The sequence below is a fragment of the Misgurnus anguillicaudatus genome, chromosome 6 (assembly GCF_027580225.2).
Source record: "Misgurnus anguillicaudatus chromosome 6, ASM2758022v2, whole genome shotgun sequence".
In the NCBI taxonomy this organism is placed as follows: Eukaryota; Metazoa; Chordata; class Actinopteri; order Cypriniformes; family Cobitidae; genus Misgurnus; species Misgurnus anguillicaudatus.
In genome coordinates this window covers 23021023-23165201 of record NC_073342.2, presented here as the reverse complement: position 1 = coordinate 23165201, position 144179 = coordinate 23021023, and the positions used below count along the sequence as shown (strand labels likewise).

Below are 144179 nucleotides of genomic sequence, written 5' to 3'. Positions count from 1 at the left end.
TTATAAAACATTGATAAAATTATCATTTTTTTATTCCTTCACTGCAAAAAATGATTTTCAAGAAAAGTTTCTTAGTATTTTTGTCTTGTTTTCAGTAAAAATATCTAAAAATTCTCAAATTAAAATGCTTTTTTCTTGATGAGCAAAACGATCCAAGAAAATAAGTCTAGTTTTTAGACCACAAATATAACATTTAAGTGATTTTGTGCATAAAACAAGCAAAAAAAACTGCCACTGGGGTAAGCAAATTTTTCTTGAATTTTTCTTGAATTTAGTGTTTAAGAAAAATATTAGTGCTGGGCAAAGATTAATCGCGATTAATCGCATACAAAATAAAAGTGTATTTTAGCATAATATATATGTCTGTGCTGTGTGTAATTATTATGTATATTTAAACACAGACACATACATATATACATTTCAGAACATTTTTATTTATACATCCCTTATTTTTGTTTATATATAATATAAAACTAGAAATAAATATTTATACACATGTAAATGTCTCTTAAATACATACATGAATGAGTGTGTTTGTATATACATAATAATTACACACAGCACAGACATATATATTATGCAAAAATACACTTTTATTTTGTATGCGATTAATCGCGATTAATCTTTGCCCAGCACTAAAAAATATTCAAACATTTTTTGCTTACCCCATTAGCAGATTTTTTTGCTTTTTTTATGCACAAAATCACTTAAATTTGACTTATTATCTTTTGCTCATTTTGCTCATAAAGAAAAAGCATCTTAATTTAAGAATTTTTTTATATTTTTACTGAAACAAGACAAAAATACTAAGATTTTTTTTCTTGAAAATCATTTTTTGCAATGTTTAAATTGTGGTAACCATGGTTTAGTAACCCAGCTTTTTGGTTTAATTCATAGTTAAACCATGGTTAATTTTCATAAAGGATGGCAAACTCTAGGAACCCCCCGCAACTCCATAGCATAATTGAACTGGGTTTTGTATAGGCAAACCAACCTGATCTCACGAATTTCCGTGTTATATTCACAGAATATTTTGCTCATTTATACGTGTCTTTGTCACGGATCTCCGCATTTTTCCGTGCCCGTACCACAGACTTTCTGTTCCGTGTCAGTTTCACTTATTGGTTACTCAATTGTTTTTCCTATTTTCTTACCATTTTCGTGTGGGTTTGGGGTTAGAACGACTTTCTGTAACATAAAATGACATCCTAACCCCAACTCTAACCTTAAGGTCAGACACAACTGTTTAAAAATGGTATAAACCAATAGTTAAAGTGACATCCTAACACAAACTCCAAATCTAACCCTAAACCCATGCGAAAAAGGTTTAAAAATAGGAAAAACAATTGAGTAACCAAAACATGAAACTGACACGGAAAAAAAGTCTGTGGTACGGGCACGGAAAAATGCAAAGATCCGTGACAATGACACGGATAAATGAGCAAAATATTCCGTGACTATAACACGGACCTTTGTGAGATCATGTGGAGGCAAACACTCAAAACTTTCTTATAGTGAATTGGATAATGTTGGGAGAGCTGAAATCTCACGCTTGACCCCAGATCGCTGTGTTCATGCTACAGTGGTGTTTCTAGAGCTGTTGAGTCAGCTTTTGTAGAGCATTAAAAATTCCTTTAGGTCAGTAGGCAGTAAGAAATATATGAGCGTGAGTTTGGGGAGTCAGCCTTTTTACATTTTATACAACGAATCTGCTGAACACATGCTTATGTACAACCATCGGCACACATTTATTCACTGTCACCTACAAATAGAGGCATATTTTGAAGATTGCTGAATATATGGTGTTGTTGTATAGCTCAACTGGAAGAGCATTGGCTAGAAACGAAATTCTAGTAGGTTTGATTCCCAAGGAACAAGCACACTGAAAATATGTATAGTTTGAATGCACTGTAAGTTGCTTTGGATAAAAGCTTTTGCCAAATGAACATCAAATAGTTCCATACTATACTGTATGCTACACGCTGGTACCTATCTTTTTCTAAATGGTACATATAAGGACCCTTTAAAGGTACCGTCCCAGTGACCAAAAGGTACTACTTTTGTACCTTTTTACTGTGAGTGTATTTGTTTTGGTGATCAGAGGCGTCATGCCCATTCAAACTAAGGGGGCACGTGCCTGTCACGGTTAATCCGTGTCATGTCTTGTCTCTGTTCCGATTGTTATCACCTGGACATTCATTGATTAATTACCTGCCTCATCACACCTGTTTGTCATTTAGTCTGTGTCTATATATACCTCTGTCTTCTGTTTGCTCACGGCTGGATCATTGTCTTCGATACCCTGTCTGTTTCCTGTGTTCATGTTCCTGAGTTTCTGTATTCACCTTGTCAGCCCTCGTGTTTTTATTATTAAATGTTATTTATTTGGAACCTTGCGTATGCGTCCTGTCTCTCCTACCCGGTCGTGACAGAATGATCCAGCCAAACTGGACGCAGCGGGTTCACGGAGGGCGGCTCCCCCAGGAGTTTCGTTGAGGGGGAGTAGTGACATCGGGGTTCATTCCCCATCAGCCCCGATGTCTCTTGGGGACCACCGTGAGCGATCGCTCGCTCCTGCGGGAGGAGGATCGGCCCAGGCGGTCCCCCAACGGTTGAGTCGTCGTCGACGGTCCCTCGGAGGACCACCATCCTGCTCGCAGGGGGATCCGGAACGGACCACGCCCGATCATTTCCCCGGGGTGGCTACCGAGGGTCTCCGTTTCCGCGAGGGGATGGGAGATGATTTCCGGGGGCATCTGATCGTCGACGATTCCCAGGAGGGGGGTAATTCGCCTGCCTCGGTTCTCGGAGCGATCGCTCCGGTTCTCCTGGCGCAGTCCGGCCAACCGTCCTGTTGGTCTCATCCCGGCGGCTGCCGGCTTCGCCAGGGTCCCCAAGCCCTCCACCCCTCTCTTGGACTCTTGCTACCAGACTTTGTTTTTGTTGTGTTTTATGTGAGTGTCTGGTAGCCACTCGTAGAGGGGAGGGTAATGTCACGGTTAATCCGTGTCATGTCTTGTCTCTGTTCCGATTGTTATCACCTGGACATTCATTGATTAATTACCTGCCTCATCACACCTGTTTGTCATTTAGTCTGTGTGTATATATACCTCTGTCTTCTGTTTGCTCACGGCTGGATCATTGTCTTCGATACCCTGTCTGTTTCCTGTGTTCATGTTCCTGAGTTTCTGTATTCACCTTGTCAGCCCTCGAGTTTTTATTATTAAATGTTATTTATTTGGAACCTTGCGTATGCGTCCTGTCTCTCCTACCCGGTCGTGACAGTGCCCCCTTGGTTTTTTTGAGCCAATGGATTTTGCATCCAACCTCAAAATCAAATAAGCGTCCATGCATTAATCTGTTATTTGACTTTTAATCTATTTAATATGCACACCATTATACATTCTGTGCTGCATCCTTGTCACTTTTCGGAGATTTTCGCCGTTTTGATAGTGTTTTGATCATGTTACATGACTTTTATTCTGGCGGCAGCTGGTGCTATGGTGCCATGGAAAAGACTGAAAGCTCTATAATATTTCGTTTGATGTCTGTGTATGCACAAACTTCTGTTAGCTGTTGACACTGTGCCCCCTTAAAAAAAAATTGGTGCATCATCACCTGTTGGTGATGATGCTATAATAGGTTTTTAATCTATGTAATCTTATCAAATGATTAGTTCCCTTTTAATATATATGTCTAGGCAGTGGGGTGACCAGGGAGCCAGGGGTGGCCATGGTTATGTCCCTGTCCCTGTATATAGTCTATAGTCCTTTGCAGTGCCTTGGCTAAAAAGTCAGACCCCTGTGACTGTATACTGTTTTGTGCCATTTACCTTTTTAAAATGAAAATGTACACTCTCATAGGTACGAAAGCTGTAACTGGGCCGATACCCTCTCGAAAAGTATACATTTGTACCTGAAAAGTACATATTAGTACCTCAAATGGTACCAAATGTGTTCATGTCTGTTCCTAAAAGGTAGGCTACACTCTCAGAAATAAAGGTACAAAAGTTGTCACTGGGACAGTACCCTTTCAAAAAGCTACACCTTTGTACCCAAAGAGTGCATATTAGTACTTTGAACTGCCAAATGCTAAATGGTACATATTATGACCTTTTTTAAAGGGTACTGCCCCAGTGACGGCTTCGTACCTTTGTTTTTGAGAGTGTACATATTTTAGGACATTTTCAAAGGGTATCATCCCAGTGACAGTTTTGTGCTATTATTTTAACTCTTTCCCCACCAGCGTTTTAAAAAAAGTTGCCAGCCAACGCCATCATTTTTTATGATTTTCACAAAAGTTTAATGTTTTCCAGAAAATGTTCTTCCTTAAATATGTAAACATACACACTGCAAAAAAATGATTTTCAAGAAAAAAAATTCTTGTATTTTTGTCTTCAGTAAAACTATCTAAACATTCTTAAATTAAGATGCTTTTTCTTGATGAGCAAAACGACCCAAGAAAATAAGTCTAGTTTTTAGACCCAAAATATCAAATTTAAGTGATTTTGTGCATGAAACAAGCAAAAAAGTCTGCCAATGGGGTAAGGAAATTTTTCTTGTTTTAAGCACAAAATCGTTTAAATTTGATATTTTTGGTCTAAAAACTAGACTTATTTTCTTGAGTCGTTTTGCTCATCAAGAAAAAGCATCTTCATTTAAGAATTTTTAGATATTTTTACTGAAAACAAAACAAAAATACTAAGAATTTTTTTCTTGAAAATCATTTTTGAACCAACAGACCCTCTGCTTTCAAAAAAAAGTTTCATCCTACCTTTAATTGTTCTCTTTTTATCACCTCTTAAATATGGGTAGTTTTCTTCAAAAAAACAAAAATTTGAAGCAAAAAGCTAAGATAATTGCATTTTTGTGAAAATGCAGAAATTTGCCAGAAAAACACGTCATTGGCAGAGAAGCGTTTTCTCTTAATTGATGATTTAACTCGTCAATGGCGGGAAAAGAGTTAAGATTGTAGGCAATATGTTAACAAGTATGACTCTAATCATGTTTGTTTTTTTGTCAAACTCTTTCGTTTTCCAGGAGAACCCATTCAGGAATCGGATTGTGGAATCATTCTCAGAAGACGGCCAGGGGAACCTCAGCTTCAATGATTTTGTGGACATGTTTTCGGTTCTCAGCGAAATGGCCCCCAGAGAACTAAAGGCCATTTATGCTTTTAAAATATATGGTAACAGTCATTTTATTGCCTTATATACTGTCCACGATATAACATAAACAAACTTTTTACAATGCGATTATCACAAACTACGGTTTTAGGATTTATAATAAACATTTATATAGCAGCTTTTATAAAACCTTTTTGTTATTAACTCTTAAATTCTTGTTTCGTTTTTAGACTTTAATGTGGACAATTACATCTGCAAGGAGGACCTAGAAAAAACTTTAAACAAGCTTACGAAGGAAGAGTTGACACCTGAAGAGGTTGTTCTGGTGTGTGAGAAGGCCATCGAGGAGGCTGACCTGGATGGAGACAATAAACTCTCCTTTGCTGATTTTGAAAACATGATCTCTAGGGCTCCTGACTTTTTAAGGTAAGAATATTGGGTCACTATAGTCAAATGATGGGCAAATTTGCAGCTGTTTATCAGTTCACTGGTAAAAAGTAAAGTTTGCAGACTTAAAGAACACTTTACTGGATAAAGTTTGAGAAGATAATGGCCCTGAAGCTTTAAATATGCTGTATAAACTAATAGCTTTGGTTATGTAGGATTCAATTTTTATTCAAATATGAACTAGCAGTACAAAAATCAGATGTATGTCAAAATATTGTAAGAAACTGGATGTTTAGTAGACATAACATTACACAAAATTAAATTAAAATGTGCTTTGATGACTTTCCCATCTCTGTATACTAAGAGAGCACTGTTTATCACGTTTTGGACAAAACCTATGACTCAGCACTTAACCACATTAACAGAATGTCGTACCCCTAAATCAGACCTCAAAGGCACATTCATTATGGGCTTTAAGGATAAAGGTATAATTTATACATTGTGAGTGCTACAAGAAAGAGTTTTTATCTTGTTTTTAATCTTTATTCCACTTTTTAATCTAATGTTCGCTATAAGAATTAACTGCTGCACCGCTGCATATTGATTGAATGTCCTACACATTCATTAAAATGATAGTAAAAGGTAAAATGATGTTAAATTCTTGTTTTTAGAGAACAATACGGCACTTTCCCCCAACTGAAACATGCACAGGTGGTAAATGTCTGATGTTAGAAAATGTGTGAAAAAATGAACTCGATGAACTCGATTTTCATGTGTAATTTTACCTTCACTTCTGAATCCAATATTAAAATCCCATCAAAAGCCATCTGCTCCTCATACGGGTTCTTTCTAATACTTTTTAATATGTTATTATGCTCAGTTTTCAGTCTCATACTAGGAATTTCTCCAAAACCACTCAGAGGCTATAAAACTTATCCTAAAAAACAGATCACGCCAGCTTTTGCATCTGTGTATATATCTATACTTGTTGCAATTCGTACATCGTTTATTAGGTGGGTAATTCGTACGACCACATTCATACGTTTTTGTACGATTTGCTTACACCCATGATGTTGGGGTTAGGGGTGGGGTTTCGTTACATATTTGTACATAGTTTCCTAAGAGACTAATTCGTATTAATCCGTACAACCACATTCGTACATTTTTATATACGATTAGCTTTCGCCCGTGACATTGGGGTTAGGGGTGGTGTTTCGTTACATATTTGTACGTAGTTTACTAGGTGACTAATTCCTATTAATCCGTACAACCACATTTGTACATTTTTGTAAGATTAGCTTTCGCCATAACGTTGGGGTTAGGGGTGGGGTTTCGTTATGTATATGTACCTACAGTAGTTTAATAGGTGACTAATTCGTATTAATTTTTACGACCACATTTGTACGTTTTTGTACGATTTGCTTTCAACCGTGACGTTGGCGTTAGGGGTGAGGTTTTGTTATGTATTTGTACGTAGTTTCCTAGGTGAACAATTCATATTAATTTGCACGACCATGTTTGTAAATTTTTGTAAAACTTGCTTTCACCTGTGAAGTTGGGGTTAGGGATGAGGTTTTGTTATGTATTTGTATATAGTTTACTAGTTGACTAATTCATGTTAATTCGTACGACCACATTCATACTTTTTTGTACGATTTGCTTTCGTCTGTGACGTTTGGGTTAGGGGTGGGGTTTTGTTATGTATTTGTACGTAGTTTACTAGGGGACTAATTCATATTAATTTGTACGACCACATTCGTACATTTTTGTACAACTTGCTTTCACTCGTGAAGTTGGGGTGGGGTTTTGTTACGTATTTGTACATAGTTTACTAGTTAACTAATTCCTATTAATTCGTATGATCACATTCATACATTTTTGTGCGATTTGCTTTCGTCTGTGATGTTGGGGTTAGGGGTGGGGTTTCGTTACATATTTGTACGTAGTTTACTAAGTGACTAATTCCTATTAATCCGTACAACCACATTCGTACATTTTTGTAAGATTAGCTTTCGCCATAACGTTGGGGTTAGGGGTGGGGTTTCGCTATGTATATTTTCCCATCAGTAGTTTAATAGGTGACTAATTTGTATTAATTTTTACGACCACATTTGTACGTTTTTGTACGATTTGCTTTCAACCGTGACGTTGGCTTTAGGGGTGAGGTTTTGTTATGTATTTGTACGTAGTTTCCTAGGTGACCAATTCATATTAATTTGTACGACCATGTTTGTACATTTTTGTAAAACTTGCTTTCATCTGTGAAGTTGGGGTGGGGTTTTGTTACGTATTTGTGCATAGTTTACTAGTTAATGATCACATTCATACATTTTTGTGCGATTTGCTTTCGTCTGTGACGTTGGGGTTAGGGATGGGGTTTCGTTACATATTTGTACGTAGTTTACTAGGTGACTAATTCGTATTTATCCATACAACCACATTCGTACATTTTGTACGATTAGCTTTCGCCACAACGTTGGGGTGAGTGGTTGGTTTTTGTTATGTTTTTTGTACGTGGTTTACTAGGTGACTAATTCATATTAATTTATACGACCACATTCGTAAAATTTTTTACGACTTGCTTTCCCCCGTGAAGTTGGGGTTAGGGGTGGGGTTTCGTTATGTATTTGTACGTAGTTTACTAGGGGAATAATTCATATTAATTTGTACGACCACATTCGTACATTTTTGTACGTTTTGCTTTCGACCATGACAGTGAGGTTAGGGGTGGGGTTTCATTACGTATATGTACCTACAGTAGTTTACTAGGTGGCTAATTCGTATTAATTCATATGACCACATTTGTACATTTTTGTAAGAATTGCTTTTACCCGTGACGTTGGGGTTCATTCCGTATTTGTGCATAGTTTACTAGGTGACTAATTCGTACAACCACATTCATACATTTTTGTACGATTTGCTTTTGCTCGTGATGTTGAGTTAAGGGTGGGGTTTCAATACGTATATGTATGATTCACTTCGTACAAATTCATACGAATAAGCCAACTTATAAAATACGTACAAAATACAGATCAGGCTTTTATAAAAAGATGCTTTATGCACATGAAAGTGCTAAATGTGATTTTGTCTGCTGCACATGCTTTTCTTATTAACCTAATACGCATATCCTCTTTCTGTACCGCAGTACCTTTCATATACGAATCTAAAATGCCTATAATGAAAGACAACGCAGATGATCTCGGAGCCTGAATAGACGTGTCCAATTCAGAGGATGAATGTCTTCAGTTGTTTTCCTTTCGTTTCAAACCCGGAAGCACACTTCGGATTGGATTACTGACAAATGCCTGACTGTTTTTCCCCGATGGAAAACTTCAAACGTTGGTCCAGAAATCCTGTTGCATTCTTGGAGAGAGGAAACAGCGGAACGGCGAGGCCTTCCCCGGGTCATGGAGTAAAACTATATGGCATAAAATGGGCTTTTACAAATGTTCTTCTCAGTCTTAAAATGTCTGTGGCACATCGGACACACTTTAAACTCACTCTCCCCCTTCTAAAGACTCGTTTTTGGATTGGAGTACAACACAGGACATTGTTTATCCAAAAATGGATGGAGGACAAACCAGAGATGGAACCAGAGAGTGAGAGAGGGCTACAAGCACAGCACTGGCATTATCGTCAACAAGACAGCGTTTTTACAGCTATGCAATCTTTCTCCATTAAATGCATGAATAAGATTATGTTCCCCACCTTTTCCTGTTCCCTGACACACCTGGTACCAACAGCTTTGCCATTTCAAACTCTATAATCGCTTATTGAACTGGAGCATGACGACAATCATATCTAAATGTTCTCCAGTTAAACGAAGGGCTCTGTTATCTTATATTTCTCCTATTGTCTTATACTCTTTATGTATTCGTTTAGTCCGCGAATCCCTGTGTTCCCTCTGTCCTAACTTGAAGTATTATCGTCTCTTAACCTCTGACTTTTTTCAGTATTTGATGTGATAGAGGGCATTTGACTTAACTTTTAATAAAAGTTTTCTGTTGATTGTTGACTGAGTGCATCTGTATCATGTATTTGGAGTAAAGGATTACATTAAAACAGCATTCACGTCCCATTTTCTGTGGACGTCTGCTCAGTGAGAAAATAACTGCAGGATGGCAATTGACTAGATTGTGAAAAGTGGGCGTGTCATACTAGTATTAGTGCCAGAGCTGATTGTAAGCTTGCAGTTAGTTGTAAAATGTCGATTCGCTTCAGGAAATTCAGCCAACATCCACTTCTGAGGAGGCTTTTAATCAGGACGTAAAGTTTATCTTTAAGAGCATCTTGACGTGTCCATTGCTAACCCTTCTTTTTTAAATACAGTATGTTGTCTCTTGTGACATTACCATTATAATGTTTGGCAGACGCTTTTATCTAAGTGGCTTACAGAAAAGTGATTCCCTGGGAATCAAACCCTTAACCGATTGTACTGCTAATGCAATGCTTTACCATTTGAGATATATAAATACATTAATCTAAATTAAATTAATGTGTTTACAATTTTGACTTTTTAAAAAAGCCTCCGTTGCCTTCAACAAGATCACAGAAGCACAGCTAGCTCTAATAGGAAGGAATGCATTGTGGATTACATTCATAAATTTTTTAATGCGTCTATTATGAATATGAGCCATAGCCACAAAATTAATCTATAATTACCAGACAGACTAATCGCATCTGAATCTTGTCAAGACTAAAACGGCCATTAGATTAGTTCACATTCGCACCCTAGTCCCAAATGTGATTTTGCCCGTGTCCTTCCTTCTAGTTCAAGCTCCATTCAGCCGCAAACCAACCAGCCTTAACAATAAAGAGCAGCCAACAATTATTCTTCAGGCCGTCCTGTCGTATTCCGCTTTAATGACTTTTTAAGCTGAATGAGATCGTTAGGAGCAGCGCTGCATCAGCACCCGTGTGATTATACCCCGAGCGTCAGGGGTCCGGTAAATCTCCACCCGGGATGCACAGAACTGTCCTTGGCCATATTAGTTCCCATGAAGATTTACTGGGTCAACGTTGTCCTGTCCTTTTGTGAGGCTTCGACACTGATTATAATGTTTTTGGAGGAAGATTGTGGTGTTGAGGTGGTGAATGTTCATGTTGTGCTTTGTTTTTTGGATGGTAATTGTGTGTGCGTGTCTGCACAGGTTGGCTGTACCTGTGAAGGTCAGATATTTGGGAGTGCCGTCACCAGTGTTGGGGGTAACGCATTACAAGTAACATGCATTATGTAATAATATTACTTTTTTGAAGTAACGAGTAAAGTAGCGCATTTTATAAAAAAGTAATGTGAGCTACTTTTTAGTTTATTTAATTTGATTAAAAAAAATTATGTACTGAATTAAACTTAAAGTAGTCACGTCAAATCACGCACTCTATGGGTGCGCGCCTGAGCGGGAACAGTTTGATTTAGAAACCGAGATGGCAGGCCAGAGCTCGACATTTTTGCGATGGAAATATGCAATTTTTGAATGCAGAACTTTTGAGTCATAAAAACATCTGCAAGGCCTGAAAGAGATCAAGCCTCAGCCAAGAAAAAGTAACGCAAAGTAACTTAAAAGTAACGTAAGGATCACTTTCCATGAAAAGTAACTAAGTAACGCAATAAGTTAATTTTTGGGGGAGTAACTTAATATTGTGATGCATTACTTTTAAAAGTAACTTTCTCCAACATTGGTCTTCACAAATATTGTGTTTTTCAAAATATTTAGTGCATTTGAGATCCTCACTGGTTAAATGACTTATAAATTAGGAATTTGCCTGTTATAATGTAAGTCAGGAACAATGTATGGAGTGTTTCTGTAGTTCAGTTGGTAAAGCAAAGGTCATGGGTTCGATCCCAGTTTACGCACATACAGTAATGATAAAATGTATATAATTGATAAAAATATCAAAACTTGTGTGCGCAAAACTTGCTATATAATGATGCTAGGGTGCTGTTGGTGGTTACTAGAGTGTTGAAATGTCATTTTCTTCATGATTGGTGGATGCTAGAGTGTTCTGGTTAGAGGATCTAATGTGTTTCTGTGGCTCAATGTGTGGAGCTTGCATTAGCAACACAATTGTCATTGGTTTGAACCCATATTGATAAAAGATTCATATAAATTGAATGCACCTTAAAGGGATAGTTCGGCCAAAAATGATATTAAACCCATGATTTACTCACCCCCAAGCTGTCTGAGATGCATATCTCCATAATTTTTCAGAGAATAAATTTTCAGTTATTTTAGAAAATGTCCTAGATATTTTAGTTTATAAAATATAAAGATATGGGGTCCACCTCCTTCAATTACAAAAAACGTGCATGCATCCTTCACAAAATTAATCCAACCGGTTCCAGGGGGTTAAACAAAGGCCTTCTGATGCAGTTTTGTCTTAGAAATATCCATATTTAAAACTTTATAAACAAAAATAACTAGCTTCTGTTAACGCTGCCATCTTAGTTGCATCCGCATTCAGGAGAGAGTATCAGGGTATGTACAAACTTTTCTTAGGGACATATGACGAACCCTCCGCAATCTGCGTAGACTCTTATCTGAATTCGAACGTTACTAAGATTGCGGCTAGTTATTTTCGTTTATAAAGTTTTAAGTAAGAATATTTCTACAAACAAAACTCGCACGGATTACCCTCAGAAGGCCTTTGTTTATCTCCCTGGAGCCGGTTGGATTACTTTTGTGAAGGATGGATGCAAATCCTTTAGACTATATCTTTATATTCTACAAACCGAAAGATCCAGGACATCCTCCAAAATACCTGAAGGTGTGTTTGCCTGGAAATTGGTGGACATATGCATCTCGGATAGGAAATCATGGGTTTGGTATTATTTTTGGCCACACTATCCCTTTAAAGCGTTCAATCTTCATTTCATAAAGTGAGTAGAAAACTTTTGGTGCTTAAAAAGTCATTCTTCGATGCGTATTAACGAAAGCACCACATAGATATAAATATACATAGATTCCCCAATGCATCTGTGGAGTGGTCGAATGAGGCATCATGGATACATTTATCTATGGCTAATGCACAACGGCTGTGTGGCTTTCGTGAATATGCATCGGAGACTGAATTTATGAACACAAAAAGTAAGTTATATGGTTGGTTGCCTTAGGGTACATTCACACAGGGTGAAAGCGTTAACGCTTGACGGAAGGCTTGTCCAAAGCGTGGCCAACAGCCAATCACAGTGGCTGCAAGACATGCTCAGGTCTTCCATAAACGTAATTGGCTGGCTCTGCCTAGGTTATTTGCATAAGGCGATCTGACTGGCTGGTGCACGCATTGCCGCTTGAAAAGTTGAGAAATGTTCAACTTCTGCCGTGAGCAATGGCACTGACGCGGCGCCGCCGGGTCCACAATTCAGTTCGGCAATGCATGCAACACCCATTAAAAGTGAATGGGAAGCGTTAAAGCTTACGCCGTGTGAATGCACCGTTGAAGGGGACATCTGACTTTTTCCATGTTTAAGTGCTATAATTGGGTCCCCAGTGCTTCTATCAACCTAGAAAAGGTGAAAAATGTCAACCCAGTAACTTAGTTTTGGTAAACCATTCTCTGCAAGCATGTGAAAATATAGGTCATTGAAATTTGTCTCCCCTTGTGATGTCAGTAAGGGATAATACCTCCCCTTAATCTGCACTATCCGACCACGGCACTGCCATTTTGTGCAGAACACACACCCAAAACAGCACATTTTCGCTCATACCTACAAAGTGGCAATTTTAACATGTTATAATAAATTATCTATATAGTATTTTGAGCTAGAACTTCACATGTGTACTCTGGGGACACCGAAGATTTATTTGACATCTTAAAAAAGTCTTGTGAATGTCCCCTTTACAAATTTGAGTTCATTCAACCTAAAAATATTGGTTAACTCAAAAAACGTGTGGAAAATTTAAGGCAACCAGGTAACTTACTTTTTTAAGTTAAATTAACTTTTGTGTTGTCACTTCATGAAATGAAGATTAACCCACTGTAGTGGCCCACATTGACAATTGTCACAATGTCTTTACTTCTTAAGTCTTTGTTAAGTTGTGTTGTTGTCTATAGGGAAAATCTCTCAGATTTCATAGTTTGATGAAAGGTCTTATGGGTGTGCAATGATGAGGGTGAGTAATGATAACATTTTCATTTTAAAGTCACTTGGATAAAAGCATCTGCCAAATACATAAAGATAAATGGTTGCCTTTCATTTGTGTCTGTATCACATATGAAGCAGGAGGGGTAGGGCAAATTTGCTCAAATCACCAAATGCATACATACTGTATATGGGTATAGAAAACACATTTGTTTAGCTTACACATCCAACATTAGAGTAAACATAGCAAAATTATCATCATTCAGACCTGAAATGAAAAATACAATAGAAACCATCACAGAAACTCTATTGGATGTAATGGTTTTAATGGGAATTTTATTGGTTGTAATAGAAACCATTATGGTCTCTGTGGGTCTCTATGTGTTGGGTTCTGTTGGTGGGGGCATTAAATATTTATTAATTTAAAAGCTAATGGTAATGGTATCTTAATGGAAACCATTAGAATTTCTGTGATGGTTTCTATCGTTGTTTATATTGTAAGCTATTTACTTTAAAACACACTCACGTACCAGAAGAGCCTAAAATGGGCTTTAGAGGAAGCACAAACGCTCCCAGTTGCTCGGCTTACATAACCATGAAAACGGTTCTCAGACATTAAAAGAGACACGCCTGGGTGGACCGGTGAGCGACCGCTTTGGTGATATCACAGCGGTGCGCTGCCATTAGGGAGGAAGTGGCCTGCGCTAATATGCAGTTAATTCCTTATCCAGTTACCTCTAACTCCCTTTATGAGGACTGTATTAAAAACTCCAGCAGGATGTAAGTGCTGATGATGCTTCTTTGTTAATTACACCTCTCGCCCTGAGCATCTGGTGATTTAGATGTGCTTCTGTTCCGGTGTGATACAGCCACTCTGCCTGCCGACTGTAATGTAGGCATTAGAGCATCGATTCTTCAGGACGCCGGGCATAAAACGGGCCGTCAGCGACTACTGGTTCCCTCACACATGAGCCGTGGTTCCCGCACACACTTGGTGAGATGGCCTTGGGTGCCCTTTAATCTTGTTTGAAGGGTGAGGTGGGCCAATACGGCATCCCAGGAGTTTGCAAACGATCCGTTTTGGTGTTTTTTTAGGAATCGGTTCAATAGCTTTTACAGGAGGTGAAATGCATCGGTATTGGTGGAGGTGATCATATAATAGCTTTTTGTCACGGAGGTAAACACAGTGATCAATAATGCTATAGAAGGAAATAATAAATGCAATGTGAGTCCCTGAACACACGTTTCTTAGTTCAACACAATGCATTTAAACGATTTTTCACTTTCAGTAATATAGCATTCGTCGCGTCTCTATTTCTTTATCGCGCCAATGTGATCATATGCTAACATGATTTGGTAGCAAATGTTTGTCCAGAAATAAAATTTCTATCAATTATACAAGATAATTGGTTTCGGTTAAGGGTTAAAAAGTTAGGGGGTGTGCACACCAAAGCTTTTAAACGTGCCTGAAAACGCCAAGCGGACGCCGACTGCCAGCTTTTTTTCAGCTGAGCGCTTTGGGTGCTGTGATTTGTTTATCAGTCGTACGATGCGGCAGTTGGTTGTTGTAATGTTTATCCCGCCCCTCCTTCACGCTACAGAGCACTATTCGTTTGAATGCAAAATACAATTTTACCACTAGATGGGGGAAAATTCCACTTATTGTCCCTTTAAAATTGTTGTTGCGGGGTGTGGATAGTTTTTTTCTGTGGGACAAATGCAAGGATTTTGTTCATCAGCTGTCAATATTAAGGTAATTCTAATTTTAATAATGAAAGGCAAGTTTTGGTATTTGGGAAAGGATCACTGGGATAGATTTGATTGTTGCGCAAATCTGGCAATCCCACCAAGCAGGTGCGCAAGTACTCGAAGCAGTGGTGGCTGGTGTCTACTCTTTCGAGGGTCGCGAATTTAAAATAAGTGTTCAGTGCGTCATGTGAACCTGTGTGCATCATGTCGAAATCGGGTGTGCCTCATAAGCCTTGAAAAGTGAAGCCTCTGGCTCTTTGATGGCCCCCTGGTGGCTGGCTGCAGTACAAGTCATAAACCCCGCCCTCTCCATTCAGACGAATGGGACTCTGCTCTTAATAAATAAATTATTTAAACCTCCTATAAAAGTTTCCGAAAGATGGTGTTGGTCCTTTCAAGTAGTTGTTATCACGCTGATATATGTTCAAGTGTTCATTATTGTGATAAGTTTCATTTTAGCTTGTAATTTAATGCTATAGAAACGGGGCGTGTCGTTTTGATTGACGTGGTTGAATTGGTCGCGCAAGCGTTTGGGGCGGCAGTTTGATACCGCGGCTCCGCCTCTGGCTCTACGGACGATTCCTTCTACGCATGCCTTGGCTCCAAACTGACGTTTTTACGTAAAATGGCGGCGACCGTGGTCGGACTTTTTTGGCTTCAATTCATTACAATGGTGGGAGGCGACGTCGTGTCGTCCATCTTTTTTTACAGTCTATGGTCGAAATACGTGCCTGCTGCGTCTCTTTTATCATAAACCCATTCAAAGCGTATGCAGCAGGCACGTGTTTTGAAATGACACGTGATGCACATAGGCAGGGGCGCCGTTAGGGGGGGTTCAGAGTATGCCAGGCATATGGGCCCATGAGTACGCTAGGGGGCCCCACCGTCATCACTTTTCCCTTTTTATTTTTTTATTGTACACGTTTAATTATTAACACTGTAGTAAAATGTAAAGTAAATTAATATAAAACTACGGTGAATGACTTTGTGTTAAGTAAAATTGAGACACTTTTAAAAAACAGCGTGCAAGCATGACCTAGTAGATGTAATTACATATTTGGCGGTTCTGATGGTTTTTAATTTGAGTGTGCGGGTATGGATATGGGTGGGTAGGCAACATTTTGGTTTGGGATCAGTTTGGTGGGTTTGCTAAGTTATGACAAATAGTCGACAGCCCTACTGTTTGGCATTTCGAGGTAAGATCTCACATGCCACTAAAAAGCGTTCATGCTGATCCGTAAACTGTATGTTTCATGAAAAATAAAAAATATTTGTGTTAATACAAAAGGACAGCAAGAGCTTTATTTGGGGAAATATTAGCATAGCGACTGCTGACAACTATTGCATTTCTAAGACGGACAATAACTTAATAGGCGTAGTTAAAAATATTATTTTCTAAATAAACATGAAATAGGAGAATTGTATAAGCCATAATTGAGTTAAATTTTAAATGACTAAGAGCTGATTTTAATGTGACAGCGCATCATTTTCAAAGTGAAAGTGATTCATTTTTATTCAGGTTTGCAACGGAGGTTTTGCCCAAAATAGTAAACTTCGTGCGCTACTATAAACGCTATATTAGATTGATTTTAACATATCATAATAGAGAATGTCTATTTTATATTTATGTTTGAGTATTGTTGTGTTTAAATATTGTTTTAATGTTGTTAATGTTTTGTTTTAATTTAATCCGATTATTAAGACTCTCATTTTAAACGCCATATATTGGTTGTTGTAATGGATTGAAGGCTAATATGACGGTGCAAATGGAGTGACATAATTTTCGAGTTTAAATTAAGTTTTGTTTGCATAAAACGTTTGCTTCAAATTAATTTCGTTTAATATAATTTGTCTCTTAGTTTTAATCAATGTTTTGTTGATAAGTGTGGTGAATATTAAAGAAAAAGAACATTAAAAAGAACACCGTGCATCTCATTACGTAACAAATATAAACTACTGCAATATAGCCTACTACCAAATGCCAAAACATGCAGTATTATCTTTGTAATGATATAGTTGTTGTTGGATGTGCAAAATCATATTATGGAGTATATCAATTTAATGGCTTTTCAAAAAACAGCCTTCAGTGCACAGAAATTACATTTGCATGCCCATCAGCAGCACATTTGATTGCGGCATGCTTTTGACTTTTAAAAATCAACTTCATATTTAAACTTTAGCCGATTGTGCTTTTTGCAACTTCAGTGTCACTGGCGAAGGGCGTGCGCGGGCGAAGCGCACACTCTTAAAGATCAACGTAATATTAATTTTAATTTTGCCGGCCACCCTTGTCATTAGCGGAGGACGGAACACATACCACACGCACAGAGAACAGCGACATAAAGAGAATATAAGTTATTTAGTGTTTTTCTGACGAATACAGTCAGTTCGTAAGAACATTTTTAAATGGACTATAAGATCATCAATATGAACTCTGAAGAATGAACTATTATAGGCTAAACATAATTGTACAAATTTCGCTTTTAAAACCATGCAGAACACTCGACTGCCGCGACTTTCAAAGCTCCTCTCAGAGATTTCCATAGATTCACAAATGCATCTTCATGCATTATTCTTCTTTTACTGATCTAGTTAAAATCACGTGAATGTTTTCTGCCTTTCCAGATTAAAATGATAGGCTATTCGTTTTTCGAATAAATCTTTTTTTTTGCCTCATGCATTTATTTTTAGTTGCAAATGCGACCTGTAAAATTAAATAAACGCTGAGTAATTTTATATAGCTACACATAATGGTATGAAAATCAAACAATCATCTAAAGAAAGGGGCCCAAAATTCTGTCTTGCATACCCCCCTTGAAACAGTTCATTGCGCCCCTGCACATAGGTTAACATGAAACGTTAAACACATATTTTGACATGACGAGCCACACACATGAGGGGCAAATACAATGATGAGGTTCGCATCGTGCATCCTCAAAAAAGAAGTCACTGGCCGCCACTGCTCGGGAGCAAGCTGACTGTGCGCCCACAACTGTAGTAATACACATCTATAATTAGGAAATGTTGGATGCTGTTGTGTAGACATAAACAATATAACAATTAAGTTAATACATTTACAAAAATAACAAAGTTTGACATCATTTTTCTGGAATATAAATCTCAGCAGGCTGCCAAAGCTATGAGTAACGGACCATTACAAAATGGCGGACGCGTCTACAGCGGTAACATGATGCATCTATGTGTACATTTCTATGGTACAAATCCCTTACTGTAAACTGTAGCTTTTTTTCCAGAATATAAACACTGTGTTTTGTTTTGAAGAATAAAGGGGGATTGACATGATGGTGAGTAAATAAAAAAACATTTTGGATGAACATTTTTTTTATTAAAACCTTTAAAACCCGTTTTCTTTTAGTCATGGAAGTAAAAAAGCAGGCTTGTAATTGCTTTAAATGTATGGCTATCCAATACCATCAAAAAATAATTTTCAAGTATGTAAGAAAAGGTTTGTACTGTAAAAATACTTTATTTGTAACAAACAGGAGATAAAGAATTTACAAACGTCTCTCTGTGCGTTTCAACACTTTGGACAGCGTTTTTTAAGCGAAGAGTTTTTTTAAGCATTACTTAAAAATGTTTCTCATCTCACCATATCCACAGGTACATCATATACAATAAATCCGTGAGGTAGCATTTAAAAAAACATTTAAAAACAGATGCATTTGTTTAAAGCAAAGCATTTATTTACTTACCAGGCTGCAGGTGAAGCAGCTCTTTACGCCTTCTAACGTCTCATAATTAGTCCTCATTTATGTCCAAGAGACTCAATGATAATCTTTTACATTCAATCCTTTAATCTTTCATATTTAAAAGCATTTTTGTGCTGCTGCGCATTCATGTATTTTGTGATAAGCAAACCCGCGTTGTCGTCCCGTTTATAGGCGCATATTACTAATTAATGCGCTCTTTAATAACATAAAACACATTGCGCCATTGACTTTAGACTTTAGACCAGGTTTTTGTTGCTCAATGGCGTAGTCTATTTTAGTTGCCTCAAAATAGCAACGCGCCAACAATGCGCCTGAACACACCTCGTTTTCAGACCAGAACACCCATGGGCGCAAAGGGGGGCGCAAATGCATTTGCTATTTAAACAACGCGGCGCTAAACGTGAGAATTAGGGTGGAAACTAGCGAAAGACACTTGCGTCGCGCATTGTAAGATAAGATAGAGCCCTCTGATTTTACTTCAATTTCTTGCCCAGTCAATATTAAAGACATCAAGGCTATATTTTCATAGAATGAATGGAAAAAAGGTCCATTCAGGAACAAATGCAACTTGGCTAACTCGTGTTGTGCATGGTGCACCTCTCATCTGTGCTTAAATCTGCCTGATGTTCTGATGTCTATGCGAGGATTGTTATTTACGATTGCTGCTCTCCAGAAAAACAGGATTAGTTATTGCTGGCAGCTTTATTATACTCTTTAACATTAAAAATCTCGTCCAGTACCATTTCCTCTCTTGACTATGTGCATAAGTGTGCAAATCATAGCCTATCTCCTCCAAAAAGTCAGAAGGCCTGCTGTAAATTTCTTCTTGACATTAATCACACTTGTGAATTTTTACGCCTACTTTTCATAGTGAGGAACTTTATTTGCAATGTGCTTAAGTTTCCAAGAAATATTAAAGAGCACTTATTATGCGATTTACGTATTAACATTTCCTTTGTTGTGTAAGTGTGTATTAGTACATGTAAACAATATGCAAAAGGTACAAACCCCAAAGTAAACGATGATGCAATTATGACATCATATTTCCTCCCGCTTCGGACTCACAGCCTGTTAACTGTTAAGTTAACTCCTGTTAGCATTGCATTGTGACCGAATCTTTTAAACATGGTAAGGAGCGTCACATTTCCGGCTAACGTCAGAGGTATTCAGGCCAATCACAACGTACAGATTAAATCCGTGCGTTTCAGGAAGAGAGAGAAATCTGGAGCTACACAAAATGTACGGTGAGTGGAAACTTTTTTTTTACATAAACCACACGAACACATTGTATTATATCAATAAACTATGTATTTGTTTTTAGCTATGAAATAGTTGCACGTTAATCATTGCTTTGTATTTGTGCAGTAGCATGTGGTTATATGCTTGGTGACTTTAAGCCAGAGGCAATAGCAGGCCAGGGTTTACATTAATCTAGGACTACTAGGTCTAGTTATATTAGGACATTTAAGTAGTTTCTCCCATACAAGCAGAGGGACTCCAAACGAAAATGAAACCTTTGTTGATTTTAGAGAAACAGGTAGAAATAAAAAATTAAAAGTGTTTGGATGGTTTTGCTCTCTAATCAGTTTCTATTGATTCTGTCCTAACCTTGACTGTTACTGCAGTTGCCGGGTCATAGATTCGTTCTTTGGTGCATCAGAAGAGAGAGAGCAAGACCGAAAACTTTCGACCTTGGAAGAAGAGAGGAGTTGGAGTCAGAACTGCTGGTGACGCTCCGAGGGAAGACTGGTCTGGCTGCCAATGTAGCTTCTCTTGAGAAGCAACTTGCAGATTTAAAGAAAGCTAATGAGTTCCTGGAGTTGTAGGCAAGTTGTCTTTTGATATTGTGATTTACACTTCACGTTTAATCAGCGTTGCGTTTTATTGTAGACTCTTAATAAGTGATACAGAAGATCTTAGAATGCTTGATGTGATTATTATTTTTTGATAGGTCTCTGCTGATCAACGCTCTTACCATGGAGCTCATTGAGGCCCAAAACGAATTGGATGCCAAAAACAAGGTAAGTCATCTGTTAACAAAAGCTGTAGCGTCCCTACACAATATTTGCTGACAAACTTTTGAGGAGTTTTAAAGTTAAGTCTCATTTTTCTTGATTTAGAATAAGTGGTTTAGTAATGGACTCTGATCGTTTCCAGTTTTGGCAGTCTTTGTCATATAGTGAGGGTGCAGACATAAATAATGGATATAATAAAGATCCGGCACTGCTTTTACTATGAAGGGGGAAATGCAGTACTTGGGCCTGAGGTATAGTCTGTTGTTTTTCTGTGCGTTTGCGAGAAAATTGTCACCTGCTTGAGACCGCAAATGTGAAGTAGTAGGGTCAAACTGTTGTGTTGGTTCTCATTTTTATATCAAAACATTTGTTTCTGTTTGCCTTACCGTGCGTTTATACCAGCCGCGGTAGAGGCGGCAAAAACGCGCTATTCGTGCGTAGACGGACGCTTGAACATTTGATTTTACTCGCTTCATTCGCTCGTGAAAGCCACGCGTGAAATTCTAGTCATTCGAGACATTCGCGCGGAAATCCGCGTCATGGGAGGGGCTTCTGCGACTCTGCTGAGACTCTGCTCGCTTCCTGTAATCACGTCACTAATACAGCAAGATCCTGATTGGTAAACGCGGCGCTGAAATCTGCCGAAGTTCAGATTTTTCAACTCACACGTCTCCCGTGGCGCTGCAGGATGCCTAATTGCGTCTTTGCATTGACTTAACATGTAAATCACCCGCGCTTGCCGCCTCTACCGTGGCTGGTGTAAACGCAGCATTAAGGGGGCGTGCACACCAAAGCTTTTACGCCCGCGGCTGGTGCATGTTTTTATTTGTTTCCAATGGAAGCTCTGCGTTTTTCAAAAAAAGCCAGCAGCTAGCGGTTTTCTTACACTCGGGCGCTCGGGTTTATTTTCATAATTGTACAAACCTGTATAAATTTTACCAAACTGACCAGTTGCCCCCTTGAAGAAATGTGTTCAGGTTTGTAACGATATCAGTTCATTTTTGGGTGAACAATCCCTTTAATTCCTAAATATTCGTATCAATAAATTAAACTCTTCCCTTTATCTTTCCCAGGCAACAAAAATGCATTAAACGTCTCTTATGGACTAATTTTCTTGAGAAATGCATTGCTTTGTATATATTTTAAATAAATAACATTTTAATACTTGTCTTTGTGGATTTTGTTTGTGAGGATGTAATGCCTATATCGGTGTTAACACCCAAAAATGATGGTCTTCATTAAATATGCATGTTTTTGTGTTTGAATCGCTTATTTTGCAAATATATGACACTACTGTGACTTTATCATTTATGATCCATTTGGGAGTATTGCAATAATGCGGCAGCAGAGGGCGCCAAAGCGTCAATCATGTCAAATAGTATGCTCAGTTTAAGAAGTAATTTTGGTATTGCGCGTGTTTATTTTACATGTTTTTTTGTTTTGTTTTGCCAGCGAGGCATTATCAGACTTGTTATGGATTCTGCCTAAAAAATGTATTTCTGAATGACCTGAGGGCGGTATTAAGCAGATTTGACATGAAAGTATTTGAACGGCAGTGGCATTTAGTGGCTTTTGTGTCTGAACTCTTCACATATGAATATGTTGGCAAGCGCCTCATGTGACTGTGTAGAGCCCTTCCCCACAGAATCATAAATCTTTATGCTTGGTTCTTTTAAAAGACATACTACATAGTATATCAACCACTAATTTCTGAAATCTAATCATTTGTGTTCCTGTTGTATTAAACCATTATGTTATGGCTGTATCTTCAGTAATCACAGCATTCTGATATACAGCCATAATACCACAATTTAAAGCGTACACTTATGCACACTTTGAAAGTAACCAAGGGGACTATTTTCGGGCAGTGCGTGATATCATGTTACAAAGTCTTTGATTATTACGCCAGAATAAGAGTATAGTTCCTAGCCAAATCTGCTTAGAAAATCACAACTTTTAATTTTCTGTCGGTCTTAGTACACGATGTAACTACAGAAGAGTCAAGTTTTAAATAGGGAAAATATCAAAACTTGGTTATTTTTTAGCGCAATGCTAATGGTCTAATCAGATTCAATGGATTGTGCTAAGCTATGCTAAAAGTGCTAGCGCCAATCAGCTGAATGGATTCCAAAAACAAATATTTAACTCTAGGGGAGCTGGAAAATGAGCATATTTTCAAGTGAGTGATTTTTGAGTGTCTCTTTAAGAAACCATGTTAAAAAATAAACTAGTTACCTGAGATTGACTAATACTCATTTTGAAAAGTAAAACGTGTGTTTAGTGTTTAAAAAAATATATAAACTTCAATTTTGACGAGTTACAACATGCAAATGGCACAGATTCGGTGGAAGACCCGCATACTGTACGTATCCCCACTTTCTTTCAGAAAATAGCTACTTTTTGTTTTGAACCAAAAAATTTAAAACACGTCTAGATGGAATGAATCAGGAAGATATAGAATGAATCAGGACAGTTTATATTTTACACGTAGGTACACATTTCTGAAATACCCTACAGTTGTCTGGTTATTATTATCCAGTTACGATGTTGACTTCTTGTCAGTTAATGTCAATGAACTATAAGAGGAGAACTTAAAGTTTATTAAGTTAATAAATATTCATTAAACACATACATATTAAAATATTAAACAAACAAAAAACACAAAAGATCCACAGCACAGTATGTTAAATATAAAGCTTAAGTATTTGTGGTATTACATAATCTGAAATATGTTAAATTCTTTATAATGGTTAATAGGTTGTAATGATTTCTTTTTTTATTAATGTTCTTATTTAGTGTGATTTTGTGATGACTGCGTGATGATGGGATTCAGGCCTGTAGCGATCTGTATCATTTTTTCCAGTATTCCGGAGAAAGCCATTTCCATTTCTCAGCCTGTAGAAAAAGGAAGTTTGTTATTAAATTACAACAGAATTCATTTGAGAGATTTGCAATATTAGCAGCTTTTCCTTTTTTATATGTTTATGCCAAAGAAGAATCGTTTTTGGTCAAATCTAAAAAAAATTTTTTTTTTACCAAACAGAGCCTTTTTTTTTTTTTTTAAAAAAAAAGGTCCTTCAGATTTTAAGGTTCTTTATGGAACCATTAAGCCAAAAGTGGTTCTTCTATGGCATTGTGAAACACCTTTATTTTTACGAGAACTGACACCCAAGTAGGCCATTCAAAAAGCATTTCCATTTGTTAACACTAGGGGCACAGAAATGACACACTTCCCCTTTATTTTTAATACATGACACAAACACTAACCTTAACAGCCCGAGCTGAATTGTTGTGCTTTGGTCTGAGGTCTGTTAGCGTCTCGTAGGTGTTAGTGTGTGTCCTATTATCCGCCGCTGTGGCTGCATGCCTTGACTCGGGAATCTGCTCGTATGTGTTGTCAATGTGATTAGGAACATGTTCGGCAGGCACCTCAGCATACGTAACATCATCCGTGTTGACCTTTGACGCTCTCTTCCCAACCATTTGGTTGCCAGATGTTCCGGCTAATTGGTAGAGAGAAGAATTGCATAGCTTATCCAGACTGGTGCTGAGACCTGGCAACCGATTAGTGGAGGAGTTATTGAGCTGAGATTGGTTTCGACCGTAGAAATGTTTGTCTGCCACAGTGTCGTCGTCGAGGAGAGGCAGAGATTGACTTCTGCAGTTTGGCACTACGAGTTCAGAGTATACAGTTCCTTGACTTTTCTGTGGTCTCGGGCCTTTGGGTTCTCCATCCTGGTTGACCCTAAAAGCTGTCTGTGAAATGTCCCCGCCCTCAGTGGGCGATCTTGCTCTTTCTTTGGGCTTCAGCAGGTCCACCTGGGTATAGAGCACATTTTCCGAGGTGTGGTTTGTTTCCTCCGAGGGCGTTTTCGGAGGAGGGCCTTTTCTCGGCACCGCAGGGACTGCCTGTAAAAAGCAATCACAGATGTTTAAGTGTCGCAATGTGTCGGCAATAATAATGAATATGAATGATAAATGTATACAGTCTAAAAATGCTGGCTTGTTTCAACCCATGGTTGGGTCAAATATGGAAATGTTATAGGTTAAAGGGGACCTATCATGAAAATCTGACTTTTTCCATGTTTAAGTGCTATAATTGGGTCCCCAGTGCTTCTATCAACCTAGAAAATGTGAAGTAAATCAACCCACTAACTTAGTTTTGGTAAACCATTCTTTGCGAGCATGAAAAAAAATAGGTGATTGAAATTTGGCTCCCCCTGTGATGTCAGAAGGGGATATTACCGCCCCTTAGTCTGCACTATCCAACCACGGCAGTGTTATTTAACATCTTAAAAAAAGTTTTGTGAAATATCCCCTTTTAATGACCCCAAAAATTTGGGCCTGTCCATATTTTACCCAACCATGTGTTGAAACAACAAAGATTATTTAAAAGAATAGTTCATCCAAAAATGAAAATGCTGATTTTGATTAATTACTATCTTGTTGATGAATCACCCGAAGGACAGTAAAAATGCAAATGGAAAAATTATGACATCATTTTCTATTTTAGTCCAACCATGTCATGTAAGAGGTAAATTATGACAATTACATTGAAATTAATACAGATTTATTTGATCATACCTGCATACTTCTGTTGCTTTTGGGTGGCAGGGCGGGGGGCTGTAAAACCTCACCCTGCTGGTTCCAAATATGCTTCACAGCTTTAACGCTCACACCTGGCTTTTCCCTTAGATCCACTTGAATGACATCATACAACTCACTTGTGGAAGACTGTAATACAAAATATCATCATATTAACATTATGCACTGTAGTATACTCTAAAACATGCTGGGTTGTTTTTAACCCAGGGCTGGGTCACTATTGGACAGAACACACTGCTGGGTTACAATGACCCAACTGCTGGGTTGTTTCAACATGGTTGATTGACAATAACCTAGCAATGGGTTAAAACAACCCAGCAGTTGGGTCATTTTTAACTCGACAGTGTGTTGTGTCCAATAGTGACCCAGCCCTGGTTTAAAACCAACCCAGCATTTTTTTTATTTATATAATATTTGGCAAATATATTATATATGAGTATAGTTTATATATATTTACTTAATATTATACAGTTTAAAATGTTTAATTGGGCTCAAATATCAGACAACCCTAAATAATTAATTACTGTATTTTTTAAAAATAATTATTTATAATAACATAATTTTTTAAAAGTAAAATAAACATAGCATTCACCTCACAACATGAGTTTGTCAGATATTCTCCAAATGGCTCAATGGGTCTGATCTTATAATATTCAATGAGGCTGGTTAGTGAATCGTGCTTCTCTGTGTCACCCGTCACGATAAAACGTCCATCTTTATTCTGATTGATGACAAAGTGTCGACATCGATCACGACCTCTGAAAATCAATTATTGACAGTTAAAACGAATAAAATGTACAGTTGAAGCAAATATATGAATCAGTCCAAACTAATATTATTAACAGGGCTGGTTTAGATTAATCCAGGACATTACTGTTGTGCATCTTGAAACAATGGTACTGATATGTGTTAAAGGATTAGTCCATTAAAAAAAAAATCCAGATAATTTACTCACCACCATGTAAACTGTTGATGTATTTTTTTGTTCAGTCGAGAAGAAACTATGTTTTTGAGGAAAACATTCCAGGACTTCTCCCATTTTCATGGACTTTAATGGACCCCAACACTCAACAGGTTCAATGCAGTCTACAACTGCAGCTTCAAAGGACTCTAAACGATCTTAAACGAGGCATAAGGGTCTTATCTAGCGAATTGAAAAATATGCACTTTTAAACCACAACTACTCGTCTTCCTCCGGCTGTGTGACGCGCCAGCGCGACCTCACGCAATTGCATAATGACGCCAAAAGGTCACGTGTTACATATATGAAATGCACATTTGCGGACCATTTTAAACAATAAACTGACACAAAGACATTAATTAGTATCCACATACAACAACGTCGGAACGGTCCTCTTTCTCTACACTTGTAAACACTGGGGCGGAGTTTCGCATACGTCATCCATGACCTCTTGATGTGATGACATATTACTTGAGGTTGCGCTGGCGCGTCACACAGCGGGAGGAAGACGAGAAGTTGTGTTTAAAAGGTGCATATTTTTTATTTTTCTTGACAAAAATGACAATCGTTTTGCTAGATAAGACCCTTATGCCTCGTTTGAGATCGTTTAGAGTCATTTGAAACTGCAATTTTAAACTGCATTAAAACTGTTAAGTGTTGGGGTCCATTAAAATTAGAAAATTCCTGGAATGTTTTCCTCAAAAAACTTAATTTCTTCTCGACTGAACAAAGAAAGACATCAACATTTCGGACGACGTGGTGAGCAAATTATCTGGATTCCTCCAAGAAAACGGACTAATCCTTTAAGATATGTCAGTACAAGATGTTTTTAAAATTAAGGCAGGTCAAACACACATAGGATAAGTCCTGTCTGGCAAAGGTTAAATAATAATTGCCCTCAGAAAATGATGCAGTTTTAACAGCTTCCTTCTTTGCTAAAGGAAATGCAAATTTCTGATATATATACATGTAGTCGTTTAGTCCTTTAAAACAAGCTGCAAAATGTAAAGCAAAAGGACCAAGAGATACAACATTTATATGTTTTTTTATATTGTTTCTAAGTGTGGAGACAGACTCACTTATATGACAAAATGTATCCAGTAGCTTTATCGCTGAGTCGAATGAGGAAACAGCCCAAGGTCTTATCTTTTAGATGTTCCTCTGCTTCCCTGTGAAACACAACACAATGGAGAGTTATAAAACATAGCTGGACCTATCCAACTTATCACATAAAATTTTTGTACTGAAAGCTAAACGTCCAATTTTAAGGTTCTGAAAACAATTATTTTGAAAAGTAAACACATAACCCTATATTCATTTTCCAGAGTAAACAAGCACATAAATTATTCCACAAAGCCATTTTGTTTCATCCTTAAAAAAAGCTTTTCGAAGAAAAATTATTGTCTGTTCCAATATATAAAGCATATACATTTGTCAATTTTTGGTCAGAAGCTTTCCTTACTTTCTGCTGATAAATCCCTGGAACCATTCTGGAAAGTTGCCGTTATGGAGAATTAGAGGAGCTTGGGTTTCTGTGAACCACTTCAGGGCCAGTTCCCTCAATCTGCTCTCCGTATTTTCTCCCTGGACGTCTCCTCCACACGATCTCTGGTCCATCCTCACCCGATCCTGTGTCAGTCCAGAAGGGACAACTTAGTACACCTGGTAAAAGTGTCCGTCCACACCAACAGTCTCATTTGCCTATATTCCAGGCGACGTCATAAAATGCCTGCGGCTTTCTCAACACAGCCATTGTTCTTGTTTATCATGCAAATGGCGAAACGGTTTGACATTGGACACATTACCACCTCTGTATCATGCGCCTTTCTGATGTGAGCGGGTTTTGAGGTCATGTAAATTTTCCGTGAATTTGATGTATCAGTGCATCACATTTCCGTAGCCCTTTACTATTACGGTCATATTTCAATAGGTGGACCCTTACAGCTAGATCAGTATAAATTATATATGCAATATAGCTAAGGGAAAGGTGATGAATTACTATACAGACGAACTAGAAATGTATGAATGTCGGGGCCATTGCATATGTCTCACCAAAATTAAAAATTTAGGCCATACCTTAAAGCGAAACATCAGACAGGAGTGAAACCTGTGAGGTTTGGGTCTCCTTTGGTCCATTGGATGTGTTCTGGTGAGGTAGATGTGTTGTGGTTTAGTATTATGCTGTCTTGTACACTGTGTGCTATTCCATAGAGAACCTGACAGAAGACAAAATTTATAGGTTTATGAAACAATATTGTACAGTTATTTCTTTATTATACTTTATTTAAAAAATCTAACATGGTAAAAACTTAACATTAGTAAATGCATTAGGACTAAGAATGAACAATATAGTTTTCAGCATTTATTAGTCTTATGTTAGTAAATACAATTGTTCTAGTTCATTATGCATTATAACATTAACAAAATTTGATTTTAAAATTGTATTAATAAATAACATGAACTAAGATTAATTAGTGGTGTAGAAATATTGTTCATTCATGTTAGCTAATGCATTAACTATAACGTTAAAAATACAACCGTATTGTAAATTGTTATGCAAATTTTATTTATTGATCTAATAAATGAACGTTTTCCTGGGTAAGGACCTACTGGGAATCAAAATCAGAAATGAGATCTATCGCAGATGAGCAAATTGAAAATTTTGCTAAAGTCTCCCGCTGCATTTTTTCACAAAATATTAAAAATATATATATTATTTACAGAAAGAATATAGCTCCATACACTCTATACCAGTGGTCTCCAACATGGTGCCCGCGGGCGCCAGGATGCCCGCACGGAGTCTGTGAGTTGCCCGCCAAAGCACACACTATTAAAAGCCTCCATTTTTATATTTATTTATTACATATTTTGGCTTATTTTATGCATGTTACCATTTAAACAATTATCAGCAAGTAATAAAATAAAATCAACAAGTAAAATTAAAAGGTTTTAAGTAGACTATATCAAAAAAAGTAGACATCTAGATTAAGTTCATACCTAAATTAAACTAAACATTTGTGACATTTGTCATCGAATCATAAGACAAATAGCAACAAAGTTTGATTTCACATTGATTTCAATATTTGAGATGATTTTAGGAAAACATTAAATCACAAAAATTACTTTATCTGGGTCACATTTCATAAGCTACTGTAAAGTATTTTTGTTTCCTTGACACCACTATACAATGTCTTGGCATGCAAATGTAAACAAAAAATACTCATATTCGACCGCCATCCTAAAATAAATAATTTTGAAATAATTGTTAATATTACCATAAATAATAAATGCTAAATCCTTCAAATGGTCTCAAGTACAATAACAAAGAACAGCGTCCACCGTACGTACCTGTAGGCATGCCTTGATGCGTGCAGTGTGATTTGAGTGTCATGTTGCTCAAGATTAAAACCGTCCTTTGCCTCTCACACGGCCGATAAACTTCTAAAGATGAGAGGACATTGTGAAGGTGTGCTGACGGTTACAAAACTGATATACCTCACTCACACAATGTTCCATGTAGGGTTTGGAAAAAAGTGTGTTGAGCGCAGGGCAAGTTGCTTAGCTCATGAATAAGGGGAGGGAAAAAAATAAACAGTCTCAAACAGATTGCAGGTAAGAGTTTCCTGAAGAGAGTGGAACGGTACAGAGGAAAGAAATGTGGTCTGACTGCACACACATACACACGCATGTTACTGTTTATAGCAGTGGATAAGATACTTGCAGGAAGTCATGTAAGCTTGAAGAAATGACTACCACACTGGCAAATATGAAAACACAGTGAGACTTTATGATATCACTGTACAAAAATTTGCTGTAGTTATGCAGCAGTTTGCCAGTAACTTACTGTAGATTTATATTTATCTAATTTATTAGCAACAGTTTGTTCAAAGAACAATGAACATTAAATATTAACAAGTCTTTGTCTTTACAAAATAAAATTATTGAAAAGCAGCCTCATGCGAAGCATTCTGGAAACCAGAAATCCTCATCAATCTTTTTTTTTATTTTTTTTCCCCAAAATGCTTCATATGAGGCTGTTTTTTATAATTTTACTCTCTAAAGGCAACCACTTGTGAATGTTTAATGTTCATTTATCTTTAAGCAAACTATTGCCAGTAAATAACATACATTTGAATATACAGTAAATTACTGGAAAGCCGCTGCCAGTAATACTGTAATTTCTTACAGTGTACTAAAAAGTATTTGTACTCTTGTGCCATAGTTGTAATGAGATTTAAAACAAAAACATTGCTAATGTACACTGTAAAAATTGCTGTAATTATGCAGCTGGTTGCCAGTAACTTACTGTAGAAGATGAAGACATGTTTAATGTTTATTTAACTTTGAACAAACTGTTGCCAGTAAATAACATAAATATAAAATCTACAGTAAGTTACTGGCGGCTAGTTGCCAGTTATACGCAGTAATACTGTAATTTCTACAGAAATGTTTTACAGGGTAATGTAAGATGGCACAAACAAATGGTATCATCCAAATATCTTTAATTATAAAAGAATAGGTATACTGTTTTAAATTGCTAAACATAATTTTTCCGACCTGCATTATAAAAAATATGTGAACAATGTCAATAAGTCATGACAACATATGTTTACAATTACTTATCAAAGTAAGTTAAACCCTTAATAAGGCAGCATTTTCAGTGGTAAATCATACGGTAAATTACTGTAAAAAATATATAAACGTATGTTTCTATGTTACTTTAATTTAGCAAATCAGATTTCAACTTGTTTTTCTACACTATAAAAATGGGTTATTTTCAACCCGGTGTAGGGTCAAAAAGGGAAGAGTCCAGCCCCTTGTGTTGTAATGAGTACTTTTAACCCATTGTTGGGTCAAATATAAATATTTTCTGCGTTAATTTAACCCAACAGCTGGGCTTGTCCTTTTGTGACCCAATGCTGGGTTGAAAATATCCCAGCATTTTTTAGAGTTCAAGTTATGCCAACTTATCACAAGTCAAAACTTAAAAAAGTATGTTGAACTGACTTGCATAATGAAGTTGTTTAAACGTCATGCAGCATTTTTTACAGTATATATTTCAATATTGTAGATTTGATTTGATTCTGAAAAATTTGCTGTAATTTTGCAGCTGGTTGCCAGTAACTTGCTGTAGAAGATAAAGTCTAAAAATGTTTCATATTTATTTAAGATTGAACAAACTGTTGTCAGTAAATAACATAAATGTAAAATCTACATTAAGTTACTGGCAGCTAGTTGCCAGTAATACCCAGTAATACTGTAATTTCTACAGAAATGTTTTACAGTGTACCTTAAATATACAATGCATTAAAAATCAGCGCCCCAAATTGCATCATGTTGGCATAGAGTTGTTGTTAACCTGTCCACTCTGCATAAAGGATCATTCATAGCAAAACATGGCTGAGTCATCATGGTTAAAGTGTATCTACTGTAGATCTGTGGTTTGTACAGGTTGTTCTCATCTATTCCCCCACCCTCCACGTGTAGGACAACGGCCTCCATAGATTCAGTGTGTCACACGTGAACAGGGTTCTTCTTCAGATCTTCCATCTGGAGTCTGAAATGTGGTCTCTTCGTCACAGTGGAGTGGGATTATTGTACTGTACATCACCGGGGTTTAGGTGCTCAAGGGAAGAGTTTACTGTATTTTATCTTTTATGATAGACTGGCACAATATGGTAATCCCCCCTAACATAAACAACTACATGCAATTTATATGGTTTCATTCAAAAAAGAGCCAGTTTACAAGCAAAAAAAAAAATTGGGTGTTGTACTTGTACCCTTCAAAATAAAGGTGCTGTAAACAAACCGTAATGTAATAGAAAAAATATGTTTGTTCCCCAAAGAACCATTTAGTCAAAGGTTCTTAAAAAATAATTTCAGGGGTTTTCAAACTAGGGGTCCGGGGACTCCCTAGAACCACATGGAGACTTCCTGGGCGTCCCCAGACCCCAGTTTGAAAACCCCTGCTTTAGACTATAAAATGGTAAAGATAAAAAGACAAAACATTGCACATTTAATTCATTAGGAATTTTTATTTATTAAGTTTATTTATAATTTTATGCAACTTACATTTCAAATTTGTTTATATTATATTTGCTGTACTCAGCATCAGTGTAGCCAATTAAAGTATTGTTACATAAAAATAGGGGGTCCATCCCAAAAGGTTCATAATATTTGGGTGTTTTTCTCATCATAAAGTTTGAAAAACCCTGGTATAAAAGTATTTTTTAAAGTATACATTTTGAGGTATACTTGATCAGAAAAAAACCTTTGCTTCACTACACTCAAGCTTAGTTTCATACTTGTTTATACAATTGTCATAAATTTCATTTAATACCTTATATTACATTTATATTATATTATATATATTTATATTATTACAAGGACAATCACAATGGATAAAACAATCTGGATGGCTACTTTAGTCTACATAAAACTTCTTTGTGGTACTTGTTGATTTTTTATTTTATTTTACTTGTTGATATGTTTTATCCAGAGGTGTATAGTACTTAAGTATTTTTACTTTCTAATTTTCAAGTATTCGTATTTTATTAGTGTTTTTCTTTGGAAAACATACATTCCAAAGCATATTAACATAATTTATACTCCACTGCATTTCATATTTTCAGGTTTTTGGTTTATATTTAATATTTAAGTACATTAAACATCTAGTACATTTTTTACTTAAGTAAAAAGTACTTTCATACTTTTACTCAAGAAAGTAAAATTACACAATATTTATGTAATAAATCAATTTTAACATGCAATATTAAAGGAATACACAGTATGATTCTATGCTTTAGAATGTAGTGAACATTTTTTAGTAAAGTAATTTTTTCCCAAGACAAACACTGATAAAGCACAGATGCTTAGAAAAAGTAACTAAAATACTTAAGTAGTATACTCTGGTTTTATCATTTTTAATATGTTAACATACATGAAAGAAGCCAAGCTAATTTAAAAATATATATAAATATTAACATTAAGGCTATTAATATTTTTGCAGGCAACTCGCAGTCTACAGTGGGCACCATGTTAAGGTATTAAATGTAAAACAATAACTTGTATTTATGGAGTAAAAAGTATGTTATTATTCTTTGGATTGGGGAATGTAGTGAAGTAAACATTTTTCAAATAAAAACCCTAAGAATGTACTTATTAAGTAGAAAGTAACCTCTTTGTGACATATGCATTAAAATAAAGGTTCTTTAAATGTTCACAAAACCCATCTGATGCACAAAAAGTAGTTAGAAATGCTTCTTTTAAGAACCTTCGACTTAAAGGGTTTGGGGAACCCAACATAGCCCATGGCATCATACGATGGATCCTTTCTACAATCTAAAAAATGCTGGGTTATTTTCAATCCAATGTTGGGTCAAAAAGAGACAAACACAGCCTGTTAGCCGTGATGGGCAGTATTTTATAAAATACGTATTTTAAATACAAAATTGTATTTTTTGTAATTTGTATTTGATAGGGTTGATGAAAATGCCTTTGTATTTTGTATCAAAATACTTTACAGTTTAAAATACTGTAAAATACTTAGTAAGAAGTCTTGACATCATAGAAATGTGGCCTCTGATTGGTGCCTAGAAGTTTGCACAGACCAGAAAATTGATCCATGTGAAAGGTGGTGGTCAAGATAAGAAACGTGCAGGCTGCAGCTTTTCATCATTTTTTTGCATAATTTGCTATCATTTTTAACATGTTAAGTTTTGGTGTTTGTTTTAGTAAATAGTTTAGCATGCTACTTTCAGCCTATGTTGGTTGTGCACAAAAAAACATAAAGTGTTTTAGTGTTGTATAACAACAATAGCAACTGGGATTTTGATGCCACGATATTGGTGTGTGTTGCTAATGCAAAGTAGGCCCTTCGTTACCGGTTGCATATGTCAGATTTTTGCATGACTCAAACAGAGTCAATGTAATGGTGAAGCAATAGATTAAATATTCCAAATGATGAAAGGTTTGCAAAGAAATGTTATGCTCCCATGTAAAAGTATTTTTTAGTATTTTCATAATACAGTTTATTTTGATACATGTTGTGGGTGCTGTATTTTGTAGTTTATTTTGATACACTTAAAACTATTTATTTTATTTTAAAATACATTTTGATGTATCTTTACCCAACCCTGCCTGTAATTTAACCTATCATGGGTTGTTTTAACCCATTGTTGGGTCAAATATCAACTTTTTCTGGGTAATTTAACCCAGCGGATTGGGTTTGTTTCTTCAAACCCAACACTGGATTGTAAATAACACTGCATTTTTAAGAGTGTATATTGTCTTATTTTCATTTTCATTTTTGGATCTTTTTATGGTTTAAAGTTCATGCCTAAATTAAACAAAACATAATCTAATCATGAAATTTGGAGCATCAAAGTTTAATTTCAATCACTGATTTCAATCTTTGACATGACGTTAGTCCATATTAAATATATCAAGGTTACAGCCCAAAATACTGGGTTGTTTTAATCCATTGTTTTGCGTAAACATTTTCTGGGTTAATTTAACCCAGTGGTTGGGTTTGTCCCTTTTTGATCTAACAACAGGATGGGTTGAAAATAACCCAGCATTTTTTTTAATTGTTTGTATGACACTTGGACTTTAATCACCATCATCCCCATTGATTTTCGTTGTACAAATTGTACATGTTTGCATCATGGAAGAAAGATAGTGTTTCATTTTTGGACGAAACCTTGAAATATAGTTTTAGTTTTAGGAATATATCAGTGTGCTTCTGTGAGACGCTTACGTTCTGTTTAACTTCCTGTACAAAGTTAAAAGTGAAATTGTTTATGTGACTTAATGGTTAATCACTTTTTCTGTGGGGGAGATATTACACAGTTTTTCTCTTGTCAGTGCCAACATTTTTTTTTAAACAGATCTTAATTTAATTTCAACTCGTTCACGGCATGAACTGTAAATCCAACACACCAGGTCCTATATAATGTAATAATGGAAATAAATTCACACACCAGTGGATGTCTATTTATAACATTTATTTATCTGACATACTACAGAAAATTACTCTTACTTTCACTGTAAGTTGATAAAGACAGAAGTAAGATGCAGAAACTTTCCTTTGGACCTTAATGGAGAGAGGCCAGAAGGTAAGAAATGACTTTTATCTGAGACTAAGTGGAGGCTTGCATATCAGATGGTTTGACATTTCTAAAGGTCAGATGTCTGTTAAGACAGCGCTGAATGTCTATAACAGTTATTTCCATTTGTGCAGAATTGTGCCATCTTTTAAAATACACACAATGGGGTAATGAGAAAAAAATGTGAAGCACATTATTGCATTCAAGTTGTGCATTTCAACCAAACCAATATAGAAACACACCTTAGACTTTGACTTTAAGCAACTGTTATTATAATAAATAAATTACACGTTTCTATGTGTGCAAAATAAACAAAGTTTCATTTCTGGTGCATTTCTAATATTTGGTCTGCTGCAGCTTTTGTTTCTTGCGTCAGTGGTGTCACACAGATGTTACCCATAAGGAAAGCTCAAAGGCTGTCATGTGGAACAGGAAACCAAAGTATTTCCCACCGTCATTTCATCTTAAACTGCTATAGGAGCCATGGTAACTGTTTGACATTTGACAGACATGGAAACGCACTGTTTAACCATGCAATTTTATATTATAGTTAATGATTATTTGATCTTAGTTCTGACATACTTAACTGTAAACCACAATGTCAGATTTAGAGGCCAAGGGTGACACCGAAAACATCCTGTTGTTACGATTGTAGTGAAGTTGTTTGCTGTACGTGTTCGGTTTTGTTTTTGACTTTGTTAAATTATATATTTATTGAGGGTCAATACAGTTACAGTATCTTTCAGATGAGATAACACTGAGTCCTTCCATCTCATTTGTATGACACTTCCTGTATCAGGAGCCACTTTCACTCTCTGTATTGGATTAGTCATTTTTAATTTAATTCATTATAGGTTGCATTATGTTTACAGTAATTCCTGGTGCCGAACTGGAACTGGGAAGGAATTCCCAAAAACTATGTTTAACTGGAATTTGAGGTTTATTGTGATCTGAGAATCTGACTATATGCTGACTTAATCTAATGTAAATGTTACTAATAGATTACATTATTGTCATTCTCCAAATGAAACCTTAATCAGTCAAGACTTGCGGGGTGGGGGGGGTTTGACTTTTTCAATTATTCAAAATAAGACAAGACAAGCTTTAAAAAAAAGCTAAATTAACTAAAACAATTGATATTTGGTAGTGTTTGGATATTTTTTTATTATGAAAATACTATACATCTTTCTAGTTATGCCAAGCTGTGGAATATTTTACTGGGTAGAAACTAGAAATTGTAAATAGGAACCCTTTGAATGTTGTTGTGGGCAGTGGGAGGGTCTTAAAAAATCAAAAAGGTCGATTTTCACTGCTGTATATAGGGCGAATGGAGGAATGACTCTTATGACGCTATTGCGCCCCCTAATGGTGTAAATGAATCTGTCATTTTGACCTAGGTGTCTCACACATGCTTATCATAAAGATTTTTAGTAATAAAAAGATGTTATGCAAATAATAATTACAATTTACTTAATTCTCTCTAACTTTTTAGATTTTTAACTTTTTAAAATAATTTTGAAACCTGGAAAATGAAGCTCAAAATGTCTTCTTTGTATTCTCATACTCTAAATGGTTTAGTAAAAACAACCCTTTTAGGGAAAGTAGGTATTTCAATAGTTTTGGTTAGAGTGGGGGTGCTTTTTAAAAAAACATTATTTAAGATGCCTTAGCTCATGACAAGGAATATGTAAACATGTATCTTAAATAGACCCTAAGAGTAAACCGAGAAATATCCTGAGAGGTAGTAATTCATAATATCTTCTTTGTATTCTTATACTCTAAATGGTTTAGTAAAAACAACCCTTTTAGGGAAAGTAGGTAGTTCAATAGTTTTGGTTAGAGTGGGGGTGCTTTTTAAAAAAACATTATTTAAGATGCCATAGCTCATGACAAGGAATATGTAAACATGTATCTTAAATAGACCCTAAGAGTAAACCGAGAAATATCCTGAGAGGTAGTAATTCATATATTATATATCAAATAATATATTGTGTGTATATAATAGCTATAAGTCATTATTATTATTAACATGTCATAATAATGTATTATCACATAAAACATGAAAACCCAGCCAAAGTCTTTTTTGTGATTTATTTGTAAAATAAAATCATTCATAATGTTAAGAATATTTTGTGAAAATATAACCTTGATATATTAAATAAATCTTACTGAATAAGGTCATGTCAAAGATTAAAATCAATGTGAATTTATGAGACTTTAGCAAGGATTATACAGACAGGGTCACATATGTGCAATTATTTGTAAAAAAAAAAAAAAAAATAATAATAATAATAAATTAAAAAGTTTAAAAATTAAACTTTAAAATTATTTTTTTACATTTTTAATTTTTTTATAAAAAAATGTAAAAGTATTAAATCATTTTTAAATATACTTTTAATATAATAGCCTACTATTATTTTATACTTTCTTTTTATTAATTTATTTATTTTTTAATATGTTTATTTCATTTTTACAAAAATAACAGGATACAGAAACAGGAGAATCATATGTGCAATTATTTGTTAAAAAAAAAGTATTAAATAATTTTTGATTAATTTAAATATATTTTTAATATAATAGCCTACTATTATTTTATACTTTACTTTTAATAATTTACTTATTTTTTTAATAGGTTTATTAACTTTTACAAAAATAACAGGATACAGAAACAGGAGAATCAAGAAAAAAGTTTTTTTACCCCAACCCCACCCATACTTTTTGTAATTTAATATTTTTTTGTATATTCTTCTTCAAATTTCACTTAAATTTTTTTATTATTACTATTTTTAATTACCCCTACATTTTATCTATACGAAATTCGAAATCGTATGCACCGAATTGAACAACAACATGTTTTATTTATTTTTTGCTGGAGAGGACGTTTTATATTTAACTGTGCTCAGATGCATTAAATAGATCCTCATTTTAGTGTTTTCCCACAAAGGTTAGTTCTGTAAACGCGATCGTATTTCAATACTGCATTTCCCATCAGGCCATTCGCCGCGGCACGAGAATGGAAGTCACGTGACGTCACGCGGATGGAAACTTTGTGCCCGCCGACAGAGAGAGAAGCAGAAAGTGGCGAGAACGATGCAAGACGAGGATGACAGCGCTGCCAATCCCAACAGGAGCTCTCGGTTCCTGGCGACCAAGTCTCTGGATGTGACCGACTGCGATGTAACGACGGAGCAGGCTCCTAAATTATGCGGCTATCTAAACAAACTAACGGTGAAGGGGCCGCTCAGAGGGTTCAAGACGCGCTGGTTTGTGTACGACCCGAGACGGTGTTACTTATATTATTTTAAAACACCACAAGACGCCCTTCCGCTAGGACACATTGAGATAGGAGATGCGTGTTTCACCTATGATGTCGAGGCTGAAGAAGGGCTTTTTGAGATCCGCACTGAGGGGAAGGAGTTTCTGCTTAAGGTAACTGTTAGATACACTTCACAGATGTCTGGTTTACACATAAATCTGTCAACAAGAACAAAGCAAATAGCCAGTTCTCCATATAAAAACTAGTATACATTAGTATTTACTATGGTAAACTGAAGTAAAATTCTTGATTGTAGGATTAGAAGATGCTATTGTTTAGAAAAACAGTTTATCAATTCACCATAGATTACTGTAATATACAACAATGTACTGATTTTTACTGAAGTTGACTATACTGAATAGGCTACTACAATAAGTACACTGCAATATTTTTCTTGTTAGTAGATTTGTACTGTATTTAATAACTTGAAAGATCATGACTGAACTGAGTCATGACTGAACAACATTGTACCTTTGTAACTTTTACAGTACACTGTCAGAAAAAATAGCCCCAGGCTGTCACTAGCGCAGCAGGTTTTAGTTTGTACCAATTCGGTACAGATATGTATACACACCTTATACCAAAATGTACCTTTGAGGTACTAATATGTACCTATGACCTACTTGCAGTACATGACATCTTTAGGTGTAAAGGTAGGCTGCTTTTTGAAATAGTACCACCCCAGAAATAGCTAAGAACCAAATGTAGAGGTATTCAAAGTACACAGAGTTCAATGTATAGGACTGCATTTTAAACGCACCACCACACTAGATATTAAACACTTAGGGGCGGTTTCCCGGACAGGGATTAGACTAGTCCTAGACTTAAACACTTTTAAGAGCTCTCCAAACTGAAAACAACTTTCACTTACAGATCTTAAAATACATCATGGCCCTTTGTTTACTTCAAGATGCACACAGGTAATGTTTTTAGTAAGGCATGTTATTTAAAACTAGTTATATTTCCTAATTAAACTAAGGCCTAGTCCTGGATTAAGCTAATCCTGGTCCGGGAAACCGCCCCTTAGTTCATTGTTGCTCTGAACCTCTTGTCTCGTGACTTGAAAATGTCAGACGATAACACAAGATTTTTGTTGTGATCAAGAGCTGTGCATTTGGTTGGTCCTCTTTACCAGATTAGAAAAAACAGGTTTTTAATTTAAATCTGTAAATGTGAGTGTTTTGTAGCTCAACTGGTAGTAGAGCATTGCTTTTGCAGCAGAAAGCTCGTGGGTTCGATTCCCAGGAACACTGATAAGGTGTACCTTGAATGCTCAGGAAGTTACTTTGGATACAAGTGTTTGCCGAAATGCTTAAATGAACTGTAAGTAGATATCAATGTTTTTAAAAATGTAATACACTTGATAATAATACAGCAGCTATAGAGACCAATGACCTTTGTGACACTGCAGTTTAGCTGATTGTGTCACACTGAATATGTTTGTCATCACTGCCTGTTACTTCATTGGTTGAAAGAAATGTATTCAAAAGAGTATTAGCACGCCTGTTCGGACCTGTTCTGTGCATTAGGAATTTCGTCCAAGGTCCAAGGCTGTGGCTTGTTATTGCCTTATGTTAAATACTAAACAAAAGTCCAGGCAAACTGCGTTATTAAACATAGAGGGGTGGTTTCCCGGACAGGGATTAGACTAGTCCTAGACTAAAATAATTGTAAGGGCTGTCAACAACTTGCACTGACATACCGTATCGTGTGCTAGGTACACACCAAACGCGTAGCATCGCGTTGCTCGCTCTAGATTACTCGCGTGATTTAACTTTGCCATGCATAGCGGGTGTTTTCGTGGCAATCAAGCCGCCCAATTCGCGTCATTCGCATCGCCCCGCACGAGGACACGTCTGATTGCGTCTTTGCTTTGACTTTGTATGTAATCTACTCACGCAAATCGTTGAACTCGCGTTTGGTGTGTATAACCCATTAGAATACATCAGAGCCCTTTGTTTTGCCTCAAAATGCACACAAGTAATGTTTATTGTAAGTCATGTTTGTTCAAACTAGTTATATTTTTTAAATAAACTAAGGCCTTGTCCTGGCTTAAGCTAAGTCATGTCCAGGACACCACCCCATAGTGCCTTCATAAAGTTTTAAACAATTTACCCACACTTAAAAGTTAATACATTTAAATTATATATCATGACATACCTTTATGTAAAAAAAAATGAATATGAAAAATATGCTCGGTGTCAAATGATATAATAGCGACATCATAATGAAAGTAAAAAATTGTCACTTTCTGATTGTTATGTTTTTAATTGACGTTATGAGCTACACCTGTATGAACTTGAGGACCGACTTCATACAGTACATCCACAAATAGGTCTAAACGGACAAGGTAATAAAGAGCAATTGCAAAACTGTAAAATGCCATCAGGTTTGATATAAATTTGCCTTTTAAATGTGACTATTCAGCCAAAAATTCCTTCTCAGAAACTTTAAAATGCTTTCACACTGCCGACATGCTCGCTGCATTGATGATGCGAAACTGCGGACGGTTGAACATTTTAAGTTAAATCGCTTCATTCGCACGTGAAATTTGCGTCATTCACATGTAAAATTTGCGTTATTCGTACGTGAAATTTAAACTTGAATTCGCTGAATTTGCCGGCTTTAGCTAGCTTGTAGTCTCAGTGTGTATACATTAGGGATGCACCGATATGGAAATTTTGGCCGATACCGATAACCGAAAACTCTTTATATTTGGGGGCCGATAACCGATATATATAGGCAGATAAATATTCATATTATTTTCACAATGAAAAATTCCCAGACCGCGGACATCTTGTCTTTGCGCTAGACTAGCATACTCTTCTTAAGCCCGCAACACGTGTCATCTTCATGCTATGTCACAGAAAGCACCAATCAAAACTTCATATGGCCAGCAATGAGCAAGTGAAGTGGTTCAACAAACCAAAATAATCCATCATTTATCGGCTTTCATTTATCGGCTTAATTTTGCTGTCAGACCGAAAACCGATAATATTAAAAATAAGCAGTTATTGGCCGATAACGATATGTCAGCCAATATATCGTGCTTCCCTAGTATACATTGAGACATTGATCATGCTGTTTACTCAATTTGAGCTGTATATAGCTTAAATTTAGCAAAGAGCGTGAATGTCCGACCTCTTCACTAACTTTCTTCCAAGCAAGATACATTTTATTCCTGTTTCTATAAAAGTACGGAGATGTGTCGTACAGCTCTGGGGGTCCACATACAGCGACAATGATTTTGTCCTCCATTGTTGTTTCATATTTCTGCCTCCGCTCGCTGTTGTAATCACGTCACTACTAGAGCAAGCTCCTGATTGGTTAACGTGGCATGAATATTCACCAAGGTTCAGATTTTTCAACTCGCATGGTTCGCACGAATTACGCATTATGCGCATCAAACGCCCAGAACGCTTATTTCGCATCTGGTGTGAACGCACTATTAGTCTATGCTGAATTTGCGCTGCGTCATTCATGCCGCAGGATGTCTATTTGCGTCTGGTGTAAACGCACCATTAGTCTTTGCTTTTTGCTTTTTGATCGTGTCATCATTATATTTCGGTAAAATATTTTCACTTATTCGACTTTTTGCTATTTTCAGACGAATAGCTTCAGTTTCCATACATTCGGTGCATCACTAAAATATACTTTTTGTGTTTACTGTTTGTGGGAATCATTTGTTAATTGTTATCAGACTTTTTTGTATTTGCAGCTCCTGCGTTGTTAATGTATTTCACAGTAAAGGTGCAACCACACCATCATCACTGGATCATAAACTGGAACTGAGACCGAAACAAGCATGATGGTTCTCAAAGGAGACAGTCACATACACACCTGACCCTGTTCCTCTCAAGACTGCTGGTATACCGTAACGCCAAAATAAAGCTTTGGTTTCACACTGCCTCTTTCCTCTTCCTGCACGCAGGCACCCAACAGGCAGGTGATGCATTACTGGCTGCAGCAGTTGCAGCAGAAACGCTGGGAGTTCAGTAACTCGGCCGGCCACAGAGACAGCTGGTACTCTCCCACCCCCTCGTTTCCACACACGGGTCTCGTGGCCAAAGATGCAGGTGAGACTCACAGTAGCACGAAACCAATAGATGCGGCGCAGGGAAGAAAGATAAAATGCCAGATAACAGCCCTCCATTTATCTCATATATGTCTGATGCTATCTGTTAGCCATAACAGACATAGCTCAGCCTAAACAATCTGTTAACCTATAGTGTATTTATGGGTGTAGTCATGTGAAGTGAGTCAAAGGTCCCAAAGGCACATAGTTCCTCTAACCATGTGATGCATATCTGCCACCTTTCAGATAGACTCTGTCACTCACTGCTCGGAGGAAATTTGTAATTTGTAAAAATGTTGTGTCCATACTTTTTACCTGTGTACTTCATTTGTGTAGCGCACCTTACAACAATCATATTATGCTTGGGTTTAAATACATTTAGTAGATTTCATCACGTGCACACAATGATTGTTTTGACAGCATATGAGAGATTGTATTTGTTTTTCAGAGGTAGTTCAGTGGTTTTTGCTTAATGGGAACGTCTGTAGGGTTGAGCATTATTTTAGCAGTTCAAAAGACAGAAGCAAAACAAAGAGAGACCGTCTGCTTCCTCCTTACTGTCACTTTGACTTTTTCAGTTTGCATAAACAGATGCCCTCGTGAATGGCAGTGCATTAGTTTTTCAATTAAAGTGAGCAGCAATGTTCCTACTGACCTTTGTAATGTTAGTTGTTTGCATATGCAATGCAACTTTATATCCAGACAGACAACATCCACAGAGGTTTAAATGAACTCATAGCACAATGACACGTGGCGAAGTAGAGCGTTTAAAGTTACAGCTGTATTATTAGCTTCAAATTTGTTTATTCGTAGATTATTATTAATAAAGGGGGATATAAGGTAGCAGGGTTGATTAATAAATTTGGCTCACTGCTTCCAAAACATGAAGTATAATAATAAAATAGAAAAATTTGAACACAAAACATTGCCTAAAGCTATTTATGCAAGTAAAAGGTGGTGGTCAAGATAAGAAACGTGCAGGCTGCAGCTTTTCATCATTTTTTTGCATAATTTGCTATCATTTTTAACATGTTAAGTTTTGGTGTTTGTTTTAGTAAATAGTTTAGCATGCTACTTTCAGCCTATGTTGGTTGTGCACAAAAAAACATAAAGTGTTTTAGTGTTGTATAACAACAATAGCAACTGGGATTTTGATGCCACGATATTGGTGTGTGTTGCTAATGCAAAGTAGGCCCTTCGTTACCGGTTGCATATGTCAGATTTTTGCATGACTCAAACAGAGTCAATGTAATGGTGAAGCAATAGATTAAATATTCCAAATGATGAAAGGTTTGCAAAGAAATGTTATGCTCCCATGTAAAAGTATTTTTTAGTATTTTCATAATACAGTTTATTTTGATACATGTTGTGGGTGCTGTATTTTGTAGTTTATTTTGATACACTTAAAACTATTTATTTTATTTTAAAATACATTTTGATGTATCTTTACCCAACCCTGCCTGTAATTTAACCTATCATGGGTTGTTTTAACCCATTGTTGGGTCAAATATCAACTTTTTCTGGGTAATTTAACCCAGCGGATTGGGTTTGTTTCTTCAAACCCAACACTGGATTGTAAATAACACTGCATTTTTAAGAGTGTATATTGTCTTATTTTCATTTTCATTTTTGGATCTTTTTATGGTTTAAAGTTCATGCCTAAATTAAACAAAACATAATCTAATCATGAAATTTGGAGCATCAAAGTTTAATTTCAATCACTGATTTCAATCTTTGACATGACGTTAGTCCATATTAAATATATCAAGGTTACAGCCCAAAATACTGGGTTGTTTTAATCCATTGTTTTGCGTAAACATTTTCTGGGTTAATTTAACCCAGTGGTTGGGTTTGTCCCTTTTTGATCTAACAACAGGATGGGTTGAAAATAACCCAGCATTTTTTTTAATTGTTTGTATGACACTTGGACTTTAATCACCATCATCCCCATTGATTTTCGTTGTACAAATTGTACATGTTTGCATCATGGAAGAAAGATAGTGTTTCATTTTTGGACGAAACCTTGAAATATAGTTTTAGTTTTAGGAATATATCAGTGTGCTTCTGTGAGACGCTTACGTTCTGTTTAACTTCCTGTACAAAGTTAAAAGTGAAATTGTTTATGTGACTTAATGGTTAATCACTTTTTCTGTGGGGGAGATATTACACAGTTTTTCTCTTGTCAGTGCCAACATTTTTTTTTAAACAGATCTTAATTTAATTTCAACTCGTTCACGGCATGAACTGTAAATCCAACACACCAGGTCCTATATAATGTAATAATGGAAATAAATTCACACACCAGTGGATGTCTATTTATAACATTTATTTATCTGACATACTACAGAAAATTACTCTTACTTTCACTGTAAGTTGATAAAGACAGAAGTAAGATGCAGAAACTTTCCTTTGGACCTTAATGGAGAGAGGCCAGAAGGTAAGAAATGACTTTTATCTGAGACTAAGTGGAGGCTTGCATATCAGATGGTTTGACATTTCTAAAGGTCAGATGTCTGTTAAGACAGCGCTGAATGTCTATAACAGTTATTTCCATTTGTGCAGAATTGTGCCATCTTTTAAAATACACACAATGGGGTAATGAGAAAAAAATGTGAAGCACATTATTGCATTCAAGTTGTGCATTTCAACCAAACCAATATAGAAACACACCTTAGACTTTGACTTTAAGCAACTGTTATTATAATAAATAAATTACACGTTTCTATGTGTGCAAAATAAACAAAGTTTCATTTCTGGTGCATTTCTAATATTTGGTCTGCTGCAGCTTTTGTTTCTTGCGTCAGTGGTGTCACACAGATGTTACCCATAAGGAAAGCTAAAAGGCTGTCATGTGGAACAGGAAACCAAAGTATTTCCCACCGTCATTTCATCTTAAACTGCTATAGGAGCCATGGTAACTGTTTGACATTTGACAGACATGGAAACGCACTGTTTAACCATGCAATTTTATATTATAGTTAATGATTATTTGATCTTAGTTCTGACATACTTAACTGTAAACCACAATGTCAGATTTAAAGGGCCAAGGGTGACACCGAAAACATCCTGTTGTTACGATTGTAGTGAAGTTGTTTGCTGTACGTGTTCGATTTTGTTTTTGACTTTGTTAAATTATATATTTATTGAGGGTCAATACAGTTACAGTATCTTTCAGATGAGATAACACTGAGTCCTTCCATCTCATTTGTATGACACTTCCTGTATCAGGAGCCACTTTCACTCTCTGTATTGGATTAGTCATTTTTAATTTAATTCATTATAGGTTGCATTATGTTTACAGTAATTCCTGGTGCCGAACTGGAACTGGGAAGGAATTCCCAAAAACTATGTTTAACTGGAATTTGAGGTTTATTGTGATCTGAGAATCTGACTATATGCTGACTTAATCTAATGTAAATGTTACTAATAGATTACATTATTGTCATTCTCCAAATGAAACCTTAATCAGTCAAGACTTGCGGGGTGGGGGGGGTTTGACTTTTTCAATTATTCAAAATAAGACAAGACAAGCTTTAAAAAAAAGCTAAATTAACTAAAACAATTGATATTTGGTAGTGTTTGGATATTTTTTTATTATGAAAATACTATACATCTTTCTAGTTATGCCAAGCTGTGGAATATTTTACTGGGTAGAAACTAGAAATTGTAAATAGGAACCCTTTGAATGTTGTTGTGGGCAGTGGGAGGGTCTTAAAAAATCAAAAAGGTCGATTTTCACTGCTGTATATAGGGCGAATGGAGGAATGACTCTTATGACGCTATTGCGCCCCCTAATGGTGTAAATGAATCTGTCATTTTGACCTAGGTGTCTCACACATGCTTATCATAAAGATTTTTAGTAATAAAAAGATGTTATGCAAATAATAATTACAATTTACTTAATTCTCTCTAACTTTTTAGATTTTTAACTTTTTAAAATAATTTTGAAACCTGGAAAATGAAGCTCAAAATGTCTTCTTTGTATTCTCATACTCTAAATGGTTTAGTAAAAACAACCCTTTTAGGGAAAGTAGGTATTTCAATAGTTTTGGTTAGAGTGGGGGTGCTTTTTAAAAAAACATTATTTAAGATGCCTTAGCTCATGACAAGGAATATGTAAACATGTATCTTAAATAGACCCTAAGAGTAAACCGAGAAATATCCTGAGAGGTAGTAATTCATAATATCTTCTTTGTATTCTTATACTCTAAATGGTTTAGTAAAAACAACCCTTTTAGGGAAAGTAGGTAGTTCAATAGTTTTGGTTAGAGTGGGGGTGCTTTTTAAAAAAACATTATTTAAGATGCCATAGCTCATGACAAGGAATATGTAAACATGTATCTTAAATAGACCCTAAGAGTAAACCGAGAAATATCCTGAGAGGTAGTAATTCATATATTATATATCAAATAATATATTGTGTGTATATAATAGCTATAAGTCATTATTATTATTAACATGTCATAATAATGTATTATCACATAAAACATGAAAACCCAGCCAAAGTCTTTTTTGTGATTTATTTGTAAAATAAAATCATTCATAATGTTAAGAATATTTTGTGAAAATATAACCTTGATATATTAAATAAATCTTACTGAATAAGGTCATGTCAAAGATTAAAATCAATGTGAATTTATGAGACTTTAGCAAGGATTATACAGACAGGGTCACATATGTGCAATTATTTGTAAAAAAAAAAAAAAAAATAATAATAATAATAAATTAAAAAGTTTAAAAATTAAACTTTAAAATTATTTTTTTACATTTTTAATTTTTTTATAAAAAAATGTAAAAGTATTAAATCATTTTTAAATATACTTTTAATATAATAGCCTACTATTATTTTATACTTTCTTTTTATTAATTTATTTATTTTTTAATATGTTTATTTCATTTTTACAAAAATAACAGGATACAGAAACAGGAGAATCATATGTGCAATTATTTGTTAAAAAAAAAGTATTAAATAATTTTTGATTAATTTAAATATATTTTTAATATAATAGCCTACTATTATTTTATACTTTACTTTTAATAATTTACTTATTTTTTTAATAGGTTTATTAACTTTTACAAAAATAACAGGATACAGAAACAGGAGAATCAAGAAAAAAGTTTTTTTACCCCAACCCCACCCATACTTTTTGTAATTTAATATTTTTTTGTATATTCTTCTTCAAATTTCACTTAAATTTTTTTATTATTACTATTTTTAATTACCCCTACATTTTATCTATACGAAATTCGAAATCGTATGCACCGAATTGAACAACAACATGTTTTATTTATTTTTTGCTGGAGAGGACGTTTTATATTTAACTGTGCTCAGATGCATTAAATAGATCCTCATTTTAGTGTTTTCCCACAAAGGTTAGTTCTGTAAACGCGATCGTATTTCAATACTGCATTTCCCATCAGGCCATTCGCCGCGGCACGAGAATGGAAGTCACGTGACGTCACGCGGATGGAAACTTTGTGCCCGCCGACAGAGAGAGAAGCAGAAAGTGGCGAGAAAGATGCAAGACGAGGATGACAGCGCTGCCAATCCCAACAGAAGCTCTCGGTTCCTGGCGACCAAGTCTCTGGATGTGACCGACTGCGATGTAACGACGGAGCAGGCTCCTAAATTATGCGGCTATCTAAACAAACTAACGGGAAAGGGGCCGCTCAGAGGGTTCAAGACGCGCTGGTTTGTGTACGACCCGAGACGGTGTTACTTATATTATTTTAAAACACCACAAGACGCCCTTCCGCTAGGACACATTGAGATAGGAGATGCGTGTTTCACCTATGATGTCGAGGCAGAAGAGGGGCTTTTTGAGATCCGCACTGAGGGGAAGGAGTTTCTGCTTAAGGTAACTGTTAGATACACTTCACAGATGTCTGGTTTACACATAAATCTGTCAACAAGAACAAAGCACATAGCCAGTTCTACGTATAATAAACTAGTATAAATTAGTATTTACTATGGTAAACTGAAGTAAAATTCTTGATTGTAGGATTAGGAGATGTTAGTGTTTTGAAAAACAGTTTATCAATTCACCATAGATTACTGTAATATACAACAATGTACTGAGTTTTACTGAAGTTGACTATACTGAATAGCACACGGCATCATTTTTCTTGTTAGTAGATTTGTACTGTATTTAATAACTTGAAAGATCATGACTGAACTGAGTCATGACTGAACAACATTGTACCTTTGTAACTTTTACAGTACACTGTCAGAAAAAATAGCCCCAGGCTGTCACTAGCGCAGCAGGTTTTAGTTTGTACCAATTCGGTACAGAATGTATACACCTTATACCAAAATGTACCTTTGAGGTACTAATATGTACCTCATGTACTTACATGACATATTTAGGTGTAAAGATTTGTATTACTATTTTGAAATAGTACCACCCCAGTAATAGCTAAGAACCAAATGTAGATGTATTCAAAGTACACAGAGTTCAATGTATAGGACTGCATTTTAAACGCACCACCACACTAGATATTAAACACTTAGGGGCGGTTTCCCGGACAGGGATTAGACTAGTCCTAGACTTAAACACTTTTAAGAGCTCTCCAAACTGAAAACAACTTTCACTTACAGATCTTAAAATACATCATGGCCCTTTGTTTACTTCAAGATGCACACAGGTAATGTTTTTAGTAAGGCATGTTATTTAAAACTAGTTATATTTCCTAATTAAACTAAGGCCTAGTCCTGGATTAAGCTAATCCTGGTCCGGGAAACCGCCCCTTAGTTCATTGTTGCTCTGAACCTCTTGTCTCGTGACTTGAAAATGTCAGACGATAACACAAGATTTTTGTTGTGATCAAGAGCTGTGCATTTGGTTGGTCCTCTTTACCAGATTAGAAAAAACAGGTTTTTTATTTAAATCTGTTAATGTGAGAGTTTTGTAGCTCAACTGGTAGGAGAGCATTTCTTTTGCAGTAGAAAGGTCATGGGTTCGATTCCCAGGAACACAAATACTGATAAGGTGTACCTTGAATACTCAGGAAGTTACTTTGGATACAAGTGTTTGCCGAAATGCTTAAATGAACTGTAAGTAGATATCAATGTTTTTAAAAATGTAATACACTTGATAATAATACAGCAGCTATAGAGACCAATGTCCTGACCTTTGGGACACTGCAGTTTAGCTAATTGTGTCACACTGAATATGTTTGTCATCACTGCCTGTTACTTCATTGGTTGAAAGAAATGTATTCAAAAGAGTATTAGCACGCCTGTTCTGACCTGTTCTGTGCATTAGGAATTTCGTCCAAGGTCCAAGGCTGTGGCTTGTTATAAATGTTAAATACTAAACAAAAGTCCAGGCAATGTGCAAAACAAACGTTATTAAACATAGAGGGGTGGTTTCCCGGACAGGGATTAGAATAGTCCTAGACTAAAATAATTGTAAGGGCTGTCAACAACTTGCACTGACATACCGTATCGTGTGCTAGGTACACACCAAACGCGTAGCATCGCGTTGCTCGCTCTAGATTACTCGCGTGATTTAACTTTGCCATGCATAGCGGGTGTTTTCGTGGCAATCAAGCCGCCCAATTCGCGTCATTCGCATCGCCCCGCGCGAGGACACGTCTGATTGCGTCTTTGCTTTGACTTTGTATGTAATCTACTCACGCAAATCGTTGAACTCGCGTTTGGTGTGTATAACCCATTCGAATACATTAGAGCCCTTTGTTTTGCCTTAAAATGCACACAAGTAATGTTTTTCGTAAGGCATGTTTGTTCAAACTAGTTATATTTTTTAAATAAACTAAGGCCTAGTCCTGGCTTAAGCTAAGCCATGTCCAGGACACCACCCCATAGTGCCTTCATAAAGTTTTAAACAATTTACCCGCACTTAAAAGTTAATACATTTGAATTATATATCAGGACATACTTTTATGTAAAAAAAAAATGAATATGAAAAATATGCTCGGTGTCAAATGATATAATAGCGACATCATAATGAAAGTAAAAAATTGTCACTTTCTGATTGTTATGTTTTTAATTGACGTTATGAGCTACACCTGTATGAACTTGAGGACCGACTTCATACAGTACATCCACAAATAGGTCTAAACGGACAAGGTAATAAAGAGCAATTGCAAAACTGTAAAATGCCATCAGGTTTGATATAAATTTGCCTTTTAAATGTGACTTTGGTGGTCGAAAGTTCAGCAAACCAAAACTATTCAGCCAAAAATTGCAAAAAAAGGTTCCTTCTCAGAAACTTTAAAATGCTTTCACACTGCCGACATGCTCGCTGCATTGATGATGCGAAAATGCGGACGGTTGAACATTTTGAGTTAAATCGCTTTATTCGCATGTGAAATTTGCGTCATTCACATGTAAAATTTGCGTCATTCGTACGTGAAATTTAAACTCGAATTCGCTGAATTTGCCGGCTTTAGCTAGCTTGTAGTCTCAATGTGTATACATTAGGTATGCACCGATATGGAAATTTTGGCCGATAGCGATAACCGAAAACTCTTTATATTTGGGGGCCGATAACCGATATATATAGGCCGATAAATATTCTTATTATTTTCACAATGAAAAACTCCCAGACCGCGGACATCTTGTCTTTGCGCTAGACTAGCATACTCTTCTTAAGCCCGCAACACGTGTCATCTTCGTGCTATGTCACAGAAAGCACCAATCAAAACTTCATATGGCCAGCAATGAGCAAGTGAAGTGGTTCAACAAACCAAAATAATCCATCATTTATCGGCTTTCATTTATCGGCTTAATTTTGCTGTCAGACCGAAAACCGATAATATTAAAAATAAGCAGTTATTGGCCGATAACGATATGTCAGCCAATATATCGTGCATCCCTAGTATACATTGAGACATTGATCACGCTCTTTACTCAATTTGAGCTATATATAGCTTAAATTTAGCAAAGAGCGTGAATGTCCGGCCTCTTCACTAACTTTCTTCCAAGCAAGATACATTTTATTCCTGTTTCTATAAAAGTACGGAGATGTGTCGTACAGCTGGGGGTCCACATACAGCGACAATGATTTTGTCCTCCATTGTTGTTTCATATTTCTGCCTCCGCTCGCTGTTGTAATCACGTTACTACTAGAGCAAGCTCCTGATTGGTTAACGTGGCATGAATATTCACCAAGGTTTAGATTTTTCAACTCGCATGGTTCGTACGAATGACGCATTATGCGCATCAAACGCCCAGAAAGCTTATTTCGCATCTGGTGTGAACGCACTATTAGTCTATGCTGAATTTGCGCTGCGTCATTCATGCCGCAGGATGTCTATTTGCGTCTGGTGTAAACGCACCATTAGTCTTTGCTTTTTGCTTTTTGATCGTGTCATCATTATATTTCGGTAAAATATTTTCACTTATTCGACTTTTTGCTATTTTCAGACGCATAGCTTCAGTTTCCATACATTCGGTGCATCACTAAAATATACTTTTTGTGTTTACTGTTTGTGGGAATCATTTGTTAATTGTTATCAGACTTTTTTGTATTTGCAGCTCCTGCGTTGTTAATGTATTTCACAGTAAAGGTGCAACCACACCATCATCACTGAAACATAAACTGGAACTGAGACCGAAACAAGCATGATGGTTCTCAAAGGAGACAGTCACATACACACCTGACCCTGTTCCTCTCAAGACTGCTGGTATACCGTAACGCCAAAATAAAGCTTTGGTTTCACACTGCCTCTTTCCTCTTCCTGCACGCAGGCACCCAACAGGCAGGTGATGCATTACTGGCTGCAGCAGTTGCAGCAGAAACGCTGGGAGTTCAGTAACTCGGCCGGCCACAGAGACAGCTGGTACTCTCCCACCCCCTCGTTTCCACACACGGGTCTCGTGGCCAAAGATGCAGGTGAGACTCACAGTAGCACGAAACCAATAGATGCGGCGCAGGGAAGAAAGATAAAATGCCAGATAACAGCCCTCCATTTATCTCATATATGTCTGATGCTATCTGTTAGCCATAACAGACATAGCTCAGCCTAAACAATCTGTTAACCTATAGTGTATTTATGGGTGTAGTCATGTGAAGTGAGTCAAAGGTCCCAAAGGCACATAGTTCCTCTAACCATGTGATGCATATCTGCCACCTTTCAGATAGACTCTGTCACTCACTGCTCGGAGGAAATTTGTAATTTGTAAAAATGTTGTGTCCATACTTTTTACCTGTGTACTTCATTTGTGTAGCGCACCTTACAACAATCATATTATGCTTGGGTTTAAATACATTTAGTAGATTTCATCACGTGCACACAATGATTGTTTTGACAGCATATGAGAGATTGTATTTGTTTTTCAGAGGTAGTTCAGTGGTTTTTGCTTAATGGGAACGTCTGTAGGGTTGAGCATTATTTTAGCAGTTCAAAAGACAGAAGCAAAACAAAGAGAGACCGTCTGCTTCCTCCTTACTGTCACTTTGACTTTTTCAGTTTGCATAAACAGATGCCCTCGTGAATGGCAGTGCATTAGTTTTTCAATTAAAGTGAGCAGCAATGTTCCTACTGACCTTTGTAATGTTAGTTGTTTGCATATGCAATGCAACTTTATATCCAGACAGACAACATCCACAGAGGTTTAAATGAACTCATAGCACAATGACACGTGGCGAAGTAGAGCGTTTAAAGTTACAGCTGTATTATTAGCTTCAAATTTGTTTATTCGTAGATTATTATTAATAAAGGGGGATATAAGGTAGCAGGGTTGATTAATAAATTTGGCTCACTGCTTCCAAAACATGAAGTATAATAATAAAATAGAAAAATTTGAACACAAAACATTGCCTAAAGCTATTTATGCAAGTAATTATGAATGACGTGGACTCAAATATTAATGTGTACATTTGTAAAGTAATGTGTTACTTTACTCGTTACTTAAGAAAAGTAATATTATTACAATATTATTACCCCCAACACTGCCTGCGATGTAACGGTACGGCGCAAAGGTGTGCAGTATTTTCAAATAATGCACGCCGCAAAGGTGTGCATTATTTGAAAATAATGCACACCTTTGCGCCATGCATTATTTGAAAATAATGCACACCTTTGCGCCGTGCATTATTTGAAAATAATGCACACCTTTGCGCCATGCATTATTTGAAAATACTGCACACCTTTGCGCCGTACCGTTACATCGCAGGCAGTGTTGGGGGTAATAATATTGTAATAATATTACTTTTCTTAAGTAACGAGTAAAGTAACACATTACTTTATAAATGTACACATTAATATTTGAGTTACTTTTTTTAAAAAGTAATGCGAGTTACTTTTCAGTTTAATTAATTCAATAAAAAAAATAATGTACTGAATTAAACTGAACAAATTAACGTAGAATTACGCCTCAGCCAAGTAAGAAAAAGTAACGCAAAAGTAACTTAAAATTAACGTAAGCATTACTTTCCATGAAAAGTAACTAAGTAATGCAATTAGTTACTTTTTTGAGGAGTAACTTAATATTGTAATGCATTACTTTTAAAAGTAACTTTCCCTGACACTGATCGCAAGTGTGTATTATTTTCAAATAATTCAAAGGACCGGAGTCAATTATTCTGCTTGTACCGCGGTTACCGCAGACTTTGCTCTAGTGGTTATTTTAAGACTCCCAGACAGGTCAGGTGTGCGTTCATCAAAAAATAATGCATACCCATGAAACATTTCTTAACCAGAAATCAGAATAAAGCATTCAACGGCCCATGATATAATGAATTATTAATAAAGTCAGTACAACATTCAAGTTACTGAGTGATACAGAATTAACAGGATTGGCAAATAATTGTCTCAAACCATGTTTGTTGTGTGTTTTAGAAGCAACACTATTCGAGAAGCCCTGCGAGACTATGGAAAGCGTCCGAAACGATTTTGCCCTGGATATGGACAGCGATGGACAGGTCGGGATCCATTCTGCACGTGGCCCTGTGGCTCCGCCCACAGCAGCTCTTAACTCTCTCAGACACTGGGGTTCTGGGCTCAGGTACCGTATGATACTAAAAAACTCAGACTGGCCATGCAATACAGTGATTTTGTTATGAAGTTGTGGTAGTAGTTTTGTAAATTGTGTATGTTGTGCATAGTGTCACTGCAAAGATCCGTTTAGGTGATGTAATTTGTAAGGCAGCCAAAGGGTTGAAATATAGCCTTCAGCAAAGCTAAACAAACCCAACAGACTGGAAATGGTGCAACAAGTCTAAGTTTAGTTTCAAGAGGCTTGGAATCCAGTTCTTCGACCCCAGATGTGAATAAAAGAAGAGTAATAAATATCATATGTTAGAAACAACACCAGAACATCAAGACTAATATATCACACGTGTTATACAAACACGTGTGGGAATGACGTCGCTGTGATGGGGTTAAAAAATGTCCAACGTTCTCCAACAGATTTAACTTTGTTACTTATTATTCATAACAAATGTGATGATGTTAAATCTCTAGTGTGTCTGGACATGTTGCTTATACATAATAGATTAGTGTAGCAATAAAAACCTGATCTATCACATACTGTACAGTATTATATAAGTTTTTTTGTTTTTGTTTTAATGGCCATCCATATTTATTTTTCCCTCTCTTTATTAAGATACAAAGAGAAAATATAGGAAATATAAGTCCCTTTCACACATACAGTCTTTACTGGTAATTTACTGGTAAATTGCAGTTAACAGATCATGTGTGAACAGAACCTTTCCGGTAAATCAGTGCTCCCAATTTACCAGTAAGACAGGTTGTAAGATTACCAGTAATTTACCGGTAAGAGCTGTGTGTGAACGAAGATTATAGGATTACCGGCATTTAGAACGGACGACGTCAGACCGTGCTGACAGCTTCGGGCCAATCATAGCGCTTTAATACAGATGACGCGTTTACCCCCGCACTGTTTACTGACGTTTCCACACACATGCTGCTTGAAAGTTGAGCACACCTGCAGTTTACGTCCAAATTTCTTCACCAAGGCTGTTAAAAACAGCTGACCGCCGAATTGCCGACGTCCTTAGCACGCTCTCTGTGAAGCCTAAAGTGCAAACAGTACTGTTGTTAAAAACGCATTTTCTGTTTGACGTCGTCTCATTCAATGTTGTTTGGTCATGAGCAACTTCGCGACTGTTTACCACAGACGTGAAAACAACAAAATACGGACCGTGGATATGAACGACGTGGATTGTTAACTAATACAACACTGAGCTCGCCGCGTGCTACAGGTACTTCCGCTTTCTCAACGAATTTACCGATATTTTGATACTGATGTGTGAATGATGTCTTACTGGTAAAATGACGGAACGCCACTGCGTGTGTGAACAGCACATTTTTGTATTTACTGGTAAATTCATTCTGGTAAATTCACAACATGATCTCACAAAGTTCCGTGGGATAGTCACGGAATTTTTTGCTAATTTTTCCGTGGCATTCTCACGGATCTCCGCATATTTCCGTGGTCCTGCCACGGACTTTCTTTTCCGTGGCATTCTCACGGATTGGTTACTCAACTGCTTTTTCCTATTTTCAAACCATTGTCGCTTCGGTTTAGGGTTAGATTTGGTGTTTACGTTAGTATGTCACTTTAAATATTGGTTTATACTATTTTTTCTGATGTATTCTTTTATATTTTCTAAACTTTAATCAATTGTCGCCTGGTGTTGGGGTTAGAGTTGGGTTTGGGTAGGGATGTCATTTTATGTAAATCTAACCCTAACCCGAAGCGACAATGGTAAGAAAATAGGACACAACCATTTAGTAACCAATCCGTGAGAATGCCACGGAAAAGAAAGTCCGTGGCAGGACCACGGAAATATGCGGAGATCCGTGAGAATGCCACGGAAAAATGAGCAAAAAATTCCGTGACTATGCCACTGAAATTCGTGAGATCAGGTTGTAAATTCATGGTAATTTACCAGAATTACTGTGTGAAAGAGGCTATATACACAAAATATAACAAAAACTAAGAACAAAAGTGTGATTTCCTGTGTGACCTCCTTTGAACTCTTTTGAGGAGACAAAAGTCATGTGGCTTTCATTTAATTTATGTTTAAACTTTGCGCCAGCAGGTCAAAAACTGCGTGAGATGACTCTTTTACATTCAGGCATGCCCAATTCTGGAAAAAAGCTCGGTAACACTTTACTTGAAGGGGTGTTCATGGGATTGACATGACACCGTCGTAGTCATGGCATGCCACGTGCCATGAAAACGAAGGAGATTGTAGCACATTTATGACAACTGTCATTAAGTGTCATTTGTTCAATTATGTCATTTTTAATGCAAAGATGCTAAAACTAAGTGTTAATACTATGTTAAGTAATTTTAAATACCTTAACAAAATGCAACTTAACTTTGTGTATGTGCACAATACATAAAAAATCGACAGCTAACAGAACTTGCTTTTACTCACAAAGAGGGTTCTGAAATGTTTTTACATAGAAAATTTTAAACGTAATTAACTTTGCAGCAATATGGACCCAACGCTGCATAATTAACCCATTATTGTACTGTTTTCATTTAATTTTATGTGAATCTGTCTCCAAATGCAATAAAATATAATTTTATCCATTTTAATTAGTATTAATTATATTATTGAATGAGAAATTTTATTTGTTAAACACATGGAGGAAACTTAAAAAAAAACATTATGAACGGAAGAATATTCATGACACTGTTATGAAACTATTATTAACACTTACTGACATTTTAATTACAAATTCAATTACTGTATTACTGTTAAAAGTGGTCAGTTATGTTGTCTTGGTAATGTCAAGTTTTCTTATCAAGTTATGATGTATTGGTTAATGTCAAGTTGTCGTCATAAAGACATTTCTAACAAAGTCATCTTTGCATTAAAAATGACATAATTGAACAAATGACACTTAATGACAGTTGTCATTCATGTGCATAAAATCTCCTTTATGTTCGTAGCACATGTTGTGTGTCATGATTATGAATGTGTCATGTCAGTCTTATGAACAACCCTTTAAGTAAAGTGTTACAAAAACCATGACACTTTTGTATTGTAATAAAGAGACTAAGAAATAATTATATATGATGATCACTATTTGTTGGCATGGTGGTTAAGATCAAATGAGCCTCTTTATAATTTGCATGTCCATGTCTCTTACCCTGTATCAGAAATAGCATGTCTCACTTGCGAGCTGGCTGGGGAGGAGAGAACAGACGCAGTGTGTTTTATACAGGCAGCAGTGAGGAGTGGGAGATGGTGGACCCTCCAACTAAAGACATACAAGAGCACAAACCTTCATCTGACAGCCAGCGGAGAGAAAGTCCTTCACACAATCAAAGATGTAGGATCATTTTACATCTGCTTTATTTTCTAGCAATCTGTTTTTTCTTTTAAGACAACAGTATCTATGATTTGTTTTGATGTTCTGTGAGATGCGAGAGAGGTTGTTTATGAAAGAACAGTTGTTTCCTGTTGTCAGTACTGTCATGCATTGACCAGGCGTGATATGACGTTCACTGTGAAGCTTATCAAAGCATTTGTTATATTGTAGCTGTATAGAGCCAGATTTTTCCACCAATTATATTGTACTATGTGTAGGATTACTTAGGACAGTGTAACAGAAATGTAAATAAGATAACTAACAAGATATCAAATATTAAAGAGAGTTTTTAATAGTAATTGTGTTATACCTTAAGGTATGTATAAGGCCATTCTGTCGAGTCATTATTTATCAGTTTATGTGACATTGTAAATTATTATTTTTATCAGACTCTTAATGGATTCTGCCAACAAACCGGTATTTCTGAATGCCCTGAGGCTGGGATTAAGCAGATTTAAAGCAAAAGTATTTAATATATGTGATATATACATATAGTATGTGGTGTGTATTCGGTTAATCTCTCATATTTGACAGAGATGGCGTTTTTTGGATCTGTGCTCTTCATATATTAAATATTAAGACTTTGTTCATGGTAAAATAATTCTACCTTATTTCTTATCAACCCCTCTGTATCTGCATGTTCGACTGTCCCCAGACTCCATTGGCTCAGCGTTCACGTTTGATTTCCGCAACCCGACCCGAATGAAGCGTCCCTTTTACATGGGCTCTGGGAAAGCCAGCCGCAGCACGGAGACCTCACCGCTAGAATGCAATGGAACCAAGACCTCCGAACTTCAGCTCCGCCTTCAGAGCCAGCAGGAGGAGATCAGCCACTTACAAGAGCAAGAGAACCGCCTCCGAGAGGAGCTCGCCAGTCAGAAGGTAAGATATATATGAATGAACGAATGAATGAAGGATTTGATTAAATTAATTAATTAATTGATTGATTGCATGGATGGATAAAGGAATAATAAATGAAGGGTTTGCATAAATTTTATTTGAAAATATGAAGTGGATGGATAGATGGATGGATTGATTGATTAATTAACTTTTATAAATTGAATGTATGAATAAATGGATGGATGGATGATTAAAGGGTATGAATGAATGAATGTTTGGTTGGATGGTTTGATGGATGTATGGATGGATGGATGGATGGAAGGATGGATTGATTGATTAAATTATTGTATTGATGGATGGATGGATGGATGAATAAATAAATAAAGATTTTTATAGATTTAATGGATGAATAAATGGATAGATGAATAAATGGATGGATGATTAAAGGGTATGAATGAATGAAAGAATGGTTGGGTGGATGGATGGATGGATGGAAGGTTGAATTGATTGATTAAATTATGGGATAGATGGATGGATGGAGGGATGAAGGAATGAAAAAATAAAGAATTTTATAGATTTAATGGATGAATAAATGGATTGATGAATAAATGGATGGATGATTAAAGGGTATGAATGAATGAATGGATGGATGGAAGGCTGGATTGATTGATTGATTGATTGATTAAATTATGGGATAGATGGATGGATGGAGGGATGAAGGAATGAAAAAATAAAGAATTTTATAGATTTAATGGATGAATAAATGGATTGATGAATAACTGGATGGATGATTAAAGTGTATGAATGAATGAAAGAATGGTTGAATTGATGGATGGATGGATGGATGGATGGATGGATGGATGGAAGGCTGAATTGATTGATTAAATGATGGGATGGATGGATGGATGGAGGTATGAATAAATAAAGAATTTTATAGATTTAATGGATGAATAAATGGATAGATGGGTCATTAAAGGGTATGAATGAACGAATGAATGGATGAATGGATGGATGGATGGATGGAAGGCTGAATTGATTGATTAAATTATGGGATAGATGGATGGATGGAGGGATGAAGGAATGAAAAAATAAAGAATTTTATAGATTTAATGGATGAATAAATGGATTGATGAATAAATGGATGGATGGCTGAATAAAGGGTATGAATGAATGGTTGGTTGGTTCGATGGATGGATGGATGAATTGATTGATTAAATGAATGGATGGATGGATGGATGGATGGATGGTTGGTTGGTTGGTTGGTTGGATGGATGGATGGATGGATTGATTGATTATTTGATTAAATGATTGGAATAGTTGAAGAATTCGATTGATTTAATTGGTGAATAATTGGATAGATTAATAAATGGACAGATGTATGGATGGGTGGATTGGTGATTGATTGATTAAATGATTGGATGGATGGATGGATGGAGGAATGAATAAATGAAGAATTTTATAGATTTAATGGATGTATAAATGGGTAGATGAATAAATGGATGGATGGCTGAATAAAGGGTATGAATGAATGATAGAATGAATGTTTGGATGGATTGATTGATTGATTGATTGATTGATTGAATAGTTGGTTGGTTGGTTGGTTGGATGGATAGATTAAATGATTGGATGGAAGAATGAATAAATGAAGAATTTGATAGATTTAATGGATGAATTGATTAATGGATAAATGGATGGATGGATGAATAAAGGGAATGGATGGATGGTTGGTGGGTTGATTGGATGGATGGATGGATGGATGGATGGATGGGTGGTTTGATTTAGTGGGTTGATGGATTAATTGGATTGATGGATTAATTGATTGATGGATTAATAGGATTGATTTAATTGTTTAGAAAGAAAAAAATAATGATGAGGGATTTGATTCATTGACTGACTGATCGGCATGAATGAATGAATAAATGAATGATTGACTGACTGACTGACTGACTGACTTGGAAAGAATGAATGAAGGATACGATTGATTTGATTGACCACCCGGTCGTGTGAACGAACAAACAAATTATCTGCTGGGTGAATGAATGAATGAATTATTTATTGACTTAATGAAGGATTTTTTCATTTAATGAATGAATGGTAGATCAGGGATCAGGTTAAAAACTATAATTGCATGAACTCTAGTTGAATGTTTACCTTGGCTTGTATCATATTTTTATACAGTAGGCTTGTCAGAGCTGTTTGCCCACAGTTCCTCATTTTGTTGCTAATGCGTAAAATGAGGATTTCCCTTGTGTGTTGTGAATGCAAATGTTGACACACTCTCTTATTTCGTTTGCTTCTACGTTTGTAAGTCTTACATTTGAACATTGTCTTGTGTCAAAAACAGCCATACGCTTTGATGCAATACATCCCTGTTACTTTAAGTACATTGTGAACTTTTCATTCATGACTGTGCTACTGTGTGCTTTTCTGTAAAGGTTTCATCAGATCTAAAGCAAGCCGTCTGAAAACAACAGAATGGGTATTGGTTTTGTGTGTAGATGAAAAAGTTATGAGCTGTCCGTAACAACTTTAATATTTCTGTCTCTGTTCTGACCTCAACACGTTGTTATATTAACAAGTACTCCTAAGGATTTGCACAGTTTCAACTACTTTGTTTTAATTATTAATTTGGTCTGTTAATGACTGACAATGCTAATATATCTTCTTATTAACATGAAGAACATGGTAAAATATGTTTATTATCTATGTAGCTCAGTAAAGCATTGTGTTAGCGGCGCAAATGTGTTCGATTTCCAGGGAACATGCATACTGATCAAATGTATAGCTTGAATGCGCTATATGTCAGTTTGGATACAAGTGTCTGCCAAAAGCATTCAATGTAAACACATATCAAACCCAGGATAACTCGGTCATCATTCCCTTATAATATATTTTTGTCATATAACTTAGTTATACTACCTCAGGGGACACGCATGCAAATCAAGAACCAACCAAACTAGAGACATGTTTGAATTCATTTGGTGTAATGATTTTGTAATTGAATTGAGTGACTTTTTTGCCAGTTGTATACAAAGAAAGGTCTGCATCTCTGCAGCAACCTTTGACCTCACGATCAGACTTTAAATATAGATCAATAACAACTGAGGAATCTGAGTTTGTTTGGCCTGGTCACTTGAGGTGTGTCGACGGGTCACTGTGCTGTAATGAAATGTCTTAAAGGTTTTTGTTTTATGTACCATTGTGTCCTCCTCTATCAGGAGCTGGTCCGTCTCCTCCAGCAAACCTTACGGAGCTCCCAATGCGACTGGCGTTCGACGGGATCTCAAAACCATGACCAAAGTGAGGCAGGTAACGCCCTGGCAGAGCGGGACGGACAGATCAGTGAGCTCTGCGGTCATATGGAGAGGCTGGCGTTGGAGAAGGAGAGTCTTCAGAAGGAGCTGAAGGGTTTGAAGATCAAAGTGGGGGAGATAAATGAGCAACTTGGCATGCTTATGGAGACCATACAAGCTAAAGATGAAGTCATCATGAAACTTTCACAGCAGAGCGACGAAGGAGAAACGCAGAATGCTGAATGCAGCTCGCCGGATGCCAACAGAGAGAAACAAGAGCTGGACATCCTAAAGGTAGTATAACAACCAGCACTTACAAATTAATATGTATGAATATTTATGAATGTATGATCAGAGCTTATGGTGAAATAAGAGCAGGGTTGCCAGGTTTTCAAAGTGAAACCTGCCTAATTGCTACTCAAAAATAGCCTTATTGCTTTACAGGGGTAAGATCTTTTGCAGATTTTTCGCAGGGTTCATCTGGGTTATATACAAGTTTTCTATATAATCTTTATGGTATTTAATGTTAGATGTAGGGCTGTCACAATAATTAAATAATCATCTCATTGCGATTGTTTGACCTCATCGCAATGATTTCAGATCACCTCAATGATTGCACATCTCTCTAAAAAACCCAAGGGGGAGCTGGACCGCCTGTATAAATGAGACAATATCAGATTACTTAAATATGTGTTATGTGTAATAAAATTTACTGCCATGTGAACCTTGCAAAATATTTAATTTAAATAATCACAACAATGTATGAAAATTATTTCATAAACAAACAAAAAAATTATGAGAATTAAACGTCAAAGCACTAAAACAGGCAAATAATGGTCATAATCGTCACAATTTATTAGACAATTAACCGTCAGACAGATTTCATAATCGTGACAGCCCTAGTTAGATGTGCAACAAAATATTGATACATGTGAGTATCGTGATATATTGTTTGGCAACACTGTGGCGACACAAAATATAGATTTTTTTATATAAATCATTCAAGATTCATGGCAGTTGCTTTGTTTGGAGATTAAATCATGACCACTACATAGCATTTTTCTTATTTTTGAACTTAGATAGGGGCAGGAAGTACTAGCATAGGGGCGGCGCACCACATTTATTTATTTTTTGCTACGGTTTGCATATGTTGGTGTGTTCTAAATGACAGCTTTTCTAAAATTATATCCGATTCCTAAAATAGGAAATAACCCAATATAATGCCTTGCTTTAAAAATATATGCAATATAAACCCATGTAGCCCTATGTTGAAGTATAATGAAACAGTTTAAAACCATTACAAAATAAATAAATATAATAATGATGTTATAATAATATCACATTAAATGTAAAATAATGTTTATTGATGTTATGATGACTTAAATCATCAATTAAGAGAAAACGCTTTCCTGCCAATGACGAGTTTTTCTGGCAATCCATTTTTCCTTTATTATCCATAATTAATTAATTTTAATAAATTACGGTGAAATGCCAGCACATCCAAAACCCAGAGGGTGCTTTGTGCAGAAACTTTTTTGCCGCAACAGAAGTACCATTACAAACGCTATTCCAGGAAATATCTAGAGGCATATTTATATTGCTGTTCTTCAAATTGTTTGAGGTATTTTCAGGATAATAAATTATATTTTGAATGATTTTGTTTAACGAGTGACTCATAATGATTTTAGATTGATAAGGACTTCCTACTGACAAAACGGCGTAATACATGCACAAGCTGTGCATGAAACACAGAATCGAAGCCTTGCGATTCAGAATCGATTTCAGATAGATACTTTTAATGGTAAATGCGATTAATCGTCACAACCCTATTATCCACCAGATGGCGCTCTTATCCAACTTGTAAAACCCGGAAGCAACCCCTTAGGCCAAACTGTAAGTACTCCGTGTAGGTTTTGAGGATCGCTCTGAATCTGATCTCTATATAAAAGTCCTTCACAAAAATGCAATTATCTCAGCTTTTTGCTTAAAGCCGCTCTATGCATTTCGGCGTTTTTGTCAAACAGCGACCCCTAGAGTCGCAGGAGAATACTTGCAACTGTCGTAATTTTCCACTCTAGTACTCCGAAGATAATGACCAGGTAATGTTTCAAAATTTCATACAAATATTAGGCTACTGCATAGTCTACTAAACTACAGATGATGGTAAAAGGATATTAAGAAGTTTATTTCAAGTGTAGAGGGCATATAATAATAAAGTACCGCGTTTGCTAGCTTATAACGTTTTTACATGATTGCAGCTAAATGACAAGTAAACATTACAAAATGCCATGACAAAGTTAATTGTGTACGTTGCATTATTTCATAACATTGTTCGTTATAATGTCACTATACATGATTATTGCTATTTATCATAATAGTTTGCAAATTGTGCATGTTTACACTATTTAAGTTACAACCTCTAGGCTTATTTATGTCCTGATAATTTTGTGAGATATCGACAACTGTTGTCATGATAATCGCATGACATACTACAAGCAAGCGCAAAAACATTCAACACAGACCGCAAACAAGTTTACAAATGAGAGATTTACTTACTAGTCCATCAACAAGATCGCCAGATCAGCATCCCATCCAGTGCTGTCTTTTAGCTCACGCCAATGAGTAAAAACCTAACCGAGTGGGACTCTTGTCTGGTTCCTAACGCGGTCATATCTCTTTTCCTACTCTCTTCCGAACGCGCTTTCTTAACTTTTAAATCGTGAAGCCTCATGTCTCAAATTCGCACGTGCAGTTGTTGTTATAGGCTTGATCGACTTCATGCAGCGCTGCAAGAACGGACAGCCGGATGATGTCAAAGTGCCGTCTCGGATTATTCTCGCGGTACTTTGACGTCATCCGGCGGTCGGTTCCTGCAGCGCCACACAAAGTCGAAGAAGCCTAACGTGTGTGACGTCGTTGCCGTAAAGCAAGTCGTGATTCTCGCGAGATTTGTCAGGGGCGGTTCTCTCAAGCTTGCATTGCTGGTTTTGCTAGCGGCGTCCTCACCGAGCTTCAACACGAGGATGATTCACTCTACTATGACTTTGTTTACCACTGAAATAACTTTGAAGCTGTTATATTAAGATAAAATAACTGCATAGTGTGTCTTTAAAATGTTAAATTTTTAAGAAACATACCCATATTTAAGAAAAATTAAGGTACGATGAAACAGGTTTTTTTGTTTGTTTGTTTTTAAAGCAGGGGGACTGTTCCTTCATTTGAAATATTGTGTGTTTATAAAGAAGAACATTTTCTAGAAGGCATTCAACTTTTGGGAAAATCATAAAAAATGCTGGCGCTGGTTTGCAACTTTTTTTAATACATGGGTGGGAAAAGTGATGATATATAGAGTTTCTGTTTGGTGCCCTAAATTCAACATAGTTTTTTACATTGTTTCAGGACAGTCTTCAGGGCTACAAATCCCAAAATAACTTCCTGAACAAAGAAATCCTGGAGCTGACAGTTTTGCGAAGAAATGCTGAAGCTAGAGAAAAGGTTCTGGAAGCAAAGGTCTGTGTGTGTGTCTCGTCTGACAGTCCTTAATTCTTCTAAAGGAAGTACAAAATGACAACTACTCATTGCATTTGTGCTATGTTTGCATTTACTTTTACTTTTCCCCATTGTCCTGCAAAAAGTTTTTGTTTGCTGAGACATCGTTTTTGTTCTCTCTGCTCCAACAGTGCACCAGTTTGGATGCCAAGCTGTGTCAGGTGGAGAGTAAGTACCTGGTTCTTCTGCAGGAGATGAAGAAACCTGTGTGCTCATCAAATGAGCAGAGCCATAGTGGAGAATTCATCAGTCTTCTGCTGGAGGACGCACTACAGGTGGAGAGCACGGACCAACAAGAGCACCCCATCCTCAAACCTAACGCTGTCAGGTACCACAGCCTTCTTAAACTCGAAACTTTTTTCATGTAATGGTGAAATGATTTCATGTAGGTTTTACAAACTTGACTTGGTCATATTTATATGTTCATTCCCTCATAAGCATAACACATTAAACTTCTCACTATTTTCAATTAGTGAGTATGACATTTATGGCTTCAAGACGGTGCCAGAGGAGGAAGATGACGAAGAAAAACTCGAAGCTAAAAAGAGAGCGCTGGACCTCCGGTCTTTCTCCCTAACAGACCATGAGACGTCGGTTCGAGTGAAGTGGGACAATTACCTGGCCATCACTATGAACAGAGAGATGGTCCGATCTCCGGAGCTGAAGGCGTTGATGCGAAGCGGTGTTCCCCATACCCATCGCTCAAAGGTGTGGAGGTGGTGCGTGAACTTCCACGTGAAGAAGATGCGCGACAGCCAGCCGAAGGATTATTATCTGAACCTGCTGAGCATGGCGAGCGATAAACCCAACCCGGCCTGCAAGCAGATCGAACTTGACCTCTTGCGGACGCTCCCTAATAATAAGCATTACGCCTCCCCGGACTCAGAAGGAATCCAGAAACTCAGGAACGTCCTGCTGGCTTTTTCCTGGAGGAATCCAGATATCGGATATTGTCAAGGTCTCAACAGGTAATGGATCAAACAATTAAAGATTTCTGGTTTATTTGTGAGACTCAGTCCAAATCACTCCATGGGGAATTAATTATACTCGTGAAGATAGTTATATTGCTCGATTGCAAATACATTAAAGGGATAGTTCACCCAAAAATGTGTCATCAGTAGTCAATGGGGCTCAGAAATGGTTTGGTTACAAATATCTTCCTTTTTGTTCTGTACTGTAAAAGAGAAGTCATTAAAAACAGATCTGACTTTTGTTTTGGGGGGGATATTTTAACTCTTTTCGACTGGCAGCCATTACACTTCTTTATTTGGATCAAGAGGAGGCTTTCTGGTGTCTCGTCGCCATTGTGGAGGTTTTCATGCCACGGGACTATTACACTAAAACGTTGCTTGGCTCACAGGTTTGGTCACAAGCTTGACTTCTTGCTCACAGTCGAAAAAAAATCTCCCTGAACGCTGCCAAGGTTTTAACATTTTATGTGAGCCTTTGAGCATGTTGTCGTTTACGGAGTATGAGTCACTAGCATCATGCTAACAGTACATTTTTCTATTCAGTCATCTTTAAAAGTTTCTTGTTTTGTTTTATTTTCTGTGTCTGTTCCTACATAATAACATGTTAGCATATTGTGTTCTTACACGACATGAGAACTGTCATGCTATACCTTACATTTTGGTTACCGAAGTGGCTTTTTAAATTGAGACCATATTATTGGCATACTACTTCATTGCTAACATGTGGCTATAGTCAGTGGTAAATAATAAGTTCTGTGACCTAAAAAAACATTGTTTGTATCTTCAGCTGATGATTTGGGTTTTTTTTGGTACAGGTAGATCAGCGTGTGTTTAAGGACCTTATGAATGAGAAGTTACCCAGGCTTCATGCTCATTTTGAGCATTACAAGGTGGACTTCTCTCTTATTACCTTTAACTGGTTCCTGGTGGTGTTCGTGGACAGCGTGGTCAGTGACATCCTCTTCAAAATCTGGGATGCTTTTCTCTACGAGGGACCCAAGGTGCGCAGAGTGCTTTGTTGTAAACTTATGCAATGTTCCTGTAGCTCGACTGGTAGAACTTTACGCTAGCAACGCCAAGGTCATGGGTTTGATGTAACTTTAGAGGTCTTCTCAGGCTATGTCCACACGAAGCCGGTGCATTCCCCATCCGATCATTTTTTTCCTTGCTCTAAAAAAATAATCCGTAAACACGAAACCACTGAAAGCGGTGTAGTATATATGCCGGACCAGTATGGGGCGCTGTTATTCTGCCACAGATATACACTATACACGAAGAAGAAGACTTTGAGCTTGCACATAACCAACGTATGGTGTTGTCCATTATCGCTTGTTGGTCACCACAATTGCATAGAAGCAATAGATTTTGCTTTAATAAAGCTAGTAGGCTTTAGTAGCTTCAGTAGCACGAACACAATCACGTAGTCCGCCGTTATTGTTGTTGCTGTTACGTGTGACGCTTCCGACACGTGATGTAATGACGTTTTCGCTTTACAAAATATACGGATTGGCTGTACAGACGAAACCGCAAGGGTGTCGGTTTCAGATTTATCCACTTTAGGACCCGGTTTCAAAAAATAGCAGATTCAGTCTCCCAAAACGCCGGATCCGTGTGGATGAAACGCCAATACGATAACAAATTTATACGTATGCAGTGATACGCGTCTCCGTGTGGACAGCCCCTCAGATCCAAAGAAATTTACCTGACCCGAAATTACCCAAATCACTTTTTACCTAAACCCGACGTGCATAAATCATTTTTTTAAAAGAAAGACCCGACCCGAGACAAACCGACAAAATTAGACTTGAGTCCGACCCCACCCAGATTTCATGTAAATCATGCTAGCTTTATGCTAAAGCATGCGAGCTTCATGCTAAAGCATGTTAACATCATGTTAGCTTCATGTTAAATCATGCTAAATCATGCAAGCTTCATGGAGCTTCATGCTAAATCATGCAAGCTTCATGTTGAATCGTGTTAAATCATGCAAGCTTCATGCTAAGTCACTCAAGCTTCATGTTAGCTTCAGGCTGAATCATGTAAAATCATGTTACCTTCATCCTAATCCTGTTACCTTCATGTTTAATCATGTTACCTTCATGTTAAAACATGTTACTATCATGTTAAATCATGTTAGCTTCTTGTTAAATCATGTAAACATCATGCTAGCCTCATGCTAAAACATAATAACATAATGTTAGCTTCATGGTAAATCATGTTAACCTCATGCTAAAGCATGCAAGCTTCATGTTAAATCATGTGAGCTTCATGTTAAATCGTGTTCGCTTCATGTTAAATCATGCAAGCTTCATGCTAAATCATGCAAGCTTCATGCTAAATCATGCAAGCTTCATGTTAAATCATGCTAGCTTCATGCTAACATCATGTTAAATCATGCTACCTTCATGTTAATTCATGTTAACTAGTGATAGACCGATATATCGGCCGGCCGATATATCGGGCCGATATTTGCGAGTTTTATGTGTATCGGCATCGGCCGATACATGGCTGCCGTGTTTGCAGATTTTTCCGGTATAATTTACAGACAGAGTGCTGGAACCCGCAAGCGATTGCAGGTCATGTGACTAAAAACAACCAACCTTTCCACGACAACATTTAAAGCTCGGCTTAACAGCTGATCATAGCTGAACAAAGTGGGGTTTTTTCATCTCTATGGGGCTGTTTCCTGGACAGGGATTAGACTAGTCCTAGACTAAAATAAATGTAAGAACTGTGCAAACTAATAACATCTCTTTTTAACAACATGCCATTTTTTACATAATTTGTATGATGTAAATTGAGTGAGCAAAACCAGTATCGGCTCCAAATATCGGCTCAAGAAAATCGGCAGCCTGTATCGGTCATCGGCTAAGGCTGATGAAACAAAAATCGGGATCGGCATCGGCACTGAAAAATCCATATCGGTCGATCCCTAATGTTAACATCATGTGAGCTTCATTGTAACATCATGTTACCTTTAAATGTTAAATCATGTTACCTTTATGTTAAATCATGTTACCTTCATGTTAAATTATGTAACCTTCATGCTAAATCATGTTAACATCTTGTTAGCTTCATGTTAACATCATGTTACCATCATGCTAAATCATGTTAGCTTCGTGCTAAATCATGTTAGCTTATCATGTTAGCTTTGTGCTAAATCATGTTAGCTTATCATGTTAGCTTCATTTTAAATCATGTTAACTTCTTGTTAAATCATGTTAGCTTCTTGTTAAATCATGTTAGCTTCATGCTAAATCATGGTAGCTTCATGCTAAATCATGCTAGCTTCATGTTAAATCATGCTAGCTTCATGTTAAATCATGCTAGCTTCATGCTAAATCATGCTAGCTTAATGCTAAATCATGCTAATCATGTTAGTGTCATGTTAAATCATATTAAATAATGCTAGCTTAATGTTAAACCATGTTAACTTCATGTTAAATCATGTTAACATTATGTACGCTTCATGTTAAATCATGTTACTTCATGTTAGCTTCATGCTAAATCATGTTAGCATCATGCTAAGTCATGTTTCCTTCATGCTAAATCATGTTAGCTTTATATTAAATTATGCTAGATTCATGCTTAATCACGTTAGCATCATGTTAACATAATGCATAAGGATCTATTTACCTATCTACCTACCTACCAACCTACCTACCGTCAAACTGTACTCTCAGATTAGGCTTTCTCAAGCCAACATAAAGTTTGTTCAGACTTCTATCTAGTTTTCATTTGTTATCTGACGATGACACCAAGTTAACCGCTACAGTGTGCATTCAAAATTGATTGACAGGTCTGGCTCAATAAAAATTAACCTATTGCCAGCCACACGATGTCGCAAACGCTTTTGGCTAATAGACGGGTCCGTTCGGCAAAAACACATTCTTTCTAAATTGCCTGAGACCCACGGCCACTAATATTATACCTGCCTTTGTCCGAGGCAAACGTGAAACTTTTAGACCCGAACCCGCTCGGGTCGTACCTCGGGTTTTTGGATCTTAGTGGACCCGTGAAGACTGCTAGGTTGATCCCCAGGGAATGCACTAGTTATGATTTCCTTTTTTTACAGTTACTTTTATGCATTTGGTGAAGACTTGGTATCGAACACACAACCTTTTGCGCTACTAACACTATGCTCTACCACTGAGCTTCAGGAACTACTTTAACTAACATTAATGTTGATATTTTACTATGTGTGACAACTTTGACACCTTTTTATTTTGGCAGATAATGTTCAGATTCGCTCTTGCACTCTTCAAGTACAAAGAAGATGAATTTCTGAAGCTTCAGGATGCAATGGCCATTTTCAAGTACCTTCGCTACTTCACCCGTACCATCCTGGATTCAAGGTTTGGGCTTTTGATGGACTTTACCTTACCTGTTTACCTGCAGTTGAACCATTGTTAATCTTGATAGTGAAATGCTAATGCAAGCTTGTGTCTCTCATAGAAAATTGATGAGCATTGCCTTTGTCGACATGAATCCCTTCCCACTGAGACAGATCCAGAATCGGCGTACTTTCCATCTGGAGAAAGTTCGTCTGGAGCTCACAGAGCTGGAAGCCATCCGCCAGACCTTCTTGCGGGAGAGAGACACAACCCTGGATGGTCGAACACTCATCAGTGATGATGAGGAAGACGGATAAAACAGCCAATAAGGGACCTGCACATCTGAGAGTCACCTGTAGTTGTCCATGTTTAGTTTTGTATTAGATTTTATGGAAAATCAGTATTGGGATTTTTTTATGTGAAAAGGCAAAGCTAATCATAATGTGGCATTCAGGGACGTAAGAACAGTATTCCTCTTCATCAACCAATGTTTATTGATCTTTTTTATTGTCTTGAATTGCTTTGACATTCCATCCATTTGTACATACAAAGTAATAAAAGAACTAAAGTACTTTATATTGAGCCAGGTGTGGATTGTACAAGTGTTAAAATGTGTACACACTTATGCTGGACAAAATACAGTATAGGTGTACAATCCTGGACACCAACGTATCCTTTTGTGATAAGTCAAACTTAGTCCACTGTGTGTTTACATACTCTTGGTAGATTGTATATCAACACTTTATATCGCCTTTGTAATAAAATAATTTGATATTAATCACATTTTTGCAGATTACAAGGCACTTTTGGTACTTTTACAAACCACTTTATTAGTCATTTTTTCTTAAATGAGGAAATGGTAAGATTCCTGTAGTATAAACCAGGCTTATGTAATCCAGGGATGAACCTGCCAAACATAGCAGGCATAGTTAAGGAAATTTCACAAGATTTATCTATCAAGTGACGTTAGACTCATTTGAGAACATCTTGTTGACATGATTAATAAATGACTATCCGTCAGGTTTCGCAAGCATCACTTCTGTGTTTAGGTTTTACGAGCACAATGCACAATTGCTGACGTTCAAATTGTTTTATTGGTACCTGTTGTGTTGTTTTCAAACTTCAACTTCTTTTTGTGTTTCTGTTCTTTGCTTCAATTATTAAAAGTCTTTCATCACAGTCAACAGACGCTGCTCAAAATGACCATGTTGATGTGAAAAATACTTAGCATTTTGTTGGGTGCCGAGCATGTATTATGTTTAATGTGTCTGAAATGTACTTAAAATGTAAAATTCATTCTCAAAGGCCTAAATGATGAGATGATTTCTGCGTCAATTACAATTTTCTACGCAACTTTCATGTATCGCTTGGCGTAATCATTTTGAAGGCATTTACACGTGTTTGCTTTTTTGTTATAACCTATTAATACACATACAGTACTTTGCAGTTTATTATTGGAGTAATTGTACAATTAACATTTCTTATTCCTTCATCTTACCATTATGGTATTGATTTTGTCAAGTGTTCTCTGAGCGGTATAATTTTAATAATTTTTCTATCATTTCTGATTTTCTATGCATTCTCTATGAGAGCTGGTCTCTCATAATCTCTTTTTTCCACTAGCACTTGCTTTCTGATTTGTTTTAAGGGTAATTTCTGTAGCAATGTTACTTATGTTGCCAACTCAATTTTAACAAAAATGATATTTGACAAGTTTGAGTTTCAACACTTTCAATACAAGCCATTCATTGTTCTAAATCTTACATCTTTCATTCTGTAGTGTTCATTTTATTTTGTTGTTATGTTTGTTTATAGCACAGAATAAGTAAGCTATGATTTATTCGTCTATGTTGCTGTTGTTCAATGCAATGCATTTATCTGTAACGCATTTATGCTGTGCACAAATTCTGATGAATTCCTTTGAATGTTACTGAGGCATATCTTTATCACATTACGTTCCTATGAATGTTTTTGTTTACTTTTGCATGACTATCTAGTGCACAATAAACTTTTATTGCTTACAACAGTAGGTTTCCGTCTTTATATGTTTTAAAACACTTGAACTGGCTCTTCATAAACAATACTAGAGTTACAAATGATGCAAGGTTTTGCAATGGTAAAAAACAAATCATACTACAGGAAGTTAGCACAATTATACAGGGGTTAACGTTATTTGTATTCCTTCCTGTTTTTGTAGTTTTATCATTAAGTTAAAAGTTAAAAATTCTTTATCATATTCTGAAAAACACAACCGCTCAAATTTTTAAGATTACTGAAATGTTTCACTTTACAAACCGTTTGATCTAAAAGCATGCTTAAATGTCTGAAAATAGTTTTGTAGAGAAAGCTATAATTGTACCAACATTTTTCTTTTTTTAAAAGATGACTTGGACTGAATAATACAGAAAGCAGCCAATAAGAGCACATTATAGATGTGAACTCATTCAGTGTTGTTTAAAATAATATCAGGATGGAACCTCAAAAAGCTGAATGATAAATACATTTCTGCAGATTCTAGGCAAATGTGATTACACTGAAGATGCTAAAATAATATTTAGATTAGATAATTAGATTTTTGTTGCAAAACAATTCCTAAACTCTCATTTGTGTTATTCTATAGGTTTGATGAGTTTACTATTACTCAAAACGTGGAAAAGATGTACAGTTGTAGTGCACAGTTTAACTGCAGTGTGTTTTGGCGCTTGTGTAGCGCGCATGCGCCCTCCACACGTAAGGGGGCGCCAAAATCATAAGTTGTTTTACAAGCCCACAAACACTTAAACAGCAGTAATATTCTGTTTCTCGTTTGTAGCGTTTTTATATATATAAAACTGAGGTTAAATTAATTTGAACGATGAGATATCTGTGAAACCGCATGCCACTTAGGTAAGTTTCCCTTATCTAAAATATAAAAACTGAAGTAGCTACTTATACTAACTAGTGGAGGGTATGCTTTGAATTTGTGCACAACCCTTTGGGCACATCTGGACGTTATTTTAATAGTGAACAATGGCAAACATTTCAACTTGGTAATATTTTATTGTATACTTTTTTATTATCATTCATAATCCCAATCCTATTCCGAATGTAAACAATTTGCATTGTGTTTTAATAGTCCATGTTACCCGAGTGAGTCATTAAATCAACTGCAAAAACATAAAATGCATTATAATGGTCAAATGCCGACCATTACAGCTTTGTTTTATTTCCGAATTGTGTCCAGCAGTTAGCGGTATGATCGCTGAAAGATTAAAAATAATAATAAAATTGAGTAAAACGAAAAGTAGGATAAACTTATTGTGTAAACATGAAACACATGCTATTTCCTAATTTTTCAAATCACCCGATTCGACATTAAATGATAAAAACAGATAGAATCGTTAAAAAGAACCGACTCAAAACGAACGATTCGTTTGTGAATCGAACATCAGCTCTGCGCTCAACAGGTGGCGCGTGTGAGTGAGCGCGAGACGCACAACATAAGCGCTCGCGCTCAGCTGAACAGCTACTCGCGCGAGCGAACGCTCAAACAAAAATATGCTTCGATTTCAGTGGAATACTTTTATTTAGGTGTTACTGCTCAATAAAGGTAAGAAACCTCTCGTTATATTACTACTCTAAACTTTCAAAATGACTTCTCTTTTGCAGTTAAGTTTGTTTAAATGGCAATTGAATAGGAACATATGGCATGTGAATAGTTCTCACGGTTATCACGAAGTGCTTTTTTCCATTAGAAATTCAGTATAACAAGCATTACCTGTTACCATGTGATCACAGCATAGACGTTATCATAATATTATCCGCATATCTCTGTTGTGTCATCACAAAAGCAGTCCTGTCATAGCAGTAATTATACTAAACATGAAATATTATCTCTAACCAGAATGTTTGGCATTTAAATGGAATAATTAGTTAATTCCACTGAAACATTTTTCTTTAAAGACATAATTTGATCACTTTCATTCTAACTCTGTGCAACCCACATACCCTCTGGATCTGCACACAAGCTTATTGTTTGTTTGTTTATTGGCATGCACGTCATTCTACTATGTGCCAAAGGACGTTATGTCACACGGTCACATTGCATTATTTGTCAGAACTGTTAGTTACTTGCTGATGTCTTTGTTGACATTAAGCAAGGAAGATGCCATGTATGCATGCATACACCTTTTGGAAGTGAAGGAATGTGGTGCAGCATGCTGGAACATGTGCTTAAGATGTGATTGTCTATGATTTTGCCTGTTTCAGAGCTGTTCCTTCAATAACACACAGTCTTCCCAGACCTGCGTGGTTCACGAGGGAGGGACACTGCAAGACGCATTTGACTTACTGTCGTTTGACACAATCATCATCAATGAGGACATTAGGAATGGCTGTGTTGAAGCAACAAAGAGTGGAGGATTTCTATGATATTGGAGAAGACCTTGGGAGGTAAGCGGTATGATGGGTTGCCTCAGGATATCTTAAAATTGATTCCAGGTTTTAAGCTGTTTTTGGAAAAAAAAACATGCTTGTTCAGGAAAGACTATTCAATTCAATTTTATTTATATAGCGCTTTTCACAATTGTTAATTGTTGCAAAGCAGCTTTACATGAGTAGATGTAAAGGAGAACACAGATAATATAAGTAGAATATAACGGCTAAGGTTAAACCGTACAAGCTAGCGTATTAATAATGTAACGTATACAGTAAAGTGCTAAGTTAAGCCAAAGTTGGCTGACTCTCCCTGGGACGAAAAAACCCCTAGGAGAAAACCCGGTGGGAAAAACTCCTAGAAGGACAAAAACCCTTGGAAGAAATTAATATATTTATATATATATATAGATACGGTAGGGATAGGAAGCGGGTAAGCGGATTAAACTGGTTCAGCCGGTGGTCGTTGGTCACGCATCGGCTAGGCATCACGTTGAAGGACAGCCAGTAGATCAGTGGTGCGATGACCTTCACAGCAACAGGAACTGGGTCTGTTTGTCTCATTGTCCTCGGGGTCGAGGACGAGACAGGGAGATTTATTAGCGTAGGGGCCGTTCGCATGTAATGCAAGTGTCATACATTATAGTGGTTTAAGTCAGCTCAGTTCAAGACGGCTAACTATTGCGGCAATAGTATATTACCCATATGAGGTATGTGAGTGCTTTGTTCTAGACGAACTAACTATCCATGAATGGTGCCGTGAGGGGTATTTACAAAATTACAGGTTGTCACTTTGTTAGTAAAATCACTGGTTAATGGGATAGTTCACCCAAAAAAGGAAAATTCCTTAATGTTGTTCTAAACCTGTATGAGTTTCTTTCTTATAATGAACACAAAAAGATATTTTGATACGTGATAGTAAGCATAGAGTTGATGGGACCCATTGACTTCCATATTAGGAAAAAAACAAATACTATGGAAGTCTGTGATTACCATCATTTATCAAAATATCTTCTTTTGTGTTCAACAGGAATATAGAAACCCATACAGGTTTGTAACAACATGAGAATGTGTAAATAATGACCGAATTGTAATTAAAATCTTTAAAATTTTTGCAAAGAATTTCAAAACATCATTATTTTCTTACCAACCCTCATGATACTAATAAATAGGACAGTCATACCATTTATCATAGTAGTCATGAAATATATTGAAAAGGTTCTCTGCTTATAAAATAAAATATAAAGGCCCCCCACCCCTTTCTATTGGCACCCATTCTCATTCTTGAGTAATGTTTTGTTTCGCTCTCAAAAAGCACACTCCCCGTAAAAGCTGTCCCAACAGGCGAGCCTTGCATTTATTATGACATGAACACAAAAATCTGTCATAATCACTTTGTCTGCACCTTTTGAGCAGGAGGAAGTTACAAATCTATCCGAAAAGGAAGCTTTAAACTGCGTGTGCACATTCAGGAAAGGTGTAGCCTTACGCCCAGGTGACTCCCGTTTCTCTGCCCCTGGTTACGGGTCGCAGGTGAAAGTCACCCTTTGGCATTAATTTGTCATCGGTTTTTAATATCCATTAGAAAGATGTTCTTAGGTCAGTTCGGAAAGGCGTCTTCCTCTGATTCGGAGAGGTCGTTCCCTTTTGTCACGGAAGCCTCCTGGCTGAAGAACTGAACAGATGTTGGTTATTGTTCGGAATATGTAACAGGCTCAGCCATCTGCCTGGCTGGCTTTGTGTCCCGCTCAATAGCAGATATAGGTTTCTATGACACACCCTGGATTAGATGAGATACCTGACCAGGGTTGACCTCACTGTTTTATTATCTCCCACGTGAAAATCAAGTCCAATGAGGTGCGAGGTGCACATTTCCTCAACAATCCGTATAGTTTGAGGTATCATTCATATCTGTATTATTACATATGGCGTGGGTGCTGGACTGTAATGGAGTTTGCACACAGAGTCCAAAAATTTCACACGTAAAAAAAATAAATACGATGAAATAAATAATGATTTAGATCAGGTTTAATTTGATGTTTGTTTGAATCCTAACATTTGAGAGGTGTTTTGACTATTCAGAGCCACCATACAATTAACGGCAAAAACCCAAAATAGCGCTTGACAAGTTGATCCACTTCTTATCGCAGCACAAAGCACTGTATGACAAACAAATTGCGGAATATAAAAACAGATTTTAAAGTGACTTGATTTGTCAAGTATGGTAGCCCATACCTCTGTATTTAATACATTGCAATCTGCCGGCTGTGAAATTTAAGGAGCACCAATGGTCCGATTCACAAATTTTCATTTCATTTGGTGCGTAAGTGTTTATTCGTACATGTTAACGATATGCAAAAGGTACAAACCCCAAAGTAAACCATGTCACGAGTTATCATCTCCGACGTTAATCTCTTTTCTTGGACGACAACAAAGACACGGATTGTAGGCAACAGTTTACTTTTTGGGATTGGTGATGTAGACAAGACCGACATTATCATAATTCCTCACGCTTCGGACTCACAGCCTGTAAGTGAACCCCTGTAAATATGTGGAAAATAATGTGTTTTAACCATAAACCACGCGAACAAATTGTATTATATCAAATACACAAAATAACACTGTTTTTAGTAATGAAATAGGTGCTCTTTAAACCGGTGACCTTCTGGTTACAAGCTCTCGGAAAACAAAATTGGGGATGCATCGAAATGAAAATTCTTGGCTGAAACCGAAAAACGAAAAAGAGGAAACCAAGGCCGAAAACCAAAACACCGAAAGAAATTATTATGCAATTATTAGTACTATTGCATTTATGGCTATCACTGTGTACTTACTTTACTAGGGGTGTGACGGATCACAAAACTCACGGTTTGATCACATTACAGTTTTTGAGGCGCGGATCAGATTATTTTTCGGATCAGCAAAAAGGGAGTGGGAAAATTTTGGGGCCATTTTCAGCCCAAATTTTTGGTGCCCGAATATTCGGTGCATCCCTAAACAAAATATTAGTTACTGATTTCTAAACAAAAAAAGATTATGCGAAAAATTATAAAGTATTTTGCTCAAGTTAGCTAAACAATAACTTGTTGCTATGTCATTTGTCCATTCGTAGAGAACAGTGCTGCTAACGTTCGGTTTTGCGATTTTTTTTTTTCTGCAAGAGATTGATTTGCACGCATCAGACTCAGTGTGCAACGTTTCTTTGTGTGACCAATTTTTAGGATGACGAAAGGGGCGATCACACTACACTTTTCAATCCATTGACTTTCATTTATACGCATGCGAAGCTTGTGCGAAGATATTTTGCATTTTGTTGTGTACCAAAGTTCAAGTCTGTTGAACTCTGACTTGCGAATTCATATTTGTGAAGATATGTGACCAGTAGAAAACCAGTACGTCACGGCATGACCTTTCTCTCTACTGAAAGCAAAGATGGATGAAGCCAAAAAAATTTAATTGACGTAGCCCTCCCTGCCCATATTCGCAGGAATACGTCGAAAAATATTTGCATGTTCAAAGTCTAGTGTGATGACTCCTGAATACAAAAAAAATGCAAATAAAAATTTCCGACGTTTCTTACGTTTTGTACTTATCGTATTATTAAAAAATTAAACAATCCCTGAACTCTAATTATCGACATTAATGCGGTGACCTTTCGCCACGTTTTTGCACAGTATGTAGTTGTGTTCATATAAATTGTGTCTTTACGACACTGATAAAGCCTGTTATTACGTTTCCTTATAATTTCAGTAAAAGAAAATTGTCGTCTTTGACAATGTTTTTTTTTTCTCATTTCGAAATTACGCCTCCAGCAACCACAGACACATTTCAAAGAGGGTCAGACACATCTTGAGGTGGAAATACTAGCGCACGCAGACACGTACATCTTATGAGAAAGAGGAAATAGCTTGTGTGCGGTTTCACACAGCTAGGTTAGAGCTGTACTAAGTTTGGAGCTACAGACATTTCTTTTAGAAGTGCCGAAGAGAACGAAGCTAAAATTGAAAAGGGATGTTCGGAACTAAAGAGACTCTTCCATGTGGGTATGAGGGGGCTGGCCATTGTACCATTGCATGAATCACCTACTTTAAAGGCTGATGATGTGGGACAAATGAGACCCTATTGCACAAGCATTTTGTTCCTTGGAGGTGGGGGTTATTTGCTGATGGGCTTAACTAAGTAATGATGGGAAGCTTCATAATGGAAGGACGATGACTGTGTACAAGTTTGCTATTTTTGTCTCTGTTGATATACATCCTGAACCACTTTTAACTTTGTGAGAGGTTTGATGTAAATCAGACATTTGTATAGCAAAGTTAACTATAAAGGTTGTTAGGCACATTCGCTTTGAAAGAACAAAGTTATGATGATGCAAATGTTGTATAAGATTGACGTTTACTGTGATGCAACTTGCCATGTAAAGCACTTTGGTCAACTCTAAGTTGTGTAAAAATGTGCTATAAAGAAAGAAAGCTATACCAGTTTTAGCTGGTTTGTTAGTCGACAGTTGTCTTGTAGGCAGTGCTTCCCAATCCTGGTCCTCGAGGCCCCCCTGACAGAAAGTTTTAGATGTCTCCTTATTTAAAACACCTGATTCAACTTATCAGCCTACTTCAAAAATTGTAAACGTGTCTGATGAGTTAAATCAGGTGTGTTAAATAAGGAGACATCTAAAACTTTCTGGGAGGGGGCCTCGAGGACCAGGATTGGGAAGCACTGCTGTAAGGGAATGGGCTTGGATGCTGCAACCAAATTGTCCTCGAGAAATGAATAAAGATGAACTGAACAGTTAGAGCCCTTATGTATCTATGCACAGTACATAGCAAGACATTTAACATTGCCTAATTATGTTTTTCAAACTGTAAACAAATCTATAGGGAGTTAAGAAATCTGTATTTGGTTTATAGCATATTTAACATCTTCTATTGAGGTCAGTGATGTATCGATGGATGGATTTATTACTGTGCATGTCAAACATGTTTATGAACCATAAAAACTACTCTGAATTGCTGTTTTGCCTGATGTTAGGCAATGAGAGGAAGTGAAGAAAGCCAATCAACACGAGAGAATTCGAAAGCATTGTTTGGTTAGTCTGTTTTGACAGATCTGTGTTTATGATAGCTAGCGTTTTTTTAATATGAATGCATTCCCTTCATTTAAAGAATTACTGGTAAATAATATCATATTTACATTTATGTTTATACATTTGACAGATGGTTTTATCCAAAGCATCTTATGGTGCAAGGCAAGCTATACATTTAGATTCAAACCCACTGCTGTAGGTTTGTGGATGTGTATCCATAACTATAGTATGTGCAATTGGCTATTTTTTGGGTGGTCAGTCATAATCTCAAGTGGTCATCATATACTCATACTATATTCAGGGTTGTTGTCAGGGAAGGTAATACAGAATGCTATCCCAGGCCCTATGACACGAAGGGCCCAACAATGCCCCCTATAGTCTGAACAACACATTGGGCATGGGGGTAAGGGGGCACACCTATAAAACATTTGTCTAGATCATTTAAGCAACAGCTTTGTTGATATACTTAGAAAGTATCTCACGACGTCAAACTCTTCTAGCAGTCAAAGTATCTTTGTGAGTCATACAGTAAACACTGCTGTGAGTGACTAATACAGTAAGCAACACATGAGGACACAGTACTTAACATATTCTTACACCTTATTTTTACCTGCTGAAAGCAGGTGCATTTAATTCGAAACAAAAACTTGTATCATTGTGTACCTGGGCTCAGGCATCTTTGAGAATTAGGGGATTAAATTCTGTTCTCACTAAAAAGGTTTGATTTAATGGTTTGGATCCGGAGCTTTGGGCCGAACATATTTGATCCTGTCTGTGAAGTCCAGGCTAAAGTCTCATAATCTATTTTTGGATTAGGAGCATCAGTTTGATTTCATTTATTGACCTCATATAGATTTCAATTTTTGACATGAAATCTATATGGTCATTATATAAAGATACTAATCTTTATTTAGCAAATATTACAGATTAGGGATCGACCGATATGGATTTTTTTTTAGTGCCGATACAGATTTTTGTTTTATCAGCCTTAGCCGATGACCGATACAGGCTGCCGATTTTCTTGAGCCGATATTTGGAGCCGAGACTGCTTTTGCTCACTCAATTTACATCATAAAAATGACACAATGATGATGTCAAATGTTACAAGTCTCAATTTAAAAAAAAGTAGCATTTATTGAACATAAAAAACTATATTTAACAAACAGTAAAAACAAGTTTAGGGTGCTATCGATGTTGTTATGGAAAGGTTGGTTGATTTAGTCACATGACTATTGCTTGCGGCTTTTAGCACTCTGTCTGTAAATAATGACGGAAAAACTATCGGGGAACACAGCAGCCACATATCGGCCGATGCCGATACACATAAAACTCGCAAAAATCGGCCTGATATATCGGCCGGCCGATATATCGGTCTATCACTATTACAGATATCTATGTTAGTTACATTATGTTGGATGATTTTAAGTAGAAACAGAAATCTAGTTGTTGTTTTATACAGACAGGATCACAAATGTGGGTTGATGCCCGCACTGAGCTGACCCACAGTTGTAATCCAGGGGTATCTGGGTAAACGCTATTTTTAGCTAGCTCATCATAGTCACCGGCACAATTATTTTCGTTTTAGTGTAGGTAAACAAGAGACAACTAAACATTTTTAGAGAAGGAATCGGAGGGAGATTTGTCAAAACATCCGCGACACGCATTCCTTGCATTCTTGCATCCCACCATCCGTCATAATGATGAAAATTCTGTTAATGTTTTCTTTACAAATCATCTGTCCAACGTGTTAAGAAGGAAGCATTTGGCAGCTGTGAAAGGAGACGAGTTGAAAGCTGTTATGCTTTATTGAAGTGTCTGTGGGAGGATGAGGTTGTTTGGAGTTTAAGAGGAACTGGCTGCCAGTATACAGCGCCTGTAAAAAATGGCATCTATAATACAATAATGTTTTATTGTTTGTGTAAAATGGATAGTTCTGTTGGTGGATGCTGATTGGTTGGTACAGCACTGTCTGTAGCCATGGTAAAATACACCATATAATAACTGCTGATGTAAGCGTCAGTTCAACTGGGGCGGTACCTTTTAACAAGATTCTACTTTAGGTACAGAAATGTACACATTTGGTACTAATATGTACATTTGAGGTACATCTAGATAAAGGTAAATCTCAAATTTATGGCAGAAAATGAACTTTGGGTTTAATTTAAAACATGTCAGGCACTATATTTCAGACGTCAGAAGGACGGCAAAATGAATTTTATTAGTGGAAAGTTATACCATATGTAACTATTTTTACAATATAACAGCTTAAAGTGCTAATTCAAGTGAAGGAGCATAATGAATTTTATGTAAGGAGCTGTTGTTTCTTTATTCTGTGGGGTAAGGTTCATTGTTTCTTTAGATGTCAAATAAATATGCAAAAAATTTGGTTTAGGAACGAGTCACTATAGACCCTTTTACAGCCCATATGATCAAATAGCCTGCATGCGCATTTTGGCAACATAAGTGGTGTTATTCCCCTGTGGTTCTAACGTGTTAGCAACTCAGAAAGTTTATTAAAACGGTTTCCAGCATCAAAATGTCTGGTTGTTGCATTTGGTTGCACTAAAATAATACACTAGTATACGTATATATGTATCTGGCCACTTTATATTTGGCCATATGCTAACATCTTCTATCCACTACACTATAGTACGCAGATCTGGTAGCTGTGTTGAAAAGGCGATAAAGTCAACTTTTTAAAATAACTTTTAACTTCTCTGTCTGTGTTGCTTCACTGCTGATTCTTGCCATACTTACGTGGCCAAAATGCGTGTGCATACATTGCCGCATCATCATTGTTTACAAACAGTAAATGGGTCTATTAAACTCTATAATCTATCCCTGATAAAGAATACATTAACATCTGTTGGATCCTGTTATCAAAGTTAAGGTCACTTGTTTTTATATGCACAAACACACACGCGCCATAAAACTCAATGTCATGGTGTCCCCTCAGACCAGTGTCCTGGACATGCATTTGAATATTTGGGTTGGCGCCACTGAGTCAGCCGCATAACTGGCGAGACCCTCCGGCTAATAACCTACAGCTGTTGGGAGTGGAGAGTCCACCGAGACCTCCAGGCATTTAAAACACAAGCGGGCTTAAAGCAAAGACTTGCGGCACGCCTCCTTTTGAATCCCTTAGCTTTTCTACAATCGAGCCTCCAACAAAGCGTCTAATGATGCATTAAAGCAAACCACGCCAGCTTCTTTCCCCTGGATTTTTGAATGTCAAGATATTTTGCGAAAACACTGATGTCTTATGAGCATTGTCCAAAATGAATACAGAGTAAGTGCCAAATTTGAGTAAAAATTTACTTTGGCGAGTAAATGGGGATCTTACCAATTGGCAGGAAACTGCAACACACTACATGTTTTTATTATTAATTGTAAAAATGATACTTTGACCCTTTTAAAGATGTGCACAAATCAAATTAGACACCAAAATAAAAACAGATGTGCCGTCATTACACATGTTTAACATTTAAAGGGACACTCCTCTTTTTTTAAAAATGTGCTCATTTTCCAGCTCCCCTAAAGTTAAACATTTGATTTTTACAGTTTTGGAATCCATTCAGCTGATCTCTAGCACTTAGCATAGCTAAGAAACAATCCATAGAATCTGATTAGTCCATCGCGCCTAATAACCAAAGAGTTTTGATATTTTTCCTATTTAAAACTTGACTCTTGGTGTTACATCATGTACTAAGACCGACAGAAAATTAAAAGTTGCGGTATTCTAGGCAGATATGGCTAGGAACTATGCTCTCATTTTGGCGTAATAATCAAGGACTTTGCTGCCGTAACATGGCTGCATATTACACACTGCCCAAAAATAGTCCCCTGCCATTGAAAGTTACTAAGGGGACTATTTTCGGGCAGTGCGCAATATCATTGCGCCTCTTGCAGCCACGTTACATCAGCAAAGTCCTTGATTATTACGTCAGAATGAGAGTATAGTTCCTACCAATACCGGTGTAGAAAATCACAACTTTTAATTTTCTGTCCGTCCCAGTACACGATGCAACCACAGAAGAGTCAAGTTTTAAACAGGAAAAACATCAAAACTCTCTGGTTATTGTTAAGCGCGATGCTAATTGTATAATCAGATTCTATGGATTGTGCTAAGCTATGCTAAAAGTGCTAGCGCCAGACCCGAAGAGCGGCTGAATGGATTCCAAAACGGTAAAAATCAAATGTTTAACTCTAGGGGAGCTTGAAAATGAGCATATTTTCAAAAAAAGTGGAGTGTCACTTTAAACTAAATCTCCACAAACTTTTACATGAATGCAAACCTGCAAATAACACAATGACACAAATATGGAACGATAAACGGCTAAATAATTGATTCCCGTCACATTAACTTGTGTTGCCAATTGAAAGTTGAGCAGGCAGCATTGACATTACTGAGGTCTCTAGAGGTTAAATGCCCACTAATGTGATAAATAACAAGAACATGAGACGCTGAGATGTTTTGATCTTCTTGTTTTGTGTCCTCCGGGCTCAAGAATAGACACGGCCACCCCTGCGGCTAAACATTCCAGCCCTGACTGTTTTGATTTCCTAAGCCTGTGCATGTGTTTGTGTTTATCTTATCTGCTCCACCCCTTTTTTCCAGGTGGGGACCTTTTAGTATTTGCCATCCTGATATCTGTAGCATGAGGTTGTAGGTTGTTAAAGGAACATTTTTATTGATATGGCCAATGGTGCCTCTTGATTTAGAACTTATTCGGTTTTGTTTGCCACAAACTCTAAAGTGATTACTTTCCTGATTTTGTTATGTGGACAGAAAACTGAGCATCTGTCCAAAAAAAAACATTGTTTTTCTCAAATCCATGTTCTTTGACCGAGCGGTCACATCTCTTCGTTTTTATTATGTCTGTGGTTTTCAATTAAATAAACAGAAATGTGTAGATAAACGGCTTTTGGCATTGAGGCCAAGTGCCCCCCAGAAATCCAAAAATGGATTATCACTGATGAAAAAAGAAATAAAGATATTGGATTGTGAGTGAAAGTGGGACATTAAGGAAACATGTCCAGGCACATTTTACTGTTAAATGAAAAGATTATTTCTGACCCTGGACAACAAAATAAGGGTACATTTTTTATTAAAATGTATACATCATCTAAAAGTTAAAATAAATAGGCTTTCCATTAATGTATGGTTGGTTATGATAGGATTATATTTGGCGGAGATGCAAATATTTATTATTATTATTATTATTTATTTGAAAACCTGAGGGTTTAAAAAATCAAAGTATTGAAAATCGAAAATCGCCTTTAAAGTTATCCAAGTCATAAGCAACACAAATTACTAATAATAAAAACATTTTTGATAGGGATGCACCGATATGGAAATTTTGGCCGATACCGATAACCGATAACTCTTTATATTTGGGGGCCGATAACATATATATATATATATATATAAATGAGGCACATTATCTTTATATAATATAGTGATGGCAGATTAAGGGGCGGTATTATCCCCTTCTGACATCACAAGGGGAGCCAAATTTCAATTACCTATTTTTTCGCATGCTTGCAGAGAATGGTTTACCAAAACTAAGTTACTGGGTTGATCGTTTTCATATTTTCTAGGTTGATAGAAGCACTGGAGACCCAATTATAGCACTTAAACATAGAAAAAGGTCCTATTTTCATAATATGTCTTAAGGTCCTAATATGTACCATTTAGGTACAGATATGTACATTTGAGGTGCCAATATGTGCTTTTGAGGTACTAATATGCACCCAATAGGCACGTACCACTCCAGTGACACTTTTTTTTACTTTTCTTTCTGATTGTGTAGGAATTAAATGTGCATAACAAGTCACTATGCAAAGATTTGGAATATTTGCTTTTTTATTTTGGGGTTAAATATCACCTGTATGCTTTTGACAGATTTTGTGAACTACGACACTATGACCCTTTCAAAGATCACACTTTGTGGGTCCACAGGACCCCAGTAACTGCCCATTACCACTGAAGAAGAAAAAGAATAGGGTGGCAGCTAAAATTAGCCAGGCTTTGTTGATAACACACACACATATATTGTACAGACAGTCAGTCACAGCCTTTGTGGAAGCTCTCAGCGGGGCTTTGTGTGAAACACAGGAAATATCTGGCTGTAATCATCATCTATCTGATCCCTGTATGTAATCCACATAGTCTGTCCTTGCGTTGCATCTGGAGTTTAGCACATAAACGAGAACGGCAGGTGACAAACACAACTTTATGCTACATCATATTTGTACAAACTTCCCTTGCGAGCTCAAATTAAAAGGAACAAGAAAACAGAAGTAGCCTACTTTTAAGAATCAATACACGTGAACTTTATGTACTGTAAATTTACACTACAACTGTAAATTAATAAATGGACGTCAAAATAGACGTCAAAAGACGTCAAATTCATCACCCATTTATCATCAGTAAAATTACACTTTAGAGTTAAAGGGATAGTGTATCCAAAAATAATATTTTTTACTTCCCTTATGTCATTCAAAAGTTGGCTTTCTTTTTACATGTCAAAAACTTCAAATTAAATATATTTTGTTTTCTTGCACCAAACTGGTTTGTATGCTATCAGTACACTTTAAATACGGCACGAGTCACGTGTAGTTATTTCATAACTCTTTTGCATGATTTTGAACCTTGAGAAACATGGTCACCGTCCACATTTCATTGTAACCAAAAAACAAACTCTTCTTGAAAAAGCCTAAAAAAGACCTAAAAAGGATACTAATTGTACCTGCTGTGTTGATTGTATCACAGGAATCTCAGCTTTCCAAAGATATGTGACATGTTTAGCTTTTTGTTTTTGAGTTGTTGTATTTGATGAAGTTTTCTGTCAAGTAATGCAGTGTTCATCCCACGGTACATTAAAACTTAAAGGATTAGTCAATTTTCTTTAAAAAAAATCAGATAATTTACTCACCACCATGTCATCCAAAATGTTGATGTCTTTCTTTGTTCAGTCAAGAAGAAATTTTGTTTTTTGAGGGAAACATTCCAGGATTTTTCCTTTAATGGACCCCAACACATACCAGTTTTAATGCAGTTTAAAATTGCAGTTTCAACGGAGTTTCAAAGGACTCTAAATGATCCCAAAAGAGGCATTAGGGTCTTATCTAGCGAAACGATTGTCATTTTTGACAAGAAAAATAAAAAATATGCACTTTTAAACCACAACTTCTCGTCTTTCTCCGGTCCTGTGATGCGCCAGCGCGACCTCACGTAATACGTCATCACATCAAGACATCACAGATGACTTATGCGAAACTACGCTCCAGTTTGGAGAAAAAGGACCGTTCCGACGTTGTTGTATGTCGAATGATACTAATCAATTTTTTTGTGTCAGTTTATTGTTTAAAATGGTCCACAAATGTGCGTTTCATATATGTAACATGTGACCTTTCCAGAGCATTATACAATTACGTGAGGTTGCGCTTGTGCGTCACAGGACCGGAGATAGATGAGAAGTTGTGATTTAAAAGTGCATATTTTTTATTTTTCTTGTCAAAAATGACAATCGTTTCGCTAGATAAGACCCTTATGTCTCGCTTGTAACCGTTTAGAGTCCTTTGAAACTGCAATTTTAAACTGCATTAAAACTGTTATGTGTCGGAGCCGATGGTGTAGTGGGCAGCGCTCCGACATGTGGTGCTTTCCACTTTCGGCGACCAGAGTTCGATTCCCGGCTCGTGGTCATTTGCCGATCCCTTACCCCTCTTTCCTCCCTGTACTTTCCTGTCCTCTCCTTAATCACTGTCAAATAAAGGCAAAAATGGCCAAAAAACAACTTAAACCTTAAAAAAACGTGTTGGTGTCCATTAAAGTCCATTAAAATAAGAAAAATTCTGGAATGTTTTACTCAAAAAACATAATTTCTTCTCGACTGAACAAAGAAAGACATCAACATTTTGGATGACATTGTGGTGAGTAAATGATCTGGATTTTTTTTGAAAATGGACTGATCCTTTAAGGGGTTAAAAAAAGTTCAGAAGATCAAGGGAAGCCAATGGGGGTTTGAATGACATTAAAGACATTGGATATAACAAGACTGGGCACTCCTATTACCATGAATAGGGGAATGCGATGCTCAATATGGCCGCTCTGGTGATTAAAGTCCCACCTTCCAGTTAAAAGAACCAATCATGAATCGATAAATTCTGATGATTCTCTGAGGGAAGGGAGATCTTTCTTTTCAAGTAGATAGCACTTTAGTCTTGCATGACTGAAATAACTTTTACGGAGGCGTTGCAAACATGAACGCCTAGTGGTGAGACTTCCCTAAAGGGACTTTCACGACATGGTAATAATAAAATTATAATAACAAAAAAAAACAATAAATCATTTTTCCTTGTAACAGATATTTAATGAAAAATATGCAGAGCGATGACAGCGTGCCAACATTAAAACACAGTCAGTCCATTATTCACCCTGACATACTGATGAATGCTCAAAAACCTCTTTAAACATTCTCCACATTTCACAGCGAACACATCAGCTCTTCTCTAGACTCTCATCCTGGTATCCGCTCGTCTCTATGTCTGTGGGGATATGTGCCATCTGTCATAAGCAGCAGTGAAGTTACAGATGGTCCATGTCCTGGTCATAGCTGACAGACCAACCAAATATACTGCAAACATAAAGCATGTTGTCAGCTCATATAAAACCCAGATACAGCTCACATACAGGTTCTCTTCCTGAGCATTGCGTCATTGCAGACTTGATCGACATAGACACACAAGTTGAAAATAGCTCTTACTCAGAGACACTTCCTAAATCTGTTCGCATTGTCTATCTACTGTATGTGCGTCAGGCTGTTAACAGACAAATTAACCCAATGAATGATTTTTTAACATTGAATGGATTATATATGATCAAGTTCACTTATAATTCCACTTTTAGGACTTAGGATAGGTGCAAATAAGCTTTTATGTTATTATTGGTTAACCACTTTACATGTGAAATGAGATGTAGGAGCTCAGCCAAGTTGACAAATAGTCAGTGGGTGTTGATGCTGTTTATACAGCGCTGTTTAGCAGCTCCAAAATGCACTTGAACACGTATGCCATAATATGCAATGTATAATTTGCGCATTATATATGTGTTATATATCAGTTATGCTCAGTGTTTTCCAAGCATTGTTTATTTGATCTATAAATATGACAATATGATCAAATTCTCATCTGTTGATAGATTGTTTGAAATGTTGAAAGTATGCATGAGGAAGAAAAGCATTCCTGTCCTCTCCTCCACATCATGACCCTTGACTCGCACTCCTCTGGGGCAGGATTTCCTCCTAGGCTTTAGTTATAAGAGAAATGTTTTGTTTTGAGTTTCTATAGGAAGTGCAGGGGGGATTCCCCATGCAGAAATACTGAAAAGGGTTCAACATAAAGGACTGCCCGGTGGCCCGGGGTCAGCGTGAAAGATGTTTGGGCCAGTAAACACCCTTACGAAAATTACCATGGTTTTATTGTGATAAAAGTGTAGTAACCATGTTTTTTGGTGTATTGATTACTATGAGCAAAACCATGGTTTTACTACACCAACCATGGTTTAACTATGGTTTTTATAAACCAGGGCTTTCAAAACCATGGTTAGTTGAGGTTTACTACAGTAACCATGGTTTTTTGGTTTTAACTGTAGTAAAACCATGGCTAATTTTCGTAAGGGCAGTATTGTCAGTCGGGCCAGTGCTTCGCCCTTAGTCACTAAAAATATATATATATATATATGTTACCATAAAAACAAATTTTAAGCGTCGTGAACATTAACTTCTCAGCTATGTCTTGAGGTTTCTATTGGTTGTTGTGGACACTGTTGCGTGTTACATCAGCTTGTAGAGCAAAGAGACATTAAGATGGCGCCGGCGCCCTCTAATTATGCCTAAACGAAAATTATTTAACGTTTTTAAATTTAATTTAATTATTTCTTGGAAGCAAAGACTAACTTGAGTAAAACATGACGAAAGAAACGATGCTGTGTTTTGCACAGTTTGCCGTCAGTTTCCAGGTAAAGCAGACAAGTCGGGAGGCTTTTTTGTTGGAACAAGCAACTACCGTAAACAAAACCTTTAGGCTCATGAGAAAAGCAGACAGCACATAGTGTGCATGGTGTCTAAAAGGTTTGCCGATAATCCTTCATCTGGTGCACTGAACGTAATGGCGAGACGTATGAATGAAGAGAATTTAAAGGAAAACACCACCGTTTTTCAATATTTTACTATGTGCTTACCTCAACTTAGACTAATTAATACACCCCTATCTTTTATCAATGCGTGCACTTAATCTTTGTACAGCGCGTCATGAATGTGTTAGCATTTAGCCTAGCCCCATTCATTCCTTAGGATCCAAACAGGGATGAATTTAGAAGCCACCAAACACTTCCATGTTTTCCCTATTTAAAGGCTGTTACATAAGTAGTTACACAAGTAAGTATTGTGGCACAAAATAAGCCAATAAAAAATGGAAACTATATTGTATGGCGGAAGAGCACTTAGTTTGTAGCACTTCGACCTTGGGCGCAGTAACATTGATGGAAGTTTAAGCGAGAGGGGGAGGAGTCAGGAGTGATGGATGTTACTGCTCACCTAGTCTCAGCCTCAGACGTCACGCCCACAAACTGTTGGCTGAACGTCTGATGTTTTTCGTACACTTTTCTGGAAACCCTGTGAGAATGTTAAAGTCGTCTTTGATTGGTTGGAAAAAAACGGATTTCCAGGAGACGCGAGTGTCGCGATTAGTTTCGGTCCCTGGAAAACAAAGCTCTGACGTTCCATTGAGGAAGAGAATCAGTCGTGTTCACATGGATAATAATGAGCAGTTATCATGATCAGCTAAACATTGGATTCTCAAAAATATGCATAGTTCGCGGCATCGACTCTCTAAAAGACGTCCAAGAGTTTTCTTTAAGGCAGTTAGTGGAGTTTAAAAGTTTGGTTCTCCTGAATTGCTTGTATGTGTTAAAAAGTGGAGAGATATGCTTCAAACAGACGTTTAACAGGATCGTCTCTTTGGTGTGGCTGTTGATGAAGTGCTCAACGTTGTCCTATGGTGAGTTATGTTGTTTATTTAGATACTATTTGGTTGCGCCTGGTTATTTCAATAACTGACTTGTTGCTAGCCGGCTAGTTATTGTGGGGAGTCCGAAACGTGACGCTAGACGAAACAAACTGTGATTGGTTGTTTGACATGTCGGTCAAACAGGTGGTGGGCGGGCTTTGTCCAGAAAAAGCAGCGTAAAACACCAGACCTTCAGTATTGAAGGTCTGGCTACGCGAGACTACTGCTCGTCGAGGTCAAAGTGCTGCAAACTAAGTTCTCTTAGGCCATACAATATAGTTCTCATTTTTTATTCGCCTTAAGCAACACTAAAGAGTTTTTGCTCTTTGCTCCCCCTATAGGTTGGAAGCGGAATTGTCCATTACCACTGTCGTAAATAGTTTAGCCTACTGCAGCAAAGCTGTCTCTGATTGGATTGTAGGTCTGCCGTAAAGCAAGTTTTTGTAGTTTTCACTCAAAATACAGGACCGTGACCCAACGGTTGGAGACTTCTTTAGTAAGGTTGGAAACTTCTTTAGTGCGGTTTTGGCCGATAGAGGGCTGCAAAGCGAATGTGAAAGTGCCGTTCACCCTGTTTCGAGTGGGTGAATGACTAAAACTTTTTTGGAAACGTTATTTTAAGGTAAAAAAAACTCTTTGGTGGTGCTTTAAAAATCGCCATGTTTTATTTTGTGCCACCATACTTACTCGTGTAACTACTCATGTAACAGTCTTTAAAGAGGGAAAACATGGAAGTGTTTGGTGGCTTTTAAATTCATCCCTGTTTGGAATGAATGGGGCTAGGCTAAATGCTAACAAATTCACAACGCGCTGTACAAAGATTAAGTGCCCACATTGAAAAAAGATAGGTATGTAATCATTTATCTAAGTTGAGGTAAGAACATAGTAAAATATTAAAAACTGGTGGTGTTTTCCTTTAAGCGCATCAATAGACATATCAACACAGCTAACACTGCTGTTGTATTAATATTGGTTTGTTATCATCCTTATAAAAAGATTCCTTCAATATGAGTTCTCCAGTTCAGTGCACAGTTATTCCTGATATACCTGGAATTATTGACCCTGATGAGAGTATTGTGAAATTTCAGAATTATAGTTTACATTTAAAATTGTTAAATGATAAATAAATGCATTCTTTGCATTGAGCCCTGCTGAAGCATTTAAGGTCCAATCAATAATGATTGTCTAGTGCAACTTGAACCCCATGAGTCTGCACAGACACTAAGTGTGTGAAAATGCTACATGTGTGAAAAAAATGGCTTTCTTGTATATTGCACTTATGAAAGGATGTTGCACAGTTACACCTCAAATTAAGGGGGATGTGTGCTTTCTGTGGTGTTTAAAGAGGGCTACACTGCAAACATTTTTTATTAAGCTGACACTGGGGTGGTGCCCTTTCAAAAAGTACACATTTGCAGTTCATATTAATACCTCAGAGCTACAATGGGATAAAGTCTTAACAATCATTTTAAATAAGATTGACATTTCTCTCTCTCTCTCTCTCTCTCTCTCTCTCTCTTGCTCTCTCTCTCAGTGGACAGTTCGCTATCGTGAAACGCTGTAAGGAGAAAAGCACAGGTGTGGAGTACGCTGCAAAGTTCATAAAGAAGCGGCTGAATCGGGCGAGCCGGAGGGGCGTACGGCGAGAGGAGATCGAGAGGGAGGTTGACATCCTTCAGGAGCTCCAACACCCCAACATCATCTCATTACATGACGTTTACGAAAACCGCACTGACATAGTGCTCATCCTTGAGCTGTGAGTGATACAGGTCCTCCTACGTCAGTAATTTACTGCAATTATCCGCACAAACACAGCTGTACTCACTATATACTGTACTTTTAAAGGGACACTGCACTTTTTTGAAAATATACTCATTTTCCAGCTCCCCTAGAGTTAAACATTTGATTTTTACCATTTTGGAATCCATTCAGCCGATCTCCGGGTCTGGCGGTACCACTTTTAGCAAAGCTTAGCATAATCCATTGAATCTGATTAGACCATTAGCATCGCACTTGACTCTTTTGTAGTTACATTGTGTACTAAGACAGATGGAAAATTAAAAGTTGTGATTTTCTAGGCAGATATGGCTAGGAACTATACTCTCATTCTGGCGTAATAATCAAGGACTTTGCTGCCGTAACATGGCTGCAGGAGGCGCAATGATATTTAAAAAATAGTCCACTGCTATTGAAAGTTACTAAGGGGACTGTTTTCGGCTGCTGCGTAATATCATTGGGTTAAATTAAAGGCGGAGTCCACGATGTTTGAAAAACGCTTTGGAAAAGGAGACGGGCAGACTACCAAAACACACTTATAGCCAATCAAATCAAATCAAATGCCGGGTTGCGTATGTGTGGGGCGGGTCTATCAACAGAAGGTCCAGATTCTATTGGGGTAGGGGCGTGTTTATTTGGGTGATTTCAAATATCAACATTGGCTTTCAAACATCGTGGACTCCGCCTTTAACACAGAAAATACTTACATTTGACCCAACAATGGGTTAAAACCAGCAAGCATAGGTCAAACCCAATGCTTGGTTAAAAATAACCCAACATTTTTTTTAGAATGCGGTCTAAATTTTCCATTAGATTAAAAAGTGTTGCGTGAAATATGTTGTGGTATCTCACAGTACCAGCATGCTGACATAGTACATAATCAAAATTATAAACGTCTAGGTACATACAGTGCTTTAGTGCATAATTAAGCAATTTGGCATGCAGCCATATACTTTCTGTTAATCAGCTGAAATAAAATCAGTATGCACTAATAATTTCTAAAACTTACCATCAAGATACAGAACACTGTGGTCTGAACCCAGTTATGTAAAGAAGCAATATCAGATTCAATACATCACTGTCCATGCCTGCTTTTGTTGACTGTTCTATTACGTCATTTTTCAGTGACGCTTTCTACTGTATCCCTGTGCATGTGTGCATATTTATTTTGATTGACCTTGTGATCTGGAGTCCCATATGTTTGCCTATCTCTGAATGAGCAGCTTAGAAAAAATAAATAAATGCCAGTGTAGTGGAGGTGCTGGGATGCCCAGCTCAGGTTTATAAATAATGTGTGCATAGGAGTGTTGTTGTTCACTCTAAATGCTTATATTTTCTGTGTGCCAATGTTGATTCATACCAAAAATGCTTTTTTGCATAATTGTGTTTTATACATGAAAACGTCTCTGGTTACATATGTAACTGTTGTTCCCTGAGAAGGGAACGAGACGCTGCGTCTCCCTTGCCATACTTCCTGCGTCCCTGTAACGCTGTCATTGGCAATATTTCAGATAGCGATAAACTTCCTGGCTCCCACATCACACTGTCGTTAAGCCTCACCATTGGTTGAATTTGATATACACTTTCAGACGCACTTACCCCTGGAGGCGTCCCCAAAGTGTCAACACAGTGACGCAGCGCGAGTTCCCTCGAAAGGGAACTGTAACAATGTATCTTAAAAGGTAACACGATGCAACCTTGCTCTCACTTGAAATGTGTCCCCACATTTTGTCCTTGAATTTGAGGGTATTGGACCTGAAAAGTCCTTGAAAGGTCCTTGAATTTGAAGTTAACTAAGGTGTAGGAACCCTGTTGTCCTAATTGAAATAAGCTTGCACTGACAGATCTTAAAATATATCTGTATCATTACTGCTGTGCATCTTGAGACAAAACACTCAAGATGCACAGCAGTAATGATTTTTGCAAGGTATGTTTGTAAAAACTACTTAAATGCCCTAATATAACTAAGGCCTAGTCCTGGATTAATCTAAACAAATCTAAATTTGTAGTGTACAAGTATTGACTGAGAATCTGCTGTTCTCCAAAAGTGTTTATCTGTGTTGGGGACATTTCTGCAGAGTTGTGATAAAATGGCTTGATGGTAGTGATAAAGAAGTGTTTTGCTCAGCTTTTAAAAGCCCTGTGTGGTTAACCGTCTCAGAGGAAGTTAACTAGTCTTATTCTGAGTTGAACAGCAGTGATGGGTTAGTAATTAGATCGTAGTAATGTATATAATGGTATACTGTGCATAGAGCGATGTGTGTTTTGATGATAAAATGGGTAATTTAACTCCAAAATTTGGTGCTTTTCCAATTGTACATACTGTTGTTTTCATACCGCCGGTGCAGTTGCCATCATGTATGGATGATTCAGTAATCTTCATGGTTCCTGATATGTTTTGCATTTACATTTTAATGTATTTTTCAACTGACAGGCATGTGATTTTTGAGTCTTGTCTAGGGATGCACCTATAAATCGGTATTAGCAGATAAAAGCAATTTTTCTCACTATGGGACATCAGCCGATTGTTTATCTCTTTCCCCACCAGCGTTTTAAAAAAAGTTGCCAGCCAGCGCTGATTCAGAGCGATCATCAAAACGTACACAGAGTTTGAATCGTTTGCCCTAAGGCAGGGGTTTTCAAACTTTTTGTGTGTGTGGACCACTATTTGTAATCAAGAATTTTCCACCTCATAATACTCATAACAAAATATGTGTACACAAAGGCCTGAATTTATCTGCACCTCTAAATAGGCTTACTAGCACTAAAACTATAACTGGTCATCACATCAGTACAACAGATTCTTAAAACATATTCTTAAAGAATATATTTTTCTTTAAAAAATATATGATTTTATATTTTATTTTGCCTTTACACGGACCACCTGCAGTACCCTCACAGACCACTAGTGGTCCGGGGACCACAGTTTGGGAATGGCCGCCCTAAGGGAATATTTCCGGGTTTTATAAGTAGGCTAAGAGCGCCACTTGGTGGATAATAGCGGAATTACGGATTGCCGGAAAAACTCGTCATTGGCAGTGAAAAGTTCTCTCTTACCCCGGATTTCCACCAACTGTGGAGCGGCTGCAGATTGGCTCCGCTGCATTACGGCTCCGCACTCCGCCGTCCGCCAATACCCACTAGTTCCGTATTTGTTGCAGAGAGGCTGTATGTTGAAGTGACGAGGACCTATGAGGTCTCGCAAATTCACGTGATGATCGCGCAATATCTGGTTCTGTCTCCGCCCATTATGACGTTAAATTATGACGCTTTGCTAGACCAGCCCAGATCACAGCATGAGATCTCGCAAATTCAGGTATGATCACGCGATATATTCATGGCTCCACCCTGCAGAGCTGTCCGGCATCCGGCAAAAATAGAAGCTCTGCGTGTTAGTTCAGGAGGGCTGCGGATGGCCGGAGCTGTGACGTATTCGGAACGCAGTCAGTGGAAATACACACATTGACTTGAATGGAAACCAATTGACTCCGCCGCCGTTCCGCAGCGGATCCGCAGTCTGTGGAAATTCGGGGTTAATTGACGAGTTAACTCGTTGATGGCGGGGGAAAGATTTAAAAACAGCCGATGATCAGGGCAGATTATATCCTGGCTATCAAAAGGGGCAAAAAAACGCATCAGAAGAACTCATGCTGTGGGATTATTTTATATTGGGTGAAAAAAACAGAAATGCAATTTGGTTTTCACATCATGATAATAGGATAAGCAGAAAATGGCAAAACTATCCGTATCGGTAGATGTCATTCTAAGTAATCAAATATTGTCATAGAAACGTTGTATCGGTGCATCCCTAGTTTTGACATTTGGTGCATCATTTTGGCCATGGTTTAGGGATGTAACTGTACAGGCATGTATCCTTTTATGTACTAGTCAAGTATCCAACTTGAAATGTATTAAATCTTTTCACAGAGTATCTGGAGGTGAACTTTTTGATTTCTTGGCCCAAAAGGAGTCATTGAGTGAAGAAGAGGCTACAGATTTCATCAAACAGATCCTTGACGGAGTTCAATACCTCCACTCCAAGAAAATTGCACATTTTGACCTAAAGGTACGACACAAGTCTTGTCAAGCTCTCTCAGGAATGTTTAGAGAACATACATTCAGCCGGTCCTATAGCTATAGCTATAAACAGCTTGCTTGCGGAGGCGAGAAACAGCCACAATGGTTGCCACGGCAACAGTTTATCTATCTACAGTGAATGTGAAGGGACAATTCTGTATGTTGCATAGCAACACTTGTAACTTTGCATAACAACAACAACTGCATTTTCTTTTATAAGGCCTGCCATTGTAGTATTTCTAAGTATTGCATAGTCGACCCCAATTCTAGAAATTCCTGTCGTCTTTTCAGTGTAAACCGTTTAAACCTTTGCAAACAAACTTCCTCTGTTAATTTTTGGATTTGCTAAGCACTGTGTTGAATGCTGTCGCATCATTAGCTTGGAAGGAATGTGAGTTTGGCCGCCATTCACGTGTGTTTGTCGTCCCAGCTGGCCCGAGTCCAGACATTTAAACACAGCGAGGTTATCAGCACATGATGAGACATGTAACCCACGCCGTTCTCCACGATAATCTCCATCCTGTTTTTCTAAGAGCTGCGTCTCGGTACAATCCTTTAACTGCACAAGGGCAGGCAGACATGCTCAAAGATATCTTGCGTTACTCCCTTTCTTACAGCAGTCAACACATGTTCAGTGCTTGTCGACAAAGCCTGCCTTGCCTTCTGAAAGTACGGTTCATAAAAATCGATAATTTAGCTAACTTCAGCGATTTAGGATGGACACAGTAACTGACACGGTACTATATCCAGGGTTGACAAGTTTTCACTGCAAAACCCGCCCAAATGCTGCTCAAACTAGCCCAATCGCATTTCTAGGGTGTTTCTCCAGAAAAATCAGGTTGCGGGGGTTAAATCTGCATTTTTGGCAGGGTTCATCTGCTAAAATTTGCATTCCCGAGGCAAAATATCACTTTTTTGGGGTTGCTTCAACCCACGGACGTGAAAAACACCCCGCAGCAACAGTATTAAAGTAGCTTAATTCTGCTGTGAAAACCGCAGACTTGGCAACCCAGACTATATCCCAGATGATGCAAATACCAGAATTGAAGGTTACCAGTATATTGTGTTTTAAATGGTAGTGTCCTCATTTCTTAACCAGCATAACCAATAAAGACCATGCTTGGATCAGCAACATTTACAACCAATACCAAACCAGCATAGTGTATACTGGACACTTCAGAAAAGTGATTAAATACTGTGATTAAAAATCTGTAACTTCTTTTGTTAAAAAAGAAACAACAAAAAAAAATGTAATCGAACAAGTACATAAACTTCTCTTTAAAGAGCACCTATTGTCCAATTCACGTTTTTAAATTTACTTTGGTGTGTAAGTGTGCATTAGCACATGTTAACAATATCCAAAAGGTACAAACCACAAAGTAAACGATGATGCGAGTTATAATCTCCAGTGTAAATCTCTTTTCTTGGACTACAACAAACACACATATTGTAGGCAACAGTTTACTTCCTGGGTTTGGTGATGTAGACAAAACCGACATTATCATAATTCCTCTCGCTTCGGACTCACAGCCTGTAATTTAACTCCTGTTAGCATTGCATTGTGACCGAATCTTTCAAACATGGTAAGGAGCGTCACATTTCCGGCTGACGTCAGACGTATTCAGCTAAATCACAACGTACAGATTAGCTGGCCAATCAGGGACACAGAGCTTTGCAAATCCGTGCGTTTCATGAAAAAAGTGAAATCTGAAGCTACAAAAATGTACAGTATGTGGAAAATAATGTGTTTTTTAACCATAAACCACGCGAACACATTGTATTATACCAAATACACAAAATAAATGAAATAGGTGCACTTTAAGTATAAACTATACCTCTTGCATTACCTTACCATGATTAAAAATGTTACACTTATAAAAATTAGTCGTAATTTGAGCTGTCGATTCACATTTTACATAATTTCAATAGTTTTCCGGCATACTTAAAGGAATATTCCATGTTCTTAAAAGAAAAATCCAGATAATTTACTCACCACTATGTCATCCAAAATGTTGATGTCTTTCTTTGTTCAGTCGAAAAGAAATTATGTTTTTTGAGGAAAACATTGCAGGATTTTTCTCATTTTAATGGACTTTAATGGACACCAACACTTAACACTTAACTCAACACTTAACAGTTTTTTTTCAACTGAGTTTCAAAGGACTATAAACGATCCCAAACGAGGCATAAGGGTCTTATCTAGTGAAACGATTGTTATTTTTGACAAGAAAAATAAAAAATATGCTCTTTTAAACCACGACTTTTCGTCTAGGTCCGGTCCAGTGCGACCTAACGTAAATGCGTAGTGACGTAGGGAGGTCACGTGTTACATATATAAAACGCACATTTGCAGACCATTGTAAACAATAAACTGACACAAAGACATTAATTAGTGTCATTTCACATACAACAACTTAGGAACGGTCCTCTTTCAACACACTTGTAAACACTGGGGCGGAGTTTCGCGTTCGACCTCTTGACGTCATGACGTATTGCGTGGGGTCACGCTGGCGCATCACAGGACCGGATCTAGACGAGAAGTTGTGGTTTAAAAGTGAATTTTTTTTCTTGTCAAAAATTACAATCGTTTCGCTAGATAAGACCCTTATGCCTCGTTTGGGATCGTTTATAGTCCTTTGAAACTCCGTTGAAAAAAACTGTTAAGTGTTGAGTTAAGTATTAAATGTTGCGCTCTATTAAAGTCCACTAAAATGAGAAAAATCCTGCAATGTTTTCCGCAAAAAACATAATTTCTTCTCGACTGAACAAAGAAAGACATCAACATTTTGGATGACATGGTGGTGAGTAAATTATCTGGATTTTTCTTTTAAGAAAATTGACTATTCCTTTAATGAAAACAAAGCATGCAAAGATGGCGATATAGAGGCACGTTACAGATTTCAGCTTTTCTGTTTCGTGCCTTTCTTTTTATAAGTCTGAAAATATTAATGTACTTGTAAATTGAGGAGATGGCACACTTCCATATAGAACATAATGTGTGTCCTCCTCCGCACTTGAAGTCAGCTGGATCCCTCATTTCATCTTTTGTCTATGTTAAGACATGAGCAGGGGAACATAACAGGTGTTGAATCCCACGCAACTTTCCTCAGAAATATATACAGTACTGTGCAAAAGTCTTAGGCCACCATGCTACCATTAGATTTGTTGTTTTTGCAATTGTATAGTGATCATATATAATTATTATTTCTTAGTCTCTTTATTGGAATACATCCAGAAAATACAGGAAATGTGTATGTAGTATTAAAAACAGTTAGCTGAAGTAAACTTTTGAGGTAAACTCCCCTTCCACTTGAGCAATAGCAGGCAACTGCAGGATCTCTTAAACCTGAAATTTAATCCTAATTTCTAATCCTAATCGAATGACCTCACGACTTCAGTCTCCTCAAAAAAGCTCAAGATGTGTTCCACAAACGAGTTGATAGGAGTGCTACTTGGGTGTAGAGAAAAGTGTGTTCCTCTGGTGCTCTTCAGCTTGGAGATCCAAAATTAACAGTTCAACAATAGTTCTGAGGCACTCACAAGGAATAAATGTTAAAAAGCCTTTATTATAAACTTGGCTTTATATTTAAAACCATGCCAACATGTTTCGGCCTATATGGCCTTCTTCAGGGCAAACTCAAAATGGCAGTCTGTAGACTGCATGCTCTATATCTTCATATGGTCACATGACCTAAAACACATGATCTATACAGGTATCACATGACACACAAAAAACCCACCAAGTTACATTGTCAATATTATAAAGTAATAATTTTAAATACCACTTACAATACATATAAATATACAGCAACTGGTTACTTTATACAACAATTTCAGAAACAGATTATATCAAAAAAGAAGAAAAGGATGTAATTACATTTCATGATCCAATAAATAAGTAAGCCTCAGATGCTACATGATTTTACAAGTTCCATATTCTTCACTTTTCACATCAGTATATAATTTAAAAACATCTACATTGACAGATAAATATACCCAAATAATGACATATGCATGTAATCAGTTACAAAAAAGGGGAAAAATCCAATTCCAAGTTAAGACCAGGGTATTGATTAGCTTTTAATGTATAAATCCAAAAGGATTCCCTTTGCAATAGTTTTTTTAATCTGTCCCCCCCCCTTAATGATGTTTTAACATGTTCTATGCCAATGATTTTTAAAGTATCACTACTTCCATGACTTGCCTCTTTGCAATGTAGAGCCATAGGGTATTGATGATTATTTGTTCTTATAGCATATTTGTGCTCTGCTAATCTTTCTTTAAGTTTACGCTTGGTTCTTCCAATATAGAAACGGCCACAAGGACATTCAAGTCTATAGACAACAAATGAGGTACTGCAATTAATAAATGAGTGTATACTGTATTCACGATTTGATGTCACATCTGTAAACTTGCTGGTCTTGACCATATTATTACAGTGATTACAGTTTCCACATTTATAGTTACCCCTTTTTCAAGACAGCACTTTTGTGTTAAATAAGATCAAAGAAATAAAAAACATTGGTACAGCTTTTCTAGTGACAATGGATGTTGAGTCATTATATACGAACATTGATCACAAAGAGGGGTTAAAGGCATTGTCACATTACTTGGAGAAGAGACCACCAGAACAGATGCCTCCAGCAGAGTTTATCTTAAAATTAACAGAATGGACATTAACTAACAATGTTTTCTTATTTCAAAATACATTTTTCAAGCAGATAAAAGGTACAGCAATGGGAGCTTGTTTTGCACCAAATTATTCAAATTTGTTTATGGGTCTCTGGGAAGAAACATTTGTCTATTCGACTCTAAATGAATATGTCAATAAGATTGTATGGTGGGGTAGGTATATTGATGACATTCTTCTTATATGGTCGGGGTCACAGCAAGAGTTGTTAAAGTTTCATGCATATCTTAACAGCACTAACCCTAATTTGAAGCTGAGTTTAGAGTTCTCACTAAAAAATATCCATTTCTTAGATCTGGAGATATCAAAAGATGACCAAGGTGAATTGCATACTTCCATGTTTAGGAAGCCTACTGATCGGAATACTATACTGAGGGCAGAAAGTTACCATCCACCGTGGTTAATAGAGAATATTCCTTTTGGTCAATTTCAAAGGATTAAACGTATCTGTGACTCTGATGACAATTTTGAAAAAAATGCTCAAGACATGATTCAAAGGTTTAAGAAAAGAGGGTACAAACATGAGACTTTAAATACAGCTTACAGTAGAGTTAAAGAAATTAGCAGAGAACAGCTGTTGGTTCTGAAACGGAGGCGACAACAAGAGTCAAACCAAGTTTATTTTGTCACACAGTACAGCAATCAGGCTAATAAGATAAAGCAAATAATAAAGAAGAATTGGGACATATTAAGAAGTGATACTGTCTTGAGAGAAATACTACCAGAGGTGCCTACTATTACCTTTAAACGAGCTCCTACTCTAAAAGATAGTCTGGTGAAAAGCTATATGCCTCCTGTACAGAATAAAACTTGGTTAAACTTAAAAAGGGGTAACTATAAATGTGGAAACTGTAATCACTGTAATAATATGGTCAAGACCAGCAAGTTTACAGATGTGACATCAAATCGTGAATACAGTATACACTCATTTATTAATTGCAGTACCTCATTTGTTGTCTATAGACTTGAATGTCCTTGTGGCCGTTTCTATATTGGAAGAACCAAGCGTAAACTTAAAGAAAGATTAGCAGAGCACAAATATGCTATAAGAACAAATAATCATCAATACCCTATGGCTCTACATTACAAAGAGGCAAGTCATGGAAGTAGTGATACTTTAAAAATCATTGGCATAGAACATGTTAAAACATCATTAAGGGGGGGGGACAGATTAAAAAAACTATTGCAAAGGGAATCCTTTTGGATTTATACATTAAAAGCTAATCAATACCCTGGTCTTAACTTGGAATTGGATTTTTCCCCTTTTTTGTAACTGATTACATGCATATGTCATTATTTGGGTATATTTATCTGTCAATGTAGATGTTTTTAAATTATATACTGATGTGAAAAGTGAAGAATATGGAACTTGTAAAATCATGTAGCATCTGAGGCTTACTTATTTATTGGATCATGAAATGTAATTACATCCTTTTCTTCTTTTTTGATATAATCTGTTTCTGAAATTGTTGTATAAAGTAACCAGTTGCTGTATATTTATATGTATTGTAAGTGGTATTTAAAATTATTACTTTATAATATTGACAATGTAACTTGGTGGGTTTTTTGTGTGTCATGTGATACCTGTATAGATCATGTGTTTTAGGTCATGTGACCATATGAAGATATAGAGCATGCAGTCTACAGACTGCCATTTTGAGTTTGCCCTGAAAAAGGCCATGTCCGAAACATGTTGGCATGGTTTTAAATATAAAGCCAAGTTTATAATAAAGGCTTTTTAACATTTATTCCTTGTGAGTGCCTCAGAACTATTGTTGAACAGCTCAAGATGTGTTTTGTGCCAAGAGAGGTCACACTAAATACTGATGATGCCTTAAGAAGACATTTAGTTCTGAAAATTGTTTTGTTTTTAATTTTGTCTATATATTTCCTGTATTTAATATTTTAATAAAAAGAGTGAAAAATAAATATGGATGGACATTAAAACTTTGCTAAAACAACAAAGCTGGTGGTGGTGGCTTTTGCACAGCACCGTAAAACCTTCAGGATTTTAATTGGTACTGTATGCAAACAAGTGACATTTAATCTTGAATGGACCAACACTGTAGTTTTCGAGGCTGATCTGATTTTAAAAGTAAATTTGATTTGTTTTCAGCCTGAAAATATCATGCTGCTGGACAACAACGTCCAAACACCCCGAATCAAGCTTATCGACTTCGGTTTGGCGCACAGAATCAAGGACGGAGTTGAATTCAAGGACATTTTTGGGACTCCGGAATTTGTTGGTAAGTCTGTGGGTGTACAAAAGTACACGATGTGAAAAGACAAGCGAGTGATTCATTATCGCATTACCGGAAAGACGCCAATGTGTCAGATGCAGCTGAGATTCTCAACCATCTTTGGACATTTGACATTGTTGCTTCGATACAAATAGTTGTACAGTGATGCTTCTAACTACGTTTATTCTCAGCTCCAGAGATCGTCAATTATGAGCCGCTGGGATTAGAGGCAGACATGTGGTGAGAACTCTTAATCACATCACACAAACATGTACAGCAAGCATCAGCGATTGGCTGTGGCTTAACCATGTGCTCTCTTCCTTCCCTGAATTTCCTCTAGGAGCATCGGAGTCATCACATATATCCTGTAAGTAAGAATGCAAGAATGTGGATACTTACTCGTAGGAATTTTTCGGGAAATAAGATTTGTTTCAAGACATTCATACGCTTTGAATAAGGTTGGGTTGTTTCAGCCATGAATACGGATAAACCTAATGAAACCCAATCATGGGTTAAAACAAACCGGCATTTTTAGTGTAAGCATTCTATACATTTCTTAAAACTCTTTACATTAAAATATTTCATTTGATCAAGTAAGATCTATCCCAAACACCCTACCAAGTTAGCAACCAGATATTAATAACCTGGCATCCAGCCACAGCACACTAGAAATGGGGTGGGAAGCTGTGTGTGACCAAAAAACATATTTTTTATTGGAAATTAAAAAAATATATATTTTAAAATATAGCTATTAGTCAAAGATATGTATGTAATATGTAAAAGATATTATTAAATGCACTTCCATGAACTTTGAAAATCCATTTGATAGACGATTCATTAATCGAATTAGTAAACCTAAATGCTATTGGCAAAGTTAAGTCTGTTGTTGTCATGAACATAATCTGAGCTCTTAACAGTTGTCTGATGTTTAATCTCCAGCACACGTGTTTGGTTTCCAGTGCCGGATCAGATTCGTCAATGTTCATTAACAGGAATTTTCAACATGCTTGTATAGAGGTCAAGTATTTGTCTTTGTTTTACAGATTAAGTGGGGCATCGCCGTTCCTTGGCGACTCGAAGCAGGAAACCCTCGCGAACATTTCAGCCGTCAACTATGAATTTGACGAGGACTTTTTCGGAAGCACCAGTGAGCTGGCCAAAAGTTTCATCAAACAACTGCTTGTCAAAGATACGAGGTGAGATGTCCAATCAGCATTCAGTAAAAACACATTATGAAGCATTGGTTCTAAATTAATCACAGTGCCAAAACTTGGCAATAAAGATGCACCGATATACAGGTCAATGATCTGTATTGGTCGGTAAAAGCAATTTTTCACAGTATCGGCTATTGGCCAATAATTTATAAAGAGCCGACAGTCATGGCCGAAATATCCTGCCAATAAAAAAAACCTCACTAGTTTTAGTAAGGAATAATTGACGACGGGCCATTGAATTATAAGAAAATAATGCACACCCAGGGTGCAATGCGGCATGACGCCAAGCGGATGTGCATTATTTTCAAATAATTCAAAGGACCGGAGTCAATTATTTCTCTTATACCACGGTTACCACAAACATTACTCTGGTGCCTATTTTTAAGACACTTGACAAGTTAGGTGTGCGGTTGTCAGAAATTAATGCATACCCATGGAACATTTCTCAGCCAATCAGAATACAGCATTCTACAGACCAGTGGTATAATGTTCATTATACCATGGGCCTGTTGAATGCTTTTTTCTGATTTGCTGAAAAAAGTTCCATGGGTATGCATTAATTTCTGATAACCGCACGCCTAACTTGTCAAATGTCTTAAAAATAGGCACCAGAGCAATGTTTGTGGTAAAGATGAATAATTGACTTCGGTCCTTTGAATTATCTGAAAATAATGCACACCCGCATTTTCACCTTGGGTGTGCATTATTTTCGATAATTCATCAATTATTCATTAATTAATCAATTCATCATCAATTATTCCTTACATACTAATAGTCATTATATGTAAGGGATCATGTATAGGCAGCACAAAGGGTCTTGTATCACACTGAAGGGGCTTATTTCGCATGCTGACTGTACATTATCCCACTTACTACACGGCTATTTACCTTATAAGTAAGATAAGGAACGTTAAATATTGATTTGACATTTTATTTGCTCATTTTTAACGAATGCAGACCTTCTGTGAGGAAAACACGTTTACTTTTGGTTTTAAGAGAAGAAAATACTTTAAATGTTTCGAACACACTATTCGGTTTTATTATTTGTAAATATAATGCCGTATATGTTTTTAAAAGACATATTTAGATTTAATTTGTGTAATATTAAGCTATTACTGTCAAAATGATTTGCAGCATCCGGGTTACAGTGTGTTATTAGTTTTGACTTTTGAGCGGTACAAACCTTGGGATGTTGCGACTGGCCAATCAGAATGAAGCATTTTAGAGAGCCGTGTAATAAGTTAAATTTATTCAAGTTAATATAACTACCAAACTATCATATCGGCAGATATCATTTATAAAAAATGATATCAGTGCATCTCTACTTTGCTATGCATTAATGTGATCATAAAGTTTGGGATTAAATAAAGTTAAAGATGGGGCAGGTCAAATGAACTGTCCATATTTTGTCCAGCGTCAACAAAATGACTGATGAATTTTTGCAAAAATAAAGCTGTTTAATTGGACAATGACCTTTGACGGCTAGATATGAGAAGCATTTCTCCTCCCTTTTTAAGTTTATACATGTAGTTTAATTTAATACTGTTTTCCCTCCTGTATGATTTTATTTTTGTGTGTAGTATCACCAAAACTTTAATGCTTTTTGTTGCCACCATATACATTTTATGTAGATAAACAAAGGTTTATTAAAATAACGTTTAAAGTAGACTTGCTTAGTCCTATTTTTTTCTTTCCCTATATGTTGTTCTTTTGCATTTACATGAGTTTGCTTTGTTTATGTTTTCTAGAAAGAGACTAAAGATAAATGATGCGCTCAATCACCCCTGGATAAAGGTAAAAACTTGATTATTGTACATTTGTTATACACAATTGAAAGCATGGTTTTTCTACTGTGTGCTTTGGTGACTTATTTGAGTCAAATGCATCTAACTGGTGTTATAAAGCTGCCTGAACTTTGCTCTGCCATTGTGTTCAGAGTAAACTGACCTCTGACTGGTTGTATACACACTATTAACAACGAAACACAGAACAGAATATGTGACCCTGCCGGTGAAAACCCAGCTAAAGTTGTTTTTTTTTACATAAAATAACATTCTATGAAAAAATATATTTAAAGGAATATTCAATTTTCTTAAAAGAAAAACCCAGATAATTTACTCACCACCATGTCATCCAGAATGTTGATGTCTTTCTTTGTTCATTCGGGAAGAAATTTTTTTGAGGAGAACATTGCAGGATTTTTCTAGTTTTAATGGACTTCAATAGACACCAACAATTAACGCTTGACTCAACATGTGGCAGTTTTTTTCGACGGAGTTTCAAAGGACTATAAACAATCCCAAATGAGGCATAAGTGTCTTATCTAGCAAAAAAAATTGTCATTTTTGACAAGAAAAATAACAAATATACACTTTTAAAGCAAAACTTCTCGTCTAGATCTGGTCGTGACGCAATACGTCATGACGTCAAGAGGTCACAGAGGACGAACGCGAAACTCCGCCCCAGTGTTTACAAGTGTGTTGAAAGAGAACCGTTCCTACGTTGTTGTATGTCAACTGATACTAATTAATGTCTTTGTGTCAGTTTATTGTTTACAATGGTCCGCAAATGTGCGTTTTATATATGTAACACGTGACCTCCCTACGTCACTACGCATTTACATTAGGTCGCGCTGGACCGGAACTAGACGAAAAGATGTGGCTCGAAAGAGCATACTCTTCACCTTTCCTGTCAAAAATGACAATCGTTTCGCCAGACAAGACCCTTATGCCTCGTTTGGGATTGTTTATAGTCCTTTGAAACTCTGTTGAAAAAAACTGTTAAGTGTTGGGTTAAGTATTAAGTGTTGGGCTCTATTAAAGTCCATTAAAATGAGAAAAATCCTGCAATGTTTTCCTAAAAAAACATAATTTCTTCTCGACTGAACAAAGAAAGACATCAACATTTTGGATGACATGGTGGGGAGTAAATTGTCTGGATTTTTCTTTTAAGAAAATGGAATATTCCTTTAATATTGACTAAGTAAGGTCATGAAATCAATGCGTGAAATCAAACTTTAATGCACCAAATTATATATATTACACCATATACTGTATGTTAGATAACTACTACTAGATGCATGTATGCATGCAGATCCTCATGATGGAAGCAGTAGCATGTCTGGCATTCAGGTTCTTCTAATCAATGAATGGATTGAAGAGAAACTGATGGTGAGTTTTGCTGTGCCCCTCACCCTGACACCAACTGACCTGACCTGAGATCAGCATTAACTCCACTTGCTCATTCCTTGTGCCTTTATGCACGTGTGAGTTGAATGCTTTGACAAAGAAACTGGTTCTTACTTATGCCTCCTTCCAATCTTTCCATGCAAAGTCTCACACATATTTGGAGGACAGCAGTGCCGCCTTAGAGGCGCAGACAAGAGTGGAATCAGGGCAGCTGAAGACCAAAAGGCTGAGAGAGTACACCATAGAGTCACACTCCAGCATGACACCCAACAATACCTACGTCAACTTTGAGCGTTTCGCCAGAGTGGTCCAAGACATCTCGCTAATGGAAACGGGCCTGGGGGACGCGGCTCAAAAGCGTGAAAGTCTTCAGGGGGACGTCGAGGCTCTTTTGTCCATCTACGGCGAGAAGGAAACCTGGTACAAAGAGGAAAGCGAAAGCATACGGCAGGAACTTTCACAAGTGCGATATGAGTTTCGTAAAGCAGAGGCCTTGAGAAGAAGCCTACAGGAAGACTTGAGGAAAACTGACGACGGCTTAACCAACATTAGCAGACGTTTCCTGACGAGAGAAGCCAATCTGAGTTCCCTCAGACAGGAGATGGATGCAGAACTTCAATGGTTACAGGACGTTATGAAATCACTAAATGGAGAAGCTGAGAATGGGATCCAAACGTTGAACAGTGAGGTGAACGAGACGCTGAAGGAGTTGTTGAGCAAGGACTGTGATGGCCAGCTATGTCCCGGAGCACAGCCACACATTTCAGAATCGGGCTAATGGTTGTAATACATTTAGAAAGAAGTTGTGCATGCTGTTTAATGAGAGGTAGAGCAACACTTATAACTGGAGGAGGACATGTCAAAAACGTCTTGGTTCATTACCCCCACATTATAAATGACCATTATATTTTATGAGTTTTGTTTTGCTTGGCTGCAATGCAAAGATAAACATTGTAGCTGACCATAAAACATTTCTTAATCAGTATTTATGTCTTGTTTTAGTAAAAATAAACTACACGTTTGTGGTCAGACAAATAAGCTTAAAGGGACAGTTCACCCAAAAATCAAGTTGTTGTAAGTTCTCAAGTTGAATTCCATAATATTTTTTCTTACTATAGAAAGTCAATGGTGCTCCAAAACTGCTTGTTTACAATTATTCCTCAATGTTTTTCACTTTGTGTTCAGCTGAACAAATACATTTATACAGGTTTGTAACATCTTGAGGGTGAGCACATTTTCTTTTGCTTGGGTAAACTACCCCTTTAATTCACAATTTATCACCTGCAAAGAGGTTTTCTTTACTTGCACAAATGTGTATCCTCTTTTAAAGTCTGTGTAAAGCCAATTTGTTACAAAGATGTGAACTATGTAGTACTGAATTGTGGATTTGTTTCCATTTCTGAGTTCAGTATTTTTTTGGGCGGGCCTAAAACGGTGGCTCGATAAAGCACTGGAGCCACTGAGCATGGTCCCGCCCCTAACACAATCTCGAGCATCCATTCAGGTTGTAGCGGTGTTTGAAAGTTGAAAGAGATGGCAGCTTTTCCTCAAGTGGGCGTGGTTTCAGCTCTGACAGCGGACACCCCCCCCGCGTTTGAAGGGAGAGAATCCTGCCTGTTTTTCAAGATTTAATTTTATTTACTGGGTGTTTTTTCATCAGTCAAATTTGGTTGGGTGGTTAATGACACATTTTTTTGTGGTTTGACGTTTAATATCGGACTTTACACATTCTTTGAGCGGGCGTGCACACCAAAGCGTTTAAACGGCAGGCAAATGCTGACTGTAGGCGCTTGCCAGCTTTTTTCAGCTGAGCGCTGCAGAGGTGGACACTACTTTAGTATTTTAGTTACATTTTCCAAGCATCTGTGCTTTATCAGAGTGTTTGCCTTGGGAAAAATTTTACTTTACTAAAAATTTTTCACTACATTCTAAAGCAAAGATACATTTTTCAGCTCTTGCCGAGAAACTGTGTTTTTGAAAAGCGCTGCGCTTCCATTGGAAACAATTTAAAACATATTACCTCCACCGGCGTAAACGCTTTGATGTGCACGCTACCTAATGCTGGATTCACACCGAACGCTGTAGAGGCGGCAAAAACACGCTATTCGGACGTAGTTGGACGCTTGAACATTTTGAGTTTACTCGCTTCATTTGCGCGTGAAAGCCACGCGTGGAATTCAAGTCATTTAATGCTACGTACACACCAAACGTGGGGCATCGCGTTACTCGCTCTAGATTACTCGCGGGATTTAATTTCGTGTCATGCTAATTTTTCACTTGAATGTTTTCAACTTGGGCGAAGACGTGCTTGAGGCGAATAGCGTGTGTTTTCCCGCCCATATCGCATCGCCCTACACGAGGATGCGTCTAATCGTATCTTTGCATTGACTTTGTATGTAATCTACTCGCGCAAATCGTTGAACTCGCATCTGGTGTAAACCCACAGTCAGATATTCACACGGAAATTCACGTCATGGGGGGGGCTTCTGCGACTCCGCTCGCTTCCTGTAATCATGTCATTACTAGAGCAAGCTCCTGATTGGTTAACGCAGCACAATTTTCCGCCAAAGTTCAGATTTTTCAACTTGGGTGTTTCCCGTTCGCGTCATTCGCACGTCAATTCGCATCAACTAGACACGCGAATGAGGCGGATTCGCATCTACTGCGCCACGCTAAATGCCATGAGACCTCCAGATACGCCTAAACGCGTCTTTACATGGACTTAACATTGAAATCACTTGCGCTGGTGTGAACGCAGCATAAGAATATTTAGATATGTGGGCTAGGGCACATGCATACTGTGTGTTTTTATTGTAAGTTATTACTAAAGGGCATTAAGGAGACTTTAAAATATTTAAATTATCAGTCTGGTTGTTCCTGTCAGTATTATTGTAGAATTGATTGCATTTATGGTAAAACACTGACCAAACATCCACACGTTTTCTTTTTTTATTCCTTTGTTATCTTTATGCATATTTTGTTTATTGATGCCGAATATGATTTTGGATGTTTCTCACAAGCGGTTGCAAAAGTTCTCTAATTTATTTTATTTATTTATTTATATTATAAATTAGTACATTAAAAATCATTTTTTCTTCCGTATGCTGTTGTCGCTTTTTTAAATGTCAGATATTTCATCAAAACATTTATCATTTAACTTTAACTTTTGAACCTCCAGAACTTGGCCATCGTCTTTTCCTCAGGATGTTTTGGCCAGCATGCTTGACGTAAACAGTGATGCTGTGTCTGTCTACACTGAATAAAGCACTGCAATGATGATTATATACCTTACGCTGATCATTAGACACAGCTGGCTGTGGTGCATTGTGGGATTGAAGGAGATAAAGTGTAATCAGTCTCTAAGGATTGCTGTATTGTTGTATTTTGTAAAAAGCATATTTAGAATTAAAGGATTTGATACCCCTCATTGTAAGCCATAAAGTGTCTCTTTTGACCTGGAACAGCAAGCAAACAACCAAGACACGCTAGTAACACACCAAAAAGTACACCTTAGCAACTGCATAACAATGCATACACCTGTTATCAACCACGATACCTGTTATCATGTAGATTCTAGTTTTTCTGCGTTTGCTGTGTGACGGCTTTTTCCCAAGATGCCAGATGGTTGAATGTAAATTTCTTCATCACCTCGTATCCCACTGGTTGTTATATTCACGCTCATTCATTGCCAGAGTTTTAATTAAACTGGTTTTGGTTATTTTTCCTTTAGCCTCTTAATCCCAGACAAGTTTTTGTGCGGCGACAATCTGTGGTCAACATTGAGAACTTCAGGAAACAATATGCCAGGAGAAGGTGGCAGGTATACACTTTTAAGTACCATCTAAGTAAATACAGTGTGGCCAAAAGCACATTTAAAAATGTATGACTGTCCTGTTTAACATTTAACTTCTGTATTTCCTATAGTTTACGTTCCGAATCGTGGCGCTCTGCAACCACTTGACACGCTTGATGAAGAAAGGCAATCCCAAACCACAGGTAATGCTGGTGTCTCTTATAGTACCGTTTCATTGCTATACATCAACACACAAGCATAACATGTCTTTGCTCCCAGGAAAATCCAAAGAAAGTTGGCTCCAATGGGGCCATGTTTGATAGAGATTGTGAGAGCGATCAAGAAGAAGAGGTTATGCTGAGGAGACCCATGACCAGAAAGAGGAGCAGCACCTCCTGAAACCTCTCACTTCTTATATCTACACAAGATCTTCACCTGCACACTGGTTTTCAGGTGTGCCTATGTCCAACGCACACATTTTAAAATGTTTTGAGAAAGGTGTCAGTAATCTGTACGTGGCTTTATAGAGAGTTAAATTTTTACTCATAAGTCTGTAAACGTGCAACAAGTGCAATTGTGACAAATAAATACTTGTATACATGTACATAATGGAATAGGGAAGCATTTACTGGCTATATTAGAAGATTGTATGTAAAATGTACCTTTACAATGTGTCATTGTTTTCTTGAATCTTCACAATCTACAGTCATTGGCTGTCGTCTTAATGTGTGCCATAACACACACGTGTGCATTCCTTTTTATAAACGTAATCAAAAGTCGCAAGACTGTACAGATGCCAGAAGGTTTATAAAATATATAGACAACTTAATTTTTTATTGTGTATTATACTTTATTGTATGATTCATGTTTTAGGAATCATTTTGTTTTGCAGATTGACTTAAAGTTTGCAAAGTGCAAATAGTGTTTATTCAGTTTAAAATGTTCCTGAAATGTAGGTCAGTTATTAAAGTCGTCTTAACTATAAGCTTATAAGACAATAATGATGGAGTTTAGAGGATGATCACAAAATTAATCTGGTGTTATTGAATTTAGGGATAATGGGATAATGCTTCTGTAACCTGTTGCGTGTTCGGGGCATATCACAGAGAACCAACAGTTTTAAAATCTTCAACAATATTCTTCATGTATGTCAGCATTAGAAAGTTTATGGATTTGGAGAAATCTCTCTGAATGTTCTTACTATTACATTTAAAATTTTGCTTTTATTTTTTAACAGTATAAAAACTTTAGTATGATAATAATCGTATTACAGTAAATCGTATTTTTTATTGTAGAGCCATGCACACCTGTTATTTGAATTGTGTTAGTGTTGCTTTGAACTGATATCTCTCATTGGTCAATACGCAGCACTCTGTGTACCACCGAAGTGACCATCGGGAAGATAAGATGTATCGTCCTATTGTTTTTAGGAATGTGTTCTGTACAAAAGGGGTTATAATGTTTTCACAAATTTTACAATTCATATTTGAACATAATGTATTTAAATGTTTTGTTTACTTGTATGCAGGATTATGTTGAATGCGTGTATTAATCTCCACCTGTATTACATCACTTCCTGTGCATCAATCATCTTTTCCACATGACTGAATGAGCGATGACTACAGTATTGTTTACAAGTATAAAGTTTATAATTGTAATCTGCTAAGAAATGTCAAGTATTTGTAAAAGTGCTTTAAGAAAAATATCTGTCATGTCTGGATATGTGGACACTGTACGAGATATAAAAATAAAATGCCCCCTTTTGTACAAAAAGTAATAAATACTTATTATATTTATTACATTGCTTGTTTTTGTCATTGATAATCAAATACTACAGTCTTAAAATAGCAAAAATGGCTTTTTATTTTTTGATCTTAAGTCATTTCTACATTAGTCTGTGGTCAGATCTTTTGTGCCACACATTTTATTAGTGAGAATATTGTGCCACCCGGTCAGACATCCTCTTAACAATCTTGTTTTTTAAGCTTGGTTAAGTTAATGCAATTTCAGAGAAAACATGACGTAAACTAAATTATTTACCATTATAGATAAGTAGGCCATAGGTCTTGTGTTTAATATTTAAGCCCTTGCAAAATGTAAAAAATGTAGAGATTATTATGTTATAAATGGCATGGTAATGGTAGACTAGTAAACATTCAAGTTTTAAATCTTAATTACTATAATTTAATCATAATTACTCAATATTGCAAATTATGTACCGTTCAGTACAGTTTGTTCCATTGGCCTACGTACGTCAGTAACCTGTCCTTGTAATTTATTTTTGTACTAAAGATGTTAATCTCTTTTGTCACAAAGCAAATTTATTTAAGCAGAAGTTTCAATAATAACTTCTTGGTTCACAAACTCACAAATACTTCACAGATGTTCAATCTGATGTCCGCGTAATTGCTTAGATATGTTACTTTCCCAGTGCCTCTCTAGCAGATCTGTTACTGCTTTACAAGGAGCATGACATGTGTTGAGAGAAATATAGCCTTTAACCTCAAACTGTGGGTGGATTACTGTGAAAATGTTGCTTTTGCCAAAAGTGTTAACAGATCTCTAGTTGCCCTAGGTCGTATGGCATTAATTGTCCTAAGAGAAGGTGTATTCCTAAAACAATAGGTGAGTCATCATTTACATAACAACCCGTAACAGTTTCACCAACCATGTGATCTTTGATAGCATGATTTAAGATTTTTATTTGTCACACAGATCCGGTAGTGAAATGTAGACTTGGTAGATTGTGCCACCAAAAAATGTAGAATATATATAAACACACACACACACACACTTAATATAAGACAACAATGCAAACACATTCTAAGTAGGCTACACTTACTTTTCTATAAAGGCACCATTCATTTGTATATAGTATGCATTAGTGGCAATAACATACATTGGCAAAACTATGATGGGCCTTTTTAGCATTAAGATTAGAATAAATTTTGAACAATTAATTTTGAGCCACAGAGTGATATAAATGTCTAACAAATACATTTATATACATACAAATTATCTATATTTTAGCTTTTTCGTCTTATTTTATTTTGAGTAAGCCTGTCAATTATAAAATGAAACGATTATCCCTAAATGTGAGTTATGATATGTGTGAAGAGAGCGGCATCTAGTGGGTTGACATTGTATGTATGCCCAACATGTGGGTGTACTTACCCTTGCGTAGGTATAGATCGTAAAATATATATTTTTTAAACTATATTTTTCTTGTAAATATTTAATTACACATTTTTAAAACAAAATTGATGAGCCAGAAGTTATTTTAATTATTTTGTTTTTCCACTGAAAACCATAACGAATGTCTCCCTCTGTTGGCCAGAAACGGAAGCGCGTGATTAAAATACTGAAGGCTTTCCCGCTCTTCTCTGTGGGTCACGTGAGACGTTGCATTCTTGAGGGTCTTTCAAAATTATTTACCGGGTTTAGCGTTTCAAACTTCATTTACATCTTCTCTGCAAGCCGCATTACAACAGAGGTAATTTACAATAAGAAAACTTATGTTACAACAGAGCCCGCTTTTAATGTAATTCCGCTTTAATGACTCACCTCACTTCAACTGATTTACACAGGAAAAGAATGATGATTAATTTAATGTTTCTAACACAAACATTTGTTAGCCATCTAGAAAACGTAGTATTATTGAAATTATTTTTTATGATATAAGTTACTTTGGAAAGTTTCGAAGAATGATAGACAGATAATAACGAAAATGGTTATTTGTAGCAAAACCACAACTTTACCATGGTTTTAACCATCATATTCGTAACGATGGTAATATAAATGGAAATCAAATAGACTGTATGGTCAATGTAGAAACAGGATATTATATATATATCTTATATCTATACAAGATCTTATATATCGTATGTCACTCATAGAGATTGAGGGCACCAGATTGTAAAATTGGGCCGCACTCTGTGCTCTCTTTTTCTTGGACTGCCATCTGGACGTGGGCAGCATGTTAGTGAGCAACTGTTACTGTTATTTGGATGGCATGGAAATCCCACCAATGAACTGTACTGCCAGATTTGACAAATGCTGAAGAAAAGCCCTGTTAATCAGGAATAAAAAAAATCTTTTAAATGAACCACAAATAGGGTGAATTTAAGTAGATCATGACACTTTTTCACATTAGATGACTGTCAATCAAGTGTCACTTAAAATTTTTCTGAATTCAGTTTTTTTTTACAGCTGCACACTATTTGTGATAAACCTATATTAAGTTTGATTTTCTGCCATTTTGAGATTGGCATCCTTGTTCAAAGATAATGCACTTTTTGTGTTTGGTATTTTTCATGAAATAAGTAAATATATTTGACTAATAAATGTTTATTTCATTTCAGCATTTTCTGTTCTGTACATCAGAAAAAAATCAGCCACAGGCTACGCTGTTCTCCAGACAACATCAGGTATTGGAAAACCCTTTCACATAAGCAATATCAGATTTTAGGAATGCAATACTACTAATCTGACTGAAAGACATTGTGTACCCTGTGCTGATTTAGGGTATGATTTAAGGTCATATTCAACAAACGCTGGAAAGATGTGGTTCTTGTAGTTAAATACAGACCTTAAATAACTGACAGATATTTAAAGGAACAGTATGTAAGAAATGTATATCAATTAATCATAAAATGGCCCTGATGTGTCACTAGACATTAAGAAATCATTTTCATTTCAAAAATACTTATATCACTGACAACAGGGGTATAGCCAGGATATTGTCATTTAAAAATTGGAATTGCAGCCCTCAAATGATGTTTATGTTGTCATTTTGTGTACTGGCCACCAGTTGTGTGATTGCAGGACCAGTTTTAGCCACAAGTTTTTTGATTGCAAACCAGTTTTGGCCACAATCCTACATACTGTTCCTTTAATAAATAAGCAAGCTACAGGGTTCCTACGGGTCCTTGAAATCCTTGAAAGTTTGTGAATCTGGGGGAAATAATTCAAGGCCCTGGGACGTTTTTGAAATTTTGTGCAAGAAGTTTTCTGGGAAAAATCCATATTATTCCCTGTGTACCCTACTGAAAAATCCAGCTAAAACCAGCATAAGCTGGTATCTGGTTTTAGCTGGTTTAAGGTGGTTTACGCTGGTCCTCCCAGCCTGACAAAGCTGGTCATGCTGGTGGGCCAGCTGGTATTCCAGCATGACCAGCTAAGTCCAGCTAGACCAGCTTAAAATGTGACCAAAACACAGCTAGACCAGCTTGCTACACCAGCAAAGCCAGCTTCCTACACCAGCAAAACCAGCTAAAACTAAGCTGGGGACCAGCTAAAACCAGCTCACCAGCTTATGCTGGTCTTAGCTGGATTTTTCAGTAGGGTAGTGTAGCATATTATCATACAATTTCTAGCCTTTTAAGCACACATGATAAACTGTTCACTTTAAATGCTGATATCTTCTGTATGTGAATGTTGATTCATACCAAAATGCTTTTTTGCATAGTTGTGTTTGACAAATGAAAACGTCTCAGGTTACGTATGTAACTGTTTTTCCCTGAGAAGGGAACGAGACACTGCGGCCGTCTTCCTTGCCATACTTCCTGCATCCCTGTAACGCCGTCTTTGGCAATATTTCAGATAGCTAAATACTTTCTGGCTCCCGCGTCACGCTGTCTTTGTCGTTAAACCTCACCATTGGTTAAATTTGATATACACATTCAGACGCACTTACCCCTGGAAACGTCCACAAAGTGTCACCGCAGTGACGCAGCACGAGTTCCCTCGAAAGGGAACTGTAACAATGTATCTTAAAAGGTAACACGAGGTAACCTTGCTCTCACTTGAAATGTGTCCCCATTTAGTCCTTGAATTTGAGGGTATGGGACCTGGAAGGTCCTTGAAACTTAAAATATACATTTTTACTGTACAGCACTATTATAACCCTCACAAGAAAGCAGGCGCAGATTATGCATAACATCCCATTATGGAATAATTACAATTATAATTACCAAAAAATATATGCAAGGTGTATTATTAAAACCACTTTTATTTGCAAAACATCAATTTCAGCACAGCTAAAGTTGCACCACAAATAAAAACATTTCAGCTTCTTTAAAGAAATAAATAGATATTCCTGATGCATGGCTACTCGATCATCCTGACATCATGAGATTAAAATTGATATAATATTTGAAAATGTTTGATTGCTACTACAGTATCTGTAAATGATGACCTGGTCATTAATAATGCAAGACATCATTTGCCTCTGTGTGTGTCATCATTAGGTTGGGCTCTGTTCGGATGACGGCAATAAGTAGATGAGTTCCCATAGGGAGCTCTCCGTTACTCATTTACGACTCAAATGTGTCTCCTATTCTTAGAATTGTTTCTTAATGTGCACATCTGTTCAGATCGTCATGTTCCCTACCTGTTAATGCTTTACATACTTTATCACCGAGGGCACAGTTTTCTCTTTGCCACAAGTCAGATTTGTTGCATATGTTTGTTGTCTTTTGCCTTTCCAGTAAAGGCAGGGTTCAAAATAGGGGAGCTTGGTCTTATATTAGCACCGATTCAGTCGATTTTATTGATAAACCGTCACGCGCCCATGGAGATTTGTCCAGAAGGTCAGTCTCGGGACAGGGCAGTTTCCTTTCATCTCAGTATGAGATAAGATTACATTATTGACCCAGTCGAAAGGTGATTAATTGGTTTCCCAATAGCATTGATTTGGAGTTTTTGCTCTGGCAGAAATTGGGACATTAGATCTCTGAAGAGCCATTAGGCCTTTTTTCTGGGTTAAAGGTATAACTGTGAATCTTTGGAGTGATGACACCAAAACACTCCTTGCAATACTTGCAATAATATAAATTAACTTTATTCAAAAGGGAAAACTGAAATTAACCCTTTGATAATCAGCTCTGTTGGGAAATAATTACATGCACGAACACACACATTTGTTTTTCTCGAACTTTAAAGAGCATTAAACCTGCAGACACACAACTACCGTTTAATCAGAATAGACACACGGAGCTAAACTGATTCAGGCTTTTGAACCAGGCTTTCCTTAGTGAAGCTTTTAGCTTTTTTGGGAGACGGCATTGTGTCTCCTCGTGCTTTTCTGAAGAGCTAAGCAACAAACACAAGCTGTGCTGATGTCATTGTTGATGTCATTGGTTGTGTGTTTTGTTAATTGGTCTCAAGTGGAATTCAGTTCTTTGAACGCATTCAGAGGCATACAAAAAGCACCTTAACCTAAAAAAGTCTAGTTTGTAAAAAAATTAAGTATAAAAAAATATTTTCTAGACTGTAAATGTAGATTTGAGCCCTTTAAAGGCGGAGTCCATGATGTTTGAAAGCCAAGGTTGATATTTGAAATCACCTAAACAAACACGCCCCTACCCCAATAGAATCTGGACCTTCTGTTGATAGACCCGCCCCACACATACGCAACCCGGCATTTGATTTGATTTGATTGGCTATAAGTGTGTTTTGGTAGTCGGCCCGTCTCCTTCTCCAAACCGTTTTTCAAACATCGTGGACTCCGCCTTTAATAGACCTATTAATATCATTCTCCAGAGAGAAAAAAATCCCTTTTGAAGCTTAATGGAAGAACTTTCATGCAGATATTTTATCTTCCTTTTATCCTCATTCTCTTTGCCCTTTAATAGATTTTGTGTTTGAACCAGAGCCCATTATAAACACACTGAAATCACGACTAAAACTAAGCTCAGACTTCAAAACTATTTTTGAAAATGTTGGCCTAAATAAGTCAACTGCCAAAAATATTGTAATGTTTATGTTGATTTGAATGCAACTAATATAGAGAAGATACTAACAACGGCAATAAATAACCTTTTAAGCTATAATCTATTTTAAAACAGTACATGTAAGATATATTCCACCTTGTTTATTTCTAAACATATAGGAGTGGTTTCCCAAACAGGGATTAGACTAACTATAGTCTTAGACTAAAATAAATGTAAGAGCTGTCCAAAACGAAAACATCTTGCACTGACATACAGTGAGGAAAATAAGTATTTGATCACCCTGCTATTTTGCAAGTTTTCCCACTTAGAAATCATGGAGGGGTCTGAAATTGTCATCGTAGGTGCATGTCCACTGTAAGAGACATAATCTAAAAAAAATCAAGAAATCACAAAAGGTGTGATTTTTTAACTATTTATTTGTATGATACAGCTGCAAATAAGTATTTGAACACCTGTCTATCAGCTAGAATTCTGACCCTCAAAGACCTGTTTGAGGTCGTTAGCTGCATAAAGACACCTGTCCACCCCATACAATCAGTAAGAATCCAACTACTAACATGGCCAAGACCAAAGAGCTGTCCAAAGACAGTAGAAACAAAATTGTACACCTCCACAAGGCTGGAAAGGGCTACGGGGAAATTGCTAAGCAGCTTGGTGAGCAAAGGTCCACTAAACATGCCTGTCAATCTCCCTCGGACTGGGGCTCCATGCAAGATCTCACCTCGTGGGGTCCCAATGATCCTAATAAAGGTGAAAAATCAGCCCAGAACTACACGGGAGGAGCTGGTCAATGACCTGAAAAGAGCTGGGAACACCGTTTCCAAGGTTACTGTTGGTAATACACTAAGACGTCATGTTTTGAAATCATGCATGGCATGGAAGGTTCCCCTGCTTAAACCAGCACATGTCCAGGCCCGTCTTAAGTTTGCCAACAACCATTTGGATGATCCAGAGGAGTCATGGGAGAAAGTCATGTGGTCAGATGAGACCAAAATACAACTTTTTGGTCATAATTCCACTAAACGTGTTTGGAGAAAGAAGAATGATCAGTACCATCCCAAGAACACCATCCCTACTGTGAAACATGGGGGTGGTAGCATCATGCTTTGGGGGTGTTTTTCTGCACATGGGACAGGGCGACTGCGCTGTATTAAGGAGTGGCTGGGGCCATGTATTGCAAGATTTTGGGGAACAACCTCCTTCCCTCAGTTCGAGCATTTAAGATAGGTCCAAGGAGTGGCTCTGTAAGAAGCATATCAAGTTTCTGGCGTGGCCTAGCCAGTCTCCAGACCTAAACCCAATAAAGAAACTTTAGAGGGAGCTCAAACCCTGTGTTTCTCAGCGACAGGCCAGAAACCTGACTGATCTAGAGAAGATCTGTGTGGAGGAGTGGGCCATATCCCTCCTGCAGTGTGTGCAAACCTGGTGAAAAACTACAGGAAACATTTGACCTTTGTACTTGCAAACAAAGGCTACTGTACCAAATATTAACATTGATTTTCTCAGGTGTTCAAATACTTATTTGCAGCTGTATCATACAAATAAACAGTTAAAAAATCATACATTGTGATTTCTGGATTTTTTTTAAAGATTATGTCTCTCACAGTGGACATGCACCTACAATGACAATTTCAGACCCCCCCATGATTTCTAAGTGGGAGAACTTGCAAAATAGCAGGGTGTTCAAATACCTATTTTCCTCACTGTATCTTAAAATACATCAGTGCCCTTTGTTTGCCTCAAAATCCACACAAGTAATATTTTTAGTAAGGCATGTTTGCTAAAACTAGTTATATTTTCTAATTAAACTAAGACTTAAGCTAATCCCTGTCCGGGAAACCACCTTATACTGTATATAATTATATATTGCATATAAGTATGATTTACTTTGTGCTTTAACTTGTCAAAGTATAACAGTCAGCCATTTATATCTAAATCAGCTGATTGATTACTTTAATTAAGGCTTTAAAACATAATCATGTACCAATAAGCAGGTTATAAAGTAGCAATTATGTAAAAGTCAATATAGGAGCAGGTATGGTGTGCTGAAAGCAAGGTGTAATCATTACAACAGACAGGGCTATTTTTGTATCCGTAAAAGGAACCTGAGCCAGTTCAGTTATTTAGGGGTCCTATGTGACGAATGAGATCATTATCTCTCTGGTGGGGATGAATTACCTGTTGAATTACTTAACAAGTTAATGAACAGTTTTCTAACATAATGGGTGCGATGCCTTTCGTCCCACAGACAAAAGAGAGCAATATTATATAAAGGCAGAAAGGAGTCTTTTGGGTATTTTCTTTTATATTTTAAACTTTCATATAATTAGCATGGTTTAGTGGACTTTTAAATCAAAATGCATTTATGTTAACATCGAAGTGATGTCCACCGATCAGATTTATAGTTTTTTTACATCCTAACTACATCCTTTTATTATCCTGCTTTGATGTAAACTGATACATGAGCATTGGGCCTATGGAATAAACATCAAAAACCTAACCGAGATATATGTTTTTGTCTTTGCTTCGGGTCCTGTGGTCTTTCCGTAGTCATAGCATCAATTTTAATGTTACCTTTGGCTCTTACTCAGTGTTAAATGGTGACTTTTATATATTCGTTTGAGTAAGTATAGCTTTTCCAGTTTCCTTTGCTGAAATACAAACATAACCGAATATACCGAGATGGATGAGTGGCCATAGCCAATGCCATTCTCGGGTTCCTATAACAAATATAAAGCTTAGAGGAGACAAATTGCCTCTTTTATGCTTCATGAATTCTTTCACCAATCAGTACATGAGACCACCAGCCACCAGTCATTTCAGACTTAAAAGAGCACCAATGAGGGCAATTCAAAATAAACGGTTCAGCTTTGTGCCTTCACAGTGGTCTTTATGCGTGTTTCACACAGAAAATATCGTGAGAAATGTGCATAAGAAAATACACTGAGTATGCAATAACAGAAGAGGAAGTAAAGAACAGTGTTAAATGCTACACGTCAATGAAGACATAGCATAATCACACACATAGAAACAAACCACATCCACAAATGCAATTTAGTAAACAATACTGTTTTGTGGAAAATTATAAAAGATAGCAGGCTGATCAAATAGTGAATTAAAATTACGACTGATATTATGTTACGACTGATATTAATTCTGAGAAACTAGAGGTCATCCTGCTAAAATAGGATGAAAGAATAATGTTGGGTTATTTTTTAACCCAACGATTGGTCACAGAGGGACAAACCCAGCACATTGGGTTGTAATTTTAACTATGCTGGGTTGTTTTAACCCAAAATGCTGGGTTGTTATAACCCAAAATTATGGATTGTTTTAACCTGTTGTTGGGTCAAATCTAAACATTTTCTGGGTTAATTCAACCCAACGGATGGGTTTGTCCCTTTTTGACCCAACGCTGGGTTAAAAATAACCCAGCATTTTTTAGAGTGATTGAGCAAGCATAAAATATGTTTTTCAATTGACAGTCATTAAAAAGTACCCGTGTAGTGCGAAAAAATGTTATTTCTCAACACCAGATGTTTTTTATTGAGTTTCACTACACTTCGTTCACTTATCCAAACATAAAGGAATCAGTAGTTACTAAAAACTTCAAAGAAGCATTGACCTTTGGAGAAGTTTGTCAATTTATTGGTGTTTCCATGGCGACACAAATGTCAGATGTTAGCACTTAACACCAACAGCCCTCTGAATTGTGGCTTTTTCAGAATTAAGTGCATTTTTTCGTTCAGGCAACCCTCGATGTCAAAACATCAAGTTGTTTTCTGGAAGCAGCTAATGCAAACTTCTGACTAACAATTTCACTTCTGCGTGTCGCTCTTCCTCCTGTTTCTAAGGACTTCCTTCTTTTTCTTAGGTTATTAGTGACAGTTGTATGCGCCCTTGCAAGAGTTGCATACAAATGGATGGTGAAAAGACCTTATCCCAACAGAAACTAAAGACACCTCCTACTGTTAATCTGAGCTTGGGTGATATGACTGAGTTGGCAACAGTTGTTGCCTTTTACAGATGTGATCCTCTGTAGCTAGCCAAATGTTAGCTCCACTTAGCATTTGATTTGATAATTTACCGTTATGCAAGTATAAACAATACTTTTTCAAGAACAGGGAGAGCACACCATTTCAATTAATCTCAGCATTTCATTAAAACGCTTGAACTAAATCGTACCCTGGTGGGGATGTAATAAATCTCACAGTCAGCATACGCAAAACTCCCCATAAAGCCTGTAAGCCAATAATTACATGTCCATTCATGCATCTTCTATCAAAAAAGTATCGGAATATTTGATAGGTCATCCGACCAACCTTACTTTTGTCATGGCTGGAGTCCAGCTGAGGAACAATTTTAGGAGATCAGATGCAAAAGCAGTCAAAATGTCACCTCCTTAAAAATGTGATAATGATATTAACATGCTCTTGGCACGTATTATCAAATACTTTCACGTCAAATCCGCTTAATCCCATCCTTAGACCATTCAGTGATGCTGTTTTTTGGCAGAATCTATTCACAGACTGATAAAAATTGCTCATTTATAAGAAAACATGTCAGACCCACTTAGAGTTTTTTTTTATCTGAGCTCTTCAATTGTATCTGCCAAAGATAGATGTTCCTAAGGGCCTGTCTGAAATCATATTATAAGATAATGACCAACCTATAAGAAAATTTTCCCGAACTGAAAACTACGTAAAAGCTCTGTGATGTTATTTTATTTTGAGCAGCTGTTCATATTTAGTGCTCTTAAACATTAATCACTGTATCCTGAAGAAATTAGGTTTAGTGACTAAAAAGTTTATTATACCAAATAAACAAAAAAATAACATTTTTAGCAATGAAATACAGTAGGTGCACTTTAATATACAATCCGTGTGCTGTATGTATGCCTGAAAAGACATTCTTGTGGCGGTAGCAAAACATTATTCTGTTTGCTTAAGCAATCCAATTGGTTGACACAGCAATATTGGCTACATCAAAGCATGTTGGAGGTGGGGTTATCATTTTATCCAGTCGCACAGAAATGACAGGCTACTTGACCATTAAAATTATGGGAATTTATGAAATGGGAAAATTTATTTACGAGTGGTTTCTGAAATGTGACTCAGTCTGTGAAATCCAGGCTAAAGTCTTATAATCTTCTAATCTAATGAGATAGGATGCATCAAATTCTAATTTCAGTCATTAATTTCTATTTTGGACATGATCGCAATATTAAAGATATCAAGGCCACAAATGTTCTTTAAATGATGTAGGATGACTTTATGCAGAAAACAAATAATTACAAAAGAAATGGCTAGGTTTTCACAGACTGGGTCACAATTTATTTACACAGAAACATGTTTTGCTTTTATTCTTCGAATAAGGAACAATCAATTTCCCAGTCCCATTTTTCACGTTTTAGGCTAGATGGGTACATCTATCTTTTATTTTGCCTTTAAACAAGTACAATTTTGATCTGATTCTCATTACAAATGTTCTGTTGACTTATCAAGAACAAGATTTCCTGAAAACGGCAATGAGAAATGAGAGTGCCGTTACACAACGTGCTTGCTCGATTTCATTTTGTGCACAGCGGGGAAATTTAAGTAAGGGAGATCAAGGAGGGGCACATTTGAATTACTCACTGTCCAGAAAAACATTTGCTTTTCTATACTCCAGAGGATGTGGGTTGTATTTCGCATTTCTCCATTCAATCTTCAACCTCATCCTTCCCAGAAACCAGAGTGGTTAATCATCCGAGACCAATTCTGTACTATTCGGTATTCTCTGACAGATAATAGATTCCATTTGTAAGGTCAAGATGTGTTTTAGTATAAGCTATGTTTCGATTCTGTCGTTTTAGGGAGGTTGTTTATGGAGAGTGACTAGAAGGCTTTGATATTTGAATAGACGTCTTCTCAACAGAATGTCAATAAGAACAGGAAACAAAGCGGTCTATGATCGGCTGTCCCCTGGTTGAATATCAAAGCAGTGAATACAATGCAGGCGGCCAAATTAGAGATTGTATGATATTCTTTTTATGGCTGATCCTTGTATAATATTTGTATTGGACATGGACGTCTAATTTGTGTGTATGCGTCTCATGTGTCATTTTTTTTATATACAGTAAATTTCACGTCTGCATGCCTGTTCATTGGCATTCATTGATCAATAAAAATGACTAAACTGGTCGACCTTCTTTGATCAGTAGAAACAAAACGCTTAAAGACAAACAGAATACAGCAAACAAATATAACCACATTTATTTCTGAAAGTATAAAATATTACACTATAAAGGCCACTTTGCAAGGGTAAATTAACAACTTTTTCCAAATATGTACACAGTTAATACCTTTTCCCTCTTAGATATTGTCCAGCTATGTGGCTAACCGAAATGTCAATTTCTCACATGACCACAGGAAGTAGTTGGCAAGAGTTTCAATAATTTACTTGATAGCAAAAAAATAACAACGAATGGCAGGAGTTTCGAAGGTTCCTGATTTTCTTTTGTACATCCTTCAGAGACGTCAGGTACTCTGGGTGGTTCTCATTCTCCCTTCAAAATCAGCGAAGAGGCACAGTTTGACATCGAATTGACAGGCACTGTATGCCCTTGAACTGGGAGGCTTAAAAAAAAAGTTCACTTTCAGTTCACATTCTTTACAATGGCACCAGTCCCACCTCCAGGGCTCCTCGTTTGAAGGGAGCCTATTGTTTGAAGTCCTAACCGAACAACTTACACCCTGGCATGACAGGGATGTTTGGCTCACTGCATTTATGCACTTTTTGAGGCTTCCTCGCTCTGAGTCTACAAGTGTACGTGCGTTCTTACAGTATCTGTACACTACCGGAGATGCTGTGTCAGATTGAGGTAGAACCGTTGTACCAAAAACGTAGCTAGAAGTAACAGTCACATCAGTCAACTCTCTAGAGTGGATTTAAAGAGGAAACTAAAGCAACAAATTCACATTCAACCACACCTACAATAAAGATCACTAACACGCTGGAATATCTGAAGTGTTCCCAGAATAAATTCCTCCCTCTATTCCCTTCCCTTTCTGAAAAAAGGCTGCTTTGTTTTGTCTAGAGATTTGCTTTTCACAGATACTGAAACACTGTCTTGTTGGATCCTGCCACCACGGGAGGTTTATCCTCTGGGTTCGACTCCAAAGGAAACCATCTCAAAGTACAAGATCAAGAACCTTTCTAATCCCCACCACACACACACGCTGCTACAACTCCATCTTTAGTCCAACAGAACGGAACAGATGCAGACGTACACATCAGTTGCGATAAACACGCACAAAGATTACACTCCAAAACGTAACTGAATGTGTCACTCTGAACTTCTGAACTCCCTCTGCTTCTGGGTTGTGCCTCTCCCCAAGGCTAGAATGGAGGCAAGAATTGTGCTGGAGTCAAGTGTCTCCAGACCAGTTGGGGCATTCACGCATTTGCAAGGCTCTTCCCGGAGCCCCTTCGTGAGACTAGGACCAACCGCTGGCTGCCATGCCCACTGACCCTTTCTGGGTAATGATACTCTCTGTGGATTTAAGGAGTCTTTCAAGGCAAGGGGCGTTTATCTTGCCGGGAGGTGCTCGGTTGGGAGTGGAGTCTGTCTTAGTGTACGCACTGTCTGTGCTGGAGGACACAGAGTTGTCTTGTGTTGTGTCCTTCTCCCTGTGCGCTGTTAAATAGTTGCGAACTGTCCCCTGAGCCTGTTCTGCCGTTGGGGAGCATATGGGTGACGTGTGAAGCCATTTTAGGTTGGTTGCCGAGTAGGGACCAGGAGGGGTGAGGTCGCTGACTCTCATTGCCTTGTTACCCATGGAAGGGGTACTTGTGGTGGTGGGATTTGCAAAGGTGTTGAGCAGGGGAGATGCAACTGGAGACAACTGTAAAGCAATGAAGGAGAGAAAATTACTTTATTAATTTTGCTTAATTATGAATTTATATAATTTATTATTTGCATATATTATGTGAATGTCCATTTTTTTTAAGTATCAAACTTGCTATTATTAGCATTTAAAACGTATAACTAGGAATACGTCATTCTGATTTATCAGTCGTGACAATGTCTGTTATCCCAAACTCTAAAACTGATAACACACCATTCATTCGAGTACTGCAAGTCATGTTGACAGGTGCTGCTTAAGTTTTTAATCATCTTGTTCAGATCTTTTCTCATGCCAGGTGTTAATAAACAAATTAAAAATATTTTAATTTAACGAATCGGACATTGTTGGTTTTTATAGAACCTAAACATTATTCAATAATTTTTTTAAACTTATTACAGATAAATAAATCCCTAAATTAGAGTATTCATGTATAGAGGTGTACTTAAAAAATGCAAAAGCCATACATTAAGTAATCAGATCAAATAATCTTGATCTGATCACCCTGTGGGGGGGATAACAACAGGTTGTATACTCTAATGAAAAAGGGGATCTCAAGGACTACTAAATGGATTGGTCTCTAATTATAATTGCAATGGTGACCAAATAAGCGGCACAAAATGGGGATGCATAACGATTAATCGCGATTAATCTATAGCATAAAAGTTTTTGTTTACATCATATATGGGTGTGAACTGTGTATAACAATTATGTTTTTATAAATATGCACACATGCATGTATAATTTTAAGAAAAATAAAAAATAAATATAGTATGAGTATTTATATTAACATATAATACAAATTATACATAAATATGCAAATGTATATACACATGTAAACATTTCTTAAATATATACTTGCATGTGTATGCATTTATCTATACATAGTTCACACACACACACATATATGATATAAACAAAAACTTTTATTCTGCTATAGATTAATCGCGATCATTATGCATCCCTAGCACAAAACATTAGCATTCTTACTGAAAACCACAACAAATGGACAAATAAAAAAAACATACACAGATGTATGAAATACTTGTCAATTTATTCAATTAGTTTATTAGTTAAAATGGCAGCAACTATTTAGTCAAAAAACTTTATTAATATTTATATATTTGACAGATGCTTTTATTTAATGTTGTATTCAAGGTAAATTTTATCGAGTATTTTCCCACGCAATCAAACCCATGGGCTAGCATCATGCTCCACAAGCTGTGCTACAGGAACACCTATATCAATTTACTAGTTTTATTATAGTAACAATAACTGAATATATTTTGGAAAAGGTTTAAAATCAGTTTATGAATGTCTTTTACTTTCCTTTAATCCGTCTTTATAAAGCTTGTTTATTTCGGTCATCGTTTTCATGGAACATGGCAGGGCTCCAGACTAACTTTTTTCACTAGGAGCACAGTGGCCCCCAACCCAAAATTTTAGGGGCGCCACCAGAAAATTTAGGGGCACACACCGAAAATTAACATGCTAACCAAATATCCACATTTCTACTAATTTCCACTATATTACTAATAAATACTTTTATGATAGATGCAGAAAGTATGATGTGCTGTTTCAAATTAAGTGTCACATCACAAAAAAAAAATGTCAAATTTACTGGTCGCACATGCGCGACTGGATGTAAAATTCAGTAATTTTGGTGCCAGTCTAGAGCCCTGCATGGGTATACATTTAAACCTCTAAAATTAAATTGAATTCCTTGTTTTTCTCTGATTCAGTGATTACAATAGGTAGTTTAGACTCTCAACTAATTTTAACTTAGACATGATCATAAAATAGAGCGTTACCTTGAGTTTCTTAGAAAGGGTCGTCTCTTCCATAAGCTCTGTGGTGTTGATTTCATTGTTTCGTTGGGGTTTTATGTGAGGGAACCAGTTCTTTAACATCTCCTCCATTTTCAGAATAATGTTGACATATCTCTCTCTGTGTAGCAAAAAAAGATCAACATTTAAGTCTGGCTATTCAGCAACCCACAAAAAGAACTACACGTGTAAAATTTTAGCCAGATCTGGTGTTTGCCAGATCTGACCGTAAATTACACAACATCCTGTAACCCTGTTTGGTGGCAAGCGAGTTTAAAGATCATCTAACCACATGTACTCAGCATCGTAAGCACCAACACACAAACGTGTTTCTCAAAATGAGAACAGCTCGTGTCGATTCACACATGTTTGAACCCACACGTGGCATGGAGCGCAACCGTTTCCTCTGCCTCTAAATATAGACACATAAGCCTGCAGCAGGACACTGACGTCCACGTCACGGGGAGGAGAAAAGAAATAGTTGTGTTGAGGAGCATTGATACACATGCATACAAGCACATGGTGCCCAAGGACCAGCCCCCAACAGATGGTTAATGAGGATTAGTAGTCACATGAACAAAATATTTGCTGTTGCCCTATTTTCAGGATTTTACATTTAAACTGCTACTATTGCTGAAGTTCTGAGGTTTTTGGAGGGAAGGCAGACATGCCTCCACGTGGTCACCTGTGTCAGCATGGATATATAAGCGAATGCTGTCTTTGCTCATTGCAGGCTTGAAGTAGGGCTCCATCCCAAACCCCGTTATTTTAAACTGCACAGGTTACAACATGGCTGGATTCAGCCCAACGTACACCAATGGAGAAGATGTTCTTACACATGAATATTGGACTTCACAAATTAGCAAAATACAATGACATAATGAAAACATATCTGGGTGCTGCAACCTAAACCCAACCTGACCTATTATGAGGTAATTTAACACAACAGAAATGTAGCTAAAGCCATTACGCCATCTTGCTAAAGGAAGACAACAGGTTTCCTCAAAAGAGCTTGGATGTTTGTAAAGTCTATTCTTACACTTTTATATCTGCAGGTCTGCATTTGGCCAGTGGCCGCCTGGCGCTTTGGATCAAGTGTCATGCTGCAAGGCCATGTGTTTTAAAATTTTCTTTGACTCACTCACTCATCCCCTTAAAGCCAAGACACATCTGAGGCTGAACAAGTCATCTGCACGCAATGTGGAACAACTTAGCCTTGGTTTATTGCTAATGCATGTAAACATACGTGCACCAAAGCAAAATTCCCTCACAGCTTTTATCAACTAACAGAAAGCAGCTTGCAGGCACAATAGACGAAATAGAGGGTGGATTGAAGTAGATTAACTAAATGGACACAACATCCATCAGATCGATTCGCGATAGAGTACTGCAGGGATTAAAGCCCACCCTGAAGCAGCTGGTGTGTGAGGTGGGAAGAAACAGCAGGACACTCACCCCATGCATGGATTCTGCAGGACCCCCATTATCCTCTGGATGCGGTCCATGGCCACACTCTCCTGGAAAGTGCTGAGGCCTATGGAAGAAGAAGAAAATGCTTAAACCATCTTTTTTTTTAAAGTACCAGCTCATTGTCTCTAACAGGCTGTCGTACGTCTGTTAGGCAGATGGATTCCTATAAAGCGCGTAGGAAGACAGACTCTCTGTCTCTGTGGCCAGGAAGTTTGGGGTCGCCCAGAGAGCTCGTTCTGACAGTGATTCCAAACCAAGCTCCCACTATGGGGTCCATTGGCGCGCAACCTCTCTTCTAGCAAGTGTGGGGCTTTAAACTATCCCATAACAATGTATCTTTAAGCACCTAACATTTCAAATATCATCTTTTTGTGTTTTTTTAGCAATGGCTGCTTGAGTTTTGTGCAAGTGACATTATTTGCTCCTCCAATGTCCACGTAAAAATAAAGAATTTAGTTAAATATAATTCATCCCAGCAGTAGAGGGCACAAAGGAGACACCCTTGAGCTCATCTATACCATGCTTTAGGTATTTCAGTCATGGCTCTGGTATATTTTTGTATTGTTCTAGACATGTGCCTTTCAATCATATACGTTCCATTATGACTAAGCCAGGCAGCCGCACGTACACAGAGGAAATAACTGTGGTCAGTCTGGCGTCAAGCGATGTATGTATATGACACCCAAGATCGCCATTCGTGACCTACTAGTCTGAATGTTCTCATGAGAGTTTATACTTTAATCTATAATCTAACTAGACAAACTTTGATACAACACAGTAAGTAGTTGTGATCAAAGCAGATGCAGTAGTATGCATGTAGGATTACTTACGTTCTCGGTATCTGCCTGATCGGAGGCCATTAAGGATTGAGGATAGAGGATGAATGTAACACTGCAGCTCCAAGCACTGCAAAACAAAGAACGTCATTCAGCATTTCTAACATTTATTATTTAGGAAGCGATTAAAACTTACTACACTTGCCTAAATACTATACACAGACAACAATCTCAAATCAGGACATACAGCTTATTATTTCTTAAGTACAATGACAAACTGTATGACTCATCTAACCTTTCACACACATATATGTCTAAATGGAATGTGTTATCAGAAATTGTACTGTGTAAGAAAACACAGTTTCTTAAATCAAAAATTGTGTGACACATTTCACCTAGAAAAAAAACACACATAAAGGAGGAGGGGTCTTCCTGGAAATGGCTGTGCTGAGTACTTTTTTATTTAGGCTGTTTGGGAGGCGATAGATCATGTAGTTGATAAGGGTTTCTTTAAGAACGCCATGTGCTTTCCACTGGCATGCCTGGATATTACATACACTAGAGAATCAAATGTGGCACGTCTCACCTTGTATGCGAACAGCCTGTCTTTCTCTATTTGTTCGGGTGTGAGCTGCCTCTCCCTTTGCTCCAGCACCACGGAGCTCCGTGTTCTTTTCAATGCCTGCCTCGTTTTGCCTTTAGGGCTCTCAGGGCACTGGCTGTAATTGGACCGATCTTCTCTTCCCAAGTGAGAAAGCCCCTCATCTTTGCTGTACTCCGATCCGTCACAGCTGGAAGGAGAACTTCCAGGAGAGCTCATATTCTCTTTGTCGTTCACCTCGCCTTTATCTCCATTTCTCTTTGTGAGTGACTGACAAGTCTGGGCCACCTGGATGACCCCAAAAGAGGGGGTTTTGGGCAGTGTGGTTTTCCCCTGTGCTTTGGTACAGTCTGGCTCTAATTCACTGTCATTATCTTCATCATCGCTGGCCAGCCAGTCAATGGAATAGTCAGAATCTGTAGCTGACATCTTCGGAAGCAGGATCTAACCAGAACGGACCATCACTGACCTGTGGAAAGGGGTGGACCATTTAAATCTCCAATTGCCATAATACAACAAGAACATCATTACACTGAATGGAACATGAGCTGGTGTAAAATTGGATAATAGAGAAAGAATGTTTTGCTTCAACTGGAACATAACAACAAAATCTAACTGCAGTGTGTTGAAATATATCTGGAAGATTTACAGTCAAGCAGACACTAGTGGTCAAACATGCCAACCTAAGCATGTGCCCCTAATAAAATCCAGCGGGATACTAAACTCGCGTCATTTAGACCAGCCAGCTTTCCAGTCACAACACCTGAACCTCAAACCCAGACTTAAGATAAACAGCAACCACTGAAAAAGACTAACTGCTGTTTAACAAACATTGCCGGGAAATCTACTGTGTTGGCTCTCTAGCACGTGAAAAAAATAATAGATAGATTTACTACTACAGACATTAGATATTACAGATAAAACTACACTCAATGGCAAAATTGGTCTACTCTATAATTTTATTAAAACGTACCCTAGAATGCTGCAATAGTTCTTTTTGTTAAAGCATAACAGGGTCAGTATCTTTATGCAAAACCGAGATAAGAGGTTTTATTTTATTTATAGCTACATGGTCTTTGGCAGACATCTGTACGTTTTGCAGTACATAGACTGTTTGTTCTAATTGCATCTAATTGAAAAACACTTGAAAATGAAGCTTCACTAAACACGCAGGCTGTGATGAAGCAGGTGACACACTAAAAAGCACACATTCAAAGGCCTGTTTGTTTATGCAATGAGACAAGAACACTGCAACCATGGTGACCAACCAACAGCACTACATTGTATAATTTAATATGTTTTGTGTAATTCAAATTCTAAGTTTGTCATCATGACAATTCTTTGTGGAGGGGTGCGAAGGGATGCATCCTACACAATGGGGGCACAAGCTGAAAAGTTTAAGAACCACTGGGTTATATGCATTTAAGTAGAAATAGCTTTTAACCATTTAATTTTATATTTCATTAAGACCACCTATATCAGTTTGTATAAAAAATAAATATGTGTGCATTACTCTTTCATAGCAATCTGAAATTGAAAATACTAGCTGACAACACAACTTTTTACAAATAGGACAATATATTGCAGAGGCCAATATATTGGCCGGTATTTTTAAGTTTTTTTATTATCGTATTATAGTAAATTTCTCTATTACCTAAATTTGATGTTTGTAATAAAAAAAAAAAAACACTCCGTGTCACTCAATGTAAAACCAAAGTCTGACAGACAGTAAAATAACAGTAGCCTACTGTGAGATGTCCGATTATTTAATGTCTTGTAAGTATGTTTTAACTACTTTGAAAAAGGTATATTTAAAAATGTTATGCATAACAAATTTTTTTTCACCAATTTTCTTTTCGTCTCTTATTTATGGTAATAACATTTGTGTTATATCGGCCTACCATCGGCCAGCAGCTTTCTTAATTTCTGTATCGGCAATAAAAAAAACATATCAGTCGACCACTAATTATAACTATTTCTGATTCAACTATAAATGCTGTACAACTTCTACTTATAAGTATATTTATACATGTACATATAGAATCAGTATTGGATTTTACACTGACCAAGCACATTCACATTAACTGGGTATTTAATCCATCAGCTGGTCAGTATCATTGCAAACAAATGAACTGCTGTGCCAAAGAGTTTTCCCCTGCCAATATAAAGACATTATGTAATAGCTTTACCTCAAGCACGCGACTAATTGGCTCTATAACGGTCGCAAAGATCAGCTTTTCCAAATATATGTAAATGCTGACAAGCTTTTTCTTGACTTTTAAAGTTATAAAAAGCAAAACTGCCAAATAAATGCAACACTTAACCTATAGAAAAAACGCAGTTTATGGCGAACAAACTCCTCTTTCATTTCTGAAAACTGCTATATTGAATGCTTGTGTAAGTTTTGTCGACAGTCACTGAGGGAATGAAAAGGTCCTTTATTAGTTTGCTTAAAATTATACTGTCACAGTATCCTTTAAAAACAAAATAAATAAATAAAAAATTCGAAATGAGTAAGTTCAGTTTTTACACCACTAGCATAACCGTAGACAAAGGGCACGTGACAGTTTTTATTAGCCCCGTTTAGCGCAACAATTTGAACGTCAATTGTAGGAAGTCATGTTACTGAGACTTATTACTGTAGCTACTTCTGCCTATAACATCGGTTGCTGTGTGCAACACGTATATTACCGCTAAATCTAGTAGCTATAATAGTAGACAACGAGGGTAGCGTTATGTACCTGTATGATAACCGAGGGTGGGGCCGTGTTGATGACTAACACCTTAATACGATCATTTAAGTCCATTGCAATTTTGTATTATTTAAAAAATATATAATTTTTCAACTGAATGTATTGTCGTCGCGCTAAACGGGAACGACAAACCAAAACAATTTATATCAGTACGGTGAACAAAATCCGCTATCTATTTTGTTTTATTCGCTACAGGCAACAACTAACAAACATTTAAAGTCTTTACGTTACATTTAAACGTAATTTATCATTTACACATTTTACAAAACGGGTGGATGTCTTTGTTCCCACAGTGGCATCTTCACTGCCTAACGTTACACATCTCGTAGGCTACATACATATACATAAAGCCTTGTATGAACCCAATGATGTTTCCTAATTTAAACACGCGTGCGATTTTTACCTCCCAAAAATACATTTTAGGAAACAAATCCCTATCATATACATCGTTTGTCTTACCTTAAGCCAGATGGGACGAATTGTCTCAATTTCCTTTGTTTCAGCAATATATCCAAAGACACCCAGAGCGCGCGACCAAGCCTCTGTTCAGAGGTGTACGTGGTTTCAGTGATGTAGACCTGCAGTTGTGCGGCCCCGTGTTACTTCTCCCAAGGCAACGTGTCTGAGAGGGCGGGTCCAAAAACGCCGGGCTTTCCGATTTGTGCGTCCGCACCCGAATCCGACAAATGGAGTTTGCGTTTGAAGCCAGCTTCGGCTGATAGGGGAGACGCGCTTACATATTAAAATGAAATGCAAATTGCCAAAACACGTGGACACGCGGATCGGTTTCATTCCAGCAGGCGGACAGAGTGTCAACTCCGTGTTTTTTATTGTTCGCAGTTGCCAAATGTTTTATACGTCATTAGCTCAAATGGGATAACGTGAGATATTTTGTGCGTGATGTACATCCTCCTAATAAGTTAGAGTTTTAGACTTCGATCTGTGTGAGATAAAGATGCTTCATAACAGTTTATTATTCTTGTATAAAGACATAATTTTATCTAAAAAGTTTTTTAAAAATGCATTTTAAAACATCACAATATTGCAGAATGCAACAAACTACAGTAAAGCAAAAACAATATGATATACTGTAAAATAGTTTTATACATTGTGGTAGTATTGTTGAACCACCTTTTATGTAATTATGTAAATAAAACATGTATTGCAATATTTTTTCCAAAGCAAAACAATCACAGTTACAGCAATAACAATTACTTTTGAGAATAATAGAAAATGTATTTCTTTATAAAAGCTGCATATAATTATAAAGTCTATTTATGTTTGAATATATTTTAAGATATCTGATATATAATAGATACATTTTATTGCCTAGAGAATTTGAAATTCACCAATAATGTTCTTCTGCTATACTTTTATGTTAACCAAGAGGCGCAACTTATCATTTCGCAACTGCAAATAGACCAAAGTGGAAACATTTGCATGCACCATGAGCCAGTGTAACATGTGTATAAGAAGCAATTCATTGTGTACATTGCTGCCGTCCCTGGTTTCACTGACTACCCAGGAGCCTCGTCGCTAGGGTTATCCTTACCTGCTCTTGACAGACTCCAATGTGCGCAGCTGGTCGTATGTGAACCAAACCGAATGAATGAAGGAGGCTGAACTTGATAGGCCAGCGTGTTTCGTGTGGGGTTGCACACGTGATGTCTTTTACGCTGTTTTTACACAACCCTCCGTTTCCATGGTGAGGGAAGGGGTGGCAGGAAAGCATTCCAAAGTAGTACATTTGCCTTGTGAAGAATGTTGCACCTTCACTAAAAGCCCCACAGCAGGTGAAGTGGTCTGCTGTTGTATTACAGGAGAGCGTGTCACGTTTACCTTCCACACACTGGTTTTATCAGACAGCTGGAATGAGAAGAAAATGACACGACAGGTGGTCTGTGTCCGGTGGCATTTTCACGCTCATGTTGTAGTGCGTCGAGCAAGCCGGTGGCTGTGACGACGAGAGAGCATATAAGGGCACACGATCACTGCATCTCTTACTGGGGGGTGGGATCTCTGATTGGAGTCCAGACAAAGAATCACAGCCCGGAGTCAATGACTCATAGTCCTCCTCCCCGGAAAACGTGATCACATGTGAGAAGAAAACCCACCCAGTTTCTCTTTTTGGCTTTGCACAATTAAAAATCAGAATAGCTGCCACCTGAATGTTTCTTGGATGTCTGTCCAACTCTTGCAGTGTTTGAGAGAGCATAAACACAACATTATGCACTCTAAGCTGAGCCAAAGACGCCACCCAGAGTGATTAACAGTTGTGTGCAAACCAGTCTGGTACCGTCTTTTTGGAAAAGGTCCTAATGTGGACAATAATAAACCAGCCATGTGATTGTTCTGTAATCTTTCTTTGCGGGTTTCCCAAGTTCATTGTATAGTGTATACTGTAGATTATGAAGTGATGACTAGGACGACTTGATTTATGTCTTACTGTCAGAGAGAGATGATGGTGTAGGCAAGGTCATAGGTGTGGCTCATCTGCGTCAAATCTTTTTGAGGTTAGCGAAAGAGAGACAACCAATGATAACTGCATTTCTCACCACTGTATCCTCAAGCACTCTTGGTTGTGAAAAAGGTGTGTCAGGAACACCGATTAGCTGCTAAAAACAGCTGAGGTTACACTCGTTTGTGGGAGTGAGTCGAAAACACTGATAACGTGCACAATACGCTATTGGTTGGCACAATCCTTACTATCTGAGTCTTATCCACTCAGTGGAACACAGTGCACATAGTACTGTTTGTTGACTTCAGAGTACTTTGTCAGTGGTTTGGACCAAATTTGGACATTCTTTACTCAGTTACGTGTCCAAAATACCCTGACGACATCAGGATATCACATAAAAGGATTTAACGCCAACAACTGGATGCTTGTTTACACAAGGGCTTCTCTCTGAGCCAATCAGCTTGGCTGCTTTAAAATGTACAATACAACAAGAACACTAAGTCCTACACGGACTGAACCTTCCTTACAGACTAAACAAATGACACACCAGTAGTTAAGCTAGCAACTTTGTGAAAACATCTAGTGTCATTTCATGCCATAAAACTTCAGAGATTGTTTCTAAAGTAATTTCTCTACCGGGATGGGGTAATCAGTGATGATTTATATTACTCCGAAATATGTATTAAATAAATATTTGGATTGACTTCTTCAAAACTATATAGTGGTAAACCAACATGTGATTTATCTGAAATTTTAAGATAATTGTCAATTTAATATGTTTATTTATAGATCCTGGCAAAATCATATCACATTATTATTATAATCTTTTTTGTAAAGAATCTGAGACCTGATTTGGAAACATTAATTTTTTTGGCATTGATTTTGCATTTTTGACAATTAAGTACATTAAAACCGATTTTATTTACATTTATTCATCTGGCAGGTGCTTTATTCCAAAGTAACCGACATAAAAAATGCATTTAAGATATGCATTTCTTTCACTATTTTTGTTCTCTGTGAATAATGCAATGCGGGCACTATTTTACACTTATTTTCAATGCAGCATTGGGTCAAAAAGAGACAAACCCAACCCACTGGGTTGTTATTTAAAGGTGCAGTGTGTAATTTTTAAAAGGATCTCTTGACAGAAATGCAAAATAATATAGAAAACTAAATTTTCAGGGGTGTATAAAGACCTTCTTACAATGAACCGTTATGTTTTTATAACCTTAGAATGAAACGTTTTTATTTACATGCACAGAGGGTCCCCTTACGCGGAAGTCGCCATTTTATTCCGCCATGTTTCTACAGAAGCCCTTAACGGACAAACTTTTTTTACTAAGTTGTCTCCGACAATTACATTTTTCTGGTGGCGGCTTTAACCTATGGGGTACAGGGACACCTAAAATTTGTATTACAATAATGCAACAAATCTCAGTGAAACTGAGTTTTTAAATATTCAAATAGTTAATAATTTATACATCACACTATATGCTTTGTAATGCCTTTTATTAAACCTGTTTTTTTAAACTGACCCTAAAACATTTATTTTGCAGTACAAACACACATTACCTGGACATGTATGATATTTACCCACATGTAGACCACCTTTAGATTTATTAATAAACACATTACTGCTGTTTCACTAGATAATAGTGTACTAGATACACTAGATTTATCCTTACTTGCCCCCGAGGGACTGATGCATGCACAGCCGGTCATATCTGATTTCACCAGATTCATGCTGTTATACCTCTCACATTCCATTGGCAGGGTTAATAAGCGTGAACTGTCATTCACAGCTGAAGACAGTAGCTATATTCTTCACTCCTTGAATCACAATTGCTTCGATATGGCGTCATGGGGTGACTGCCTCCACGCTCCGCAAATTACAATGTCTCTCGCGCACTTGTGCGCATTCCAACATGTTTTTTTTTGTACTGGTGTCTCTTACAAGCATATTCACATGGAGCAGTGATGTTCGGTCCCTCGTCCTTGAGGAAGGCCTGCAGTGAGTCACAGGTGAAAATTGGCTTGGTGATTTACAAGTGCTGTCAGACGGGCATTGTTGATTCAGTAGCATGGAGGGCTGCGGGGGAATGGTGGCTTCCTCATTCATAAAAAAAGATAAAACTGTAGGTGCCCACATCATTGCTGTAAACTCCAAAGGTGGACAGAAAAAAATGTGGTTTTGCTGTAGAAAGGAGTGTGACTGACGCAAATATTGTAGATTTGTAAAGTACACTGTAAAATTGCATCAAATTATCTTTAGCATAATGAAAAGGACCATTATGGACTTCCTACATTGTAACATTATTTAAAGTGTAAACATTCCCATTATTGTGGGTGTGCATGTGAAATAAAAACAATTATGTATAAATTATGCAGTTAGGGACATGTCTACTAACAGACGTCGTTGCCTGGGTTGCGTATGTGTGGGGCGGGTCTATCAAAAGAAGGTCCAGAGTTTATTGGGGTAGGGGTGTGTTTGTTTAGGTGATTTCAAATGTCAACATTGTCTTTTAGAAATCAGGCACCCCACCTTTAATTCTTATATAATATGCATGCAATACAGGGATGGGACATTTTGGGTTGGGGTGCTAAATGTCTTAAAGTGGACATTTCACAACTTTTTTTAAGAGTACATAGTGAGGTTTTAGCTCAAAATACCCGACAGGTAATTTATTATAACATGTTAAAATGGCCACTTTGTAGGTGTGAGCAAAAATGCAATTTTTGGGTGTGTCCTTTTAAATGCAAATGAGCTGATCTCATGGCAGTGTCGTGGTTGGATAGTGCCGATTAAGGGGTGGTATTTTCCCCTTCTGACATCACAAGGAAACAAAATTTCAATGACCTACAGGGCTCCAGACTGAAAATATTTTGCCACCAAAATTTGAGAGTGTGCCACTGAATTTTACATCCAGTCACACATGCGCAACCAGTAAATTTGACATTTTTTTGTGATGTGACACTGAATTTTAAACAGCACATTGCATGCATCTATCATCATATTATTTATTTGTAATACAGTGTTTTTTATAGTAGAAATGTAAATATTTGGTTAGTATGTTGATTTACGGTATGTGCCCCTAAATTTTCTGGTTGCGCCCCTAAAATTTTCAGTTGGGGGCCACTGTGCTCCTAGTGAAAAAAGTTAGTCTGGAGCCCTGACCTATGCTTGCAGAGAATGGTTTACCAAAACTAAGTTACTGGGTTGTTCATTGTCACAATTTCTAGGTTGATAGAAGCACTGGGGACCCAATTATAGCAGTTAAACGTGGAAAAAGTCAGATTTTTATAATATGTCCCCTTTAAAAATGATGTCACAATAAAAAGCTTAAAGGGGGGGTTTAATGGTATTTCAAGCATTCTGACTTATTAACACAGTTATAGAGTTGTTTCCTCATGCTAAACGTAGGCAAAGTGTCAAAAATGCAGTTGGGCGTGTTTCAGAGTATTTCTGTGCCGAATGCACTTCGCCAGGGTTCGTACAAGTTTCGGCTAATTTTTTTCGATTACGGTTCTAACTGACGTTTCAGGGGTTTTCGATACGTATCACTTCTTTATATGGGCTTCCGCCGGAAAACTTCCCCCGGAAAACCCCGCCCAGCCATCAGTCAGCGGGAGACGCTAGAGCTTGCTAACAGCTTATCACGCGACTCAGCCTTGTTTAATTTCAAAAGTCAACAATGGCACAACAAGAAGTGTGTTTTTGGATGTAAGGAGAAGACATCCAGCCTCATGGAAACAATGGATATAGTTTATTATCCGGATTAGCAGCGGAGTTTTGCGTGTGTGTTTGATGCGGTGGATTTTCAGAACCGGGTCATGACGAGTTACACGTGGTAAGTAAGACTTCTGTCTTATGTTGGAAATAGGCGCGTGTATATTATATAAATGACACGAACATGTAGTGAATCATAAGTTAAAACAGTGTTGTATAGTGTTGTATGACTCGTACTCGCTCCTCCCGTGTTATAACTCCTCCTTCTTCATTTTTTCGTACGTTATCGGAAAGATTCGGTAAAGCTAATCTTTCTTTTATAAATCTGATTAAACTAAAGACTCTTCAGAGATATAAAGGATGTCATACTACTCCATAGGTATTCCAGATTAATATCAGAAATGCAGAAACAGCGTGTGTTACGTGAGCTTTAAGACATAAAAATACACTGCACTTTTTCTTTTTATACAAAATGTGATTAGCAGGCTGAAATTTAACTTGGCTGGGTGCATTGAATTGCCCTCTCACCTCATTTTCTTGAAAAACAAAGTTGGAAAGTAACCAACCCGATCTCACAGGGAAATTTCACTATTTTACAAGTTGGCAATTATGTATAAAAAAAGCATGTGATGATTAGAACGAAGCAAAGAATGAAGCTCCACCCCTAACCTCATCCCAAAACCCAGTGTCACTTGGCCAAGATCATACTGAAGATCCGTACAAAATAAAAAGGCACAGTTACAAATTGCCATGAGATTTATTAAAATCACAGAGGAAACACTTGCACGTGAACTTTAATATGAAATGAGCACTGGATTTCAATGCCATGGGAACATCACGTTACTTTATAGCAGAGGAAATGATGTTAGTGGCAGAGTGTGTATCTCGGCAACGCTCCTTTGACCATGACCAGCTGATATGACTCATTCTTAATAGCGCTATCTTGGTGTTTCATGTGTGAGGCTGTGTGTGTGTGTGATGACAAATTAGCCTGTGCCCCTCATTCCTAGGAATCATAAAACACATTCTGCCCACACTTTCTTGGAAAGAAAATGTGAGCATTTGGCCCGTACAATCCGGAGTGGCATTCTTGGAATAAAAATCCTTAAATAAGGGTTTCCTTCAGTCTTAACTATCACCCTTACCTAAAGCCTGGCTCACACTACATGTTCTGCTCAGATTATCATATAATGTGTGATGTTTGATTAAGGCACCTTTGATTAAAAAAAAAGAAGAATGGCATTGAAATAAATCTATTACAATGCAATAGCAGTGGATGAGTTTCGCATCTGTGGCCACACAACAGACATTGTTCTGATTAGAAATCCATGTGCTGTTATCGATTATGTAACTAAGTCAGCTGTGCATAACAGGCTTTGAGATGTTCAGCCCTTTTGTCTTCACTCCCTAATGTTAGGACATATAAACAATCCTTTATTAAATATTAAACATGCTTGCATAATTAATAGATCTGACCATGGAATCGCCAGGTGTGTTGCGGCTGCTGAATTGGTGATTAGGTTTTTATTGTGTGATGGTTTGTGCGCCGCCACAGATGGTGTGATTGCATCTTTTCATACCACGCCGACCAGATGTGCCAAGGACATGATGTCATTTTTCATGTCAGCTTGGTACCTTGGTGATCTGTCATTGATGTATTTTACTGAAGTGTTATGAATCTGTGTGAAGTTATTGTTCAGGATTCGCTCTTGCATAGCTCAGATTTGATGCCATTTTCAATAAAGCATTAATGCGGTCTCAGATGTTTCTCCTACAGTTATTTAGTATAAACTGAAACAAATGAGACCAAGCTATGAGGACAAAGCTAAGAAATGAATGCAGACAACATAACTGATAAATTTATCCTGTACATATTGGATGAAAATGTTTGCTTTCTTATTAAAAGTCTAAATTTGAAGTCCAAATGTTTTGGTGACATTGTT

General features: G+C 37.1%; 6 protein-coding genes across 13 annotated transcripts in view; 4 read left to right on the top strand and 2 right to left on the bottom strand.

The window, feature by feature from the left end:
* The window catches only part of cib2 (calcium and integrin binding family member 2), a 43953-nt gene extending 34426 nt beyond the window's left edge, over positions 1-9527 (top strand). For all 5 annotated transcript variants that reach the window (XM_073868807.1, XM_073868810.1, XM_073868809.1 and 2 more), the window contains 3 exons: positions 5040-5187; positions 5356-5551; positions 8658-9527. In XM_073868807.1, the coding sequence (XP_073724908.1) occupies positions 5040-5187; positions 5356-5551; positions 8658-8679 (366 nt within the window). In that variant the 3' untranslated portion in view covers positions 8680-9527. The remainder of the gene's footprint in view (positions 1-5039; positions 5188-5355; positions 5552-8657) is intronic.
* Positions 9528-23664: 14137 nt separating this feature from the next.
* On the bottom strand, positions 23665-30461 carry LOC129433968 (uncharacterized). Its single transcript, XM_055192725.2, has 8 exons — positions 30002-30461; positions 28730-28869; positions 28116-28282; positions 27733-27822; positions 26285-26450; positions 25672-25821; positions 24355-24996; positions 23665-23982 (listed from the first exon to the last, which is right to left on the bottom strand). The coding sequence occupies exons 1-8, from the start codon at positions 30042-30044 to the stop codon at positions 23938-23940; spliced, it is 1443 nt and encodes a 480-aa protein (XP_055048700.2). The 5' UTR covers positions 30045-30461; the 3' UTR covers positions 23665-23937.
* Positions 30462-38663: 8202 nt separating this feature from the next.
* On the top strand, positions 38664-43286 carry LOC141364410 (TBC1 domain family member 2B-like). Its single transcript, XM_073869095.1, has 2 exons — positions 38664-39189; positions 43008-43286. Exons 1-2 carry the CDS (start codon positions 38851-38853, stop codon positions 43284-43286), a joined length of 618 nt encoding a protein of 205 aa, XP_073725196.1. The 5' UTR covers positions 38664-38850.
* A 5289-nt stretch (positions 43287-48575) lies between these two features.
* On the top strand, positions 48576-73485 carry tbc1d2b (TBC1 domain family, member 2B). The gene is made up of 13 exons (XM_073868804.1): positions 48576-49009; positions 52867-53011; positions 54960-55125; positions 58261-58433; positions 59128-59354; positions 62531-62899; positions 66005-66115; positions 66286-66482; positions 66628-67119; positions 67394-67514; positions 67941-68126; positions 71359-71480; positions 71581-73485. The coding sequence occupies exons 1-13, from the start codon at positions 48671-48673 to the stop codon at positions 71774-71776; spliced, it is 2844 nt and encodes a 947-aa protein (XP_073724905.1). The 5' UTR covers positions 48576-48670; the 3' UTR covers positions 71777-73485.
* Positions 73486-74215: 730 nt separating this feature from the next.
* dapk2b (death-associated protein kinase 2b) lies at positions 74216-114805 on the top strand. 3 transcript variants are annotated; one of them, XM_055193083.2, is made up of 12 exons: positions 74230-74345; positions 75708-75890; positions 93563-93784; positions 97732-97870; positions 104688-104817; positions 105003-105051; positions 105152-105178; positions 105855-106007; positions 107774-107819; positions 112944-113033; positions 113138-113209; positions 113286-114805. In XM_055193083.2, the coding sequence occupies exons 1-12, from the start codon at positions 74335-74337 to the stop codon at positions 113403-113405; spliced, it is 1242 nt and encodes a 413-aa protein (XP_055049058.2). In that variant the 5' UTR covers positions 74230-74334; the 3' UTR covers positions 113406-114805. The 3 variants fall into 3 exon arrangements, with proteins under 3 accessions (XP_055049060.2, XP_055049058.2, XP_055049059.2); XM_055193084.2 differs by lacking the exon at positions 74230-74345 and adding an exon at positions 74889-75048; XM_055193085.2 differs by lacking the exons at positions 112944-113033; positions 113138-113209; positions 113286-114805 and adding an exon at positions 109359-111145 and having other exon boundaries at positions 74216-74345.
* A 12163-nt stretch (positions 114806-126968) lies between these two features.
* ciartb (circadian associated repressor of transcription b) lies at positions 126969-138046 on the bottom strand. Of its 2 annotated transcripts, none has more exons than XM_055193088.2 (6): positions 137604-138046; positions 133284-133767; positions 132752-132827; positions 131907-131985; positions 130437-130572; positions 126969-128625 (listed from the first exon to the last, which is right to left on the bottom strand). In XM_055193088.2, the coding sequence occupies exons 2-6, from the start codon at positions 133725-133727 to the stop codon at positions 128218-128220; spliced, it is 1143 nt and encodes a 380-aa protein (XP_055049063.2). In that variant the 5' UTR covers positions 133728-133767; positions 137604-138046; the 3' UTR covers positions 126969-128217. The 2 variants fall into 2 exon arrangements, with proteins under 2 accessions (XP_055049063.2, XP_055049062.2); XM_055193087.2 differs by lacking the exon at positions 137604-138046 and adding an exon at positions 136511-136885.
* Between the last annotated feature and the right edge of the window lie 6133 nt (positions 138047-144179).

Excerpts from the sequence above, each read along its gene's own strand:
- LOC129433968 (XM_055192725.2), bottom strand. The coding sequence starts at position 30,044 with ATGACACTCAAATCACACTGCACGCATCAAGGCATGCCTACAG. Across the intron at positions 28,870-30,001 it reads GCATCAAGGCATGCCTACAG|GTTCTCTATGGAATAGCACA; the intron begins GTACGTACGGTG and ends GTCTTCTGTCAG. Across the intron at positions 23,983-24,354 it reads ATTCAGCTCGGGCTGTTAAG|GCTGAGAAATGGAAATGGCT; the intron begins GTTAGTGTTTGT and ends CTTTTTCTACAG.
- LOC141364410 (XM_073869095.1), top strand. The coding sequence starts at position 38,851 with ATGCAAGACGAGGATGACAGCGCTGCCAATCCCAACAGGAGCTCTCGG. Across the intron at positions 39,190-43,007 it reads GGAAGGAGTTTCTGCTTAAG|GCACCCAACAGGCAGGTGAT; the intron begins GTAACTGTTAGA and ends TCCTGCACGCAG.
- tbc1d2b (XM_073868804.1), top strand. The coding sequence starts at position 48,671 with ATGCAAGACGAGGATGACAGCGCTGCCAATCCCAACAGAAGCTCTCGG. Across the intron at positions 58,434-59,127 it reads TCCTTCACACAATCAAAGAT|ACTCCATTGGCTCAGCGTTC; the intron begins GTAGGATCATTT and ends GACTGTCCCCAG. Across the intron at positions 66,483-66,627 it reads CTCAAACCTAACGCTGTCAG|TGAGTATGACATTTATGGCT; the intron begins GTACCACAGCCT and ends ATTTTCAATTAG.
- dapk2b (XM_055193085.2), top strand. Across the intron at positions 104,818-105,002 it reads TGGGACTCCGGAATTTGTTG|CTCCAGAGATCGTCAATTAT; the intron begins GTAAGTCTGTGG and ends GTTTATTCTCAG. Across the intron at positions 106,008-107,773 it reads CTGCTTGTCAAAGATACGAG|AAAGAGACTAAAGATAAATG; the intron begins GTGAGATGTCCA and ends TATGTTTTCTAG.
- ciartb (XM_055193088.2), bottom strand. The coding sequence starts at position 133,727 with ATGTCAGCTACAGATTCTGACTATTCCATTGACTGGCTGGCCAGCGAT. Across the intron at positions 132,828-133,283 it reads ACAGGCTGTTCGCATACAAG|TGCTTGGAGCTGCAGTGTTA; the intron begins GTGAGACGTGCC and ends TTTGTTTTGCAG. Across the intron at positions 128,626-130,436 it reads CCCTTTCTAAGAAACTCAAG|TTGTCTCCAGTTGCATCTCC; the intron begins GTAACGCTCTAT and ends ATTGCTTTACAG.